This window comes from Urocampus carinirostris, chromosome 20 (genome assembly GCF_059441175.1).
Source record: "Urocampus carinirostris isolate Australia breed hairy pipefish chromosome 20, RoL_Ucar_1.0, whole genome shotgun sequence".
NCBI classification, from domain to species: domain Eukaryota; kingdom Metazoa; phylum Chordata; class Actinopteri; order Syngnathiformes; family Syngnathidae; genus Urocampus; species Urocampus carinirostris.
In genome coordinates this window covers 19,199,349-19,321,244 of record NC_142368.1, presented here as the reverse complement: position 1 = coordinate 19,321,244, position 121,896 = coordinate 19,199,349, and the positions used below count along the sequence as shown (strand labels likewise).

Here is a 121,896-nt window from a genome sequence, read left to right as displayed (position 1 = left end):
AAAAGAAATAAGGAAGGCATGAAGAGGAAAAAAGAAGAGAGGAAAACAAAGACAAAAGGGGCAAGAGAGAAAGAGAGAGAGGAAAGAAAGAAGAAATAGAGAAGAGGGCAAAAGAAGGATAAAAGAAGAGAAGAGAGAAATGAGAGAAAGAAAAAAGAGCAAGAATTAAAAAACGACATCAAGAAAGAAACAGGACTATCGAGAGGGAGTCAGTGGAGCGTATATTAATGGACTGCATAAAGTACAATGGCCATGGTCCAAGTAAGTAAATGGTGACGAGGATGTTGGGATAGGGGGCGGTAATGCACCAATGAGATGGATGCTAACCGCCGATAAACCCCAAGAAGAAGCGTTGAGGAAGAAGATGCGTTGCACTCAGATTTCAGAAGCGTGAACGAATGACATTGAAAGGTATTGCCAAACTATTGAAAAACAAGTTACAATTTATTATTATCCTTATTCTGCTAAGCAGTGAGTTTTTTGAATCCCCAAAATTTTCTCATCAGAAAATGGTAGCTCTTATAGCTTTCTGTCTCGGACAGGCCATCATATATGGTAATATTACTAGCGGTGAAAAAAATAAACTTAATTCATATAAAAAAAACAATGCTGAATTGTATAATGGGCAAAAACACGTACTATCCGTGATTTTTTTAAAGTCATAGCTGGAGAAATGTAGAGAATTATAAGTAACATTGTATAGTTTCACTTCCAGTTTCTGTATTCTGTATTCCTCCGTCTGCTTTGTAGCACTCGTTTTGGATTTCATGATATAACACTAGGGCTGCAACTTATGTCTGCTCTCATAGTCAACCAGTCACCGACTATTGGACGATTAGTCAAATAATCGGGTATTTATTAAAACGTTTTTTAACTTGAGCATGCAGAAATGATCTGAGGCCAGCAGATAGCCATATGCGCTCGCTTTCACTGCAAAGTTTATCATCCAAAAACATGCAATTAGAACCATACACAGGGTAGGATATCGAGATCATACTCATATTTTATTCTTGCAGTCCAAATGATTAAAATTAGATGATTTAGTAAAAAAATTTCAAGTCACAACTGCTATTTAAGGTCAACAAAAACAGTGCCAGAAAACATCCATAAATTATTCATTCGGAAAAGGGGAAATTATAATTTAAGGGGTTGTAGTGAATTCATAATCCCAAAGGTGAGAACCACCAGGAAAAGTATGTGTGTGTCTGTGTGTGGAGTCAAGCTTTGGAACGCTTTGCAAGACGAGATCAAACGGTGTCCAACTATTCACTTGTTCAAGTTTAGATACAAAGAAACATTCCTGGTGGAATACAGAGATGAGGAGGGTGGGGTATGAGTGGTGCATGAGATTGGGAATAGTGCATCTAGTTAACTTTGTGTTATTGATGCTATTCTTATATCATAACTGTAATTATTAATATCATTACAATTGTTATTATATCATTGGTGTATTTGGTGGGGAAGATGAAGGGGTAGGGAATATAAGCCTTTGCTTCTTACTACCCCTTTTTGAACATATTATGTAACGTTGTTTTGTTGTTGAGTTATTGTTTTTGTTAAGTTTTTATTTTGATGTTTGAAGTTTTCATTCATTCAAATTTTGACTTTTCCTCATATCTTCAGTGTTTAGATTATGGCTGCAGGTTGTGTGAGGCGAGTCATGTCGCATGCAGTCCACTTACTACATCAAGGAAATCCCGTCTTACGGACCCTGGCATTCCGGAGACTCGAACTGATCGAAAAGAGCCGTATCTTTGCCGATCCTTGTAGACGGTCTCCTTTCTGCACAAATTCAGACGACTCCAACACGACTGCCGCAGTCAGGAAGAAGAAGACGGATCCAAGAGCTCGTGTCACTATTTCCAGCGTCGGCCGGAAAATCCAAGCCCGTCATATCCAAGTTATCAGTGAGACAGGGGATGACTTGGGTGTCCTCCATCGCGCCGATGCGCTCAGAACCATGGACGAGAAGGGTCTGAAACTAGTGCTACTCAGCGAGCGGAAAGACCCTCCAGTATATCGCCTGATGAATGGGAAACAAATCCACGATGAACAGATGAAGATGGCAGAGAAACGGAAAACAAAAGCAGGTACAGAGAAGCCAAACAAGTTATTTTTACGTGTTTATACTGACGCTCCCCTACTTACGACTATTCAATTTACGAAAAACGGTAGATATGTACATTTTTTTTTCGGGGCGTTGAAATTTATCCGGACATTGCTGTAAGTTAGATTTTGTATTGTGCACCTTTATCAGAGTGTGACGCTGTAAGAGCTTACCCAGCATCCACCGGCTTCCTCTTCCTAGTTCGTGTGTAAACATACTATACTGTATCTACAGCGCTCTAAGAATTTTTACATTTTGATTTTTAATATCTCGTGAATCCATTCAATATGGTTGGTGTAAAGTGTAAAGAAGAGGCGAGTTGTTTCATTTAAAACGAAAGTTGAATAAGAAAGCTTGAGGCGGTTGAGAAAATGGTCAGAACACTTTTTTTCTGCCACGATTTACCACGGAGGAGGACCTCTTGGAGCCCATCTTCCAAAAGTAAATTAAACTTAACTTCATTTGCCTTTACAGATGTTGGAATTAATTATCAAATTATACCGTTTACCAAATTGTTCGAATTAGTTATGACTCCATTAACCAAACACAACCTACATTCACCCAACAATTTATGCACGCTCGTTTCTTGAGGGAAAAGATGAACAGGAAAGCAGACATTCTCACACGGGGGCAGATTTAACTTCCCTAACAATTTAACTAAGTGTACTCCATCGAAAACGGCCGAATTAGTGACGTTGGAGTCTCTGGGAAGCCTTTTACTCAAGTCCTTTAGCTTTCTCCTATTGGCCATCTTCTCCCCGCATAATGGCGTGTCGACTCCTTCCATGGGCGCACCAAGGAAGCCCTCTGGGCTTCACCATCTCGTCGAAGAGCGTCCCGATGTCTGGGGTACTCAAAACAACACCGAGCGTTTCTACGTCATCAAGGCCTATCTGCGTCAAGTCAACAGCGTCTGGATGTGATGATTATCTTATCAGCCGTCCGTCTCGTTCCCGCCGTTCCTGTAAACAACATTTTCCACCAGGGTGCCCTGACCTCGCACCACAGCCCAGTCAGTGAATATCTTTTGCATTAAATGTAATTTGTATTCAATCGTATAAAATCCTTCACAGAGCATATTATTTTATGAAATGTTTATTTTTTTAGTACAAAACAATAAAGGTTACTTATATAAACCTTAAACATACAAAATATAGCACTGAAGCAGTTTACGAACAAATTCAACTTACGATAGTCCGCAAGTAGGGCAGCGTCTGTACAGTGCTTTTTATTTGTTAAATGCTTGAGCCTGTAAACAGGGTTTGATCTTTGGTTTCAGCGTATAATTGAGTCTTTATTTGTATAATTGGGAACTACTTTTTCTACTTGACGGATTCCCCTATCACAGGTTAATTTTGAAACCTAACCCCCAAAAAACAAGGGATCACTGTATACAAACATGTTTATTTGAATCAAATCCAATTTAATGAACCTTGTATGGAGGTTATGAGCAAAACCGAGTTGTTTGTTAGATGTAAATACAGTACACAGGATATTTAGCAATAAGACACAAATATTAAGGAAATGGGGTAAGATCAAATAAACATGATTCTTCCTATTCCTGTTATGTTAACATTGTTTTTGTTTTTTTACTTTTATTTTTTTTGTTTTGTCATGTTCGAAATAAAGGTTCATTCATTTGTTCAACTTCGAGGAACAAAAAAAAGAATCAAATTTAGACATGACAAATTGCTGGAAAAGAGAAAAGGTTGTGGATACTTCTGGACACACTGTAAATGTTATTTGCACTCTTAAGTACTTTGATAACATCTTAAGTACATTTTGTCCACTGGCCTGTGTACTAAATACTAGGATTTGTTGGATATCACTCTAAAAGATGCTTTAGATTGAAGTCGTATTCATCTTAATTCATACTGACATTTCAGCTCATGTGTATAGTGAGGAGTGAGGAGAATAAGTCACTGTCTTGTACTACGGACAGACTGAAGAGATCTTTTCTTCCTCATGCCATGAGGCTCTTTAACTCCACCCGGCAGAGCAAAGGCCCACATTAAACCACACCACCTACATTGGATATTACCGAATCTTACTGCAATATGTATTCTGTGTAGCACTATTTAGTTACTCTATATAACACGCTACAGTGGGCATTTGCACGTCACACTGGGTATTTGTATATTGTATTCTTTTGGCTTTATTATTGTACTGTTCTCAGCTCAGGGAAGCTGCTGGAAATGTGAATTTCCCTTAGGGGATGAATAAAGTATCTATCTATCTATCTATCTATCTATCTATCTATCTATCTATCTATCTATCTATCTATCTATCTATCTATCTATCTATCTATCTATCTATTTGAACCCCCTGCTATTTTGCTATTTCTCCCACTTAGAAATAATGGAGTGGTCTCAAATTTTCGTCGTAGGTATATGTCCACTGTGAGAGAGATCAACTAAAAAGAAAAATCCAGAAATCTCAATGCATGCGTTTTTAACGATTTATTTGTGTGATGTAACTGCAAATAAGTATTTGAACACATGATAAAATGAATGTTAATTGTCATTATTACTGATGTGACTCAGCTGTGTCCGCTCATTTGGCGCCAACTGCCGCGCGTTCTGATTGGCTCCCTGTTACTATTTGAACCCAGTCTTGTCAATCCCCTGTTGTCAGTCCATCTGCGAACCTCTATGTATAGAAGGCAAGCCTTTTTTGACTCATGCCTGTCCCGTTTTTGCTCCCGTCCCGACTTACGACCCGTTATTGATCCCGACCACGTCTGCTCTCCCTTCCCGACTTACGACCCGTTTCTGACCCCGACCACGCCTTGCTTTCCCAGTTCCGTCTATCGACCTGTTTTCCCGTCCTTGACACCGCCATCGCTCGCCACGTAAGATCCACTTCCGCGTTTGGAGCACAATCCGAAGGCGATAGCGACTTGCTTCCCGCGTCCAGCGAATACCGGATCGTAGGCGCAGCCCTTCCTTTGTCCTTTAATAAAACTTGTGAGAAACGTAACGCAATTGGGTCCTGTTTCCGTTCTGGTCCTGACAGTGTATATTTGGTACTGTAGCCTTATTTTGCTATTACAGAGGTCAACGATTTCTAATTGGGAGAAACAGCAAAATAGCAGGGTGGTCAAAAACTTATTTTGTTCACTGTACATATTCTCTACAGCTCCTGTGCAGGTCAAAGAGCTTACCATCTCATCCAACATCGCGCCTCATGACCTGACCACCAAGCTGAAGCAGGTCGAGAACTGGTTGGAGAAAAAGCACCATGTGAGGATTACGCTTCGCTCCCCATCCAAGGATCCCACCAAAAACCTCGTGAGGAAGATTTACCACATCTGAAATGTATCACACATTTTTTTCTTCTTTTTTTAATTTATAGAGTTTATTTTCACACAGGATGAGATCCTAGTGGAAATGGTGCAACAAATGCAAGTGACCTTGGGATTTGTTTCCAAGCCAAAAGTCATCGGTGAGGGTCAAGCTGCCATGTGCGTACTACGACCACCTTCAGCCAAGGAACTGTCCAAAATGGCCAAGGAGCGGACTTCGGTGTCTGAGTCTACAACCCCACAGATTGCCGAGGATGAAACCTCATACCTGAACTCAAACGAGAACTCTGAGAAGAATAACTAAAATCAAAAAAAGGACTCCTGAAAATTGATGTTAAATCCCAAGCGATGTACTGTATATAAGAATATTTTTGTCCCATTTTAGCCTATATTGGACTGGAGAGTGAAACAGGAGACTAAGAGAATTTATGATGATTTTGCTGCTCCAAGGAGAAGTTAAAGCAACGAATAAGTTAATAGATCAAATCTCGGAGCAGTCAAAATACTTGTATGTATGCATTAATAAATGTACTAAGCGCCATAAATAATCAGAGTGTTTTTGAATCCAAAATTTAAACTAGCGATGTCAAATTCAGTTTGGCTCTGAGGCCGGATCCAGATAGATAGATAGATAGATAGATACTTTATTCATCCCCGCAGGGAAATTCACAGGATCCAGACCATCAGTAAAGGAATGTCAACTTAAAATGTTGAGCTTACTGATGTATTTTCATATATTACTTCATCATTCAGACGGGATATTTTCTAAGCATAACGCATTTATTTATTAAGCAATGGGGAAAAATGTTTATCATGTTTGGCATTGAATGTGAGCGAATGCAGTTTTACACCTGAACCAACTTACCATGCTATACAAACTAACGTGGGAGCTATAAATAAAGTATAAATTTTGCATTAGTTGCCGTATCGGCTTGAAATGAATAAACAAAAACAAAATAGGAGTTTTAGCAGTGCATTGGCATTAAGATAAGACTATATCTGATCAAACTACTTGGCTGGGCCTACTTGAGATGAAAGTCAAGTCATGTTAATTTGTCTAGCCCTTAATCACAAAAAGTCTCAAAGGGATGCACAGGCCACAGATTTTTGCAAACTACAGACTATTATTAACCCCATCCCCTGATCTAAAACCTACATGAAGGCAAGGAAAAACGTAACCTCAGTAAAGTCATGTTTATTCGTATAGCCCTTAATCACAAGGAGTCTCAAGGGTTGCACTGACTATTGCAAACTACAGACAAGTATTACACCATCCCCTGATCTAAAACCTACATGAGGGGAAGGAAAAACTCAAAAACCAAGTCAAATCATGTTTATTTGTGACACCGTTAATCACAAGGAGTCTCAAAGGGCTGCACACACCACAGACTACTGAAAACTACAGACTATTATCACACCATCCCGTCATCTAACAGCTTCATGAAGGCAAGGAAAACTCAAAACCCTCAGCATGAGGAAAATGTATCAAAGAACGGCATAATGCTGAACAAATTAATGCCAGTTCAAGTTAATCACAAAAGAAGAAGAAATGCAATGGTGAAACAAAACCACCAGAGAGCACTGTTGGTGTCATTTTTAAGCAGAGTTGTTGAGAAACGTGGCAACAAATCCACGCAATTACAAGCACTTTACCCAAAATGGAAGCACTTTTCAATGTTTGAAAACACAGCATTAGAATGTAAGCAATTTTAAGCATTTCAAGCACCCAGATCGAGATAGAGGCATGAAATTCTCTTGTCTTACGGCAAGAAAGCGATAGTGACGCAAAGTATTCTGATTTGGTGTACACTTCAGCCCTAAACAATAGAATTTGTGATAAGATGACTAAGCTGACCACTGATGTCAGGTCTTATTATAGATGAACGTAAAGACCCGAAGCGGTAGGACACATACTCTCAAGTATTACCTTGTAAATATCTCAAATAATACAAAAGACATTTTAAAATAAAACATTAGATGAGGTGAGCTTCGCCAAAATAATCGTCTACCGATAGGCGGCGGTAACGCAGCGAAGTGATACATATCAATCGCCGTTCAACTTTAAAAATAAGAAAATAGAACTCTAAACGGAAGTGACGCTAGAGCCGGAAAAACGAAGAGTGTCACCTTTTTGAATTTTGTGCTGGCGGCATTTTGAAGACCCGTTTTGTGTCATATTTGTGACGGTAGGATGTACTTTTAAGACTATAAATTAGAAAATACAAAGATTAACTATAATTGTGTTTCAACGACATTTCACATTTGGTTTGTAAACCCGAACGGTGCTCGTGCGGCACAAATTTGAACAGAGTTCGTAAATTCGATACTTAATCGTGTTTATGTTTTTTTCCTACAAAATAATGCAAAATGCAGAATTTCTGTTAAAATTATTATTTTTAAATATATCCCCGCCTCAAATGTATTCATTCATTCATTCCTTATCTGCACCGCTTATCCTCAGAAGGGTCGCGGGAGTGCTGGAGCCCATCCCAGCAGTGGGCAGGGGACATTAAAGTTGTTCATTTTAGTTGAAACGTTTCCATAATATGGGATTTTACGACATTTCTAACCTGTTTTTCAAGTTTTAGTATATTTTCATCTTTTTTTCTCTCGAAAAATAGCAAACAGATAACCTAAAAGAAGAAACAAATGTTTGTGAGTGGAACAAAAAAATTCTTGAACTTTTATGTTTATTAAAATCAGCAAAATTATGTGCAAGGTTTTTACTTAATTTAGTTATTTGTGTCGTGCAATCCTAAAACAAATTTCAAGATACCTTATTTAGTGTCCTGTATAAGTATGCAAAAACAGAAAAAAAACAATTGTAATTTACTGCCATCAACTGACATGGATGAATGTTACAGTTGGTTGATCAGTGGAAGAAAGCAAAGATATTGAATAATGGACAGCTTATTTTGCAAAGATGAAATTACATTAAACATTTTCTCGCGGCTCACAGTGGTTGAAAAACACTGCAGTAAACCAATCATTTGTGTCTTCTTTGCAGTCTTCAGCATTTTATCAAAGAGGATAATGTCAAAAATTCCAAGAGGTAAGTATTGGGCTCTTGATTTCCTTGCTTTGTATGTGTGGCATCAACCACTTATAAACAATAGAAAACAACAAAAATGTTTGCACACATAAACAGCTGTAAATACAATAATAAATACATAAACGTGGGACTAGGCTGAAGCCTGTAAGTAAAGTATGTATGTAAACTCTAAGCTTAACCCCATTCCATTTTTTCCCCTTGCAGGAAATACATATTTAAACTCAAAACAAGAACACAGAATCTTGCCCCACAAAAGGGAAATTAGAAAACAGAAAAATTACATTTTAAACCTATAATTTTAATGCTAGTGAATCTTATATCCTTATAATACTCAAACTACTCATTCCATTAATGAATACCTTTTCGGATGGCACATTGGCTTTTCAACGTTGTATGAGAATATTGAATCATTAAATTATGGATTTCCATGCAAGGATGAATGTTGAATATTTGTAAGGAGTTGACGTCTACTTGACTTGGATACTAATAATAGTGAAGTTTTTGTATAGCACTTAATCACAAGGAGTCTCAAAGGGCTGCACTGACCACAGACTATAACAGACTACAGATTATTATTACAGCATCCCCTGATCTAAAACCTACATGAGGGAAAGGAAAAACTCAAAAACCTCAGTCAACTCAAGTCATGTTTATTTGTGACGCCCTTAAACACAAGTCTCAAAGGGCTGCTGAGACCGCAGAGTATCACAAACTACAGACTATTGTGACACCATCCCCTGATCTAAAACCTACATGAGGGCAAGGAAAAATTCAAAAACCTCAGTCAAGTCATGTCATGTTTATTTGTGACACCCTTAATCACAAGGAGTCTCAAAGGGCTGCACAGACTAGTGTAAACTACAGACTTATTACACCATCCCCTGATCTAAGACCTACATGAGGGCAAGGAAAAACTTCAGTCATGTTTATTTGTGACCCCTTAATCAGAATGAGTCTCAAAGAGCTGCACAGACCGCAGACTATTGCAAACTACAGACTATTATGACGCCTCCCCTGATCCAAAACCTACATGAGGGCAAGGAAAAACTCAAACCTCAGAATGAGGAAAATGAAGAAACCTTGAGAAGGGACCGCAGATGAGGTAATCAGTCTTCAGGAAGACCAGGCTGGAATGGATATTTCATCAACAAACTAAAAATAAAATATTAAATTAAAGTTTACTATAAAATGAAAAATATTTAATAATAATATTTAGGTATCACTATATCTTTATAAGATTTTGGATTATAACAGTTTGTATGTTTTTTATACCTAGCTTTATACACAATCCTGATAGCTTTATTCTGTTCTCAAATAAGCCTTTCTATATTGCCCTTTAAGTATATGTATTTCCCCAAAATCTCTATACGATAACTTAAATAAGGCAATTTTAACAAAGTGTACATTAGACGAAGGGTTTCTGGGGCAAATATCTGCATCTACTCATCACTACAATGTTATATTTTTTTGCAGTTTTTGATTGTATGATATATATATATATATATATATATATATATATATATATATATATATATTTATTGTTGGGTGTCTAATCACTCTGAGAAAACTTACTCGCTCATTTTCTTTTTGAACTTTAACTATTTTAATTTGTATTTCAATGTCTTTTTAGGATTTCCCGAAAAACATAACTATTGTTTCTGATGCATTTAAAAGTAGTTTGTTTTTATCAAACCAATCCTTTACTTTGTTATTTCTATGGTCATTTCTGCCTGTATTTCCTTGCCCTCATGTAGGTTTTAGATCAAAGGGTGGTGTAATAATAGTCTGTAGTTTGCAATAATCTGTGGTCGGTGCAGCCATTTGAGACTCCTTTTAATGAAGGGTGTCACCAATAAACATGACTTGACTGAGGTTTTTGAGTTTTTCCTTGCCCTCATGTCGGTTTTAGATCAGGGGATCGTGTAATAATAGTCTGGTCTGTGCAGCCCTTTGAGACTCCTTGTGATTAAGGGCGTCACAAATAAACAAACAAAATGGCTTGACTTAATTTCTGTAAATTTGGACCATAACCTAAAATTGGTGTCACCACCATATAGAATGTATTTTTGATCTGAATTATACATTACCCAAGTCATTATTTATCTATAATATATATATATATATATATATATATATATATATATAGTAAAAACAACAAAAGTCCTGACAAAGATCCTTGAGGGACTCCACACCTTTGAATGTTATTTTAACCATTCAATGAGATGTCATTATTTCTCCAGGTGGACAGTTCTATTCAGAACAAAAGAAAAATGCCCACAAAAATGAAACTAAGGACGAGGCAGCCGGATGTAATGCCGCCAAGTCTCAAAAAGATGGTTTTGTAAGACAAAAAGAAAACGCAACACGGTGAGAAATCAACAACGTCCTTGCTTCTGGATACATATTTCTCTGATTAATTGCATTTGCCTTCCCTACTGAATTGTATCCCTTAGAGAAAATGGTGGGAATAAAGTTTACAAAGGGTGAGTTATACGATGCTTCATAGCTAAATAAAGAAGGTGGTGATCAAAACGATTTTTATAAAAACGTACTGTTTGCCGTAGGATTTCAACAGGGCATGACTTGCAGGCGAAACTGAAGGAGCAAAATCAACAGTTGGCCGCTACCAACGAAGAACTGCAGAAAAAGCTAACAGAAACTCAGGTATTGAAGGACATTGGAAACTCATCTTAGTGCCTGTGTAGTCCAAGGTGGTATCTTCATCTTTTTCTCAAAACCCAGGAAAGAGTTTCCCATTTGGAGCAAAAGTACAGTGACCTTGAAAAGGAGAATAATCATGTCCAGAAAAACCTCAAAGACTGTGTGATAATCCTCGCCGCTTCAAAAATAGACCCAGGTAAGTATGCGTCAATTTATATTGTTAAAAAAAAACCACTCGACTTAATTTTAATTGTTTTATGCGCTTAGTTTCGGGAGGACTGATAGGAGAAGCCGCATGCCAGAATGAGGAACAAAGAAAGGAGATCATGGTATGGATGTGTGTGCGTCCGTTGGTACAGGGGTGTCAAACTCATTTGAGATGGGTGGCAACATAGTAAAAGGCAATCTCACAAGGGCCGGACTACTGGGAAAAAGAGAGAGAGAAAGGTGGAGAAAAAGAAAGTGAATAAAAGAAAAAGTGAACAAAAAAAATAGAGAAAGAAAGAGGAATACAAAGAGAGAAGAGAAATCTGGAGAGATAAAGAGAGAAAGAAAAGGAGAGAGAGGAGAAGAAAGTGAAACTGAGTTGAATGGAGTGTCAAAGAGAGTGAAAGATGCAAAGGATGAGAAAAATGAGGAATGTGAGGAAAAATGAGACAAATAAGAGGGAGAGAGGAAAGGGGGACAAAGTAAGAAAAAGAGAGATAATTGAGACCAAGAGAAGGTGACAAAAAGACAAAGCAAGAGAAAAAAATCAAAGAATGAGCGACAAAGAGAATGTGACAAAAAGACAAAGCAAGAGAAAAAAGGGAAAGAATGAGAGACGAAGAGAAAGTGCTAAAAAGAAAGAAAGAGGGGAAAAAAAGGAAAGAATGAGATGAAGAAAAGGTGACAAAAGACAAAGCAAGGAAAAAAAAGGAAAGAATGCGAGCCGAAGAGGTGACAAAAAAAGAGACTGAGAGAAAGCGAGAGAGAAGGGAAAATGAGGGGCAAGAGAGAGAGAAACAGGAAGTGACAAAGAGAGCAAGAAAAAAAAATGGACAAAGAAATACAACTGGCTCCAGTTGCTTTGGAAGTGGCACCTGGCTTTGGGACATCAAGTGGCCATATTTCAAACCCCAGCACGTTTTTCTCTCGCCCTTCTCTCTACGTTCTCGCATCAGGCTTTACGCTTGACACCCCTGGCCTACTACGTTAGTCAGTCATCATTGCGCGGAAGAGGAATGATGAATTGCAAGACCTGTGTCTCTTTCCCAGACCGTCTCTGCAGACCTACTGAAAGAACTCAAAGCTTTTGACCACAAGGCCAGCCAACAGCGTTCTTATCTGCAGGTGACTTTTCTTTTCTTTTCAATGGCGAATTCAATTCAGATGTATACATTTAGAAATGTATTTGTGGTTGAAATAATGTATGTTGTAAATTTTTATTTATTTAGTTAATCATTATTTGCTTTAATATTATCCCTTCTCAAGGTTTCTTCGTTTACCTCATGTTGAGGTTTTTCCTTGCCCTCATGTAGGTTTTAGATCAGGGGATGGTGTCATAACAGTCTGTGGTCTGTGCAGCCCTTTGAGATTCCTTTTGATAAAGGGGATCACAAATAAACATGACTTGACTGAGGTTTTTGAGTTTTTCCTTGCCCTCATTTAGGTCTTAGATCAGGGGATAGTGTAATAATAGTCTGTAGTTTGCAATAGTCTGTGCAGCCCTTTGAGACTCCTTGTGATTAAGGGTGTCACAAATAAATTTGGCTTTAAAAAAGTACTGTCAAACCTCCATTTGCTCCTGTATTATATGAAAAATGTTGGCAAAGACATGGACTCGTTTCTTTAGAAGGGCGTCCTAATGTTTCCAGACGTCACCATGATGTTTTGTATTTTGTGCCCAAGCGTTGTGGAAAAGAGCACCTTGACGTTTTCTTTGGTATCGACACGAAAAAAAAGCATGATCCGCTTCATATTTAAAGGGACAGTGTGTATAATTTAGCGCCCTTAGTGGTAAACAAAAAAAATGTAAGACATTTTTTGAATTAAAACAAGAAGCAAAAATACTTTAACTTCCATATCATCGTGTGTTTGTCTTGATAGCTGAAGGTTGAGAAATGTATTCGTTGGACATAAGATGAGGCTAACCAAGGGGGAGCTGACATTGTCCACCGTCTTGCTGCTACGGGTACCCCCATAGATTAAGAACATGTCTGTTTTTTCTTTTGTAAATGATCTGCATTTACACAGCACTTTTCAAGTCACTGAAGTTCTCCCAAAACACTTTACAATGTGCTTATTTCTTCTTCCCCCCTTTTTTTCTTCCTTTATTCTTAATTGTTTGTACTCATTTTTTTCCCTTTCAGTTTCTTTTAGTTTTTCTTTTTTCCCCTCAACACTTTTACATTTTTCCCTTTTTGTTTTCTGCTATTGTCCTTTTTTCTCACTTCCTTTTTGGTTCACAAAAGGCTAAACAAAAAATGGTCACTTTAAATCTCCTAAGTCAGTGTTCTCCCTTGTGCTTTTTAAACACTCGTTTTTCAGTTGCACTACACAACACAGCACCATCTAGTGGTCACATATTATACACTGTCCCTTTAAAGCCACAGTGCTTTTTTATTAAACGTAGCCAAAAAGTTGCTCCTATTCGGGAATCAACAGTAATATGTAAAGTTGCCCACAGACGCCTCCAGGTATTTGCAATGTTTGACATCTATTCGACCTTGTTTCAGGAAATTCACAAAACGATGCAAAATTTGACTGAAGCGCGCGAACAAATGATGCAAGAAAGACAGAACTTCACTCTGGAAGCTGCCGGGTTGGAAAAAACTCTGATGGAGGCGGAAGCGCTGTTAATGTAAACCGGCTTTGATTTTATAGAGTTTGCTTTTGTGTCTTAATAAATCCTTCTTGCATTTCTCCTGGTGTGAACTTGGCCTCGCAGCCTTCTGTCTTTCTAGATCAGGGGGTCTTCAACGCGAAGCCCCCAAAGGACAATTGAGGTAACCGCAGACCTGTTCTGTGTCATAGAGATTTTGCAGTGAAATTATTATTTTTTAATGGTTGACTGAGTCTATAACATTATTTTTAATACTTAACTGATAATAACACTGTAAGAACATACAGTGCATCCGGAAAGTATTCACAGCGCTTACATTTTTCCACATTTCGTTATGTTGCAGCCTCATTCCAAATTGTATTAATTTAATCTCTTATCTCAAAATTCTACACAAAATACTCCATTATGACAATGTAAAAAAGTTTTTTTTTTTTTTTTAACTTTTTTTGAATGTATTAAAAATAGAAAACTAAGAAATCACATTTACATAAGTATTCACAGCCTTTGCCATGAAGCTCAAAATTGAGCTCAGGTGCATCTTTTTTCCACTGATCATCCTTGAGATCTTTCTACAGCTTAATTGGAGTCCACCTGCAGTAAATTTAGTTGATTGGACATGATTTGGAAAGGCACACACCTGTCTATATAAGGTCCCACAGTTGAGTATGCATGTCAGAGCACAAACGCCAAGCATGAAGTCAAAAGAACTGTCTAGACCGGCGAGACAGGATTTTCTTGAGGCACAAATCTGGGGAAGGATACAGAAACATTTCTGCTGCTTTGAAGGTCACAATGAGCACAGTGGCCTCCATTATTCGTAAATGGAAGACATTTGGAACCACCAGGACTCTTCCTAGAGCTGGCCGGCCTTCTAAACTGAGCGATCGGGGAAGAAAGGCCTTAGTCAGGGAGGTGACCAAGAACCCGATGGTCACTCTGTCAGAGCTCCAGCGTTCCTCTGTGGAGAGAGGGGAGCCTTCCAGAAGGACAACCATCTCTGCAGCAATCCACCAATCAGGCCTGTATGGTAGAGTGGCCAGACGAAAGCCACTCCTTAGTAAAAAGAACATGGAAGCCCGTCTGGAATTTGCCAAAAAGCACCTGAATGACTCTCTGACCATGAGAAACAAAATTCTCTGGTCTGATGAGACAAAGATTGAACTCTTTGGTGTAAATGCCAGGCGCCATGTTTGGAGGGAACCAGGCACTGCTCATCACCAGGCTAATACCATCCCTACAGTGAAGCATGGTGGTGGCAGCATCATGCTGTGGGGATGTTTTTCAGCAGCAGCAACTGGCAGACTAGTCAGGATAGAAGAAAAAAATGAATGCAGCAATATATAGAGATATCCGTGATGAAAACCTGCTCAAGAGCGCTCTTGACCTCAGGCTGGGGCAAAGGTTCATTTTTCAGCAGGACAATGACCCAAAGCACACAGCCAAGATCTCAAAAGATTGGCTTCAGAACCACTCCGTGAATGTCCTGGAGGGGCCCAGTCAGAGTCCAGACTTGAATCCGATCGAACATCTCTGGAGAGATCTGAAAATGGCTGTGCACAAACGTCTCCCATCCGACCTGATTGAGCTTGAGACTTATTGCAAAGAAGAATGGGCAAAACTGCCTAAAGATAGGTGTGCTAAACTTGTGGGATCATATTCAAAAAGACTTGAGGCTGTATTTGCTGCCAAAGGTGGATTAACAAAGTATTAAGCAAAGGCTGTGAATACTTATGTAAATGTGATTTCTTAGTTTTCTATTTTTAATAAATTCAAAAAAAAGTAAAAAAAAAAAAAAACTTTTTCACATTGTCATAATGGAGTATTTTGTGTAGAAGTTTGAGATAAGAGATTAAATTAATACAATTTGGAATGAGGGTGTAACATAACAAAATGTGGAAAAAGTGAAGCGCTGTGAATACTTTCCGAATGCACTGTACGTTTTAATTGTAGAAACTAAAAAAAAAATTCAGTTCATGGATTCAAAATATATTCTAGTATTCATGATTATTTTTAAGCAATTGAGAGTAGGATAATTTGTGTATATAACAAATTATATTTCATCAAACTAAATTGCAATTCATGTGCAATACGAAATGTGAAGTTTTTTAGCTGGCTACCATTTTAGCTTTGTAGCTAGTTATCTTCTGACCTTTTTTGCTATTTATCAAGCTATCTGATTAGCTTTTAACATTACTGTATGTCACAAAAGGGAATATGCCCCTCACATTTCTGCAGAGATTTCCTCATTATGTTTAATTGAAGGAAACTGAAGAAGCATCTCTTTGACACAATGTAGCAGTGTAAATTTATTTATAAAATGTCGCCATAAGTATCCAAACCCCTGGTAACAAAAGTGAGTACACTATTGAGTAAAAGGTCCTGAAGTTTCAATATTTTGTGTGGCCATAAGGATTTGACAGAACCACATTAACTCACTAATACCAGTTGCACTCATGCAGCCCCAAACCATTATATGTTTATTTTTCAGGACAAATAATACAGGTTACTTATACAAGCCTTAAACATACTTCTATAAACCTTAAAGATACAAAATAGAGCACTGAAGCAACTTACGAACAAATTCAACTTACGAACGAACTCACTAACTTGTTTGTAGAGTCGGGCAGTGTCTGTATTATCGTTTATTTTTAATATTTGGGGGACCGGATTACAAAGCCCATCTGCTTATATCTTACTTTTAGCAACGCTGTTCAGGGATGTACGGCACATTAGGTCGTCAGTTTTTTGTTAGTGTAGCAGGAAAACGTTAAAAGTAAGAAAAGTCCCGTTTCAAATGCGGTCCAAACGCCTAAAAAAATGAAAGAAGATGTGTGTTGAACACTGTAAGAGTGTGCTCCAAAATAATACGCCAGCCTCTAAGAGCTCTCGCAACCCCGTTTGAGCAACAAACCACCAAATCAGCCCACAGAATCCTTCAGGACCCTACACACATCCTGTTCCCGGAGTTTGTTTGGCTGTTGTCAAGACGCAGACTTCGCTGCCCTGGCACTAGGACTCAAAGGAGGAAGACTGACTTCATCCCCAGGGCACCTGAACTCGCAGCCCCTAACTGCTAGTGTTCAGTAGTGTTCCGCCTTGGCATCATTCATGCACTAACTCATTTATATTGGCACTTTTTAAACAGTTTATTCACTTTTAAACATTTTAGTCATTGTCTGGACGGCAGCACGGCGGAGCAGTGGTTAGTGTGTGTGGCACAGTTCTGAGGTCATGAGATCGAACCCCCCTGTGTGGAGTTTGCATGTTCTCCCCGTGCTTGCGTGGGTTTCCTCTGGCCGCTCCTGTTTCTTCCCACATTCCAAAAACATGCATGTCAGGTTAATTGGCCAGTCCAAATTGTCCCTAGGTGTGAATGAGCGAGTGAGTTGTCTGTCTGTGTGCCCTGTGACTGGCTGGCAACCAGTTGAGGGTGTCCCCTGCCTACTGCCCGAAGATAGCTGGGATGGGATCCTGCACCCCCACGACCCTACTGAGGATAAGCGGTGCAGATAATGGATGGATAGTGTGAAGTCTATATATATATATATAATATATATATATATATATATTGTGTATTTCTCTGAACATTCCTCTAATATTCACTGTCTATATATCTTTTGCTGTTTTAGTCTCATGACTACCCAATGATGTGTCAGTCTAATGTCTACCCAATGATGTGTCAGTCTAAAGTCTACCCAATGACGTGTCAGTCTAAAGTCCACCACACTTGTACTAAATAAAGCCGGCTGCGGAAGGGAAGCGGGAGGAGGACGATTGTGGAGCCGAGAACACATCCGCTTTGTTTCTCTCCGATTCTCCCCCGCTGCAGCGGAACGAAAATGTACATTGTCTCTTTCGTTTTATATCTGATGACCGGCCAAACGGGGTTTACCCACAATTTGGACCCCACAATAGTCATTGTATGGACTTCAGCACTTTATGGTAGAACATTGGATTATTGTATGAAAGTGGGTGGGTGTAGTATGCTACACTGTGTGCCTTTTAATCGTCCCTTGGGGACAAATAAACATTTGATTTTTTTGATTGATTGAATTTATTCGAGCGTGTCTAAGAAACGCATTTATTTGATAATTGAGGGGACTGAGGCTGCCATCATGACCTCCAAGCCAGGAGATGTAGCCAAAGTAGTAGAAAAATATTTTAAATCCCGCACTTCACCGTTAACATCACGTTACATAGAATATCAGCATTACCTTTTTGTCACTCCTGATAAAACAGTTTACAGATCCTGGGGCAATTCAATACTTGTTTTACTGCGCTAGAGTTTATATTCAAATCATTGACATTATCTTGAGGAGTCAAACGGTGCTTTAAGGAGAAGCATGATTTTGAATGTTTTTATGCGAGTTGTGCAGTGCCTCCTCTCGAGTGCCACCTCTGGACTAAAATGTAAAAAGGAATGCACACAATCATAACCCCGCAATGCAGCTTCAAATATGAGAGAATTTAGGGGAGTTAGAAACAGTTGTTTCCTCCCACCTGGTCCGATTGAGAGAGTTCTGCTTGAATGGCTGGGCTTTTTGATTGGATCTGGTTCCTGCCATGGCACATATGGTCTATTCTCATTATTTCATGAACAAATGGACATACTGGTATATCGACAGATCAAAAGGTCAAAAATAAGCTGGTGAGGCACTTGATCAAGACATTAAGCTCCTCATGTGACACAATGCCAAAGATTGCTAAGAATTTACTGTCTATTTGTTTTTCATTAGTTACGTAACACTAGTAATCCCTCCAAAATGTTAAGACAAGTGGATGCTACAATTACGTCGGGTGTAGATGTCAGAACAGGAGGAGGACCCAGACGCGTAGCGTTTTCACATAGGCTTTATTTTACAGGAATGGGGCAGTCATGCGCGTGAACACAAACGCCAGTGATTAGGCGATCGCTGGGCTGAAGAAGTAAGACAGAAGTCCGGCGTGGAAAAACAGGAAGCGAGAGGCCGACGAGATCGGTACCAGATACCGGACAGGACGGGACAGACAGGATGGATACCAGATACACGAGCAGATACTGGACAGATAGGGTCGATAGTGGACAGGACGGGACAGCCAGGATCAATACCAGATACACGAGCAGATACTGGACAGACGGGATCGAAACCAGCTACGGGAGACTGGAGTCCGATATCAGACAGGACGAGAGAGACGGGAGCGATACCATATACTGGAGACGGGCGCAGGATATCGGACAGGATAAGACAGGCGGAATTGATACAGGAGACTGTAGCAAGATATCAGACGGGATCGTTACCGGAGACTGGAGTCGGATATCAAACAGGACGAGACAGACGGGATCAATACCGGACAGAGTCAAAACACACGTCTTGCGGGTGCAGAGGTTCAATGACGGACTGACGAGGGGTGAGTGAGAGCACTGAGCTTAAATAGGAGGGAAGCCAATCAGGCAATGACGGACTGAGAAGGGGTGAGTGAGAGCACTGAGCTTAAATAGGAGGGAAGCCAATCAGGCAACGAGCCGCAGCTGGAGCCAAACTGGCGGGGCCAAGTGAGGGCAATGAGCAACCGTGACAGTAGAGAGATCATTGAGGCTGAGAGCTGTATGGTTTTGATTTGGGACTTTTGACTCAGCAATCCTGAAACCGGAAAACTCTTTACTTTATAGTTTAGTAGACGCTCCAAATAAGGAGAAAAGAAATCAATGGATTTTGAAATTGCAAGGGGGACGCTTAAACCTCAGATAAGAAAGCACGGTCTCTAAAATTAATCTACGAGGTTACAGGATGCAGGAAGTCAAAGAACATGGAATAATTTGCCGATAGTGACCATGAAGTCAATAGTGTGTAATGGTTGGAACAACGAACAACAATGAAGTATTTAAGTCAACTAACTGACATCCTATGTGATCTCCTTTGGAGGTGTCCATTATTAAAAACAGAATAAAATGATCCCTTTTTAATAATTGTCATTTAGGGCTTATGTTAGGTTGTCTATTATTATTTAACAGGTTTGTAAATAACGCCTTCATTGTGGTGAAAATTTGTTTTTGTCATGAAACGGAACAGGAGTAGGACCCAAATGCGTGACGTTTCTCACACAAGCGTTTTATTTTACGGGAAATGCGGAGACACGCACCTTAGGCAGCAGTCTGGCGTGGAATGACAGGAAGCCAGAGGCCGACGAGATCGATACCAATTGCACGAGCAGATATCGGACAGATGGGGTCGATACCGGACGGGACGGACAGGATTGAAATCAGGCACTGGAGACTGGAGTCCGATAACAAGCAGGACAAGACAGATGGAAACGAAACTGGAAATCGATATTAAACAAGACAGAAATAGACAGGAACGATACCGGACAGGAAACACAGGCAGGAAACCGGACAGAATCAAAACCCACGTCTTGTGGGTGCAGAGGTTCATTGACGGACAGACAAAGGGTGAGTGAGAGCACTGAGCTTAAATAGAAGGGAAGCAATCTGTTAAAGAGCTACAGCTGGCGCCACACGGGCGGGGCCAATTGGGGGCCATGTCAACCGTGACAGTTTTTCTCAATTGGGAGTCTGCGCACCCTTTATGAGGGACCCACAGGAGATTAGTTATTTTTTTAAAAAAAGCATTTGGATTAATATAGCTTTGAACTATCTACAATAGCTAATTATTTGAAGAAAATACTATTACTGTACATAAATTGATATTTAGAAAACTGAAAGCCATTCATTATTACTTACAAAGATAAAAAGTTATTTTTAGAACGGATTTTTAGTATGACCTTACGGATTTAGCAACACAAAATAATTAACGATATACTCTTACTCTGTAACGCTCTTGATATACTCTTAAAATATATATTTTTTTATATTCAAAGAATATTTTACAAAAGCATGTTATACATTTTGCTGTCTACATGATGTCTGGACATCAAACCTCGGACCTATGCCAAGGCTGTGGCAAATACAAATATTGCAACAGATGCTGATGAGGATTCTGCTGAGCAACAGGTCATTGCTTTTATGAGTAAAAAAGGCATATCCATCAATGCTGAGGACATAGAAGCATGCCACCAATTAACAAGAGGTGACAACCGACCCAAGGCGACCATCGTAAGGTTTGTCAACAGAAAACGGAAACATGAAATCCTCAAGCAAGGAAAAAAACTAAAAGGGACTAATGTTTATTTAAATGAACACTTAAGCAAAAAAAAACTCTGACATTGCAAGACAGGCTCGATTTTTGAGGAAAACGAACAAAATACAAGGAACATGGACTTCAAACTGCAGAGTATACATAAAGTTAAACGGCACTCCGGAACAAGCAAAAATATTATGGGTTCGAGAAATGCAGGAGCTGGACAGATTTGCCTGAAGTGTAACAATGGCATCCTGGACTGAAAATATGGACACCTTTATTACAGATCACAATAAAAAAATCCATCATAAAATATTAGGCCATGATTTACCGGAACTGAGCATTGTTAATCACACTGACTCCAATAATTCAAGATTAGATGACTTCGATCCTGACCACAAATTCATATCAGCTAGCTCAGACAATTGCAAATATTATACTGGAAATGAATACAATACCTTTGTTAAATCTGAAGTCAAATTCTCAATAATACACTTTAACAGTAGAAGTATGTACACAAATTTTGATGACATCACTGAATACTTACAACAATTTGAGAACCCGTTTAGTGTTATTGCAGTTTCTGAACGTGGTTCAGTGAGGGAAGGGGTGTAAATTTTGAATTAAACAACTATAATCTGAACTATGTAAATAGAACTAACAAAATAGGAGGTGGAGTAGCTATATATGTGTACAAAAGATTAAAATCGAAAATATTACAAAACATGTCATTTGTCATTGACGATTTACTTGAATGTATTACAATAGAAATTATAAATGAAAAAAGGAAAAATATTATAGTCAGTTGTGTGTATAGAACACCGGGCTCAAATCTGGAAACCTTCACAAACTGGGCTGAAAAAACATATTCAACAATAAGCGCCAAAACACTATTCATTTGTGGAGATTTCAACATCGATCTAATGAATCCAAACAAACATAAAAACATTGATGACTATATTAATATGATGTACAGTATGAGTTTGTACCCAACTATATTAAGGCCTAGTAGATTCACTTCACACAGTGCAACACTCATTGACAATATATTTACAAATAATATGGAATTTACAAACGTCAGCGGGTTACTGGTTTGTGATATTTCTGATCACCAACCAGTATTTACAGTGTATGATGAAAAGGTTACTAGACAAGAATCAATTAAGGATTCTGTTTACAAACGAGTTAGAACTGAAGCGACTATTATATCACTGTATGATGACTTAGTTAAACAAAACTGGAATGCTATATATGGTACAGATGATGTGGATGGTGCGTTTGACATATTTTTGGAAATATTCACCAACAAGTACAACAAAAATTGCCCAATGAGACAAATTAATATTAAGAATAAATCTGTAAACCATCCATGGATAACTAAGGGTTTACATAATGCTTGCAAGAAAAAAAACTACTTATATAGAAAATTTATTAAACTAAGAACTAAGGAAGCCGAAACCCGGTATAAAACGTATAAAAACAAATTGACAGGAATATTAAGAGCAAGCAAGAAATTATACTATACCAATTTATTACATCATAACAAAAGTAATATCAAAGGTATTTGGGATATATTAAATAGTATAATAAAAGGAAAGAATGTAAGCAATGCATATCCAAAATATTTTATTGATAAGAACAGTGAAAATTATAATTTAAATCAAGTTGTGGAGAATTTCAATAGTTATTTTGTAAATGTTGGACCAGAGCTCGCTGCAAATATCCCAGAGTGCAGTGGTAAACAATTTGAGTCACTAATAAAAATGAACTCCAAGACCATGTTTTTATCCGGGGTTACGGAATCAGAAATCTTAGACGTGGTTAACAACTGTAAAAACAAAACGTCTATGGATTGTTTTGACATCGATATGGTACTGATTAAGCAAATTATAAACAGCATTGTGAAACCATTGACCTACATCTGTAATCTATCATTTCTAACAGGCACATTTCCAAATCAAATGAAAATAGCAAAAGTTATACCAATATACAAAAATGGGAACAAGCACATTTTTACAAACTATAGACCGGTATCTCTGCTTCCTCAGTTCTCTAAAATATTAGAGAGACTTTACAATAATAGACTAGAACAATTTGTAAATAAACATAAATTGATTAATGAAAGTCAATATGGTTTTAGAGCAAACAGATCAGCAACAATGGCAATTATTGATGCAGTAGAAGAAATCACCCACAGTATAGAAAAGAAGAGATACGCAGTCGGGGTATTTATTGACTTAAAAAAAGCATTTGATACCATTAATCATAATATACTATTAAAAAAACTGGAAAGATATGGCATCAGGGGCGTGGCTTTGAAATGGATTCAAAGTTATTTGACGGGGAGGAAGCAATATGTAAAAATGGGAGAGTTTTCATCTGAATATTTGGACATCTGTTGTGGAGTACCACAGGGTTCTATCCTGGGACCAAAGCTATTTAATTTATATGTTAACGATATTTTTAATGTTTCAAAACTATTGAAAATAGTAGTATTTGCAGACGACACTAACATTTTCTATTCAAATGATAACTATATGGATTTGGTAACCTGTATTAATCGTGAACTAATTAACCTAAAAATATGGATGGATATAAATAAATTATCTTTAAATTTAAATAAAACCAAAGTAATATTCTTTGGTAATCGTAAGGCAAATCAAGATTTAGAAGTAAAAATGGATGGTGTCACAATAGACATTGTATCAGAAATTGAGTTTTTAGGGGTCATAATAGACAATAAATTAAGTTGGAAAACACATCAGACACATACAAACAAAGGTATCTAAAAGCATTTCAATAATTAATAAAACCAAAGTTCTTTTACATTATAATGCATTGTATTTATTATATTGTTCTCTCGTTCTGCCATATTTAACATATGGTGCAGAAGTCTGGGGCAATAATTACAAAAGTTCACTACAGCCCCTTTTTATCCTTCAAAAACGTGCAATAAGAACCATACACAGGGTAGGATATCGGGATCATACCAATATTTTATTCATGCAGTCCAATTTATTGAAATTGGATGATTTAATAAATTTTTTCACTTCACAACTGTTATTTAAGGTCAACAAAAACATAGTGCCAGAAAACATACAAAGATTATTCACTCGGAAAGAGGGAAATTATAACTTGAGGGGCTGTGGTGAATTCAAAATCCCAAAGGTGAGAACCACCAGGAGAAGTATGTGTGTGTCTGTGTGTGGAGTCAGACTTTGGAATAATTTGCAAAATGAAATCAAACAATGTCCAAATATCCATGTGTTCAAATTTAAATACAAAAAAAGCATTACTGGCGAAATACAGAGATGAAGAAAATGGGATATGACGGAGACTGGAAATACTGCACTTCAAACTATGGCTAACTTGTTGTTATTGTGCTATTTTCACATCAGAACTGTTATAAGTATTGTGTTTATTTTTATTGATATTATCACTGGTGCCGCAGTGACATTATGCGCATTATGACGTTGAGGGATTGGTATTGCGAAGATTAGTGTATAAAATATGTGATTATTGTAACTATTATAATTATTGATATCTGACCTATGTAATAAGTATATCCATGAGATTTTGTTGTATTGGACACAAGAGGAGCTATCTATAAAATGTATTTAATAGGGAAGATAAAGAGGTAGGAAAAAATAAGCATCTGCTTCTGACTACCCCTTTTCGAACATGTTGTGTGACATTATTTCGTTGTTGACTCATTGTTTTTGTCCTGCTTTTATTTTTATGTTCGAAATAAAGTTTTCATTCATTCATTCATTCATAGTCGGGGGAATAAATTATCTTGAAGCCTCTGACACTGTCTGTCCTTCTGCAGTTAAATTTAGCTTCAAAAGACAATGATTTAACTGTCCAATAGAGGACGCGCTCCGTACAAACACAAGAAACGACGTTCCGAATTGAGAGCCAAAGAAGCGATTGAAGCACGACTTTGACGCCTGGCCGCTGGTACTGAATTGACCTTTCTTCTGCTGTCTGACAAGCTAAGGTACTACTTATACATTATTGCTCTCAAAACGTTGTATGTCATTGTGGCTTAACAGTCATTTTGAAGTAATATGCCTGGCATATAGTGCCTGCAGAATTTACGGGTGTTTTCGTTAGCTCGTCCTGTTTTCCAAAGCTAGCTTAGCTTTCGCACTGGTTATGGTTAACTCAACATGGAAAGTCAACTAGCCTTTTCCCCAATAGAGAATAATAAATCAGCTAAGCGTCAGGTGTATGTGTTATCGTGATCGTACACTTTATATATTTATCTAAAGAGACAACAAAAAACGTCTTCAAACTAAATGACGGTAACTGCAGCCGTCATAGACTTTCTGGACTGGTTTGCAGGCTGGGGGCGTCGTTGATGTCATGCACTTTCCGGACATTTTCAACATCTTACCTTATGTTTACTATCATGTGTACAGTAATGCTAATTGTAATTCACCCTGGTCAATTCTGGAAGGGGGATTACCACATGCGAGGTCCTTTCTCAAGGTTTCTCTTTTCTCCTCACACTGAGGTTTTTGAGTTTTCCTTGCCCGCATGCTGGTTTAAGATCAGGTAATTGTGTAATTTTGTAACTGTAATCCTGTGCAGTCCTTTGAGACATTTTTGTGATTAAGGGCTATATAAATAAATTTGACTTGACTAAATATGTATACATTTTCGCACCAGTCTATTGTAAACTCTTCTATTCGTTTAAATTGCATTACAGTTTGATACATTACCTTAACAACCTTTATAGATATCCTAAACTCATTTATCAAACGCATTAAGTATTAGACCCTGGTTATACATTTGCTTTTTAGAGCACATCAAACGTCTCTAAATGTGATGTCATTTTTAATTGTCTCAAAGGGCTGCACAGACTATTGCAGACTATAAACTATTACACCATCCCCTGATCTAAAACATACATGAGGGCAAGGAAAAACTCAAAAACCTCACGAGGGAAATGAAGAAACCCTGATAAGGGACCGCACATGAGGTAATCCCCCTTCCAGGATGTCCAGGCTGCAGTTGCAATAACAAATAATACACAGATATTGTCAACATAAAATATAGGTTATTCATATCCTATAGAATAGTAGTGTGTTTTAAGCCTAGGTTTAAACAGTTCCACTGAGGTTGCAGACCAAATCTCACCACAGACTATTATTACACCACCGCCTGATCTAAAACCGACACGATGGCAAGGAAACCCTCAAACTCAACAAGACCATGCTGCAATGGATGTTGAATTAACAAATAATACACATATATTGTCAACATAAAATATAGGTTCTTAATATGCTATTGAATAGAAGTGTGTTTTAAGCCTAAATTTAAACAGTTCCACTGAGGTTGCAGATCAAGTCTAACCACAGACTATTATTACACCAACCCCTGATCGAAAACCTACATGAGGGCAAGGAAAAACTCAAACCCTCAACATGAGTAAAATAAACATGGCGCTTAAAAATGTCCCTTACTTCTGCAGATGTTTGGACGCATGTTTGCAAGCTGGTGGAGTAAAATGAGCCCTTACTACGCCGATGCAAACAAAGAGATCTGGGTTGGTGTGGGCATCATGACAGTTCTCTTCTACAAAATCTCATATGGGGGTGAGTGTGCCATTTACTTACGTTCATGGGTTGAGAGGAGTGCACAAAAATGCAATTTTTTAAAGAGACTGCATTGAGCATATCCTGCGCATGACAGCTGCAGCCATGCATGAGTTTTTTTCCCCTTTATTAAAACTTTACAACTCTGGTCAGTAGAAACAACTCCAAAAAATGCTGACTGTGAGCCTGGAGGACTGGAATTATTCCTGTATTAATGGACTCTAAAATCAGATTACAAATTATTCTTTGAGACCAAAGGAAAATAATGACATTTTGAGATTCTAAGGCATACTTATTACTTGTACTTTGTTTTTTTGAGGATACTGGTCAAATACATCCTGTCAGAATGATATCTATACAGGGTGTCCCCCAAAATTGTATACACACTGACTTAAAATAGTCAAAAGACTTATTGTTTGTTTTTACATTTCAAATTTGTTTTTGGAGTAAGAATGGCAAAATATGGGATTGTGCAGATAAAAAAATATCTGAAATAATTACGGAAATGTGGATACAGTACAAATCTTGAATTATTAAGTTAGCCACACTTTTCATAAGACTAATTTGTATGCTTTGTTTTTGGTGTTATTTAAATTATGTTTAAAAAAAATCCTCAATACATTTAAAAATATGTTTTGTATTTTTGTGCTCAGTAGGTGATTTTGATTTGGTCGTGTAAGAGAGTACTGTATTGTTCGTGCTATAAGGCGCACTGGACTATAAGGCGCATGGAATATTAACTATGGTAAAAGCAAGGGTTGTGTAAATAATAAATAAATGCATTTAAATTAAAATTTGTTTATATAAAACATCTGGTTTCACCTAAAATTTATTTTAGCAACAAAAAATTTACCAAAGGAGGGCACTCGAAGACCAGTCTATATGTTTTTCAAAGGCAGAACAGTTACAGTATTATTGAATTATGACCACGCGTTTCCAATTCCATCCGCCATATTTTCCTGTAAATGAGGCGCACTGGATTATAAGACACACTTTCTATTTTCTGGCCAATTTGGGGTGTTTAGGTGCGCCTTATAGTCCGGAAAATACGGTAATTGGCTTACTGAAAAAGTGTTAGAACCACTAAGCTAAGCCATATTGACTATGCCTTTTATAATGATTTTAATGCTGCATAGTAATTGTGATTTCCTTTGTCTTTGCCATTTTTAGGTAAGAAGGAAGTAAAGGACAGTAAGTACCCTACATTACATTTAGATATTTCTAAAATACTATACATTTCGACTGTGTACAATCCTTTTTTAATCTATTAAATCAAGAATTTTTTTGCCTGTTTAAAACAAATTACCCGCTAGGTGTCACTGTCACATCGGTTATCGTGAAATCATTTTGGTGATTGGTCATATGCTGTAGCAGTCCTTCAATGGAATCAAGTTCACATATATATTTTTCTTTTTTCTTTCAGAGCCAGCCCATTAGATTGAAACCTTTCTAACCAACCCTTCCTCCTGTAAAATTCTCCCCATCCTATATGGATCGGTTGTTCATATGAAACGAATAAAATTGTTGACCAAGAAATGTTTTTGAGAATTCTATTTCCCCCTGTTGATGTACAAGTCATATAAACACGAACAATGACTGGTTTTCTTGCCAAGAATGCAGATCTATTCATGCTTTTTATCATTGGTAAGACTACAATGCCATTTTGTGGACTTGGTACTCGGTTCCTTAACCACTGTAGGTTTGCCACTTCCTGGGGTGTGTCTTGGGCAAGTACAGCCTGGCGGAGACAAAGGGAAAAATACATATGTATTGATTATATTAAGGTTCAAGGGGTATTTGTGTATTATTTTTTGTCACGTGAAATGTATTTTTTTTATAAATTATTTTGAAACCAATAATTAACTTTACCATCATCAATTATTAAATGGTACAGCAAAATCCCCAAATGTGTTGAAATAATAATATATTTTATTTGAAAGAAGTAAAATCCATTTTTTTGTCCCATCCCTGATGAAAATACTATAGTAATACTTCTGACATACTAAAATAATAATTATGTGATGTATAATCTTTGATGATGATGGCGGCACGCATGGACAAACCGGCTCACAGCTCTTAAGCTAATTTTCTATTTATTACTGTTCTTTTGTCTATTTTTCTTTCTTTTCTGGACAAATGCGTGGCCAATGATACTAATAGTCGGGAGGAACTTACACATTTGGGTCTGTGTCTAAATTTCAACTTTTTGGGCACTTTTTATACCACCTTTGATATCCCTCAAGAAATACAAAGGGTTGCGGGCTCTCCGTGTGTGGCCGACCCAAACAAAAGCGGGGCTATCGCTCGGGCCATGGTGCTAAGCTAAGGGAGCTAAATTGGCGAAACGGCAGAGGCCATGAAGATGATGGAATTGTGCCTAATTCCACCAATATTTCTTCATCGATCTTGCCTGTCAACCGACGCCTGAGACTCAACATGCCTGAACGGCGACATCTTGTGGTGATTTCTACAAAGACTTCAGCTAAATTTAACTTCCCCCTATATTCCGGTCTGGAGCCTTCGCTCTGAAAATGCTGGTCTTCTAGTAATCCCAAGAGCCAATAAGAGAGCTGCAGGTTCGAAAGCGTTCTCCATTTGGGCCCCGGTGCTGTGGAATGCTATTCCACCTGAGATTCGATCTGCAACCTCAGTGGAAATGTTTAAATCTAAGCTTAGAACACACTTCTATTCTATAGCATATGAATAACCTATATTGCATGTTGACAATATCTGTGTATTATTTGTTATTGCAACATCCATTGCATCCAAGGGGAAAGACCTCATGTGTTCCCTTTTCAAGGTTTTTTCATTTTCCTCACGTTGAGGCTTTTGAGTTTTTCCTTGCCCTTATGTCGGTTTTAGATCAGGGGATGGTCTAATAATAGTCTGTGGTTTCCAGTAATCTGTGGTCTGTGCAGCCCTTTGAGACTCCTTGTGATTGAGGGCGTCACAAATAAACTTGACTTGACTTGTATGCTGGTAGGCAAAAACAGTGGCTTTTTTAAGTAGAATTTTTCAAGAAAATTTTAGACCTTATTCCCATCGGCTCTACTCAAGGATAAAATCTTTGAAGGATTCCTCATCTCTAGTGAAAATTTCCAGTCGAACTAAAACTTTAATCGGATTATTATGCAACATGCATTTTTACTAGAGGTCCACCAGTTATCTGATTACCTGCACCGATATTTGGGAATTTGTTGGATATCTGTATTAAAACTAATCGTACTTTGCAAATAAGTATTTTTGTATTCCACATATTTGTTTGAAAGGTGCTATTCAAATAATTCTGTATTTATTTAAAAAATGTTTGAGTGCATCTTCATTGTCATACCACATTTTACACTTAAACAAAAACGGTCACTTCTGTGTTGTTTGCAGTAATATTGTCTAAAAAGCAATTTAAACCTTAAGCAGTGCTATTTATTTTTCTTTTCAAAATCTAAAAATATAATTTGGAATACGCTTTTGAATATTTGGCAGCCTTTTCACCAGTATGTCGGATCGGCCGGCCCGGTTTGTTCCTCGGTCTTTATGATTTTTTCTGGACTTAAATCAGAACCCTGAGACTATCACAGAGCTTGTCCATTTATATGAAAACTTGATTACACACAAGGGGATCTAATTTATCATCGTCAGTCATTTAAGACAAGATCCAATTGTGTCCCACGTGTTGATTCTTGACTATTAAAATGTTCTACATGTTTGAAACCTGACTTGTGGGCCAAATATGTCTGCAAGCCATTATATTATCGTATGTATAAGGAAGAACCCTCTCATGAGTTTTTGGAATGTTGTAAGATGAATTTTTTTATCTTGAAACTACTACAGGTATTTAGTACTAAGAGAAAACTTGTACCAGTATTCACCTGAAAAAGGGGCAACAAACATCCCATGCAATATAGAAGTATCTTGCAAAAGATTGACCTCCACCTGTATGGTCATGTGGTAATCTCAATCTTAGCCTTAGAGGGACAGTATATTATGTGACCACTAGACATCGTTGTATGGTGCAGTGCAGGGGTGTCCAACAAGGTCCCCGCAGGCACCAGGTAGCACCCACAGGCAAAATGGATATGGAAGATCTCTGCTGTGTTAGGTGCAAGCTAAGAAATGTGAAGGGTTCACTGTGTCCAAATTTTGGTGGTCTCCTGCCCTTTTCACGCTGAGAGCTGCTTTTGGTTACCAATTAGCGCATAGGGCACTTAGTTTCTCTACTAACTTATCTAATTATTATGTTGTTACCATGTTATTACCAGGTTTATTTTTGGAAGTAGGGTATATAGACTCAGTCAATGACTAAAAAATATATCTTTATCTAGAAAATCACAATGACCCAGCAATGATAAGCATTTTTCAGAACAGCTCTGCGGCGCACTTCAGCTGTCCTTAGGGGGCATCACGTCAGGGACCCTTGGTGTCCATGTTTTCCTCTTTTTCTTTTACAGTAAAGAAAATAAGTATTTGAACACCCTGCTATTTTGCTATTTCTCCCACTTAGATTGAGATTGACTGTCATGTTTAGCTTCTTCCATTTTCTAATGATTGCTCCAACAGTGGACCTTTTTTAACCAAGCTGCTTGACAATTGCTCTGTAGCCCTTTCCAGCCTTGTGGAGGTGTACAATTTTGTCTCTGGTGTCTTTGGTCTTCACCATGTTACAGGTTCATTACTGATTGTATGGGGTGGAACGGTGTCTTTATGCAGCAAAGGACTTCAAACAGGTGCATTTGATTCACTCATTTTTGTGAATACTTTTGCTAGATCGGGCTAAAATAAAGGTCATTTTTTGTGTATATTTTTGCTCGATTAAGCTCAAAACTGTCATTTTTGTGGAGATTTTTGCAAGATCGGGCTCAAAACAGGCATTTTTGAGTATATTTTTGCTTGATTAAGCTAAAAACTCATTTGTGTGTATATTTTTGCTTTTTTTCGCTTTAAGCCAAAAACAGTCATTTGAGTATTTTTTTTTCCCTCGATTCGGCTCCAAACAGTCCTTTTTGTGAATATTTTTGCTAGAGCGGGCACAAGTCATTTTGTGTTTTTTTTTTTCTTTTCATTTTTTTGCTCGATTAAGCTCAAAACAGTCATTTTCATGCATATTTTTGATACACGGAGTGCAGGTGGACTTCTAATGGGCGGACTTACAGGTCTTTCAGGGTCAGAATTCTACACAGGTGTTCAAATAATTATTTGCACCAGTATCACACAAATAAATTGTTAAAAAAAAATCATGCATTGTGATTTCTGATTTTTTTATTTTTAGTTTATCTCTCTCACAGTGGACATGCACCTACGATGACAATTTCAGACCCCTCCATGATTTTCAAATGGGAGAATTAGCAAAATAGCAGGGTGTTAGAATACTCATTTTCTTCACTGTATGCAGCTATTTCTAAGCGGTTGCAGGGGGTCAGTTTCAATGTGAGTAAAAAGGGTGTCAGTAATTTGGGTCAAGTCATGTCACAAAATGTCTCAAAGCACTGCACAGGTTACAATGACACCATCCCCTGATCTGAAACCAGCATGCGGGCGAGGGAAAAGTCAAAAACCTCAGGATGAGGAAAATAGGAAACCTTGAGAATGGGTCCTCACAAGTGCAGCATTGGGTAACAGTACACAAAACACAGTCAACATCAATAAAAAGAAATCATGGGTAATATGTTGAAATGTATCCAGGGGGTAACACATTTCTCTTTAAATGAAGTAACTAATAACGCTAAACCGATTCGACTACTATCGAATACTTCAACGCTTGATCGTTCAAGGGGAGCGAGTATGTGGGCGAAGGGGTGGGGGGACAGGCATACCCCCACACGCACCCTCCCATTAGCCACAGCTCCTTTTCTCCATTTTCCAAACATGGCGAAAGTCTTGGCGGCCGCTCAGCCACCTGCCTCCTCTTCCCTTTCACCCAAGCCGACGCTCGGGTCGTCGTCGTCCTTCTCATCTCGGTGATGACCCGCCAAGATGGAGAAGTTGTCGGCGAGCCTGTCGGAGGTCTCCTGGAGCCCGCTGGCGCTTCCGTTGGACGCGGTGCTCAGCAAGTTCCGTCTGCCCACCCTGGTCCGTTTGGCCGAAGGTGAGCCAAAAGGTTATTATTTTAGAACCGTAATGGCAGAAAAGGAGTTTAATGATAGATGACATCAAAATGGCTACTTGGTAACTTTAGGGAAATAACACAGGTGTGCTCATTAGCAAAATGTTACATGTATTTGGTTAGCTTACAAAAATAAAAGTATTTGTCGAACATTTCTAAAATTTGTTTTGGAAAGTGTTTTTGGTGGTATTTTTGCGTTATTCGTAAAATAAACACAGGTGTCGTGGGAATGTTTTATCAAAGCGAAATAAATTCTTGGGTATCGATCCTATCCATGTAAATACAAGGGGGTATCACTCCACACCGTTTTGATACCAATACTTTTTGCTTGGTTATGTGATAGTCATTGATTAATTAAACCCTCCTCTTGAATTACTTTTATATTTACGATAAACTCAGTAAAAATATTTTGGGCATTTAAATTGTTCATGTTTTTATTAAATAACTACATGTAAATGTATTTGCATTCATATAGCGTTTTTCAAGTCAATGAAGACCTCCCAAAGTGCTTTACAATGTGCTTCACACTTTTCCCTTTCACACACTAACTAACCGATAGCAGCGTCAGCCATGCTTATCGGGGGCATTAGGGATTCAGTGGGTGGCTGTTCTATGCTACTCTGTGTGCCTTTTCAATGCCCCTTGGGGACAAATAGTTTTTTTTTAATCGATACAGTTTAAACGTTAACAGTTTAATATTAAATATACATTTGTATGTTTCAACTGTTTCAGAACAATATTATTACTATTATGACACCATCCCCTGATCTAAAAGTTTCATGAGGGCAAGGAAAAACTCAAAAACTTCAGTCAAGTCATGTTTTTGTGTATATCCCTTAATCACTAAGAGCTCCAAAGGGCTCCCCAGACCACAGATTATTGCAAACTACAGACTATTATGACACAATCCCCTGATCTAAAACCTACACAAGAGCAAGGGAAAACTCAAAATGTCAGCAAAGTCATGTTTATTTGTGACGCTCTTAATCACAAGGAGTCTCAAAGGGCTGCACAGACCGCAGACTGTTGCAAACTACAGACTATTATGACACCATCCCCTGATCTAAAAGCTACATGAGGGCAAGGGAAAACTCAAAACTTCAGTCAAGTCAAGGTCAAGTCATGTTTATTTGTGACGCCCTTAATCACAAGGAGTCTCAAAGAGCTGTACAGACCACAGACGGCTTCCTCTTCATAGTTCGTGTCGAAACATACTATACTGTATCTCCAGCGCGTTAAAAACTTTGACATTTTCATTGTTAAATATCTCGTGCATCCATTCGCTATGGTCGGTGTAAAGTGTAAAGAAGAGAAGAGCCGTTTTATTTGAAATGAAAGTGGAATAAGAAAGCTTGATGCGGTTGAGAAAATGGTCAAAATGCATTTTTCGGCCACTTTTTACCACAAGGGAGGACCTCTTGAAGCGCATCTTCCAAAAGTAAGTTCTTTATATAGCATATTATTTTATGAAATGTTTATTTTTTAGTGCAAAACAATACAGGTTACCTATTCAAGCTTTAAACATACTTATATAAACCTTAAACATAAGAAGCAACTTACAAACAAATTCAACTTACGAACGAACGTCCGGATCTCGTTCGTAAGTTGGGCAGCGTCTGTATAACCAAAATGGGTGTCAAGGGGCATGTTTTTTAAAACCAATTACATTTTTTGGGGAGGGTTGCATCCTTTAGTGTAGTTATGTTACAAGTTTGATTCATTGAAGGGACAGTGTGTGTTATTTGACCACTAGATGGCAGGGGTCGGGAACCTTTTTGACTCAAAGAGGCATGAAAGCAAAATATTTCGATTTTCCTCAGCGAGAGTCGCACCATGTATTTTAAGACAAATCAAACAAATCAAAGCTGCTAAACCTTGTTTCCGGGCAAAAGCTGTTTTTCAGTGCATTTTATTCCGCTTTGTCTATATTAAATTACATATCTATTATTTTGAGTATCAGTAATTTGGGCGATTAGATGGATGACAATTTGAGGCTCCCGCCTCTGATTTACTCGATCACTATAAGTCGCTATAATCGGTTTTGCATGCGAAAATGAGTGCTAAAAATCACAAGCAAGAATACAAACCGCAGCGACTCAAAGTGCTACAAGTCCCTTTAAATTTAAAATGAGCATCATCTGCAGGCTTCTTGTAATACGTTCCGCTCAGTTCCAAAGGGGCCCGCGCATCGGGGGGCTTGCTTGACTTTGGGAACGCGATGAGGGTGTTCCGTCCAACTTGTTCTCGTCCAGAGCTGCCCGGAAAAGCCACAAAGTGTCTGTTGTGCTGCAAAGTGCCGCTCAATTCTTTTCATATGCAAATTATGCGACGTGTCATGAGTTGCGCTGAATACTAAACCGCCAGTCACGGAAAGTCTGCATCCTGCTTTACGCGTCTCATTCCTGTCACGCGCCATCGGACACAAAACGCACGTTACGTTGAGTTGGTGTGGTGGGCACATCATTTCACCAGCTACTGGTTTTCACTCCTGAATGATGATACACAATAAAGACTAGGGTGTCGCTATCATTTATACGCAAGATGCGAACGAGGGTTTTATCATACATGCCAACCTTATGACATAAAGCAGCAGATTTTATCACGCCCTCTATTTTTACGCGCGAAATACGAGCTGTCTCTGGAATATTAAAAAAAAGCACGTCCGCTTGTTTGATAAAATAGGGCGTGGTCATCTTTTACCAAAATGGAAATCAAACGTGATTAATGGTAAATGGTCTGCATTTATATAGCGCTTTTCAAGTCCATAAAGACCTCCCAAAGCGCTTTACAATGTGCTTCACACTTACCCATTCACACACACACTCACACACCAATAGGGAGTCAGCCATGCAAGGCGCCTACCTGACAAGCCAATACACCTGATTCAAAGTCTGCAAGCACCACACTATTCCGCACTCGTCTTGCGAGCCCATTGAGTGACATGGCGGACTCCATAAACATAGTCCTAGAGTCAACAAACAAGAAGGAAGAAGGGCGGTACATCACTTGTTTGGACCTATTTTGGTTTTGACGAAGCGGACGTGGAACAGAAGAAAACGCCCGTTGCAGAATTTGCTTTTGCGTAGTCGCTAGGTCCAGAAGAAACTCAAGTTATTTGTTCCAGCACCTTAAAAATGATCACATATTAAAATACACGGTATGTCAAAAAGGATTACAAGAAAAGACGAAGAAGGTCCATCCACAGGTGGACTGAGAATCAAACAAACCTCCATCAAAGCGGCATTTGTGGCATTTGCGCCCTTCACGCCGTACGCAAAAAATTAATGGAGTATATTCACACACAAAATCTTCAAATTAAAGCAGCCGTCTTAAGCCAAGATTTTGTTCTTGTTTAAATTTGTAAAAGGAATAGATTTTCGAAAAAATCAGTCGGCATTGAGGTTTTTTCGATATCAATCAACAAATAGGTGAAAAGCTCAGCCCCTTTCACCCGCCCCCTCCCTTAAAATATCATTTTCTATTGACAAAATACGCAAGAAAATAAGTACTGAACTGAATAAATGACCAAAAATGACACAATACTGCAGACATTTTAGCCGCTGATGGCTCTATTATTTATTCTTTCGTTATAGAACCAAAGACGGTAGACAGACTTGACTTTGAAGAACGGAATATTAGTCTGAAATGCTACAGGAAGTAATTCCTGGTAAATTTAATGTGGTCGACCATAATACGTCAATTCTTAGATTCTTAATAGGCGCAGTTTTGTCTGTTGATGGTAGGATTTAATTTGAGTGTAGCCTTATTACTCCACACAATCCTTGTGGGAAAGTGCATTTTCGTTCCAGGTACCAATCGCAATACTGTACAGATGCTCCCCTACGTTCTGGACGATTGTTTGTAAGTTGAAATTGCTCGTTAGTTACTTTAGTGCTATATTTTGTATGTTAAAGGTTTATTGAAGTATGTTTAAGGCTGGCATAGGTAACCTGCATTGTTTTGTACTCAAACATCAACATTTCATAAAATAATGTGCTTGATAAAGAAAAATAAAGTTTAGCTTACTTTTGGAAGACGAGCTTCAAGAGTCATGATTACGGACGTGAATCACCTGCGGCAGCTCCCTTGGCGCCAACTGCCTCAGACTCTGACTGGCTCCCGATCAGTACTTGTACCCACTCCTGTCAGTCCGTCTGCGAACCTCAGTTAACTCTAGGCAAGCCTTTCTCGACCCTGACCCCCACCTGTCCCGGTTTTGCTCCTGTCTGTCCCCCGGCTTCGACCCGTTTTTTTTTTATACTGACCACTTCTACTGCCCCTTCCTGGCTTTTGTCCTCTTTTTGTCCCCGACCATGTCTACTCTTCTTTCCTGGCTTACGACTCGCTTCCGACCCGACCACATTTTTGCTCTTCTTTCCCGGTTACTGACCCGTTTTCCGTTCCCGACACCGCCACGGAAGTTCCACTTCCACGGGACAGGAGAGCAAAAACGTGGTCGGGGTTGGTAAAGGTCGGAGTCCGGGTCAAAAAAAAAAAAGGCTTGCCTAGTGTAAACTGAGGTTCGCAGACAGACTGACAACAGGAGACAGATAGGAGTGGGTATAAATAGGGACAGAGAGCCAATCAGAGTCCGAGGCACAGGTGAAGCATATCGGTAATCATGACAGTTTCAAAGTCTTGCTGTCACTCGGTTCAATTGGTTCATTCTATCAAGAAAGAATAATTATTTGAGCAATCGGCTGCTAAAATGTCTATACATTTTAGGGACACCCTGTATTTAAATCTATTGCATTTATGTCATTAAATGTATTTATTATGTGATTTATTCATGTGTTTATTTATATGACCTATAGTTTTAGGTATTTCTTTATTTCCACTGTCAGGATCAGATCGGAAACAAGACCCAATTGCGTTACTCACAATTTTATTCAAGGAAAGAGGAAGGGCTGCGCCCACGATCCGGCGTTCGCTAGGTGCGGGAAGCAAGTCATTCTCGTACTCTGTTTGCGATCTGAACCCGGACGTGGACCTTCCGTAGCAAGCGATGGCGGAGTCAAGGACGGAAAAACAGGTCGATAGCTGGGACAGGATAGCAAAAACGGGGTCGGCGTCAGAAACAGGTCATAAGCCGGGACGTTCTGCAGTCGACATTCTAGTGTTTAGGTCGTTCTGCGTTTAACGGAAGTGGGAAATTGCAATTCTCCATCTTCACACTAGGACTGGATCGCCCTCTTAAAACACCTCTTCTTGCTGTATCATCAGAAAAAAACACAAATGTAACTGTATTTTTCTTGTTCACCAAGTCAAGTCAAGTCCCTTTTATTTGTATAGCCCTAAATTACAAAATATCTCAAAAGACTGCAAAACTACGATACACCATCCCCTGATCTAAAACCAACGTGCAGACAAGGAAAAACTCAAAACCTCAACATGAGGAGAATGTCACCTTTATTTCAAGTTTTCCAGAGTGGTCTTGTTTGTCCCAGTGTTGTCTCACAAAATGCATGTCTTTTCTTTCTCAGGTGAATGTGTTGAGGGGTTATCAGAAGAAGATTTGGTGTTGCTCCACTCCTGTCGTCAGTGGACCACAGTAACGGCTCATAGTTTGGAAGAAGGCCATTATGTCATCGGGCCCAAGATTGACATCCCACTGCAATATCACGGTGAGATGATGCAGAGTTACACTCATTTGATTGGCGCTCTCTATCTATCATGGTTTACTGTACTCCAGCTAAAAACAGTAAAACAGTTAACATCCATTCATTCATATTGTTAGTGTTGGGAATTGTTATTAAAATGTACCGTTTACTAAATTGTTCGAATTAGTTATCTGAATCCATTAACCAAACACAACCTATATTCACCCAACAATTTATGCGCGCTCGTTTCTTGAGGGAAAAGATGAACAGGAAAGCCGACATTTCCACACGAGGCAGATTTAATTTCATTAACATTTTAACTTAGTGTACTCCATCGAAAACAGCTGAATTAGTGTTGTTTGCTTCTGTGGGAAGCCTTTTTCTCAAGTCTTTTAGCTCTCCCCTATTGGCCATCTTCTCCCCGCATAATGGCGTGCCGACTCCTCCCATGGGCGCGCCAAGAAAGCCCCCTGTGCTTCAGCATCTCGTAGAAGAGTCCCGATGTCTGGGGTACTCAAAACAACACAGTTTCTACGTCATCAGCGCATTTCTGCGTCATCAGCGTCTGGATGTGCTGATTATCTTATCAGCTGTACGTCCCGTTCCCGCCGTTCCTGTAAACATTTTCCACCAGGGTGCCCTGAGCTCGCACCACAGCCCAGTCAGTGAATATCTTTTGCATTTTGTGTAATTTGTTTTCAATCGTAAAAAATCCTTTATAGTCAAATGTATAAAATCCTTCATTAGCTACCAAAAGCTTGTGAGTTCCATCCAGTATGAAATATCTCACATTTAGGAGAAATTCACTGTTTTAAAGTCAATAAGGCTTACCTACCCGAATTGTATATATCAGAGGAGAAAATTATTTGAGGTGCAGATGGGGTGGGGGGGTTGGCTGAGGGTTGTGAGATATCCCAAAGTGCGCGCCAAGTCGTAACAACAGTAGTTACCATTTTTCTTTAGACGCTGCCCTACTTACGAACAAGATTCTGGTCAGTCGTTTGTAAGTTGAATTTGTTCGTAAATTGCTTCAGTGCTATGTTTTGTATGTTTAAGGTTTATATAAGTATGTTTAAAGCTTGAATAGGTAACCTGTATTGTTTTGTACCAAAAAAATAAACATTTCATAAAATAATATGCTCTATAAAGATAAATAAAGTTAAGTGTAACTTACTTTTGGAAGATGGGCTTCAAGTTTTAGGCGACATCCTACTCCTGGGTAGTAAGTGGCTGAAAAAAAGCAATCCAACCATTTTCTCAACCGCATCAAGCTTTCTTATTCAACTTTCATTTCAAAAGAAACGGCTCGCCTCTTCCTTATACTTTACACCAACCGTATTGAATGGATGCACAAGATACTAAACAATAAAAATGTCCAAGTTCTTAGCATGCTAGAGATAGTATAGACAAGACTGTATAAGTAACCTGTATTGTTTTGTACTAAAATATAAACATTTCATAAAATAATATGCTCTATAAAGACAAAAAAAGTTGAGTGTAACTTACTTTTGGAAGATGCGCTACCTCCTCCGTGGTAAAAAGTGGCCGGAAAAAAGAGATCCAATGATTTTCTCAACCGCATTAATTTTTCCTATTACACTTTCATTTCAAAAGAAACGGCTCGCCTCTTCTTAACTCTTTACACCAACCATATTGAATGGCTGTTTAATGTGTACATGGATGGCGTGGTGAGAGAGGTGAATGCAAGAGTATTTGGCAGAGGTGTAGAGATGATGGACAAGAGTGGAACAGTGTGGCAGGTAAGTCAGTTGTTGTTTGCAGATGACACAGCGCTTGTGGCTGATTCTGAGGAAACATTGAGAAGTCAAGTCAAGTCATTTTTTTTTGTATAGCCCTTAATCACAAAGAGTCTCAAAGGGCTTCACAGGTTATTACACATGAGCAGTTTAGATTATTCATATGCTATAGAGTAGAAGTGAGCTTTAAGCTTAGATTTAAACATTTCCACTGAGGTTGCAGATCGGATCTCAGGGGGAAGAGTATTCCACAACACCGGTGCCCGGATGGAGAACGCTCTCGAACCAGCGGAACACTTCTTGGCTCTTGGGATCACCAGAAGACCGGCGCTCTCAGAACGAGGGCTTCGGGCCGGAACATAGGGGGAAATCAGATCTGCAAATTAAATGAGTCACAACATTAACTTCTCTGCTGACTTTGATCTCTTTGATCTGGTTGGTAATGGAGTTTGGAAGAGTGTGTGATACGTCCAAGTTATGTGTGAATGTTGGGAAGAGTAAGGTGATGAAGTGTTCACGTGATGGAATGGGCATGACTTTAGAAATAAGGTTGCATGGAGAGGTGCTGGAAGAAGTCGAAATCTTTAGGTACTTGGGTTGTGATGTGGCTGCAGTCGGTGGAATGGAGTGCGAGGTATTGCACAGAGTGAATCAAGGAAGCAAGGTTTTGGGTGCTCTGAGGAGAGTGATGAACAACAAGAGTATGAGCATGGATGTTAAGAGGGGACTGTATGAGAGTGTGTTTGTGCCGACTGTTGTATGTTGCAGAGACTTGGAGCCTGAACGCAGATTTAAGAAGGAAATTAAATGTTTTTGAGATGAAGTGTTTGAGGAGTATGTTAGGAGTGACAAGATTGCATAGATTGAGAAATGAAATTGTGAGAGACAGAACTGGAGTAGTCGTGGAACTGAGCAAGTGTGTGGATGAGAGAGTACTCGGTTGGTTTGGACACATGGAGAGGATGGATGAGGAGCGAATGTTGAAGAGGATCTACAGAGCAGAAGTCAATGGAAGGAGACCAGGAGGAAGGCCGCGTTTGACGTGGAAGGATGGCATTGAGTGCACTGCAGGAAAGAGGTCTAAATATAATGGAAGCTAGAGCTTTTGTTGGTGATAGGAAGGAGTGGAGAGGTGTTGTGAAAGGATAGTGGGATTGTGGACGCGTTCTCAAGGATGGGTTGGGCACCCGTATGATGCGGCAGGGGTAAACCAGTGAAATCTGTCGGGCCCTGCTGTTGAACAAAAGAGTGTGTTGTGTCACCCTGACCCGAGTGACACGGCCGCTTTCTGGTGTCCCGTTTCATCTGGAGGGACGAAAGCATGACCAACTTAGATGCCGAGGTGCCTAACTTGTTTGGGTGTTTGGGCAATTGGGTTGGTCATGGTCTAAAAAAAATTTGTGTGTGTTTTTTGCTATTTTGTTTTCCCTTTATTTTCTTTGTTATTGTATGTGTATGTCTTGCTGTCGGTCACCCCTCTTGAGGAGGGATATGACCAAGGTAGATAGATAGATAGATATTGAATGGATGCATTAGATATTAAACAATAAAAACGTCAAAGCTCTTGAGCTAGTATAGACATAGACAGTATAGAAAGTTTACACACCAACTAGGAAGAGGAAGCAGATTTTTTTTACTTCTGGGTGGATGCTGGGTGACCTCTCACAGCGCCACCTGGCGGAAAGAAGCTTTGAGGTACCATCAATACACTTGATTGACTTCAATGCTGGATGTGGAGGCGTCTACTCACTATGACCTCACCACATCTCTTCCCTGCAATCGGTTGTATTATTCGGAGTGTAACTGGATCTTTATACCTCCTCTTTTGTCACTTCCTCTACTGATTGAGGGCTGACGTCACCTCCTTGGCTCCTTTTTGTAAGAAACGAATATGAGTTGAGGTCAACCGGATGGAGGAAGATTGTACTTACCGTAATTTCCACACAATAAGGCACAGTAGATTATAAGGAGCACCTCCAAAAATCGGACTTTTGATATAGGTTTTATTTATATTGTATATGGCGCATCAGACTATAAGGCGCATGGAATTAGAACTACTGTAAGGGCCAAGGTTGCATAAAACAAAAAAGTCAGAATTGATTACTGATCACAAATGCATACAATCACATAACTTTGAGTGCAACGCGAACCGAACCCAGATCACGGCGTGGAGTGCGGCAGATCCCATCCACTAGAACCTTAGGGATGCAGACGACACATGAAAAGGCATGTCTTATTTCATCATCACAATTTTTAGTCACGGTGCCAAATTGTTGATGTGATTATTGGGCCGGACCGCAAGAATTTTGTCAGACTTCCAAAGTCTTTACGAAGGGCACGAGGTTCTGAATTAAACGATGACAAGGACATTGTGGGAGGTAGTTTGGTCGTTTTGAACCTAATGAAGAAAACTGCTTTGTTGACCTGACAAATATGAATAAATGGCTGTATGTTTGTCTCTCACGACGCGTAGGTTTAGCTGAAAAAAGTGAAACAACAGTAAAAGGGGGATTAAAGCCCACATTAAACCCCACCCCCACATTTGCATATTTCCCTATTTTTATTACAGTGTGTATTTTCCTTAGCTCTATTTAAATACTCTATAGCAAGATGTTACATTGGGTATTTTTGTATTCTGTATCTTTTATTTTATGATTTTATTTTTCAACACAAGGATACTGCTGGATGTGTGAATTTCCCTACAGTGATGAATAAAGTATCTAATCTATCTAGCTATCTAGCTTTCTTTCTTTCTTTCTTTTTTCTTTTTTTCTTTCTTTCTTCCTTTTTTTCTTTTTTTCTTCTTTTTATCTTTCTTTCTTCCTTTTTTTCTTTTATTCTTCTTTCTTTCCTTTTTCTTTCTTTCTTTTTTCTTTTCCTTTTTCTTTCTTTCTTTCATTCTTTCTTTTTTCTTTCTTTCATTCTTTCTCTTTCTTTCTTTTTTTCTTTTTCTTTCTGGTCATCATTAAAATATGTCAACTGATCAATAATTGCCTCATAGTCCGGGAAATAGTTTTCTATTTAAAGATTTCAATAATAGTTATTTTTACATGTGGTGACTTAAGTTCCAGAAGAAACATAAGTGATAAGCTAATGTCTGCATGATGACTTCATCCAGGAAGCCCAAATATGTTTCGGAAGAGAGCAATCCAGCCCCCCAGCCCCCCAGCCCAACTCTTTAAGACCCCCAGGGAACACACAACAGGATGCTCTTCTCTTTCTTGCTCTCTTTCTCGAGTGATGAGTATAGAAAAGCTGAATGATGCCGTGTTGTGAATGGAGCTTTCTGACCATGTGCGACATGATCTTTTGCAATAATGACAAAATATTACTCAACTACTTTTACAGTTGGAGCAGAAACAACACATTTTGCCACTGGAATGGACTGATCCACTACTTTTGTGAATTCAACCCAGCTTTCATGGGTTTTTAAAGGGACAGTGTGTATTATTATTTGACCACTAGCTGCCGGTGTAAAAACGAGTGCTAAAAGCACAAGGAAAACAAACTAGAGAAACTCAAAGTGACCATTATGCTCCCTATTCTCATTTTTTTGCCCAGCCTTTTTAGGTGTTTGTGTTTTTTTCGTTTTTGTTTCTGTAGCAGCAAGATGGCCTACAGCTCCCTTTATGTGAGGCGCATGTTATGTAAAATTGTCAAGAACCGGAACTGGATGAGGACCCAAATGCGTGGCGTTTCTCACACAAGCTTTTGTATTTTACGGGAAATGGGGAGTTATGCACGTTCGGCAGAAGTCTGGCGTGGAATGATAGGAAGCCAGAGGCAGACGATCAGATATCGGACAGATGGGGTCGATACCGGACAGGATGGGACAGACAGGATTGATATCAAAACAGGATATCGAAATTAAACAAGATAAACTAGAGGGGAACGAAACTGGAAACCGATATTAAACAGGTCAAAATAAACGGGAAAAATACCAAACAGGAAATACCAACAGGAAACAGGACCGAGTCAAAACCCACGTCTTGCAGGGCAGAGGTTCGTTGACGGACTGACAAAAGGAGAGTGACAGGACTGAATTTAAATAGCAGGGAAGCCAATCTGTTAACGAGACGCAGCTGGCGCCTTGCGGGCGGGCCAATTGGACGCCATGGCAACCGTGACAAAAATATATGCACATTTCTTGTCTAGTATTCCTTTAAATGCACGTTTATATGATAGTTGTATTTTTGCTTATTTTTAATTTTTTTTTTAACAAATTGTTTTTTGTCCTTAGCTAAATACCAGACACTGTCGCTTTAAGAACAAGCAACCCCTAAATTAGGTCGTTTTGTTGAAAAGAAAATTACCCCGATAATGTGGTGTTCTTGGAAAGAAATAAAAACAAATATTTGTTACTTTATTGGGGGAAAAAACCTAATTATCAATTATTGATCATTTTGTTTCATAAACATAGGGCCACTTTATATTAAACTATACAAAATACAAAATTTGGTAGTTTGTATTGGACAAAAACAAAGTCACTTTTTGCGTTTTAAAATGGAATAATTGGCTCCATGCACAAAACTGCAAAAAAAACATATTTTTAAAAAAGGATATACAGTATATATATATATATATATATATATATATATATATATATATATATATATATATCCAAAATATTGATTATTATTTGCTCATCATTGAAAACCATGAAGCACAGAGGAGCAGTGTGCGGCACAGTTCTGAGCTCATGAGATCGAACCTCCCCTTGTGTAGTCTGCATGTTCTCCCCGTGCTTGCGTAGATTTCCCCCGGGCACTCCGGTTTCCTCCCACATTCCAAAACCGTGCATGTCAGGTTGATTGGCCTAACCGAATTGTCCCTAGGTGTGAATGAGTGAGTGAGTAATTGCCCCTAGGGGTGAATGAGCGAGTGAGTGAGTTGTCTGTCTCTGTGTGCCCTGTTGGATGGGCTCCAGCACTCCCGCTACCCTACTGAGGATAGGCCGTGCAGATAATGGATGGATTTAAACCATGAATATCTGATGTTTAGGGTAGGGTTTGTCTTGCTAAAAAAGACTGTTCCATCAAAATCCGTCAATGATGGAAAATTGTCGGTGATGTTACCTCTGCAGACACATAAAACATGGATTTTTCTCATACTCCCTTCAGCTCTTTCTACAGTTACAAAAAGCAGATCCACCGAAAGGGTGTGGAAAATTAAAGAACAGCAAGATTACTGGCCGATAGAGACAATGATGTGAACAATGCATAATAGTGAAAATTACAAACAGTAGTAAGGTCATTCATTCATTCATCATCTGCACCGCTTATCCTCAGTAGGGTCGCGGGGTTGCTGGAGCCTATGCCAGCTATCTTCGAGCAGTGGGCAGGGGACACCCTGAATTGGTTGACAGCCAGTCGCAGGACAACTCACTCGCTCATTCACACCTAGGAACAGTTACTCACTCGCTCATTCACACCCAGGGACAATTACTCACCCGCTCATTTACACCAAGGGACAATTTAAACCGGCCAATTAACCTGAACGTGCATGTTTTTGGAATGTGGGAAGAAACCAGAGTGCCCGGAGGAAACCCACGCAAGCACGGGGAGAACATGCAAACTCCTCACAGGAGGTTAGATCTCACAACCTCAGAACTGTGCCGCACACACGCTAACCACTGCGCTGCGGTGCTGCCCACAATAGTGAGGTATTATTGTCAAAATAATGAACTGGCATCCTATGCAAACTCTTTTGCAGGTGTGGAATAATTAAAACAGGATAAACTTATAGTCTGCCCTCCCTCTCAGGCCAAAAAAAACTGTCTTTGAGAAGAAGTACGAGCTTTACGCCATCCCGCACCCTCAGATCATCTTCCTCCCTCCATCTCACTATACCCCCTGGCCGCCTCGGCTCCATGGGGAGAAGAGCTTTCAGCCGCTCTGCCCCCCAGCTCTGGAACTCATTGCCGCCTGACCTCCGAAATCCACCTTCAAATCCAGTCTCAAAACTCACCTCTTCAGACTTATATTTTCTTGACCATCTGCCTCACTCACCGCCCCTTTTAACTATAATGTGTTTTATTGGCTATTTATGACTTGCTTGTTTTACTCTTCGTTCATTGTTGTATCTTAATCATATGTACAACGACCATGGGTGTCCTGAAAGGCGCTTCAAAATACAATGTATTATTATTTTTTTGTCATGATTACTGATGCGAAGCACCTGTGCCCGCTCCTTTGGCGCCAACTGCCTTGGACGCTGATTGGCTCCCTGTCACTTTTTAAACCCCCGTCATCCTGTCATCGGTTGTCAGTCTGTCTGCGAACCTCAGCTACGCTAGGCAAGCTTTTCGACCCTTACTCTCTCCTGTTCTGGCTCCCGTCTGTTTCCTGGCTCCAACCCATTTTCTGCTCTCAACCATGATTTTTGCTCTCCTGTAGGCGGCTACTGACATGTTTCTTCCCGCTCTCGACACCACCATTGCTCGCCACGGAAATACCACTTCCGTGTCTGAGCAACCTGCTCCCCTCAACCAGCGATCCCCGGATCGCGTGTACCATCCTTTCCCTTCTTCCCAATAAAACTAAGAGAAACGCATGCAAGTGGGTCCCGTCTCTGTTCTGGTCCTGACGATTTTTATTATTATTAAGGCTTTCTCGTCATTCAGTACAGCATTTAGGTTGAAATTTGAGTGAGAAGATAGATAGATAGATAGATAGATGTATAGCTAGATAGATAGATAGATGTATAGATGTATAGCTAGCTAGACAGATAGATGTATAGCTAGCTAGATAGATAGGTGTATAGATGTATAGCTAGCTCGACGGATAGGTAGATAAATGTATAGCTAGCTCGACGGATAGGTAGATAAATGTATAGCTAGCTCGACGGATAGATAGCTAGATGTATAGCTAGCTAGACGGATTGATAGGTAGATGTATAGCTAGCTGGACGGATAGATCAATAGATGTATAGCTAGCTAGACGGATAGATAGATGTATAGATAGCTAGACGGATAGATAGATAGATGTATAGCTTGCTAGACAGATAGATATATAGATAGATAGATGTATAGCTTGCTAGACGGATAGATAGATGTATAGCTAGCTAGGCGGATAGATAGATGTATAGCTAGCGAGACAGATAGATTGAAAGATGTATAGATAGCTAGACAGATAGATAGATGTATAGCTAGCTAGGCGGATGGATAGTTAGATAGATAGATGCTTTATTCATCCCCGTCGGGAAATTCACTCTTCCAGTAGTATCCTTGTGAAATTTATAAATAAATGAATAATGTGTTGAAAATAAAATAATAATAAAATCAAAGAAATAGAATACAAAAATACCCAATATAACGTGTTTACATAGAGTATTTTAATAGTGCTACGGAAAATACACACTGTAATAAAAATAGGGTAATATGCAAATGGGGTTTGATGTGGGCTTTTACTCCCCCGGGTGGAGTTATAGAGCCTCATGGCATGAGGAAGAAATTATCTCCTCAGTCTATCTGTGGAACAAGACTGTGACAGCAGTCTGTCGCTGAAGCTGCTCTTCTGTTTGGAGATGAAGGCTAGAGCATTTAAAACTGTTATTGACGGGAGCCACTTGAAACCTAGTCAAAAACTCGAAGCGGTCTAAGAAAAACAGAGTGGTACAAGCTTGCATGGCTTCCTCTTTCCCATCACCGGCCATGGAAGATTAACAGGCCGCGGTGGCAACGAGGAAGAAAGGCAAAGGCTTGTATGTGCACCCGAGTGTGGAGGTGTCTCCATGGTGATATGTTTCTGCACTGAGTGAGAATGGGGGTCCTTCACCCATCACTATGACGACCCTGCCGATTGGCTGGATGGCCGGTGCCGGGTCATAGGTCGTAGGGGTGTTTTGTGCCGCTGTCATCCAAAACCTTTTACAACATCCCTAATCTTGTACACGGACGAAGCTTGCACGTCCTGAAACCCAGTGTCACAATTTAGAGTCAAAATTTTCACTGCACAACTGCTATTTAAAGTCAACAAAAACATAGTGCCAGAAAACATCCATAAATTATTCATTCAGAAAGAAGGAAACTATAATTTAAGGGGCTATAGTAAATTCATAATCCCAAAGGTGAGAACAACCAGGAAAAGTATGTGTGTGTCTGTGTGCGGAGTCAAACTTTGGAACAATTTACAAGACGAGATCAAACAATGTCCAACTATTCACTTGTTCGAATTCAAATACAAAAAAAACATTTTTGGCGGAATACAGAGATGAAGAAAATGGGTGATACGAGAGATTCGGAATAGTGCGTCTAGAACTATGGTTAACTTTGTGTTATAGTTGCTATTGTTAGATCATAACTGTTATTATTAATATCATTACAATTGTTGTTCCATCATTGGTGTGTTTAATAGGGAAGATGAAGGGGTAGGGAATAAAGCATTTGCTTCTGACTACCCCTTTTCGAACATATTATGTAACATTTTGTTGTTGAGTTATTGTCTTTGTTCTGTTTGTATTTTGATGTTCAAATAAAGTTTTCATTCATTCATTCATTCATCTCTTTGCAGGAAAGTTCAAATTGTTGGACGAAGACCGAGACATCAGGGACCCCGTCCAGTACTTTTCCAGTGTGGAAGAGGTTGCCGGAGCGTTCCCCGACCGAGTCTTTGTCATGGAAACAATTGCTTTCAGCGTCAAGGTTGCGCTCCATTGCTCTCTTTAGACTCCACGACACTTTCGACATTATGCAGACTCACGGGTCAAAACACTGGGCAGCATGCACAATGACAAAGCTGTAAATTGGTTATCCAAACAACAATGACATTCAGTAGAGCGCAAATAGCATGTCTGGATAGGCACTGGATTTAAAGGCATCCTTGCGTACGGATGCTCATGTAGGATATATGTCAAGAACCAGAACTGGATCAGGACCCAATCGCATGACGTTCTCACACAGGCCTTATTTTACGGGAAATGGGGAGTCATGCACGTTAGGCAGCAGTCTGGCGTGGAATGATAGGAAGCCAGAGGCAGACGAGATCGATTCCAATTGCCCAAGTGGATATCGGACAGATGGGGTCGATACCAGACAGGAGGGGACAGACAGGATACATAACGAATTGAAAATAAACAGGAGAAACTAGATGGGAATGAAAACTGGAGAAAATAATAAACTGTCACTATTACTTATTCGGGGCACCTGCGGCTGCCTCGTTGGCGCCAACAGCCACGGGACCTGATTGGCTGTTGGACTCTTTTTAAATTCCCATCTTCCGAAAGGGAGCCGACAGACCTTCTGCGGACCTATGCTCTCAGCTAGGCAAGCTATTGTACTCTCCGACATTATCCTGCCCTGTTTCCTGCCTGATACCTGTTACCGACTTCTTTTCTGGACTTGTTTCTGTTTTGCTCCTCTACCCCGGCCGTCGACCTGTTTTTTCGCTGCCAACGACTACCCTCGCTCGACACGGAAGTGCCACTTCCGCGTTCCTGCTATCTGCTACCCGTGACTGATGATCATCGGATCGTGGATGCAAGCACGGTTCTCTTTCTTAATAAAAACGGAGTCAAACGAATGCTATTGGGCCCCATCTCCGTTCCTGGCCTGCGACATAAACAGGACAAAAATAGACGGAATCAAAACTGGAAACCGAAATTAAACAGGACAAAATAAACGGGAACAATACCGGACAGGGAATACCAACAGGAAAACAGGGCCGAGTCAAAACCCACGTCTTGCGGGGCAGAGGTTCGTTGACTGAGCACTGAGCTTAAAACGACGGAAAGCTAATCTGTTAATGAGGCATAGCTGGCGCCACACGGGCGGGGCCAATTGGGCACCATGGCAACCGTGACAATATATGCATATACACCTGTAATTATTGACTTGCAAAAAGATTTGACACGGCACTCCAAAATAAACACGTAATAGAAACTAATAAGAGAAAAATGTTTTTAATGGTTCTGCTATGGTATCACAAGCCGTCAATATCCTCCAGACTGGGTAGAGAGCCGCCAAAGATTTTCTGGGCGGTGTTTATGAATCTTTATATTTTTCTGTCCTATGTAGTTGTCAGGACCAGAATGGAAACAGAACCCACTCGCGTAACGCTTACCACAAGTTTTATTGAAGGAACGAGGAAGGGGTGCGCCTATGATCTGGTGTTCGCTGTTGTACTCAGCTTTTGCTCAGAACACGGAAGTGGATCTTCCGTAGTGAGTGATGGCGGTGACAGTGGCGGAAAACTGGTCGGTAGCCGGGCCTGGGAGAGCAAGACGTGGTCTGGGTTGGAAACAAGTCGTAATTCGGGACGGGAGAGCAGATGTGGTCGAGATCAAAACAGGTCGTAGCGGGAGACAAACAGGAGCAAAAACGGGATAGGTGAGAGTCAGGGTCAAAAAAGGCTTGCCTTGTATCACGGAGATTCGCAGACGGACTGACAAAAGGCGTCAGACGGGAGTGGGAGCCAGAGTCCGAGGCAGTTGGCGCCAAAGGAGCGGGCACAGTTGATTCACATCAGTATTCATGACAGTAGTGCTACCAGCATACCACACCATCATGCATCTGCCGCACAGTTCTGAGGTCATGGGATCAAAACCAGCTACCAGCCTTCCTGTGCGGAGTTTGCATGTTCTCCCCGTGCTTGCATGGGTTTCCTTGTCCCTAGGTGTAAATGAGCGAGTGAATGGTTGTCTGTCTCTGAGAGCCCTGCAACTGACTGGCCACCAGGTCAGGGTGTCCCCTGCCCATTGCCCAAATATGCCTGGGATGGGCTCCAGCACCCCCGCAACCCTACTGAAGAATTTATTGTAAACAACGTGTAGTGTTCTATTTCACATGAACTATTCTGACATTTTGTGCATTTGTGCGAGTGCGCAGGTAGTTTCAGGGGAGTTTAGCGAGGACAGCGAGCCGTACAGCTTCACGCTACAGGCTGGAGATGAGCTGTCACTCATGGGGAAGGCGGAGCTTCTCTGTGCCACTCCGTCCAAGGAGAAGACTGGACTGGGTGCACTCTTACGACGCCTGGGAAAGACTCCCCGAAGTAAGAATGGATTTTCTACTTTCAGGGTTCGCTCGGGTGCTTCAAATCATCAAATTTGGATATTTTGATTTTAGGGATCGAGAAATGTTCGAATTCTAAGTGAAGTTCTTGTATATACTTGAAATTGTTGCCACGACTCAAAACAAATCTGCTTAAAAATGATGCGGACACTGCTCTGTGGGGGCTTCACTTTGCCGTTGCATTTCTTCTTCCCTCATGATTAGTTAGCTTTTGTCTTGTACGGTATTTTCCTATAAGGTGTCATCGCCTCCTACAGGTCGTGCCCATCGGGACAAGTGTCATGATTATTGATGTGATGCACCTGTGCCCAGTCCTTTGGCGCCAACTGCCTCGGACTCTGATTGGCTCCCTGTCCCTATTTAAACCCACTCCTTTCTGTCAACTCAGTTTACACTAGCCAAGCCTTTTTTTCGACCCTGACTCCAACCTGTTTTTTGCTCCTGTCTGTCCCCCGGCTTCGACCCGTTTTTGATCCTGATCACGTCTACTATCCCGTCCCGGCTTTCGACCTCTTTTGTCCTCGACCACGTCTACTCTCCTTTCCTGGCTTACGACTCGCTTCCGATCCCGACCACGTTTTTGCTCTCCTGACCCGGCTACTGACCTGTTTTTCCGTTCCCGACACCGCCATCGCTCGCCACGGAAATCCACTTCCGCGTTCAGAGCGACCTGCTTTCTGCGTCCAGCAATCCCCGTATTGTGGGCGCCACCCTTTCCCTTTCTCCTAATAAAACGCAAGTGGGTCCTGTCTCTGTTCTGGTCCTGACAACAAGTGAATGCTACATCTAAACAGGGCACTATAAAATGTGTATAAGTGTCTTACGTTCGAATACTGGACATTTAATGTGGGCCATGCAAAAACTTAAGGTTGCGTTTCCCAGTGGTAAATTGTAATAGGAAGAACTTCCTGCAACTGAAAATGTAAGTTGCATATTACTGTAATTTAACACCTATTTGGGGAATAATTTCATGTATTGTTGAGATCCTCAAATATATTTGCAATTTACTCAAGATCTAGAAATCCTTTGTCTTGGTAAATACACACTCAAGATTAAAAATCACATTTGTAAAATGCAGATATATTCGAGGCTCTGCAGAATACATAATTCACACCGGATTTCTTCTTTCATGACACTGGAGAAATTGGAAAATTGTCTTTAAAAGTCCTTAAAAAGTGCTTGAATTTGGCCATGAAAAATTGTGCTCGAGCCCTGTGTTAAAATCTTTTTTGGGGCTTCAAGAGGTCGAAACTTCCTCCTCAGTGGTAGAAAAATGGCCGAAAACAATCGATCCAACCATTTTCTCAACCGCATCAAGCTTTCTTATTCCACTTTCATTTCAAAAGAAACACTGACCAAACATATTGAATGGATGCAGTAGATATTAAACAATAAAATTGTCAAAGTTTGAGATACAGTGTAGTATGTTTAACTGGGAAGAGGAAGCCGGATTTCTTCTTCAGGGTGGATGCTGGGTGACCTTGCAGCGCCACACGCCTGTAGTGGTGGAAAGAAGCACTACATTAATGTCCTGTACTCGGAAAAAGGGCACACGATACAAAATCTAACTTCCAGCAATGTCCGGATATTTTTCGACATCCCGAAAAAAATGTTCGTCTCTACCGTTGTTTGTAACTCGAATGTTTGTAAGTAGGGGGGTGTCTGTAATTAACCCTTGGATGTCTGACCTACCAGTACATACACTCTTCAATGAAAGATATGTGGTAAAAATACTAAGGGCATCATCATGTTTCATTGGGAATACCTGGACTATAACTGTCAGGACCAGGACAAAGACAGACTGAGTTTTATTAGGAAGAAGGGAAAGGGTAGAATACAGGATCCGTAGACTGTTGATCGTGAGGAGCAGGTTACTCAGACGCGGAAGTGGTCATTTCCGTGGCGGGCGAAGGGAGTTCTGAGACCGGGGAAAACAGATCGATGGCCGGGACGGGGGAGCAAAAACGTAGTCAGGTTCAGAATAGGGGTCGGACCCGGGAATCAAACAGGAATCAGGACAGGAGAAAGTATGGGTCGAAAAGGGCTTGCCTAGCGTGAGCTGAGGTTCGCAGACAGACTGACAAAGGGTGACAGGAAGACAATCACGATGTTATGTGTGTGTTAAAGGTATACAATGCTTGTATTCTTTTTAAAGGAGGTTGTTTAAAGGCTTGAATTGAATACAGATTTTGATAGTTTTGCCAAAACTATCATGAATTGAATTCCCCGATGACTATAATCAACCCTTTTAATTTTGTGGGGTAATTGTTGATGCATGGGCAACAGATTCGATCTACTTAGTATGTTTTCATCTTATAGGTAAAACCCCTTGCCTAGTGTGCATGAACCATCGGACCAATCAGAGCGTCAGCTTGCCGTTCGACTGCCGCGGCCGCTTTTGCACGCGTTCGCCCCTCGAGCAAGGCATGCTGGGCGGAGAGCACACGGTGCGCAGCATCATCGAGCGGGTGCGTCTCCCCGTGAACGTTTCGGTGCCATCCCGGCCACCGCGCAACCCCTACGACCGCCACGCGGTACGAGAAGGCCACCGGTTTAAACTTCTCAACATCGTCAGCAAGACCGTGGTGCTCTGCATGGTCTTGCGCCGACAGGAAGTCTCTCCCTCCCACTTCCTGCTACTGCGATGCATGCCCCGCTTCAACGTGGCCGAGACATCGGCGCAGTCGACCGCCCTGGAGAGTCTCCTTCTACGCTACGCTTTCGACCCTGAGGCGTACTCCCGGGCCGTCAGGGAAACCCGGCCCGAGTTGGAGTGCATTACGGAAGAGTGCAAGAGTCCGCGCCACAGGACTCGGGACACATTGGCGCCGGCGTTGCAACAGTTGTCGCTCTGCGGTTTCTCGGACAGGGACTCGGTTGGGGTCCACCTCGGGGACGCACCGGGCGAGGAACAGGATTATGTGACGCCAGAGTGGACGGACGCTGAAATGAGGACCAGTGAGGAGATCCCTTACGAGGAACTGTGGACTCATCAAAACACGGATGGCCTGGGAAAGGAACCCAACCTCATTTCCTTTCATTCTTCCTCGTCGATGGATGGCTCCCTGGGCACCATGGTGACAACGCTGGCTGCCCCGCCTCCCATACCTCCAAAATCAGATGCTGTGAGTAGCGCAACATGAAGAAAAAAGCCGAATCAGGGGTTGGCACACTCTTTGAGTTGCGGGAACCATTGGGTTGAATCAATTGGCAGAGGGGCCAGGCCAATGAGGCTCTTTAACTCCACCCGGGGGAGTAAAAGCCCACATTAAACCACATTTGCATATTACCCTATTTTTATTACTGTCTGCATCTATCTATCTATCTATCTATCTAGACATCTATCTAGACATCTATCTAGACATCTATCTATCTATCTAGACCTTTATCTATCTATGAGATTGTTTTTTTGATCTACCCATACCTTTCCGATACCTTGGATATACATAAGGAAAAAAGCGAATGTGTCAAAGGGACGTGGGGCAAAGTCAAACTGACAGAAGGCTAAATTAAAAATGGCTACAAGCTGAGGCCGGACTGATCGAATACTCTCAATTTTTTAAAGTGACGCATTTAGTCTATAGTGAACTGAATTGAACCTACCGAAAAGCAGATAAATATATTCCAATATGATCGGATACATACAGTATTTTTTTTATTGCTCTGTCAGTAATCTTGTAAATTTATTTTGTAAGAATATTCCCGGGTAGCACGGCGGCGCAGTGGTTAGCGCGTGTGTGGCACAGTTCCGAGGTTATGAGATCGAACCTCCTGTGTGGAGTTTGCATGTTCTCCCCGTGCTTGCGTGGGTTTCCTCCGGACACTCCGATTTCCTCCCACATTCCAAAACATTCCTGTCAGGTTAATTGGCCTAACTGAATTGTCCCTTGGTGTGAATGAGTGAGTTGTCTGTCTCTGTGTGCCCTGCGACTGTCTGGCCACTAGTTCAGGGTGTCCCCTGCCTACTGCCCGAAGATAGCTGGGATGGGCTCCAGCACCCCCGCGACCCTACCTAGGTTAAGCAGTGCACATAATGGATGGATGGAATATCCCCATACCATGAAAGACAAAGTTATTTTACAGGCACCATCAGTAGCCTTTAGTTCCTATTTCAGCAAAAGTGCCCATTTACTTCAGAGATTTTTTTTTTTTTATCCGATTAACTCAACTGTAATATTTTTATGAATGTAATTGGATGCAATACAATGAAGTGCATACATCTTTTAATAAGAAACAACACTTTATTTGAGGAGAAGTAACACACAATAAAAAATACTCAACGATTTTTGGTGTAGTATACAATAGTGAATCAAGATCATCTCTTTAGGCTGGATTTGCCCCACAGGCCCTGACTTGACACATGTGATGAAGCCTATCCGAGGTTTACTCATGTATCTACAAATAAATATACATGTGCATGTTATATTTCAATACCATATTTTTTATTAATCAGATCAATTTCATAAATTTGGTTTTCAAACATTGAGAGTAAAAACTATTCTTATGCTCCTTTTTGAGCTCTAAATTGAATAATATACTTTAAGGATTTTGTCAAGTCTAAAGGTCAACCGAGTTGGACATTTACCAACCAGGACAGTTAAAGGCACACTTTCTCCCTTTTCTTTGTGCGGGTTCGAAGGTGAGAGAGGAGTGTCGTTTCTTGATCGCTCCTCCAGTTCCTCCCCGTGGCTCCAAAGTGGGCGTCGCCAGCCCGGCCCCGAGTCCTCCCGTCCCCCCTCGCTTCACCGAGGCCTCCCCCAGACCTCATCTTTCCTTCTACTCCTCAGGACTGCAGGACAGGTACTGACCGACCTTTCCAGAATGAAATGCATGATCCCAGTCAAGCATGCTACATTTTTTTACAATTATAACTTTTTACGACATCACGTGTCCCCAAATCTTTTTCTTTGAGGGCCACATCACTTTTCCATTCTCAGATGAAGGGCCGTGATTAGTTTATTTATTCTATCTATCTACCTTGGTCATATCCCTCAAGAGGGGTGACCGACAGCAAGACAAACACATACAATAACAAAGAAAATAAAAGGGGAAAAAAAATCAAAAAACTCACACAAAATTTTTTGGACCATGGCTAACCCAATTGCCCAAACACCCAAACAAGTTAGGCACCTTGGCACCTAAGTTGGTCATGCTTCGTCCCTCCAGATGAAACGGGACACCAGAAAGCGGCCATGTCACTCGGGTCAGGGTGACACAACACACTCTTTTGTTCAACAGCAGGGCCCGACAGCTTTCACTGGTTTACCCCTGCCGCATCATACGGGTGCCCAGCCCATCCTTAAGAACGCGTCCAAACATCCCACTATCCTTTCACAACACCTCTCCACTACTTCCTATCACCAACAAGAGCTCTAGCTTCCATTATATTTAGACCTCTTTCCTGCAGTGCACTCAATGCCATCCATCCACGTCAAATGCGGCCTTCCTCTTGGTCTCCTTCCATTTACTTCTGCTCTGTAGATCCTCTTCAACATTCGCTCCTCATCCATCCTCTCCATGTGTCCAAACCAACCGAGTACTCTCTTATCAACACGCTTGCTCTGTTCCACGACTACTCCAGTTCTGTCTCTCACAATTTCATTTCTCAATCTATCCAATCTTGTCACTCTTAACATACTCCTCAAACACTTCATCTCAAAAACAATTAATTTCCTTCTTAAATCTGCATTCAGGCTCCAAGTCTCTGCACCATACAACAGTCGGCACAATCACACTCTCATACAGTCCCTTCTTAACATCCATACTCATACTCTTGTTGCTCATCACTCTCCTCAGAGCACCCAAAACCTTGCTTCCTTGATTCACTTTGTGCAATACCTCGCACTCCATTCCACCGACTGCAGCCACATCTCAACCCAAGTACCTAAAGCTTTCAACTTCTTCCAGCACCTCTCCATGCAACCTTATTTCTAAAGTCATGTCCATTCCATCACGTGAACACCTTATCACCTTACTCTTCCCAACATTCACACATAACTTACGCGTATCACACACTCTGCCAAACTCCATTACCAACCTTCTCAATGTTTCCTCAGAATCAGCCACAAGCGCTGTGTCATCTGCAAACAACAACTGACTGCCACACTGTTCCACTCTTGTCCATCATCTCTACACCTCTGCCAAATACTCTTGCATTCACCTCTCTCACCAGGCCATCCATGTACACATTAAACAGCCATGGTGACATCACACACCCCTGTCTCAAACCAGTCAACACAGGAAACCACTCACTTGTCTCACTCCCTACTCTTACACATGCTCTGCTGTTCATATAAAAACTCAATGCTTCCAACAACTTTCCACCCACTCCATACATTACCATCACTTGCCACAACGCCTCTCTATCAACTCTTTCATACGCCTTTTCCAAGTCCATGAAAGCCAAATAAACATCCTTACCCTTTGCAAAATATTTCTCACACACCTGTCGTACTGCAAACACCTGATCCACACATCCTCTTCCTTTCCTGAAACCACTCTGCTCCTCCATCACCACCTCATTCGTTCTTTTCTCTCACTCTCTTAATCAAGACTCTTCCATACAGCTTACAGACAACAAACTGATACCTCTCGAATTGCTACATTCATACTTATCACCTTTACCCTTATACAATGGCACCACACATGCACTACACCAATCAACAGGAACCACAGCACTTAAAAAGCCGGGACATAGGGGGAGATCAGATCTGAAAGATATGAGGGGGAAAGTCCATGTATGATTTTGTATAGTAGTAGGAGAACCTTAAAATCGCATCTTAGGCTAACAGGGAGCCAATGCAGGTTAGCCAAAATTGGGGTGATGTGATCGTACTTTTTTGTCCTTGTTAAAAGCCTCGCTGCAGCATTTTGTACCAGCTGAAGACTCTTGAGTCTGGTCATCGGAAGACCGGAAAGTAGTGCATTACAGTAGTCGAGACGGGAGGTAACAAACGCATGAATTATGATTTCCGCATCCGACTGAGAAAGTATAGGACGAATTTTAGCAATGTTACGGAGATGGAAGAAAGCGGTTCTAGTAATTTTCTTCACATGTGTTTGAAAGGACAGATCAGGGTCGAAAATGACACCTAAATTTTTAAGTGAGTCACTCTGTGTGATGTGGCAATTGTCCAAGTTCACTGCTGTTTTAGAGAATAAGTCACGGGACTTAGAAGGACCAATAACTAACATTTCAGTCTTTTCAGGGTTAAGACGCAGGAAATTGAGTGACATCCACTCTTTTATCTCAGTGAGGCAGGCCTCCAAAGTTCCACAGTTTAGTGTGGCAGATTCCTCCATCGGGAGATAGAGTTGAGTGTCATCTGCGTAGCAATGGAAACTGATATTATACTTACGAATAATATCACCTAGTGGAAGCATATACATGCTGAAGAGAAGGGGGCCAAGCACTGAACCCTGCGGAACACCACAAGTAACACTAAATGGCTCAGATGTCAATTCGCCATATTTAACGCAGTGTGTCCTATCTGAGAGGTAGGATCTGAACCATAATAGGACGCTTCCTGAGAGACCAATCCATTTTTCCAACCGTTCTAGCAAGATAATATGGTCCACTGTGTCAAATGCAGCACTAAGGTCCAGCAGCAGCAAAAGTGATGATGCGCCCGAGTCCATTGCCCGTAGGAGATCATTGGTTACCTTAATCAGAGCTGTCTCAGTAGAGTGGTTAGCCCTGAATCCTGATTGCATTGATTCAAAGAGATTGTTCTCGGACATGAAATCATTCAGCTGCTGTGCCACTACTTTTTCAAGTATTTTAGAAAGAAACGGTAGATTTGACACAGGTCTATAATTACATAAGTTTTCTGGATCTAGGTTGGGTCGTTTCAGTGTGGGTTTAATGACAGCGGACTTAAAAGCAGCTGGAACTACACCTGAGGCGAGTGATATGTTTAAAATATTTAGAACTGAAGGTGCAAGAACGCCAAAGAGACCTTTGATAAGTGAACCTGGAAGTGGGTCGAACTGGCAAGTCGTCGGTTTGGCCGTATTCACCATCTGTTTAAGATTTTCGAGTGACAGTTCACTAAAACGGGACAAAATACCTAGACAGCCACCATGTCGTGCATCTAGAGATTTGAGTGCTTTAGTATGTGTTGAATTAATACTGTCTTTAGCAATTTCTTCCTGTATGCTTTGGATCTTCTTAGTAAAGAAGACCATTATGTCGTGGGCAGAATGGGTGGAGCTATCTGGGATAGTCTGTTGCCTTGTTAGCGATGCTACAGTGTCGAAAAGGACCTTGGGATTGTTCTTTTGTGACGCAATCACTTTCGAAAGGTAGGCTGATTTTGCAGAGGCCAGGGCCGCTTTATACTTCAACAAACTATCACACCAGATTTGATGGAAAACTTCAAGCTTGGTAGCGCGCCATTTTCTTTCAGATTTCCTGCATTCTCGTTTAAGGGATCTAGTTTCATCATTAAACCAAGGTGTGCGTCTTTTAGGTCGTGATTTATGCCGGATGGGCGCAACTGAATCCAGGGCATTGGCCAGGGTAGCGTTAAATTCATTTAGGAGTGGTTCGATGGAGCCTATGTTGGAAGGAAAGGACGCAACTGCTCCTGGAAGAATATCGGAGAGCTCAGAAACTGTGCCCGTGCTTATATTGCGTCCGGTGAATCCTTCAGTTTTTTTGGTACTACATTTAGCTAGCACCTCAAATGTAACTAAATAATGATCCGAGATAACTGTAGTACACGATAGCACCGCCATGTTTGAGGTTGAAACTCCTCGAGTCAGAACCAAGTCGAGCGTGTTTCCATCTTTATGGGTTGGCAAATCAACCAGTTGATTAAAACCAAAAGCATCAATTATAGACTGAAACGCAACAGTGAGTGAACTGAGTGGGGAGTTCATATGAATGTTAAAGTCGCCCATAATTATAATTTTGTCTGCGTAGGTTACTAGTTCAGACAAAAGTTCAGCAAATTCGTCTAAGAAAGTTGTGTATGGTCCTGGTGCGCGATAGATAGTTATCACATAGATTGACAATGGAGAGGACCTCATAACAAGAGCCTCGAACGACTTGTGATTATTAGAGGTACGAGGAGTAAATTTAAGCGTTTTTTCAGAAATGAGCGCGACACCGCCACCCTTTTTCAACGCGCGTGCTAAATGGCTGCTCTCGTAATCTGGGGGAGAAGCATAATTTAGAGCTAAATACTCATCCGGGCGTAACCACGTTTCACAGAGACCAATACAGTTAAGTTTATAATCGCGAATAATATTATCTACAAGTAAAGATTTAGGAGCGAGCGATCTAACATTCAAAAGACCAAATTTTAGCTTTGAATCATTTGACTTAGCTGTAGCCTTTGTGGAGATCGTCACGAGATGCCGGTTGTGTGCGTTGGGCTTCGGGTGTCGGTTGACTCGCAGAATCGACGGAGAAATGATGGTTGGATTAGACAGATCTTCATGTCGTTGCTCCATCAACTTCACACGCTTCCCTGCACGACATCCTCGCTTCTGTTTTCTATCTTTTCGCCGTCTTCGTCTCCGATTTTTCTTCTTTTTCTTCGGTGGAGCGGGAAAGCAGGGCGAACCCGAGTCCCTTTGGAGCTCATTTGGGATGTCGTGGGTGGTATAGAAAGTGCCCGAAAAGTCGAAATTTAGACACCCACCTAGTCGGATGAGCTCCTCCCGACTGTAGGTCTTATTGGCCACGCATGTATCCAAAAAGGAAAGCAGGAGGACAGTGGTAAATAGTAGGATAGCCGGATAACAATCAGCCGCAACGAAAACTCGCGCCGCCATGTTGGAAAAGAAAGAACAAAAGTTACAAAAAGGAATGAAAGAAAGAACAAAAGAACAAATTAAAGAAAGAACGAAAAAGAATGAGAGAGAAAGAATGAAAAAAATAAGGTAGAAAGAAAGCAACATAGAATGGAGAGAGAGAGAGAGGAGAGGGTAAGAGAAAGAAAACAGAGAGAGTGGAGAAAGAAAGGAAAGAGATCAAATAAATCACAAATGAAATAACATGTGACATTTTTATCCGGTAATAATGCGTATATCATTTAACAGATAAGTCTATCCAGAGTATATGCCGCACCCTCCGCCAAATTATGACAAAAATGACGGTTTAATTTTTCTAACTAAATGTTTAATGGGTAACTGAGCCCATTTTAACCTTTACTAAGTACAACCTGGTAATAAAATGATAACAACATAGTAATAACATGTCATTTTAGAATTGCATATAAAACTTGTAGCCCTTTACCAGTGTCTGAAACTCATGAGAAAAATTTAGCGGACGGCAGGTCAGACAACTCTGAAAAGTCGCCTGCCCAGCCATAAAGTTGCCTGCCCCATTTTTCACAACTTAAAACACAATAAGATGACTCATCGCAAAAAAAAATTGTTGCAAAGTATTAAGGATTGGTAATCAGAATATATAATAGAACAACACTTTAAAATTAAGTTTATTATAAATCTACTTATAACATTCATTGCATGGATATGACATGGCTGTTTTCCATCTGCCCTCAGTATGTACCTGTATTTACTCGTCTTCATTCATGCAATGTTTGCGTTGTGTTGTCTGCTACAAACCACATCAACTCCTCTTTCCACGATGCTTTTAATATACGTTTACATTTTGTAGCGTCATCAATTTTGTGAGCTTCTTTTGAAAATTTCTTCTGAGGCTGAGGTTATGGCTTGATTCCTTACTACTTCTCCATTTTTCTTGTGTTCTCTGTGCGTCTATATGCAAATTCAAGACCTTAATACACTCGGGAAAGTCCGGAAGCACATAGTTATTCGATGCAGTCTTCTGATCGGCTGCAGAGTATGCAAATTGCCAAACCAACCGAATTTTCCAAAACGAACGAAGACTTCGAAATCAGAATCATACAAACGTTCGTTTGGAAAAAAATCTTTCCTTTTTTTTCTTTTTTTTTTCTTTTCCTTGAAAAAGTTGTCGGCCACCCGGGCGGAGCCTTTTTGTAAGTTGTACGCCCGACATAAAAGATGCACGCCCGGGCGTCCGGGCTGACGTCATTTCAGACACTGCCTTTACACTAATCAGTGTCAAACAGTGTTGGGCACGTTTCTTGAAAAAAGTAATGAGTTATAATTGCTACTTTTTCCAAAAAGTAACTGAGTTAGTCACTGAATTACAATTGTAAAAGTAACTAGTTACCAGGGAAAGTAACTATTTCAGTTAATTCCAAAATAAATTTTATATCAAAGAGAAAAAGAAAAATGAAAAAAAAGAAACAAAAGAAAAAAATGCAAGAACAAAAAGAGAGACAAAATAAGAAAAAGGAAACTTCATATTTTTATAGAAACACATTAACATTAAAAAACACAGGATGTATAATTAAAATATTGATAAATCTACAACAACAATAAAAATACAAAACAATTTAACTTTTTTTATGCTCAACAAATTTAAAGTCAATTAGACGGAATACCCCAAAAGTACATAAGAGAAAATAGGAGTCTCAGAGGGAACCAGCTGTCAATTGGTGGGGAGCGGGTTCCCTTTGTTAACTTCCAAGTGGCGGCTCTTAGAGACGTTTTATTCGCGAACGGCACGAGTCGGGCTGCTCAATTTCTTACGCGAATCGACCCTCATTCACCTTTTCTTTTGGCGCTTTAGTGAATACTATATTCCTAATCGCTATCTAACTGGCTGTCGCTTTTTTGAACGGTGTTGGAATTAATTATCAAAATGTACCATTTACCAAATTGTTTGAATTAGTTATCTGACTCCATTAACCAAACACAACCTACATTCACCCAGCAATTTATGCGCGCTCGTTTCTTGAGGGAAAAGAACAGGAAGCCGACATTTACACACGGGGGCAGATTTAATTTCATTAACAAATTAACTAAGTGTACTCCATCGAAAACGGCCGAATTAGTGACGTTGGAGTCTCTGGGAAGCCCTCTTCTGAAGTCCTTTAGCTTTCTCCTATTGGCCATCTTCTCCCTGCATAATGGCGTGCCGACTCCTCCCATGGGTGCGCCAAGGAAGCCCCCTGGGCTTCAGCATCTCGTAGAAGAGTCCCGATGTCTGGGGTACTCAAAACACCACCGAGGGTTTCTACGTCATCAGGGCCTTTCTGTGTCATCAGCGTCTGGATGTGCTGATTATTTTATCAGCCTTACGTCCCGTTCCTGCCGTTCCTGTAAACAACATTTTCCACCAGGGTGCCCTGACCTCGCACCACAGCCCAGTCAGTGAATATGTTTTGCATTGAATGTAATTTGTATTCAATCGTATAAAATCCTTTATAGTCCAATGTATAAAATCCTTCAACGGTGACGTGATCCCAAGAGACGTGACGGAACGAATTCGGGGGGTGGCGCCGGGCACACCTCACTGTTTGCGTTCTGCGTCCAAAATAATGCACCGCTTTTGACGGTCAAGAACGGGAACGGTGGAAAAAAATTATTCGATTACCCCGTTACTGAAAAGGCGTTGTTTAGAACTGCATTTTTACCAACACTGGTAACAAAAAGTAGCTCTCAGCTTGCAAAAGGTTGGGGACTCTTGATCCAAAATGAATCCAAGAAGCGCTCCTCGACTAATTTGTCATCTCTTTTTGTTTGACTCCAGCGGCTCACTTTCCCCAGATACTTCCCTCTACTGTTACCCATGTTCCTGGGCCGACTGCCACGGGCCCAACTCCTCCAGCCCCGAGACGGTCACCGTCATCCCATCTGAGGCTAAAGCCAACCCCAAGACGGGACAAGCCACCTGGAGCGAGCCGTGGGCTGATTGTTTTAGCACGGGGCCTCGACTCAGACCCCAGCCCCTGCAAAGCCGTTTTGCGCCTTTCGGTGCTTTGAACCCTTTCAACCGCCAGTCTCCTTGCCCGTCACCGGAGCCGGGAGACTGTCCCGAATCCTCCCGAGGGGCAGAGGGAGGCGGGACGAACTCGGGGACCGGCGAAGGATCAGTCGACTCGACCTGGCGACCCCCTGCCGATTTATCGTCACTGTCATTGGAGGAAGTTTCCGCCTGTCTGCGCTTCATCGGCTTGTCTGAGGCGGCGGTGTCTATTTTTCAGAGGGAGCGAATCGACGGCAGCCTCTTGGTCCAGCTAACCGAGGACATCCTGGCGCAAGATTTTCACCTGAGTCGACTGCATGTCACCAAGATCACACAGTTCGTGCAAGGATGGAGGCCCAAGATCTAACATGCTAATTTCCGCCAATGCAGTGATACCTCTACGAATGAGCAACTCAAGATACGAGATGTCTTTTGAATGACAAGGCCAGACACTAGGGGTAAAAAAAGGTCTGCGCCTTACGTTACCATATACTCAGGGGTACGACAAAAACATTATTTAAAAAAAAACTCAATGTACTGTACTGAATAAAATTCAGAAGCATGCAACAGCCTTCCTGACTATACATCAGTGCCTTAGTCCTATTAAAAGGGAAAAATCATCAGCATTTCATTGCCGTCAGATCTGGCAAAAACAGCATGTTTGTCAATCGTCAAGTCAGGTTTTTTTGTCTAGCCCTTAATCACAAGGAGTCTCAAAGAGCTGCACAGACCACAGACTATTGAGTACTACAGACTATTATTACAGCATCCCCTGATCTAAAACCTACACGAGGGCAAGGGAAAACTCAAAAACCTCTGTCAAGTCATGTTTATTCTTGACGCCCTTAATCACAAGGAGACTTAAAGGGCTCCACAGACCACAGACTATTGCAAACTAGACTATTATTAACCCAATCCCCTGATCTAACACCTATATGAGTGCAAGGAAAAACTCAAAAACCTCAGTCAAGTCAAGTCATGTTTATTTATGACGCCCTTAATCCCAAGGAGTCTCAAGGGCTGCGCAAACCACAGATTATTGCAAACTACAGACTATTATGACACCATCCCCTTATCTAAAACCTATATAAAGGTAAGGGAAAACTCAAAAACCTCTTTCAAGTCATGTTTATTTGTGACACCCTTAATCATTAGAAGTCTCAAAGGGCTGCACAGACCACAGACTATTGCAAACTACAGACTATTATGACACCATCCCCTGATATAAAACCTACATGAGGGCAAGGAAAAACTCAAAAACCTCAGTCAAGTCATGTTTATTTATGACGCCCTTAGTCCCAAGGAGTCTCAAAGGGCTGCACGGACCACAGACTATTACAGACTATAGACTATTATAACACCATTCCCTGATATAAAACTGAATTGTAGTCAGTACAAAACAATTACTTTTTTTTTTAGACTGTTTTTGTCGCACTCCTGTGTTTATGTTAATACTGATTTAACTAATATTTATAGCTGCCCTAGTTGATTAAGATTGAACCCTGCGGACCTAGTCCTCAAACAAGTGTCTTAGTCAATGTGTTACATTTTCCCCTTGAGAAATGGACACCAATGAGTGTTTTTTTTTTTGGGTTGTTTAAGCCTGCGGCTAAAAATCCTGGGCGGCTTGTACAAAAACAAAGTACTTATGTGTCTTTAAGTGTCCTTAAAGTTGAATGTAGAATATTGTATCTATGAAGTATGTGTTAACAATGCATGAGTTTAAAGAGCATTTTTTTTCCCACCACACCTATCTTACGTTTAGCAACGCTGTTCGGAACATTAATTCAGGAATGGCTAGACGAGGGGGCATGCGTAGTTATTTCATGGTCGTTTTCGCAGTTTTTAGTAGCGTAGCATGAAAATGGTAAGAGTAAAACAAAGGCATTTTTTTTTCAAATACAGTCCAAACGCCAAACCAAATCCCAAGAAAGGTGAAAAATGAAGAGTTTCTAAGAAATGCAGAGTCTTGCATGCGCCACAAAAGAAGCTTGACAAAGGCTGCAATGACGACTTAAGACAGAAGACGGCGTCAACGAGTAGATCATTTTCAAATTCCGGGGAACGCCCTTTAAAACTGCGCAGGCTGTTCATGATCAGGTGCGCTTGGTCGTCCAGGATTTATGGTACTGTATTTTTAAATTCAATTACTATTTGATTGTGTTTTTAGGCACCAGGAGTATGTGTTTTATAGCTATTTATTGTTAACTTGGATGCTTTTGGGAGGCCGGGAATGGATAAATAGGTTTTCAGTTCTAGAAACGATTTTGATCCGGGAATGGATTGATCTTATACGTAGAGGTATCACTGTTTAATTTTGAGCATTAGGTGTGTATGTTGTTGTATTACTGAGTTAACTCATTCATGGACAACAGAGTTACTGTAAACTTCAGAGTCATCAATGGGACTGACGGGTTGAATGGAAAATGGAGGAATGAATTTTATTGCTGTCAATGACACTGAATGTAACAATTACAGAAAAAAAGCTGTTTGTTTTCCTTGGTTAGTTAGTTCCTCTCAGATTGTCATGTCTAATCTATTCGAGGTGTGGTATAACCAGAATCCAAATCTCTGATTTTACTTTCTGGAGGGTATTTCACAAAACCAAGTTAAGGGATTAATCAAGCCTGGATAATCACCCTTTAGGCCGTTGCATGAAAGCAGGTTAAATTTTGCATGGCTCGGTTGCTATAGTGATTTATTCTCGACGTCTTGCCTGCTTCAGATCTGTTTAAAAACCAGGAGATTACCCCCACAGATACATCTCTCACTTCTACTTTCATTTGTGTGAAAAATAATGGGGTTTTGAGTTTTTCCTTGCCCTCATGTCGGTTTTAGATTAGGGGATGGTGTCATAATAGTCTGTAGTTTGCAATAGTCTGTGGTCTGTGCAGCCCTTTGAGACTCTTGTGATTAAGGGCGTCACAAATAAACATGACTTGACTGAGGTTTTGAGTTTTTCCTTGCCCTCTTGTAGGTTTTCAATCAGAGGGATGGTGTCATAATAGTCTGTAGTTTGCAATAAGCTGTGGTCTGGGCAGCCCTTTGGAGCTCCTTGTGATTAGGGGTTATACATAAAAACATGACTTGACTGAGGTTTTTGAGTTTTCCCTTGCCCTCGCGTAGGTCTTAGATCAGGGGATGGTGTCTTAATAGTCTGTAGTTTTTAATAGTCTGTGGTCTGTGCAGGCATTTAAGACTCCTTGTGATCAAGGGCTATACAAATAAACATGACTTGTGGATCTGTCTATTGTTAACAGGAAAACATTGATTTTAAACGGGAATTAAGAGTTCGAAGTGACAAGGGCTCCATATGTATTCACCATTTTAGAATAGCACACATGCGTGATATTGAGTGCCTTAAAGTGCAAATTCTGTGTACCTCAGATCACAGTGAATGTCGAATTAGTGATGCAAAAATAAAATCAATCAATGATGATACACTTTCTTCACATCCCGATGGTCTTTATATGAAAATGAGTGGAACTCATATGATACGAATAAAATGTATTGAACCATTTCAAGGCACTGGAGTATTTAAGAGGCTGCGTTTTTCACATTTTTGTTTAGTTTCTCCTTTTCTATCTACCATTTTCATCATAGTTAAGCCGATCTGTTTTTTTTTATCCAAGGAAAAGAGGTTTTGGAAAATGCAGTTAAGTTTGGGGGTGCTTGGGTTGAATTTGGGGGTTCTTGAGCACCCCCCAGCCGGGTTGAATGCTTCTATATGAAAGCACACGTCTGTAAGCAGCTCAGAGGAAAAAGCAATGTGAGGAAGTTGATCAAAGTTTGGAAATGTTGAATAAGTTGTGATTAAGGACTACACAAATAAAAATGACTTGAAAAAAATATTATCAACATCACATGATTTCCGCATATCTTTCGGCCAACAGAGAAGGTCTTGCAGGCCCTCACGGCCCGCCATTTGTCGAAAGACGAAACTCGCTTGACAGGAATAAAAACATGTATCCATTTTAAAACAGTAAGTACGCCTTTGTCGAATACACAGTGTAACAATAGCACCACCTTGCGTCATTTCTGGTTTTTGTTGCCGAGATGACATTTGAGTGAATGTTCACTTCGGCTCCCCCCTACTCGACCGTTGCCAGAAAGAAACCAAGTGTTGTATTCAAACCAGTCGTTTAAAATATTTGTATGTGCGTCACACACAAAAGAGGCATTTTGTGTTTTAAAAACTAAAAAAGCAGTCATCCCTGCAGTACCAAAGTCAGAAGGGGACATTCGAATTACGAACTGAAGGGGGCGCCATCGATTTTGGCAGGCAATTGACTTAAAGACTTCAAGGAGACAAAAAAAAATCACTATTATATAATAAACCTGCAGTAAAATAATTCGTCACCAATGACTAATAAAATAATTATATTTCCTTTATTTAAGATAAAATAAAATGTGTTTCATTTTATTTTCCCAAACTGTACATCAAGGCATATTTACGGTTACCTAAAAAGAAACCTTGGGTCCTACACAGATGGGTTTGGTAGTCCATCAGCGCCGGGACACATAACTCAAGCCTTTGACAGAGGTTTAAAACACGTTGAAGTACCGCACAGGTAAAACCGCCATTAATTTATGCTATAAATAAACGAATTCACTTTGAATGTACGGATCTATGTATTCTTTCATCTATTAAACGAATGAATTTAAAATTCTCCATTAAAGAAAGCAGCGCCGCGAGCAAGTAAGCTAGCTTGCGTTTCCAATGGCAAATCGCATTTCTGTGATAGTTACAAAATATATATTTTTTTAATTTTGCGCTTTATCTTTTAATCTTTCTACGAATTTACTCAACTAAAATATCTATGTATATTTTACCCGGTTTGGTTTAAAAGTTCTCAAATGAGCAATTCTAGGTGAAAGGTCACAACTGGGGTTGGGTTGACTGGGTGACCGTCAATGTAATGTCATTTATTTATCTTTTAAACTTAATATTGTCTTAATGTGTTTGTTTAACTACAGGCTCTACGAGTTTTCTAAATTTAAATTAATGTTTTCCCAAGAGAGAGAAAACAAACGTCACCCGGGTCTCCTTTCTACAAAAGCAAATAAATGTGGGGATTTGCATAGTTTTCAACCACATCGTCATTTTTGTTTTTAAAATGTTTTTTTCAAAGGCTTCATATGATGTGTTGGGGGATAAGGGCATTTTTTTTGTCAAGGTCCCCTTCAAATTTCTAATGTTTTCTCGTAAGTAATGACTGACAAACGTGATATATATTGTTATTGTGCAAACAATTTAGAACACAATTGAAATATGAAGTCAAGTCATGTTTGTTTTTATAGCACTTGATCATAAGGAAATTCAAATGGTTGCACTGACGATAGACTATTATGACACCATCACCATGTTTATTTGTGACACCCTTAATCATGAAGAGTCTCAAAGATCTGCACAGACCACGGATTATTGCAAACTACAAACTATTATGACACCATCCCCTGATCAAAAACCTACATGAGGGCAAGGAAAACCTCAAAAACCTCAGTCAAGTCATGTTTATTCGTATAGCCCTTATTCACAAAGAGTGTCAAAGAGCTGCACAGACCACAAATTATTGCAAACTACAGACGATTATGACACCATCCCCTGATCTAAGACCTACACGAGGGCAAGGACAAACTCAAAAACCTCGGTCAAGTCACGTTAATTTGTGACGATCTTGATATTTTTGCCAAGCCTTTCACAAAGTTTTTGGCTTTTGAGGGTACCTTAAAAGCAAGATGGCAGACAATCATGGCAGCTCCCTTTAAGTGATCCTCATGTTATGTTAATTAAATGCAATTCTGCTGACTTAGGAGACTTAAAAAAACATTGCACCTTTGTATGATAGTTCATCTATTCTTGCTTATGCACAGCTTTTCATAAGTTTCCTGGTAAGTGTTAAATTAATCTATAATTGACTTTTACCTTTTTTAAAGCCTGCACGGTAATCTCTCGCTATCACCTGGTTTACTTCTTTGCAGATTTGCATTGTGTTCTGCATTCTGTTTGGATAAATTGTTTCCTCACTATTATTTGATGAAAAAATAGAAGCTTATACAATAGATTTGTTAAACAAATGTTTGAACCCATAAAAAGGGTTCGTTTGTTCATATGAGTGTATAATAAAGTATACGTATTAACGAGGGATTATCGTAGCTGTTTTGACATTCCTCAAAATGTCAATCCTGTCTACCACCCAGTCATCCATTTTTCTGACTCGCCCATCTTGCCTTGCAGAACAATATGGCGTCCATGCTCTTAAAGTCAATGCGGAAATCCCCTGTCAGCCCCTCTTGGGCTGTGCGGTATGGTAAGCCAGTGGTTTTTATATTTGTTATGAACAGTAAATGTTTGGCGCACAATTTATTTGAAATTCTAGCTGCTTATCATGCAAAATGTGTTTGTGTTCCAGCTGCACGATCCCTCAGCGTGACAACTCGGCTGCAGGCCCAAGGTAAGAACCCCTGGCTTAGTTGCTTGAACAACGCGAGTACCGTATTTATTTGTGTATCACGCGCTTTTTTTTTCAATTTAACAAAACGTATACGTGAGGGTCATTCGGTCATGCATTACCATTTTTGTGCGAGTATCAATCAGTCCGAAATATCCCCTATCATAATCAGAAAAAAATAAATGCAAGCACATCGCTCAACCTATAAGATTCAAGTGATTCAAAATTGTCCTGACCATAAAATACAGATGTCATTTTCTTTACCACCTCGATGTACAGTGTTTAGAGGAAGTTCAAATTTGAAAAGGGAGTTCCAAACAGAATATATCCATCCATCCATTATCTGCACCGCTTATCCTCAGTAAGGTCGCGGGGAGCCTGGAGCCCATCCCAGACATCTTCAGGCAGTGGGCAGGGGAAACCCTGAACTGGTTGCCAGCCAGTCGCAGGGCACACAGGGACAGACAAGTCGCTTGCTCATTCACACCTAGGGGCAATTACTCACTCGCTCATCCACACCTAGTGACAATTTGGTCAGGCAATAAACCTAACATGCAATGTTTTTTGGAATGTGGGAGGAAACCGGAGTGCCCGGAGGAAACTCGCGCAAGCACGGGGAGAACATGCAAACTCCACACAGGAGGTTCAATCTCATGACCTCAGAACTGTGCCGCACATCCGCTAACCAATGCGCCGCCGTGCTGCTGAAACAGAATATAATAATTATTTATAATCGACAAAAAGGAAAGCCATTTTATCTGTCGAGGAAAGTTCGTTGTGCTGTGGCTCACAACCAATAAGTTATTGTCCTGCAGTTGGGGTGGGTGGCTGATGGACTTGACAGCACTGGGGGGAAGAAAACAGTCTCTCAGTCCGTTAGTGGTGGTGTGGATTTTCCTGTATCGTTTTCCTAAACGATACAAGGTCTGTGGGCCGGGATCCCTGGCGATGGCATTTGCTCTCCTCTTGATGAGGCCCGCATATATGTTTCCAAGTCAGGCAGGGGGACGGCCCACGATGCCCCGTGCAGTCCTTACCACCCCACCAGTTGTTTCCTCTTCTGTACTGAGCAGATACTGCACGGTCACGTCGAGGCAGAGATGCTTTCGATTGTCGCTCTGTAAAAGTTGAAAAGTGGTCGAGGGGAGAGACCAGCCCGTTTTAAGTTTCCTGAGGAAGAAGATTCTTTGCTGTGCCTTCACCGGGTGACAAATGTTGGTAAGAGAAATCGGATGTTATGTGGAGGCCCATGATCTTGATGTTGACCACTCGCGCCAACACTTCTCCGTCCAAGGGGGGGGGCACAGTCCGTCTTTCTGGACCTCCTGAAGTCCACGATGAACTCTTGGTCTTCTTAGTGTTCAGCACCAGGTTGTTTGGTGCACACCACCGTGAGAGCATTTGTACCCTCTCTCTGTGTTGGGTCTTATTGTTGCCTGAGATGAAACCCACCCCTGCAATCTCTGTTGCGAATTTTACGATTGTATCAGTGGGATGGATGGCTGCACAGTCGTGAATAAATATGGTGAAGAGGGCTGGGCTGAGCACACACCCCTGTGGCATGCCTGTTCCGAGGACCAGGGGGCTTGATGTCATCTTCCCAATTCTTACCAGCTTGGTGAAAAGTCACTTATCCAGCAACACAATGGCGCAGGCAGACCCACTGTGTGTAGTTTCAGCGCAAGCTTGTCTGGGATGACCGTTTTGAAAGCTCAGATGAAGTCCAAAAAACAGCAGCCTGGCATATGTGTTAGGCTGCTGCAGATGGGTCACGGTGTTGTGCAGGGAGATGGACACAGCATCCTCCAGGGACCGATTCTTCCCATAGGCAAACTGGAGGCTGTCGAGGTATGTGAGGATGAAGTCTCTGATGTACTTGAGAAGAATCCGCTCGGAGCATTTCATTATCACTGGGGTCAAATGGACAGGCCTCTGATCATTAAGAAAGACGGGGATTTTTTTCATTCTTGGGATTATACTGGAAAATTTGAAACTCACTGGAACCTTGGACAGCTCCAAGGAGAAGTTGAAGATGTTTAGGAACACATCTGCTAGCTGGTCAGTGCATCTTCTCAGAGTTCAACCTGACGCCTTGTCCGGTCCTGCTGTTTTGCGGGTGTTGATCCTCTTCCAAGTGGATGTCACCTGATGCCACTGCAGGACAGGGGACAAAGAAGCCATTTAGTTTGTCAGGCAGGGTGGAGTCATGCCTGACAAGTTGGGGCATCATCTTGTAGTCTGTCATGGACCTGATGTCTTTCCACATGTTCTGGGAGTTAGGGTTGAAATGGTCCTTACACTGGAGCTTGGAGAACAGCGTTCGATCAGAACTAAACATATGACAGTAAAGATGGCGTATACTCCTCCAGGTCTGCTTAACACATCCAGTCTATTTTTAGTAACAATATCCAAATCCCTTGCGTGGAAGTTTTATAATAAATACAGGAATTCCCAATGACTCATGTGGTCAGGCGAGACACCTCATTTCTTTCCCCGCTTGGCACACACAGAACTTGAGTCAAGCATTGCTGTTTTGCGCAATATCTAGTTATAAAGTTTCAATTCAGTATTCTCCATATTTTTAGTTATACAGTGGTCAAGTTTGATGGCAACACGAGCTGCACGTTCTGCACATGACCCCTTTCATGCTGAAAATCACAGAAATCGGACAGCTAGATGAAAATTCACTGTACCAAAGACTGGAGTGAAAGCAGTTTTAGACCTGAACCAACTCACCACACTATACAAACTTAAGTGGGAGCCTTATTTCTTGTACTGGTTTGAAATGAATAAAAATAATACAAAATGAGTTTAAGCAGTGTATGGACAATAATATTAGACTACACTGGATCAAACTACGAAGCTGAGAGTATATACTTTATTGGCCTTTAGCGGCCAGAGGAAGCATTTAGTTTGCATTCATTTTAAAAATCACAACTTTTGATAGAAATTACCAAAAGATTTGAACTCATGAGCGTTTGAACTCATGACCTCAGAACCGTCGCACACACGTTAATCACTTCATCACCGTGCTGGCCACACGGATAAATATTGTAACTGATTTTGTACTTGATCCCTGACCTTTTTCTGTTTTTTTTATTTTTTGTTATCTAGCTCAGACCAAAAGCAAAAAGACTTTAGCCCGTCCTGGCGTGAAGAACATCGTACTGGTGGAAGGAGTACGGACCCCCTTCCTGATGTCTGGAACTACGTACGTCTCCTACTCTTGTTGGATTTAGATTCTGGTTTATTGGTGTCAAGATTTTCCAATATTACATTTTCTCTTTATACTCTTTGACCTGTTGCCCTCTGGTAGGCGCTACAGGTCCCTCAACCCATCTTGTCTTCGGGTCAAAATGACCCGTCACTGTGTTAAAAAGGCCCCTAAAATCCCTTAAATTGTATATTTTTTAGCTTTAAGTTTTATGAATTTTCAACAGCGGACACAATCAGGGACAATTAACGGCCAATTAACCTGACATCCTTTTTTTATGAACGTGGGAGGAAACCACAAGCACAAGGAGAGCATGCAAACTCCGCACAGGAAGGTTGGTAACTGGGTTCAATCCCATGACCTCAGAACTGTGCCGCAGAAGCGCTAACTACTCATCCGCCTTGCCGCCCTGAGTCCGATTTTAATTGCTACATTTATTTTTCATGTAACGAGACGCTAAAGGCTAGCGGCCGCTATCATTCCCACTTTGTTTGAATACAAAGACATTAACTCTTCATGTCCCGGCTGTTAGAATGGTGAGTTGTGTCAGTAAATCCCAGTCACGCCCACCCAATACACACTCATACAACTCGCAGTGGGCTCTCTCCGACCACAACGCTCAATACCTCGATATCAATGACAATAAACACAATTCGATTGAGCGAAGGGTCTTTGTATTTCTATTATCCTTTTTCGGCAACAACTAATCGTGGCTGCCCTACACTGCACACAGACTTGCGGAAGGACTATCATTTTCAGCTTGATTTGATCGCATGATCTCAGAACTGTGAAGTAAACGCGCTAACCACTCATCTGTCGTGCCGCTCCTAACCTAAACAATTGGGCAAAACTGAAAATGTATATCTTGCGACCTATTTTTTAATTTTTTTTCTTGCTGCTATTGTTGGACTACTTTTCATGGTGCACTCTTCTATCATCACATTAATTATAACTTGGACCAGTTGTTATGCTACATTGTAATTATTCTTATTATGTATCTATTAAGTATGTGCTAACAATGCCCAACTGAGTTCAAAGAGGCTTTATATTTCATTGCACCTTTCTGCTTTTATCTTACTTGTATCAGGCTCGTTCAGGGCGGAACAAACCCTCATTCAAGCGCGTCTAAGAAATGCACGCAAATCATATGTTACTCGGGCACCATCTCCTGGCTTGATGTCACGATTGCAGCCTTAAGTTTTTAAATGTCGCACATCACCTTCAGAGTCTTATGTGTTTTACCTGGAGCACCATGTCTAGATAGATAGATACTTTATTCATCCCTGTAGGGAAATTGACACTTCCAGCAGTATCCTTTTGTTGTTTATTAACAGATTACCAGGATGGCCTCGGGTGCTGTGTTGTAGTTTAGCAACTATGGAGTGGACAACGTCACACGCTAGGCCAAAAGTTCGACGTCCCTGCAGCAGATGGAAATCTTTGTGCCCAGGGTTACACCACCTCGTGTTCACGTAGATAGCGGGTCCACCTCCTCCCTGCTTCCCGCAGGCTTTTGTGTCTCTGTCTGCCCTAACAGCGCTCCACGTTAGCGTCCGGGATGCTAGACGTGAGCCACGTTTCCGTAAAACACAGCAAACTGCACTCCCTGTACGCTTTGATGTTTTTCACCAGCTCAGCCAGTTTGTCTGTCTTATTTGGTAGAGAGTTCACATTTCCCATGATTACGGACGGTACCGAAGGCTTATAACGCCGCTAGCCACTTAGCCTTCACCTTAGCTCCGGCTCTGCATCCACAATAGGGCTTCCTCATCACGCCGGCGCGAGAATTCTTCAGGGCAAGGAGTTGATTCCTCGAATAAACGCATGTTTGTGCATTAAAACCCATAAGGATAGAAAGTAATCTAAAGTGTAGTTGTTAAACGGGACGAAAAACACCGAAGATAGAAGCAGAAAGAATAAATCACAAAAAGAGCGAAATAACACGGAGCTGCTGGAAAGGCTGCCGGTCGCGGCGGCGCCTATGATGTCTATAATGTCTAATCTCGTTGCATACAATGTCGATATCAATGACAATAAAGGCTATTCTATTCTTTTAGCTATGCCGATCTGATGCCCCATGACTTGGCCCGAGCTGCTTTACAGTAAGTCTGTTTCCTGTGACATTTCCTGTGTTTTACTGCTGTTATTTTACTCTGGGGATATGCGGTTTTCTACAGAGGTCTCCTGCATAAAACGGGCCTGCCCAAAGACGCCGTGGACTACATCATCTATGGGACAGTCATCCAGGAGGTCAAGACGAGCAACGTTGCCAGAGAGGTAGGAACATTTGGACGTAAACCCGCTTTCCGACGCGGCATTGTTGACTACTGTCCTTTTCAGGCAGCTCTAGGTGCCGGATTTTCAGACAAGATCCCCGCTCACACTGTCACCATGGCCTGCATCTCCTCCAATCAGGCGATGACTTCAGGTATCCAATTGATTTGAACACTTTAATAAAGGCTCAAGTTCTGTGATGTACTAAAAAAACATTTCTCAAAATAATATGCTCTATAAAGATAAATGAAGTGAAGTTTAACTTACTTTTGGAAGATGGGCTTCAAGAGTTAGGCGACATTCTCCTCCGTGGTAGAAAGTGGCCAGAAAAAAGCGTTCCAACCGATTTCTCAACCGCATCCAGCTTTCTTATTCCACCTTCATTTCAAATGAAACGTCGAGCCTCTTCTTTACAATTTACACCAACAATATTGAATGGATGCACGAGATAATAAACAGTTACAAGCGTGCTAGAGATACAGTGCAGTGTGTGTACGCACAAACCAGGAAGTAGAAGCCAGATTTCTTCTTCGGGGTGGATGCTGGGTGAGCTCTCACAGCGTCACACGCCGGTAGTGGTGGGAAGAAGAACTACAGCAATGTCCTGTACTCTGAAAAAGGTGCACACAATACAAAATCTAACTTACGACAATGTCCGGATATTTTTCGACATTCCCAATTATTATTTTTTTTTTTTCATAAATTGAATGGTCGGAAGTAGGGGGAGTGTAGTTGCGAAACCGTGAAATGTAAATCACAGGGAGAGATTAAGATGCATCACATTTTAAAAATCACCCATTCTTTCATATATAGGGTGCACCGGACTATGATGTATGGAGTTAAAACTTGTGTAAGGACTATGGTTGCATAAACCTAAAAAGTGCCATATTTTTGCATCGATTGATCAGTCGGACTATATCACTGGTCACAACTGCAAAACACTGGATGCAACGGGAATCAAACTCAGATCGCGGCATGGAGTGCGCTTTATCTTATCCACTGAACCACCTAGGATACAGACAACTCATGAAAATGCATTAGTTTTTATCTAATCACCATTCTAGTTATTTCACAGTACCAAATTGTTCATGTTTTTACTGGGCTGGGCCGCAAGAATATTGTCTGACATCAAACCAGTCACTGGTACAGCCTACTCGGAAAGTCGCAAGAGATTCTGAACAAAATGACGACAAGGACATTGTGGGAGGTAATTCGGTCGTTTGGAATGACATTGTCGGAAATGATTTTGCTTGTCCTGAAAGATATAATTAAACGCATGGTTGCACGTATTCAAAATATTTGTAATTTCATTGTTTCCCATAGAATTTAGTGGGGGTCTGGGTGTGTGCCCAGGGCGCGCCTATGTGTGTATTTGGGCAATGCGGGGGCCACGCCCTCAAGCAATTTGAAATTTGAAAAAAATATTGGGAAAGCGTATAAGTTGACAGGTCTTGTAAAGGGCAGTGATGGGGATTCTGGTTCTTTTTAGAGAACCGGCTCAGCTCCTAAATGGCTTTTCAGATTTTTCTTGTTACCATAACTGGAATTACCACCATCTCCTGTCAAGGTGTTATAAAACACTCAGTTATTTCGTGCTTTTTTTTTTTTTTTTTTTTTTTTTTTTTTTACATTTTGCCATGGTAAATGCCCGCAACCTACTTTTGGGTCTCTACCCACCAGTTGAGAAACACTGGTCTTGTGAATAGGATCCGGCGCTATCCCAATCGGGATCCAGGTTCGATTTCAGTTGCATTCAATGTTATGCAATTATTAAGAACCATCCATGTCTCTACAAGTCTGGTTGTCAGGATTCGGTGATCCCGAGTCCTCCTAAAATGTACTTACTGATCATTTATTGTGCAAATATGGTAACACATCTCCAGTTTTGCCCACATTTGAGGCGCACGTTCACATTTCTGGCTAATTTGGGGTTTTTTGGCTGCGCCTTATTGTGGGGTCTAAATCGACCTCTTACATGTTGTGGAGGGGGGCTTCTCCTCCACCAAACTGCATTTATTTAGGCAGAACAAACACAGAGAAAGAAAGAAACACCCCTTTGGGCGGTACCAATATTTGAAACAGAAACGAGATACCATCTGGTTTAGAGATACACACTTTTGGAGAAGTACCCTAAGCCCACCTTACACTTATATTCCGGAAAATCCAATATGATGTATCTCTGTTTCGTGTGTGTGGGTGCATCACTGTTGCCTTGTGGGGGATGTAGTATAGGTGCTTGTAAAATATATATGCTAATAATGACTAAAGATCATCTCATTGGTTGTAGAACATCTGTGGGCTGGAAGTGTCCCGCGGGCTTTGACTTTTGACGTGTGTGCCTAACAATTTTTCTTGCCCAGCTGACCCATGAATGTATCGATTGATCGTTGATAGCGATTGGCCTGATTGCTGCCGGGCAGTGCGACGCGGTGGTGGCAGGCGGAGTGGAGTTCATGTCGGACGTCCCCATCCGTCACAGCCGCAAGATGAGGAAGACCATGCTGTCACTCAACAAGGCCAAGACCCTTGGCCAGAGGCTCGGTTTGATCGGCAGCATCCGTCTGGCACACCTCACACCAGAAGTACGTGTTTGACGGTATTTGGTGCAATGAAATGAGAAATCCTGAAATCGATTTCTACCGTACCTTCATTATTTCGTTTGACTGAACAACATTAAGGCCCCGTTAGCGTATAGTCCCCTTCCTTTGTTTGTAAACAAGTGTAACGTAGCCGTGCTGTGCGCGTACTGTTAAGGCAGAATGTTGGGATTCATGTCAGTTTATACCAGCTGATACAGAAAAAGATTGTAGATGGTAACATCTCAAATAAGCAGAAAGAAAGTGCAGGCGGCAAGATAGCGACTTTTTTTAGTGATAAAAAATGCTAAACGGTCAGCTTTTATATAGCGCTTTTCAAGTCAATGAAGACCTCCCAGAGCGCTTTACAATGTGCTTCACACTTACCCGTTCACACACACACTCACACACTGATAGGGAGTCAGCCATGCAAGGCGCCTACCTGCTTATTGGTGGCATTAGGGATTCAGTGTCTTGCCCAAGGACACTTCGACATATAACATGCCCTCTACCTGATCCTGTTCTGTTCCAATTGTGTTGGGCAAGAACACAACTAGTTTTATTGTGATCTACTGGGTTTTATTGCCCATTTGTCACGATATTATTGAATCCCAAGAAATTAGTGATAAGGGGAAGTGGAAAACAGTGACAACGATCGAGACAAAAAAGGGAATGATTGCCAAATTTGAGGATAATGTACAACTGTCTGCCATTAAGGTTCAATACATTTTTCAAATTATTTTACTTTCTACCAGTAGATTATTCCTCATTACCTACATATTTAAATAATTGTCATTGTTTTGCTTTACTCATATGTGATATTTGTATATTTACACATTTTAGCTACATTTTGTGTATTTATAGCTGTGTAGGTACATATATAGTAATATTTTGGGTATTTATAGATGTTTAAGTCGACATTTTATTCATATTATGAGTATTTATGTTTGCTTAGTTCAGGCTTCATTCATAAATATGGGTATTTATAGTTGTTTAAGTACACTTTACATCATATCTTAAGTATGTATTGTTTAAGTTCACATTTTGTAGTTAAGGGATCCAACCAACTGGAATCTATCAGACATTTAGGGTTGTCAAAGTGTGATGTAGCCGAGCTGTGCACGTATTGTTAGGGCAGGATATACAATGTTGGTCCATATTGGTTGAGTAACGGGTAAAATACCTCTTTATGCCAGCAAGTTGAATGGACGAGTGGCTCAGGTGAACAGGTCATACTGTATGTATAGTAGCTTATAGTAGCACACACAAGTTAAACTTAGCAGAATTGACTATACTTGGCTTGCACCCACCTTAAATACACCGTTAGTGTTGGTGGAATCAATCAATATAGCGTATTAAATCTATCCATCCATTATCTGCTCCACACTTTGGGCTGCGCGCTAACCACCCAGCCGCCGCGCAGCTTATTTAATACTGTATATATCATTCACAATTTTAGCAATGTTATTTGTTATAGTTTTTTTGTTTGTAATTGAAATATGCAATAAGATTTGACATGCCACTCAAATAATATGCTCTATAAAGATGAATAAAGTGAAGTTTAACTGGAAGATCGGCTTCGAGAGGTCCTCCTCCCTGGTAAAAAGTGGCCGAAATAAGTGTTCGACCATTTTCTCAACCGCATCAAGCTTTCTTATTCCACTTTCATTTTAAATGAAACGGCTCGCCACTTTACACCAACCATATTGCATGGATGCAGGAGATATTAAACAATAAAAATGTCAAAGTTCTTAGCGCGCTGGTGATACAGTACAAACATTTTTTACACAAGAACTGGGAAGAGGAAGCGGATTTTTTTTTACTTCCGGGTGGATGCTGGGTGAGCTCTTACAGCGCCACACGCTGGTAGTGGCGGAAAGAAGCACTACAGTACTGTCCTGTACTCGAAAATAGGTGCACACAATACAAAATCTAACTTACAGCAATGTCCTGATATTTTTTCGTCATCCCGAATTTTTTTTTCGTATCTACCGTTTTTCGTAAGTTAAATGATAGTAAGTATATATATTTTCACTGTTTTGCCCGCTTGTTCAGGGTTGTGATTGCCCTGGGGAGGAAACTGTCTCTGAGCCTGTTAGTGCTTGTTTTAAGGGACCTGTAGCTCCTACCAGAGGGCAACAGGTCAAAGCGACAGTGGCGGAGTAAGAAGAGTCCTTTATATTGTTGATTGCGGTATCCAACAATGTCCACCAGACTGGGCAGAGAGCAGCCAATGGTCTTCGGGGCTGTGTTGATTACAGTGCTTTTGAAAAGGCCTGTTTGCAAATGATTTGTGTTTCCTTACTCCCAACAGTATGTTTTTAGAATTTGCGGCTTCAAAAGCGCAACTCAACATCCAAATCGTCCCTCGCTCCATTCAAACTCTTACTCCTTATCCACATTATTTGTGCATTGAACAAGACGCCCGGAATTGCAATCCATTCTAACGTCGCGCTCTGTCTTTGTGCCGGAAGCTACCCGCTGTCGCCGAGTTCTCCACGGCCGAAACGATGGGACACAGCGCAGATCGCTTGGCAGCTGCTTTCGGAGTGTCCAGAGCAGAGCAGGACGAGTTTGCTCTGCGATCGCATTCTCTCGCCAAGAAAGCCCAAGATGCTGGTTTGCTACAGGATGTCATCTCCTTTAAAGTGCCGGGTAAATATTTCCTCACTTTGCACGGCGATGCTGTGAAATGAAACGTTCTGTTGTTTTTAAATGGAGCCCATGCTCTCATTTTTGTGTGAATCTCCTAAATGGCCACAAGAGGCCACAATAACCCTAGGAAAGAGGTAATTGGGTTCCACGAAATCTTCAGTATTTGTTCATACTGAGAATTGACACGACTTTCACTTGAATAATACATACCTGTTGCGCTCCAGGGCTCCACGCCCTTACAAACAGTCGTATTTTCCCTTACAAAATAATCTTACACCATATATTTTTTTCAAACGTGTTTATTTATGTACATGTTATATTGTACATGAATTTCGTTATATCATATATATTGTTAATGAATATTTTCTTGTGAGATATATAATTGCTCGACATGAATGATGTTTATTATAAAAAAAGTTAAAAAATTCAGTAGCTTGGACGTTCACTGTAGAAGGAAAAAATACATGCAAATATAATTAAGTAGAATAATACATTTTCTTATTCAAATTATAAATTCATTTTCTGCATTAAATTATTGTCGGTAATATACTGATTAAAGGGATAACCACAAACCTGTCTTTTTTTCATTTTCTCCTTTGATTCTTCTTTTTTTCTTAACTTCTTTATACAACATAATAATTTGTAATATAATGCATCAAGGGCAGCACGGCGGCGCAGTGGTTAGCGCTTGTGCGGCACAGTTCATGTCATGGGAACCTGTCGTGGGTTCAAATCCAGCTCCAGACTTCCTGTGCGGAGTTTGTATGTTCTCCCCGTGCTTGCGTGGGTTTCCTCCGGGCACTCCGGTTTCCTCCCACGTTCCAAAAACATGCATGTCAGGTGAATTGGCCGGTCCAAAATTGTCCCTAGGTGTGAATGAGCGAATGAGTTGTCTGTCCCTGTGTGCCCTGCGATTGGCTGGCAACCAGTTCAGGGTGTCCCCTGCCCACTGCCCGGAGATGACTGGGATGGGCTCCAGCCCCCCCGCGACCCTAATGAGGATAAGCGGTACGGCTAATGAGATGAGATGAGATATAATGCATCAAGTCAAGTCATTTTTATTTGTATAGCCCTTAATCACAATTAGTCTCTAAGGGCTTCACAAGCTATTACATATAAGAAGTTTAGGTTATTCGTATGCTATAGAGTAGAAGTGAGTTTTAAGCTTAGATTTAAACATTTCCACTGAGGTTGCAGATCGGATCTCAGGGGGAAGAGCATTCCACAACACCGGTGCCCGGATGGAGAGCGCTCTCGAACCAGCGGAACACTTCTTGGAGCAAGTGAGCCGTTTGAGAGCCGGCTCTCTTTAATGAGTTGTGCCGAAAAAGCCGGTTCTCTAAAAAGTGACGGACTTCCTTTCACTACATAACTACCACATGAAATCCGAGGCGGCAGATGCATGCGTACAGTAGCATCAAACCGCTCGCTTCATTTGCAACGAAAGAAAATGATACCGAGATAGAGGCTACTGCGGCGAGCTCGTTTGACTTGATTTGCCGTTTTGTGATAGTCGGTGTATACCGGGGGGTAACCATAATTGACAAACTTGCGTTTTTCCGTAGATTTTTTCGTACGTCGTACACGTCTTAAAATGCATAATAAACGTACATTGTATGGCGAAACGTACAAGTTGACAGATGTGATAATAAACGACTTGCATAAAAAATGTAATTTGTATCTTAAATCATCAGTCATTATTTTTCTAAGATCTATAAACACCTTAGTCAATGTCATGCTGGAAAACTCAGTTTTGCAGCCATTACGCAGCTAAGAAAATCGCGTTCCGTTTGGCAGATCATTTAGTCAATTATTTTTCTTTTGTTAAATTTATTTTTCCTTTTTGAGTAGAGGAAAATATTAAAACTGAGATTGTTTTGGTTGCACTACAGTCCCGGGGTCGCCAACCTTTGGGAGGTGGGTGCTATTTTTTTCATTGTGATTAGCGCAAAGGGCTACCAGCATGATACTCATTTTGAAAACATGTTATTACTATGTTGTAACTGTTATTACCAGGTTGTAATAAATAGAGGTTAAAATGGGCTCAATCGTCTGCCAAACCTCATGCCGTTTAGCAATCCAAGGGGAGTGATTTCATGCGTGTGCTGGTTGTTTTTAAGTCCTTTTTTCAGGATGAAAATGGTGAAAGTAAGAGGGGTAGGGTTAAGGTTACAGTCCAAATGCCAACCCAAACCCCAAACATTATTTGAGCACATCTAAGAAAGACACACACGTGTGTGTGTGTGACAAATGGGCAGCTTGACAAGCTGCAATAATGATTTCAGCCAGAAGATGGCGTCAGCAAGTAGAATATTTTGAAGTCATGGGTACCACGTTTATGGATTTTCTTGATGGGGTTTAAGTTAAAAGTATGGAAATGGTAAATGTACAAAAATAAAAATATCAATGTATTTATCTCCATGATAGTTAAGTTGTGTCCCTGCAGGGCGTGACATTGTCTCAAAGGACAACGGCATCCGTCCATCCTCCAAGGAGCAGATGGCGAAACTGAAACCAGCTTTTGTGAAACCTCACGGCACAGTCACCGCCGCCAACTCCTCTTTCTTGGTAAGACTTCATATCAACGAACTGTTCCAGCTTTTTTGTGTCAAACTCATTTTGGCTGAGGGGCCCACAGGAAAGACGAAGCACTCTTTCAGGGACCACTCAATTCGAGAGAAAGAGACAGAGTGCAGAGAAAAAGAGAGCGTGAAGGAGAGCAATGGAGAGTGTGAGAAAGAGAAAAACGTCAAAAAGAGATGGGAGAAAGAAGACTGATGAGAAAGGGAGCCGGAGATGGAGAGAGAAAGTGAGAGGGGTAGAGAAAGAAAATCAGATAAAGAGTGTGGGGGAGAGAAAGAGGGAAATGGAGAAAACAAGGGGAGATAGTGAAAGATACAAAGAAATAGAAATTGAGAAAAAAGAGAAAAAATACAATGAAAGAGAGAAAAAGAGAAAGTGATAGAAAGGAAAAAAAAATAAACAATGTGAGAGGGTAGGAGAAAATAAAGAAAGAAATTGAGGGAAATAGTGAGTGAACGAGGGGTAAAGAGAAAAGCAAAGGAGATATGGTGAAATATCAAGAGGAAAAATATAGAAAATAAGAGAAATAATAGAAGAGAGGAAAAGAGAACGTCAGATAAAAAGTCTGGGAGAGTGGGAGGGAGGGACAGAGGGAAATGGAGAAAACAAGGGGAGATAGTGAAAGATACAAAGAAGAAGAAATGAAGAAATGGAGAAAAAGAGAAAACTGACAATGAAAGAGAGAAAGAAACAGTGATAGAAAGGAAGAAAAATAAACAATGTGAGAGAGTCGGATAAAATAAAGAAAGAAAATGAGAGGAAAAAAGTGAGTGAAAGAGAAAAGGAGAGGAGAGATGGTGAAAGAGCGAGAGGGAAAATATAGAAAGAGAATGAGAGGAGAGGAAAAGAGAAAGTCAGATCAAAAGTGGGAGAGAGGCTGAGTGAGGGAGGGAGAGACAGAAGAACAGAGGGAAATTGAGAAAGAGAGGAGATGTTGAATGGTACAAAGAAAGAGATCGAGAAATGGAGAAAAAGAGAGAAAAATGACAGTAAAAAAAAGAGAAAGTGATAGAAAGGAAGAAAGAGAAACAACATGAGAGACAAAGGGAAAATAAAGAAAGAAAAAGTGAGCGAAAAAGGGGGGAAGAGAAATAGAGAGGAGAGTGGGGAAAATATAGAAAGAAAAAGAAAATAAGATTGATAAAGAGAAATGAAATAAGAAAGGAGGATAAAAATAGAGGGATGGGGGAAAGAAAGAAAGATAGATGCAAAGAAAGAGAAACATAGAGAGAAAAAAATGAAAGGGAGAAAAAAACGAGGAAAAAAGAAACAGATTGGTGTCAGAGTGGCGTCTGGCTTAGGCGACCCCCAGTGGACATGTTTGAAATCGCAGCTCAGTTTTCGAATTTGTTTCCTTCTGCGCTTCTCTCAGCGTTGTTTCGTAGGTCGGATTTAATCAGTTCGCGGGCCGGATCCTGCCCCCGCGGCCTTATGTTTAACACCTCTGATCTAACTAGTGGATTTTTTTCATGTATGTTTCCAGACTGACGGCGCTTCTGCTGTGCTCATCATGTCGGAAGAAAAAGCTCTGGCAATGGGCTACAAACCCAAAGCCTACCTGAGGTAATTCTGCCCCCTACTGGTTTCATGCCGCAACTTCCTTTTTACGCCTCAAATTTGAAAAGCTCTTCTCTCAAATTTCTCATGACAGAGACTTTGTCTTCGTGTCTCAGGACCCAAAAGATCAGCTGCTCCTGGGGTGAGTCTCACTTGATGATATTCCCTGTGAAATCAATATTTGGTTAATACTTAGCGGAGACACTCCATATCCACATTTGTCACTAGACGACTCCATTACTGGGTACTGCCCAAGACGTTATTCTTTTTTCTCCTGGCACGTGGTAGTGCAAAAAACACAAATATACCAGAATTCACTTACCGTGATTTTAAGTTGTTTCCAGTAATACTAGCTTAAATGTGAGTATATGCATTGAGGGGAATATCTCCATGAGGGCAGAGCCGTCTTGTACTCTACACCATAACTGTATTCAGCTGTACTTTTTAGGTAAATATATTCCCACGCTTCGTAAATTATTGCTGGCTCATTTGGGGGTTATACCGTATTTGTGTAAAACACACACTCCGCATTTTTGATTAGAAACCTGTATAAAAGGGCGTTTTGCTTTTTCTCATCTCAAACTTTGCAGATGGATGCAATGGGAATGGAAACCGGGTCGCTGCAGTGAGAGCACCGAGGTTTTATCCCCTCATCACACTACTTTTAGTCACGGTACCAGAGACTAATGTAGTTTTCAATGACAATAAATCAGAATGTATTCTTCTACTATATTATAAGCATTGTAAGTTGCAAGTTTACTGTCATAGTAACATGTAAAACGCACAATGAATTTGACATTCATCTCTGGTTCTTTGACTAAAGACGGTGTGATGAAGCGATAAAACACGATGCCTTTTTATATGTCATCAATAGAAAATCAGTTCCAGTGGTTGGATTTCGGCACTCTCGCCGCGATTGCCGGGTTCGATTGCCATTACAATGTTTTGCGACGATCCGGGAAAACCTTGTGTACAACGCGCACCCAAACTTTGAGTTTTTTAGGTTAAAACAAAAAAAAGCATGTTATACACTCAGGAATATCGTATGTGACGATGCATTGGCCAACATTCGGATAACATAGTAGACGCTCCCCTACTTACGAACATTCGACTTACGTAAAAGATACGATCATTTTTTTTTCGGGATGTTGAAAAATACTGTAGTGCTTCTTTTTGCCACTACCGGCATGTGGTGCTGTTAGGGCTCAACCCAGCATCCACCCAGAAGAAGAAATCCGGCTTCCTGTTCCTAGTTCGTGTTTAAACCTACTATACTCCATCTCCTGCGTACTAAGATCTTGGACATTTTTATTGTTTAATATCTTGTGCATCCGTTCATTACGGTTGATGTAGAGTGTAAAGAAGAGGCGAGCCGTTTCTTTTGAAATGACAGTGGAATAAGAAAGATTGATGCGGTTGAGATAATGGTTGGATAAAAAAAGTTTAAAAATTAAGTACCTTGGACGTTCACTGTAGAAGGAAAAAATACAATTCAAATTATGAATTCATTTTCTGCATTAAATTATTGTTGGTAATATACTGATTAAAGGGATAACCACAACAAACCTGTCTTTTTTCATAATCTCCTTTTATACTTTTATACTTTTTTTCTTAACTTCTTTACACGACATCATAATTCGTAATATAGTGCATCAAAGCAAATGAGCCGTTTGATAGCCGACTCTCTTTAATGAGTTGAGCCGAAAAAGCCGGTTCTCTAAAAAGAGACGGACTTCCTTTCACTGCATAACTACTACGGAATGATGCATGATGGGAAATCCCCAGGCGGCAGACGCATGCGCACAGTAGCATCAAACCGCTCGCTTCGTTTGCAACGAAAAAAACGATACCAAGATGGAGGCTACCGAGGCGAACTGCTTTAACTTGATTGATTTGCCGTTTCGTGATAGTCGGTGCATACCGGATGGTACCCATAATTGACAAATTTGCAGATTTTTTTGTACGTCGTACACGTCTTAAAATGCATAATAAACGTACTTTGTAAGGCAAAAACGTACAGGTTGACAGGTATGCAAGTGTAAAGAAGAGGCGAAAGTGGAATAAGAAAGCTTGATGCAATTGAGAAAAGGTTGGAACGCTTTTCACCACGGAAGTCGCCTAACTTTTGAAGCGCATCTTCCAAAAGTAAGTTAAACTTCATTTTATTTATCTTTTTAGAGCATATTATTTAATGTAATGTTTATTTTTTCAAACAAAACAATACAGGTTACTTATATAAACCTTAAACATACAAAATATAGCACTGAAGCAACTTACGAACAAATTCAACTTACAATCGTCCGGAACGTATCTCGTTCGTAAGTAGGATAGCGTCTGTACTTCATTATCCGCATTAATTGAGTGACTCGGTCCCTGTTTACGTAAAAATGGTCATTGAGTTCCTGAAGGTGTTCCTTTCTAATGTGTTCTGCAAATTGTGTCATTCATTCTCTCTGACCCTTTCAGGCCCACCTACGCTACACCCAAAGTCTTAGAACGGGCAGGCTTGACCATGAATGACATCGATGTGTTTGAGTTCCATGAGGCATTCGCAGTAAGTTATGGGAATAGGTTATCCGAGTCTCAAGGGCTTAAATATGTCCTAGCAATTTGCTAATGCTTAATGGGTCCTTGATTTGTGCTTCCCAGGGACAGATTATGGCAAACTTGAAGGCTATGGACTCTGATTGGTTCGCCCAGACGTACATGGGCAGGAAAACAAAGGTAAATCTGCTTTTTCTTTTTCTCCCTGGTAGTATCCATTTTGCAGTGGCAGCCTGTGCGGTTGAAACCTAGGCCTTCAGCTCCAGTCTGAATTTGTAATGTCCTATGCGGACGAGGTGGCTCTTGGAAGTGAAATTTCCTGTGTGTGGCGACAGGCGGCTGAGTGATTACCGCTTCCGTGGCACGGTTTTGGGGTCATGGGATCGAATCCTCCTGTGCGGAGTTTGCATGTTCTCCCCGTGTTTGCATGTCAGGTAAATGGGCCGGTCCAAATTGTCCCTAGGTGTGAATGAGCGAGCAAATTGTCTGTCCCTGTGTGCCCTGCGACTGGCTGGCAACCAGTTCAGGGTGTCCCCTGCCTACTGCCCGAAGATAGCTGGGATGGGCGCCAGCGCCCTTGTGACCCTACTGAGGGTAACCAGTGCAGATAATGGATAGAGGGTTTGTGAGGACTCGAGTGGGGTGGACCCCCCGTACGCTTGGTTCTTTGGGTTCGACAGCGCTGGGCGTTGCTCGGGGTGCCTGCAAAGCGCACCGTGTGAGAGGGGGAAGGGGGGATGCGAAAGGCGGGTTTTGGACACACGACATGAAAAGCCCGTCTTATTTTAAAGAAATCAAAGTCAAACAATACTGTATAAACAGACAAAGAAGTACAATGACGGTTTGATAATCGCTCTGGTCGATTTACGCCCCCTAGCCAATGATAGTTTGTGAAACCCATGATGTTTCTCAACCCCAACTCTGAATCTGATTGACCAAACTATCAGCTTTCTCAGAGACTGATTTTACAGGACACAGCCTTCAGGATTCTTTGTGAAGACCTCCGGGTGGATATCTGTACATAGCAGCAACTAATGGCTGAAATTCTTTAAAGGTTGGTACTCCCCCCATGGAGAAGTTCAACAACTGGGGAGGCTCGCTGTCCTTGGGTCACCCGTTCGGTGCCACGGGTTGCAGGTTGGTCACCACGGTCGCTCACAGACTGCAGAAAGAAGGAGGACAGTTTGGACTTGTGGCGGCGTGTGCTGCCGGAGGACAGGTAAGTCCCTAAAACTCCGGGTAAGTCCTTAGAACGTTCTTTTCTCAAAATTCACATTTGTATGGGTTTCTCTTGTTTCAGGGTCACGGGATGGTGATTGAAGCCTACCCCCAGTAAAATAAGAACTAAAAAAACACAAACCATATTGGAATAAATCCTTACCGATACTACTAAACAGCATCAGGTTTATCGCCGGTGCAGTACACTTACAGCCCAAGTGTTTATATTTGCACCAATTTGCCTTGGAGAGACAAGCTAAACTATCAAAAACAAATCTATTGTATTTAAACATGCTAAAGCTGTTTTTTTTTACCACCTGTTTGAATTCAAGGATGTCACAGTAGAATGTACATTTGTTTTTGTAAACTGCATGGTTACTAACGGGTTTGTAGAAACGTTTAAGCATACTGTCATCTGCTTTTACTTAGAATAAAGATTTCTAAGTGATTTGAGTCCATCATGGGAATTTTTTTCACAAATCCTTAAGGTTAGGGTTGGTACAGTAGCTTGAAATCGTCTAAAATGCTAGAATTTTAGCGTTGTGTTCCCAAGGTCAGGAAAATGTTTGGATTTTGGGCGAAGTGCTTGAAATTGTTGCCATTGCCATGATTCTTAGATACCTGACTCTTACAGTGAGGCAGGCCTCCAAATCTCCAGTTTAGTGTCATTTGCGTAACAATGGAAACTGATATTATACTTGCCAATATTATCACCTAATGGAAGCATGTAAATGTTAAAAAGAAGGGGGCCAAGTACTGAACCCTGCGGAACACCACAGGTACCTCATCAACGGGGATGTCATTTCGCCATATTTAACACAGTGCGTCCTATCTGAGAGGTAGTATCTGAACCATAAGAGGACCGTTCCTGAGAGACCAATCCATTTTTCCAACCGTTCTAATAAAATATTATGGTCCACAGTGTCAAAGGCAGCACTAAGGTCCAGCAGCAGCAAGAGTGATGAAGCGCCCAAGTCCAATGCCAGTAATAATAATAATACATTGTATTTTGAAGCGGCTTTCAGGACACCCAAGTTCGCTGTAGACAGAGTACCAAACAACAATAAAGTAAGAATAAAACAAGCGAGTAATTGATAGCAAATAAAAACACAGTAGTTAAAAAGGGGCAGTATGTGAGGCAGATGACTAACAAAAGGCAAGTCTGAAGAGGTGAGTTTTAAGTCCGGATTTGAAGGTGGACAGGGTGGCGGAATTCTGGAGGTCAGGCGGAAGTTGAGTTACAGGCCTGGGGGGCAGAGCGACTGAAAGCTCTGCTCCCTATGGATCCGAGGCGGCCAGGGGGTATAGTGAGATGGAGGAAGGAGAGTGATCTGAGGGTGCAGTGTAGTGCAACTAAAAAGCACAAGGCCGAATACAAACTATGGAGACTTAAAGTGAGCAAACCACGCTACATTTTGGGGCGGCAGTAGCTCAGGAGGTAGAGCGCTCGTCTTGGGATCAAGGGATCCCAGTTCGAATCCCGGCTCGTCCGTGTTACATGTCGAAGTGTCCTTGGGTAAGACACTGAACCCTTAATACCCCCAATAAGCAGGTTAGCGCCTTACATGGCCGCAAGGCCGCTATTGGGAAATGTGGAGCACATTGTAAAGCGCTTTGGGAAGTCATTGACTTGAAAAGCGCTAAATAAATGCAGATCATTTCAAATAAATTCAGATCATTTCATTTTCGCATCCTTTTGCTCTTTTTTTCACATTTTTTTACCCGTAGCAGCAAGATGGTGGATAATCATACCAGCTCCTTCTCGGCGAGTTTTTTTTAACTCAAATGCAAATTATGTGACATTCATGTTTAAATTGCTAATGAAATTGAATCTGCCCCCGTGTGAAAATGTCGGCTTTCTCTTGTTCATCTTTTCCATCAAGAAACGAGCGCGCATTGTTAGGTGAATGTAGGTTGTGTATGGTTAATGGAATCGGATAACTAATTCGAACAATTTCGGTAAACGACATTTTAATAATTAATTCCTAACAAGGTGTTGAGCAGGGTTTTGTAGTTGATTCTAGGGTAGATTGGGAGTTAGTTGAGCTCCTGAAGGACAGGGGTGATGTGATGGCAAGATGAGGTAGAAGATCATCATCTTTTTGATTGGCGCCGGTACCTGAATAAATTGTCTTCGAAAGGGCTTGAAAAGTGCTTGAACTTCAAAGGTCTACGAACCCCGACAACACCTTTTAAAATGCAAGCTTTCTCAAGGATTTCGAGCACCCTTACGAACCCCATATCCCTTACGTCATATTTTGACCATTTTCCTTAACGGGCCCGCAGGCTGTCGTTTGCTCACCCCCCGCTCAAGCAGGTGTTGGCGAGAGGACTAGATAAAAGCGCGCAAACTCCGTTCCGCCCGTCCCGCGACACCCCGTCGCGTTCCCCCCGATCCCGACAAGTAGATTTGTAGTGACAGCAGCGGGTGCCTCCGCCAGTCATTCCCCATAAAAGCCGGCGCCTGATCAAAGATCCGCCGAGGCAGGGAGGCGGCCCGCCATGTCGAAGTGCGTCTCGTAGGGTTGCGCGCTTTCCCGCTTGAAGCTTTAAAAACACAAACCTTCGTTCGGCTGCCTGTCTCCTCGCTATTTACATTTGTGTTTTGCCTCGGCAGCCGGAAAATTGGATTTTATTCCCGACTGTACGACTCTTGAGTCAAACGGGGCTTCAACTAAGAATTAAATCTTTAAATAAGTGCCTGAGTGATGTGGTGGCAACAAAACGCCCCGATATATGTTCCCTCGGCTAAAAAGCGCCGAGATGTTTATATATAAACGGCGCCGCATCCGAGGTGAATTAGATCGACGCTCGAGCGGGTGAAGCTCAGCTTCTACCTTCCCAAATATCTTATTATTAAGTCAACTTTTGAAAGTCGGCTGTCATTCACGGCCTTTAGCGAGCGGGGGGCATGCAAATCACTCACTCGTGTAGTAGAGAGGCAGACAGGAGAAAATCACTATTTTGACAAATCTTTCAGGTATATATCCATCCATTATCTGCACCGTTTATCCTCAGTAGGGTCGCGGGGGTGCTGGAAACCATCTCTGCTATTTTCAGACAGTGGGCAGGGGACACCCTGAACTGGTTGCCAGCCAGTCGCAGGGCACACAGGACAGACAAGTCACTCGCTCATTCACACCTAGGGACAGTTACTCACTCGCTCATTCACACTTAGGGACAACTACTCACTCGCTCATTCACTCCAAGGGACAATTACTCGCTCATTCACACCTAGGGACAATTACTCGCCCATTCACACCTAGGGACAATTACTTACTCACTCATTCACACATAGGGACAATTTGAACCGGCCAATTAACCTGAAACGCATGTTTTTGGAATGTAGGAGGAAACCCACGCAAGCACCAGGAGAACATGCAAACTCCACACAGGAATGTTTACTCTCATGACTTCAGAACTGTGCCACACATGCGCTAACAACTGCGCCACCGTGCTGCCCATATATATATATATATATATATATATATATATATGTTAATAAACAACGGGGTAGACTGCTGGAAGTGTGAATTTCCCTACGGGGATGAATAAAGTATCTATCTATCTCTCTTTCTCTCTCTCTCTTTTTTTCTCTTTTTTTCTCTTTCTCTCTCTTTTTTTCTCTTTCTCTCTTTTTTTTCTCTTTCTCTTTCTCTTTCTCTTTCTCTTTCTCTCTCTCTTTCTCTCTCTTTCTTTCTCTCTTTCTCTCTCTCTTTTTTTCTCTCTTTTTTTCTCTTTCTCTTTCTCTCTCTCTTTCTCTCTCTTTCTTTCTCTCTTTCTCTCTTTCTCTTTCTTTCTCTCTTTCTCTTTCTCTTTCTCTCTTTCTCTCTCTCTCTTTAATATATATATATATATATATATATATATATATATATATATATATATATATATATATATATCTTGTATCCAAGCAGCTCGAACTGGCTAACTTGGGTTCCCGGGGGGGCAGAGGCGGGATTAAACCAAATGATACAAAGGGGGTAAACCAGTGTATGCTGTCAGGCCTCTCTACCGATGAAGGGTTGCATGCCACCTCAGCACTTTACAGTCGAACATTGGATTATTGTATGTATGTGGGTGGTTGTTGTATGCTACTCTGTGTGCCTTTTGATTGATTAATTGGCACAGCAATTTACCCTGTGTTGTGCTGTGGGCTTAATGTTCGGTGTGAGGTTGGGAAGAGCGAAGTAGATTGAATGTTTGGTGAATGTGAGTGTGTTCTTGACTGGAGCCACCTCCTTTTAGGGGGAAATGGCTTTGGTAGATGTATAAATAGATACAAATTCCATCCATTTTCCAAACTGCCTATCCTCAGTAGGGTCACGGGGGTGCTGGAGCCCATCCCTTCTATCTTCGGGCAGTAACTGGTTTCCAGCCAGTCTTGGGAGGGGAGGGGACGCTTCACATGACAACGCCATTATGACTAGCCACCAGAGCAAGCGTTGCATCATTTCACACAATGGCAACAATTTCAAGCATTTTCAAGCACTTCACCCAAAATTTAAGGATTTCAAGCGCCCTTATAATATATAGCCAATAATTACTTGGCCGTGTCATTTTCACCATTTTTTTAACATTTTTCTTTTTTTATGTGGTAGAGTCAGACATCCAAGAAACATGGCAACTGCATTTTCAAGCACTTCACCTAAAATTCAAGGGTTTCAAGGTTAAAACTTTAGATTGTATTAAGGTAAAAAAAGAAACACACTGAGTTTAGTCCGGCCAGGGTTAATATGAGTGCTTGAAATTTTAATGTGTTTTCAAGGTTTGAGTGCTTGCAAATGCTTGAAATTGTTGCCATGTTTCTCTGGTTAGGTGTTGGGCTAGGGTGAGGAGCTAGAATTTTGGATTTAAATAAGGGTTTTGAACTTTATGCTTCTAAAGTAGGATTGGGGCTAGGTTTAGATGTTTAGTCTCCTCATTAGGGTATGAACTCAATATTTAGGGTTCTGAAATACAGTCGGGGTTTCGGTTTACAGCTAGGGTCAGGTGTAGGTTTTAAGAACTAGGGTTTGACCTCCATATTAGGGTTCCAAACCATCCCTTGAGGGACCGTTACGGTTAGCATCAGGGTAGGGTTATAGCTAAAGTTAAGTGTAGGGCTAGGGTTAGGCCCAAGGGTTTTGGCTACAAGGTAGGGTTTTAAAGTGATTTTAGGGTCCTGAAATAAATCAGTTTGTCTCCGGTGTAGGTTTCAGAATTAGGGTTTGACCTCCATATTAGGGTTCTAAACCAGCCCTTGAGCTAGCGGTACGGTTAGCAACAGGGTTAGGGTCATAGGTAAAGTTAAGTGTAGGGTTAGGGTTAGGACCTAGTGTTTTGTCTACAAGGTAGGGTTTTAAAGCAACTTTAGGGTTCTGAAATAAGGCTGGGGTTGGTGTTTGAAACTAAGATTTACGCTCTTGTTCTTTTGATGGGTACTAGTTTCCTGCTTTGAATGGTACTGGAAAAATTGGAAGATTTGGCTTTGAAAGTCCTAGAATTTGAAGGTGTACGAACCACGACACACACACACACAACCTCATTAACAGTCCTAGTCGTACACTCTCACATAATGTCCCCACTAGTTGGCAGCCACCTCACAAACACCGACTCCCTGTGTGAAGGATCGCAGGTCGCAAAGGTGTGCGCGTGTGTGTAGCAGGTTGTTTAGCACCCACCGGCGTGCACGCGCCACTCGACGCGGTGTTTGTGTGTACGGCAGGCGTCGGAGTCTGTCAGCCGCCGCTTCCCGTGTCAGGGCGAGAGGCGAGACATTAACGACTTCTGTCATTCTGCTGACAAAATGGTGGCAGAAGATTTCCCAGGGTGCCCCGATGACTGCTGGCGTTTGTCAACAAGCCCTGTCACCGCTGCCGAGAGAAGGGGGGTCGGGGCGGGGTGGGGGAGGTCGATGACAGGCCTCGGACTGTTTCCCGTGAGCACCGCGGGGAGAGAAGTTGGCTACGCGGGTAAGGGACAAGTCCTCTCTCTGCAGCTTTCCTACCGAAACCAAAATGAGCTGTCACTGCAATTCCCAGGATGCTTTGCTGTTTAGCATAGAAGCAACAGCAGTTATGGAAAGTCTACCAGCGTGCGCGTGTACATGGGGAGTATGTGTGGGCCGCTAAACCGATAAGCTAGTGGCGTCTTTGGCGCGCACACGCTCGCATAATTAAGCGGAGCAGAAGCTCCCCCTGACGCGAGGCAGTCCTCATCTGCATTTTGGCCTCCGGCGTGCAGTTAGGAGCAATGGCTGATGGAGGGAGGCAGCCAGAGGAAAAGAGAGAGAGGAAGGGAGGTAGAAAGAAAGGAGGTAAGGAGCTAATTAGCCTGCGAGAATGATGAGTGACTGACAGCACTCTTAACCCCACCCAACATGCGGCTACTTGACGACTGTTTACACAGGTATCTTTGGTCTTACCTGCAGGTCACAATGTCCTTGTTCATGACCTTGTCTGCAGGGGTAAAAGGTCCATCCCACTCTAGCCTCGGAGTCTCCGTTTTTTGTTATTTTTTGTTACTAATTAGCACAAATGGCACCCAGTTTGATATGCATTTCTGACTTCCACCTCATACTGGCTTGACGCTTTTCCAGGCTATCAGATCTCAAAGTTCTTTTTTGTCTCCTGACAATTCGGCAATATCATCAGCAAAATAGACCTTCTTGTTGCTCGGCAGCTTCAGACATTATCTTCTCCAGGAAGATGTTGAATAAAGTTTGGGAGGGAACGAAGCATTGTCTGACACTGACTGGGGTTTTAAACCACGCTCCAATGGTACCATTGATCAGTACCACACTGTATCACTGCAAACATCACCATCAACCACTGGGAGCTAGAACCTGGAACCAAATTTAAATATCTTGGAGCTGACATATAGAAAGAGGTCCGAACCACAGGGTAGGGCAAACCACAGATGCACTTGCTAGACTCAAACCCATCTGCAGGGACAGGAACATAGCAGTGAAATCAAAGATCAGACACATGCTGGTTAGTTCCATCTTCCCCAACCCGTGCGAGACATGAACTCTCACAGCAAAACTGGAGAAGAGAAATCCAGACTACAAACTTCCATTACACCATCCCCTGATCTGAAACCTGTATGAGGGCAAGGAAAAACTCCAAAACCCCAGAATGAGGAAAATGAAGAAACATTGAGAAGGGAAGAGAATTCCAGTCTGGTGGAGAGCAAAACCCGTCACACAAAAACATTGCTTCATTGTCATCCTTCTCCTTTGTTCTCAGACACCTTACCGTTTGAGTCCACTAAACAAAAGGGGGACCACGTTTAGATATGACCACTGTCTTTCATGGACAGTCAGGTAGGTTACCCTGGTTGTGAAAGGTGACAAAAAAAAGCTGAAGACTGAACTTTTTAGTTTTACTCAGCTTAAGCAGCTTTCCCAGAAAGACATTCTACTCTTTTAGACCAGAAGTTTGGCCAGGACCACACCCTTTCACTTGCCCCGCCCCAACTTGGCTCAGTCAACACCGTGGTATTTCCTGTATAAACATTGCTTCATATGTGGGGTCTAAATCGACCTCTTACATGTGGGAGAGCTATTTACAAGTTGCTAATGCTAAAAAAGATACACCAGGCATTCAACCTTTTTTTTTTACAACTGCCAGTTGGAGAGGGGGGGGGCTTACACTTCCATCTCCTTGGTCGCGCTCCTAACTCTGGGGGGCCCTTCCCCCACCAAACTGCATTTATTTAGGCAGAACAGAGAAAGAGCAAGAAAGAAACGCCCCTTTGGGCAGTACCAATATTTGAAACAGAAACGTGATACCATCTGGTTTAGAGATACACACATTTTGGGGAAGTACCCTAAGCCCACCTTACAATAACATCCAGATATTTTGCATCAAGCCAACTTGCAGTTAATCCACAACAATCACTCTAGGGGTGAAGGATCCTGGCAATGACCTCGCAAAAATGCGTTTGCGTCTCAACGCAAGTGACGGCGTAACAGCCATTCTCGTTAGCACTTGTTGTCGGCCCTTGACAAGCCTATATTGTTGGATACGCTGAAAAAGACGAGTTTTCATGGTACGGTAGTGGAGCAGAACAGGTGATGGACGTCAGGAGATACCGCTCTGCTGTGCGTTTTAGATGCAGGGTTGGAAAGAGTAAATCCTTTTCTTCATCATTACCTCCTCTCTGCCACTGCCCTCACCTTAATTAGTCTCAGAGCAGCTTCCTCGGCCAGGAGTCTGCCTCATCCCCGCGTCCATCCCTCTATCCTTTTCACAACCACCCCTTCCATCAACCCCCATCCCTTTTTAACCGCCATCTCTTTCTTCCTCGGCTCTCTCTCTCTTTTTTTTTTTACTCTCTCCTCCAGCGATTCACAGTCTTCCTCTTCTGTCTCTCATCTCACGCTTCATCTCCGTCTCGGTGGAAATTGACTGAAATACCAAACCCCTTAACCCCGCAATAGCAACAGCTGCGGAGCACGCAGTGAACATAATAAATGTTTGGTAAATACGCCACATGCACGCTCACAAACACATTTAAGAGGCTGTTTGAGAAGTAAATCTTGCTCTCACATAAAACAGCATACTCTCAAACATGCACGACTAAACATACTCACAAACACTGCTATACTCTTATACTCCTATACACACACACACACACTACTATTCTCTCTCGCACACACTACTATACTCCCCGCACACACCACCATACACTGTCACACGCACGGTTTTACTCTCTCACACAGATTTTTCACACCTCGCCTCTCAGTGTTGTTTTACTTTAGGTTCTTTTGGTAAGTATGGTGATTCACCCTGATCTGTGTGTGCGTGGTTGCTCCCAGTGTATTAATATGTGTGAGTGAGAAGAATAGTCTATAAGAGAGAGTATAGTTGTATGTGTGTGACACCAGAGTAGTTCGAGCATAATACTCGTATGTGTGAGAGGAAAATAGTGTGTGTTTGAGAGTATAGTTGTAAGTGCGAGTGTATCGTAGCGTGTATGAGAATATAGTGGTATATGTGCGAGAGTATAGTTGTAAGTGCGAGTGTATCGTAGCGTGTATGAGAATATAGTGGTATATGTGCGAGAGTATAGTAGGATGTGTATGGGTAAAGTTGGGTGTGTATGAGTATAGTGGTTGGCGTGAGGAAGTATAGTAGTGTGTGTATGAGAATATAGTGGTATGTGTACGAACGTATGGTAGGGTGTGTATGAGAGTATAGTGGTATGTGTGCGACAGTATAGCAGGGGTGTACGAGAGTATAGTAGTGTGTATGAGAATATCGTGTTATGTGTGAGAGAGTATTGTAGGGGTGTATGAGAGTATAGTGGTATATGTGCGAGAGTATAGTAGGGTGTCTATAAGAGTATAGTGGTATGTGTGCGAGAGTATAGTAGGGTTTGTATGAGAATATAGTGGTTTGTGTGAGAAAGTATAGTAGTGTGTATGAGAATATCACGGTATGTGTGATAGAGTATAGTAGGGATGTATGAGAGTACAGTGGTGTTTCTGCGAGAGTATAGTAGGGTGTCTATGAGAGTATAGTGGTATCTATGCGTGAGTATAGTGGGGTTTGAATGAGAATATAGTAGTTTGTCAAGTCACATTTATTCATACAGCCCTTGATCACAAAAATGTCTCAAAGGACTGCACAGGATTACAATTACAAAATTACTCAATTACACAATTACCTGATCTTAAACCAGCATGCGGGCACAGAACAACTCAAAAACCTCAGTGTGAGGAAAAAAGAGAAACCCTGAGAACGGACCTCACATGCGGTAATCCACCTTCCAGGATTGACCAGGGTGAATTACCATTAGCATTACTGTACAGTTTGTGTGAGAAAGTATAGTAGTGTGTATGAGAATATCATGGTATGTGTGAGAGTATAGTGGTATTTGTGCGAGAGTATAGTAGGGGTGTATGAGATTATAGTGGTGTGCCTGTGAGAGTATAGTAGTGTGTATATGAGAGAATAGTGGTATGTGCGCGAGAGTATAGTGGTTTGTGTGAGAAAGTATAGTAGTGTGTATGAAAATATCATGGTATGTGTGAGAGAGTATAGTAGGGGTGTATGGGAGTGTAGTGGTATTTGTGCGAGAGTATAGTAGGGGTGTATGAGATTATAGTGGTGTGCCTGTGAGAGTATAGTAGTGTGTATATGAGAGAATAGTGGTATGTGCGCGAGAGTATAGTGGTTTGTGTGAGAAAGTATAGTAGTGTGTATGAAAATATCATGGTATGTGTGAGAGAGTATAGTAGGGGTGTATGGGAGTGTAGTGGTATTTGTGCGAGAGTATAGTAGGGGTGTATGAGATTATAGTGGTGTGCCTGTGAGAGTATAGTAGTGTGTATATGAGAGAATAGTGGTATGTACGCGAGAGTATAGTGGTTTGTGTGAGAAAGTATAGTAGTGTGTATGAGAATATCATGGTATGTGTGAGAGAGTATAGTAGGGGTGTATGATAGTGTAGTGGTATTTGTGCGAGAGTATAGTTGGGGTGTATGAGATTATAGTAGTGTGTATATGAGAGAATAGTGGTATGTATGCGAGAGTATAGTGGTTTGTGTGAGAAAGTATAGTAGTGTGTATGAGAATATCGTGGTATGTGTGAGAGAGTATAGTAGGGGTGTATGAGAGTATAGTAGGGTGTGTATGAGAGTATAGTGGTATGTATGCGAGAGTATAGTGGGGTTTGTATGAGATTATAGTGGTTTGTAGGGTTACTTTAACTGGATTACTTTCAATTACTTTTGGATTATTTCATTACCAAATATGCTAATAAAAGACAAAAGACACTAAAGATGAATCAAATGATGACTCACAACACGTGGTAAGCTTTCTCTCCTGGCTTTGATCTCTTAGATCTTTGGCAAAACTAACATTAAATGCGACAGAAACAAAATGAAAATAAATCCAAACAGCTTGCCAACATCATTTTTGCCGTTCCATGTATTCCAAGCCTGCACCAAATTTAGTAATTGTATCCCTATTTAGTTTCTTTTGTCTTTTATTAGTATATTTGGTATTGGAGTAATCCAAAAGTACCGGTAATTGAAAGTAATCAAGTTAAAGTAACCCTACCCAACCCTGGTGGTTTGTGTGAGAAAGTATAGTAGTGTGTATGAGAATATCATGGTATGTGTGAGAGAGTATAGTAGGGGTGAATGAGAGTGTAGTGGTATGTGTGCCAGAGTATAGTAGGGTGCCTATGAAAGTATAGTGGTATTTGTGTGAGAGTATAGTAGGGGTGCTTGAAAGTATAGTGGTATGTGTGCGAGATTATGGTAGGGTGTGTATGAGAGTATAGTGGTATGTGTGGGAGAGTATAGTAGGGTTTGTATGAGAATATAGTGGTTTGTGTGAGAAGGTATAGTAGTGTGCATGAGAATACAGTGGTATGTCTGAGAAAGTATAGTAGTGTGTGTATGAGAATATAGTAGTATGTGTACGAACGTCTGGTAGTGTGCATATGAGATGTGTGCAAGAGTATAGTTGTATGAGAATATAGTGGTTTGTTTGAGAAAGTATAGTAGTGTGTATGAGAATATAGTGGTATGTGTGAGAGTATAGTAGGGGTGTATGAGAGTATAGTGGTATGTGTGCGAGAGTATAGTAAAGGTGTATGAGAGTATAGATGGGTGTGTATGAGAGAAAAGTAGTGTGTAAATGAGATAGTGGTCTGTGAGCGAGAGCGTAATAGTGTGTATGCAAGTGGTATTCGTGCGAGAGTATAGTAGTCTGTATGAGAGTATAATGGTGTGTGAATGAGAATATAGTGGTCCTTATGCAAGAGTATAATAGTATGTCTATGAATGTATAGTGGTTTGTGTGTGAGAGTATAGTAGTGTTTGTGCATGGGTATGACTGAGTCTGTAACGAGTAGTAGAGCATGAGAGTAGGATGATATATGAGAGCAAGTCTGATTCACTCCTCTAACAGCGCCCCCTTCGTGTCAGTGCGTGCGCGTGTGGCGCAGTCACCAAATGTTTAGCGTTTTTGCTGGCTTCTCAAACATCCTCTCGCATACACACACACGACACTCTCATAAATGAGAGAACTGTATGGCTGCTCCAGGCTCGGCAGCTATAAATACCGATATATATTTTTTTGATGCGGGAAAAAAGTCTGTTAAAAAGTTAAGTGGGGAAAAGAGCTTCACCGGGAGATTGACATCTCCACGTCTCAGCTCTCTAGGGGCTAAATTAGGAGATCTAGGTGCCACATTGGGGTGTGTGCGTGGATATTATCTATTATCTCCATAGAATCCGTCGGGAAGCCATCCGGTGTCACTTGTTTTCTTCTCTCTGGCTGAATACTGATGGCCGCTGGGACATGCTTGAATATGATTGGCTGTACAGCAGTTACTGCAGTCTGGAACATTTTCTTTGCTCACCTACAACCGTGGGTCAGGTTTTTTTCCAACCAAAGATAGAGATGACAATGTATTCATTTACTAAAATGTTGGAATTAGAATTTTCTTGATCATATAGGGTTCCAACTGTTTTCTTTGCTTCAAAGATTTTTAGCACCCAGTGAACCTCTCAACCGTTCGCCTGAGAAGAGTAACTGCTGCATAGTCATTTTTATTTATCTGTGTTTTGTTTGATGTTTCTTGTTTTATGGCGTCCTCTCCTCTCACATCGTATCTGTGACTCAATTGTTTGTTATAAAATACGGGAGCTGGTGCAGTTCTGGTCAGATGTGAATCAGGCTTTGACTGTGAAGCATCCCCTCATGAGAAAATGTTGGTCTCTTTTTGTGTTTTATTCAGAGATGTAAGGTAATAGATATCAAATGAATTGTCATTAGTAATGTACTTTTTTTTTCTTTTTTAATTTCTATTTTGGTTTTATTCTTGTGTTTTTTCCCTCCTCCCTTAGCTTTTTCCTCTTTTTCCTGCTTGCTTTCTTTTTCCTTTTTTTTCCTTTTTTGTTTTTTGACCTTTTTGACGGTTTTCTTTTATTGTTTTTCTTATTCTTTCTCTCCTTTTATTTTTTTAGATTTTCTTTTCTTTTTGCTCTTTTTTCTTAGCTTTTTCTTTTCCCTGCTTTTTTCTTCTTGTTCTCTTTTTCCTTTTTCTTGTATTCTTTTGCTTTTTTCCTCAGCATTTTCCCCTTTTCTTGCTTTATTATTTTTCCTCTTCTTATTTTACCTCTCATTTCCCCTTTTTATTTCATGTTTTTCTTATGTTCTTTGTCTTTCTTTTTTTCCAGACTGCTATCACAACTAGATCCATTTTTTTCGGATGTGCAGAGCATGTTCATATTTTTTCTTTCTTTTTTTTCTTTATGTCCTTACCTTTGACTTCTTTTTTCCCTTTTTTCTTTTTCCTTTTTTTTTTCTTTCTTTTTCCCCTCTTTTCCCTAGTCATTTTGTATGTTACACAATAATTGCTAATATATGCAACAAATGATCTGAAGAGCCATTTGAGAGCCGACTCTTTTTTTTGTGAGCTGAGCCGAAAGAGCCTATACCCTAATTGAGCAATTTCAACACCAGGGCTTCCCAACGTGGTGCTCGCGGGCACCGAGGTGACCCCTAAGGACAGTTGAGGTGCCCGTTGACCTGTTCCGAAACGAGCTCACCGGTGTTGGGTCATTCTGATTTTCTAGTGAAGTGATTTTATTATTGGTTGACTTGAGTCTGTTTAACCCCATTTTTAATAATTGACACCGTAACAATATGTTATTTTCGAAATCCAAATAAATTCCAGTTTTTAGGTTTTATTGACAAAAAAAATAATCAAGTATTGATAATTGTTTTGAAGCAGTTAAAAGAATAGAATGAGAATCTATTAAACAAATGTATTTATAATTTTATTGATTTGTTTTAGTGAAAATACAACAAACTAAAGCCCAATTTGTAGGTTTTATAAAGTGAATAATAACAGTTTTTAGCTAGTTATTCAGATACCTTTTTAGATTTGTCGCTAGGTTATTTATTTTATTTATTTTTTTGCATGCTATCTTGCTAACATTTTATCTTTTCTTGCTAAGTATCGAGCTTAATTTTGGCCTGCTAGCGATCTAGTTTTTTTGTATTTATTTAGCTTTCTGGCTATTTAATTGGCTTTTTAAATCTTTTAGCGAACGTTTTAGCGTCCTTTTATATATTTGTTTACCTTTTCCAGCTCACTATCAAGTTACTTTTTTAGCTAATTAGCTATCCGCCTAGCGAAGTTGCTACTGTAGAAATCCCTATCAAACTGGGTGGCCTTTGCCCTAATTAGCAACAAAATGTAGCTCTTAGCCTGAAAAATGGCGGAGACCTACTCAAGACTAATATTTGTCACAATTTTTATATGATTTTTTGAGATAAAATTGATCTTTTTGTTGTTGTTTGGCTCACAAACAATAAATAAAAGCCCAACTCTGTTTACTATTTTTTCCCTACTATTTACGTGATACGTGAATGACGTCATTTAGAACGCCATTTCTTTTTATTTTGTAATTGGGAAATCTTGTTTTTAATTTACTAAAGTCAATTCAAGATTATTCTGAAATTCTATTTTTAAATATTAATTAATGATTATGATATGTTTTAATTGAACTTTTGTTTGTATCATCAGTTCAATATTGAGCCTGCAGGGGGTGCTGCGTACATGCAAGTCGAGCTAATCAAGGGCAAATACACAAAAACAAAGACGCGGTGGTTGGGGTCAAATTGTTAATACGTTTTAAAAAAAATAGGCAATAAGGGACTGGCTTTTTTCCTTTATTTTTTCTTCCTTTTTCTCTTTTTTTCTTTCTTGTCCCACTCTTTCCTTTTCTTCTTTTGTCTTTAGTTTTGCTTTTTTCCTCCTTTTTTTCTTCATTTCTTTTTTTCGCTCTTATTCTTTTTTTTCTTTTTTGTCGTTTTTCTTTTTTTCTGTGTTCCCCTTTTTTATTTTTATCTCTTTTTTCTTCCTTGTTACCCTCCCTCTTTCCTTTTTTTCTCTCCTTTATTTTTTTCTCATTTTGTCTTTTATTTTTTGTCCTTTTTCTTTTTTGTTTTGCTTTTTCTTTTGACATTTTTCTTTTCCCCCTTCTTTTGTATATTTTTTCCTCTTTATTTCTCCTCCCTTTTTTCTTCCATTTTAATTTTTTCTTCTTTTTCTTTTTTTTCTGTTCGTTTCCCTTTTTATCTTCATTCCTTTTCCCCTTCCCGTTCTTTTTCTCTTTTTCTCTTGTTTCTTTTTCAGTTTTATCATTTTTTTTCCTTTAATTTTTTCCTTTTTCTGTGTTTTACTTTCTTTCAGGCTTTTTTCTCTCCCTTTTCGTTTCTCTTTTCCTTTATCTGTGTTTTCTTCCTTATTTTTCATTTTTCCTCCCTTTTTCCTTCTTCTTTTTTTCTCTCCTTTTATTTTTTGTTTCTTTTGTTTTACATTCTTTTCACCATTTTTCTTTTTCCCCTTTTCTTTTCCTTGATATCTTTTTTCTTCCTCATTTCTATTTTCCCTTCTTTTTCCCTTCTATTATTCGTCATTTTTTTTTGTTTTTGTTTCTAGTTCTGCTTTACTTCTTATTTCTTACTTTTTATTTTCTTTTACTCTTCTGTCTCCCTTTTTTAATGTTTCTCATTTTCTTTTTCTTTCTTTGTCCTATTTTCCTTTTCCTTTTTAATCTTTATTCAATTTTCCTTTCCCCTTCTTTTTCTTTTTCTTTTATGTTTCTTTTTTCAGTTTTACCTATTTTCAGTTCTTGTTTGTTTTTTTCATTTTCTTTATTTTCTGTCCTTTGTTTTACTTTCTTTCAGCCTTTTTTCTCCCCCCTTTCTTCTTTTCCTTTTTCTCTTTTTTCTCCCTTCTTCCTCTTTATTTTCTTTCTTTTTCTCTTTCACTGCGAAAGGTTGGTCGTAATGAGAAGAAAATGACGCTTTTGATCGCCATCTACTGTTAAGGAGTGTACCTCAGTTATTTATTTGTTTTTCTTCGCATTATTTTTCCAAGGGCCCATTTTTCGACCCCAAACCACCAGTTGATGGACACCAGACTAAACCACGCAAGGAAATTGTCTTAAAGTGCAAAAAGTCCTATATAGAGTTGGTATTTTTTTAGTCCCTCAATCGTCTTTCTAAATAAATGTGGTATACAACTCTCGAAGGATAGGGTCTCGATTTTGCCACCAGAGGGCGCTCAAACTCAGTAAACGTGATTTTAACCGGCGTGATATTTGGCCATTTGGCTTTTGTACAAAAAAATCATTTAAACCATTGTTTTCCCTCTTTTGTATTATTGAAACACTCACAACAGACTAATATATATATATATATATATATGAACTAATAATATTAATTAATAAAAAAATAAAAGTCATAAAAAATACACCAAAACACTATTTTATCAGTAGTATTTTGAAGTTGCTTAGAAATTTCCATTTAAAGCAAAATTAAATGGAAACAATCAGTTTTACAAATAAAAATCATAACTTCCAATGTTTTATCGTCTCGGATATTTATTTTGCAACTCCTTTTATTCATGAAATCAAATTTTACGTGTTAATATTAGCATTTTGCTATTTGTTACCGATTACTCAGAGTTAACTCATTCAATGCCATAACGTATAAATATTTTTCAGGACTATTGTCCGAGTGCCAAAACATAAAAATATGTTTTTTATGCCGGTTACATAAAAAAAAAAAAAGGGTTATATAGGTGTTTGAACTGCTCATCGGTAAGTATCAAGCCTCTGGGTATGATTTCAGTATGGTAAATCACCACGAGACGGCAAGAGTGGCTTTTATCAGATCTTTTTCCACACGTCAGGGAAGCCCCCACTTATTAGTGTTGCTTCCTGTGTGCTGTCCAAAATTTTATTTTTAAGAGTCAATATACTTATGTACCGTTGTGTGGTTATTGGACACACCTGTCGCCAAGTTTGGCGCTCCCTGGTGGTGGGTGGCATACCAGATCCTAACACAGACGTCATCAATTGTATTTTTCTTCTGAGAACAAAAATATTTTAATTTAAAGAAGGCGTCACGGCCTTGTGTTGCCAATATGATAGAAGATTGGATTCGACTGCTCGGAATGGTTGGTGGTCAGGAGCCGCAGTACCTAATTTGGCCTCTAGCGTTTTCATTTGACCGGCGCGGTCTGGTGGAAAAACAGTTTTACAAATAAAAATCATAAATTCTCATGTTTTAACGTCTTGGATATTTTTTTTGCAACTCATTTTTAAATGAAATATCATTTTACGTGTTAATATTAGCATTTTACTATTTGTTACTCTCTACTCAGTTAACTCATTCAATGCCATAACGTGTAAATAATTTTCAGGAGCATTGTCCGAGTGCCAAAACGATTTATGACGATTATACTTAAAAAAAAGGGTTATAAAGGTGTCGGCACTGCTCATCAGTAAGTATCAAGCCTCTGGGAATGAGCAGATCTTTATCCACACGTTAGGGAAGCCCCCACTTATGAGTGTTGCTTCCCGTGTCCAGTAATTGAAGTGAGAAACATAGTTTTTAATGAAAAATGAGTGTTCACGTTTTTTTTGGATATACCCTGTGCCTGTATAGCTACAAAACCACATTTTCTGTAGCGCTTCAAAAACGAGTCAAAATGGGAAAAAATTCACCCCTCCTCAAAGAATTGTGTTTTTAATCAAATATTCTTCGAATGTTTCTACATTTAGATGTAAGAAATGTGTCCGGCACACACGCAGACTTCTCGTATCGGAGTTATTCTTGCGTAAATGACTTTGGCCTCGGGGCTCTCTTAACCCTTCCTCTGTGCGAGCGAGTGTGTGTCTCTTAGATGTTGCTTTTCAAGATGTTAATGCTCGTGGACACTGCTAGCTAGCAAGGGAAAGGGATGAAGCTAGCGCATATCAGCTATATCTATACTATAAGACTTACCTAGGAACCCCAAATTGGCCAGAAATTTCACAGTGCATAGTTACAATTGAACGATACTGGATACAGTAACTGTTCTGCCTTGGAGAAACAGTGGTCTTCAACCACCTTCTTATGGTTAACATATGAATTGTTTGTTGCTAAAAGGAAACAAAAGCAAAATGTAGAACTTTAACGGGAGTGGAGATAGCTCAGTAGGAGGAGGCACGAACTAAGGTAGGGGTCCTCAAAATAAAGATAGTTTTTAGTAACAAAGCAAGGAACAAGTAACAAACAAAAAATTAGTCGCCAAACAATGAAATGTCCAAACAAAATCAAACCCAAAAGTATCCAAACTAGAAACACGGACCCAACCGGAAATGGAGATGTAAGGAACAAAGTAATAAACAAAAAAGTGTTCACGAAACGACAAAATGTCCAAACAAATTCAAACATAACTAGATACACAGACCCAACTGTAAATGGAGATGCAAGGAACAAAGTAATAAACAAAAAATGGTCAAAAAACAATTAAATGTCCAAACAAAATCAAATCCGACAGTATCCAAACTAGAAACACGGACCCAACTGGAATTGGAGATGCAAAGATCAAAGTAATAAACAAAAAAGGGTTCATGGAATAACGTAATGGCCGAACAGAATCAAACCCAACAGTATCCAAATTAGATACATGGACCCAACCAGAACTGGAGATGCAAAGAACAAAGTAATAAACAAAAAAGGGTTCATGAAACAACGAAATGGCCAAACAAAATCAAACCCAACAGTATCCAAACTAGAAACACGGACCCAACTGGAAACGGAAATGCAAGGATCAAAGTAATTAACAAAAACGTTTCACGAAACAACAAAATGTCCAAACAAATTCAAACATAACTAGATGGACGGACCCAACCGAGAATGGAGATGCAAGGAACAAAGTAATAAACAATAAAGGGTTCACAAAACAACGAAATGGCCAAACAAAATCAAGCCTAACATTATCAAAACTAGAAACACGGACACAAAAAGGAAATGGAGATGCAAGGAACAAAGTAAAAAACAAAAAAGGGTTTGCGAAACAACAAAATGTCCAAACATATTCAAACATAACTAGATACACGGACCCAACCGGAAATGAGGATGCAAGGAACAAAGTAATAAACAAAAAGTGTTCACAAAACGACAAAATGTCTAAACAAATTCAAACATAACTAGATACACAGACCCGACTGTAAATGGAGATTCAAGGAAGAAAGTAATAAACAATAAAGGGTTCACAAAACAACGAAATGGCCGAACAAATTTAAACCTAACTTTATTGAAACTAGAAACACGGACCTAACTGGAAATGGAGATGCAAGGAACAAAGTAACAAGGGGATCACAGAACAACAAATTGTCCAAACAAAACCTGTCACGATCCAAACCAGACACAAGACTGAAATGAAACAGCAACGAAATAAAGTAACAAACAAATCGACATGAAACTACAAACAAAATGTCCAAACAAGACACCAGAAAAAAACAAAAAAAACCCAATCCTGGCGTGGTAGTGGAAATGCAAATGTAATTGACAAAGTAACAAACAAAAAACAGAAGTCTGTGCAAAACAAGTAACACAATGTTGAAATCAGAAACAGGAAACAAAAATTAATCAAAAGTAACCGTGACTGTAAAAATGAAACGGCCTGACGACGTGTGCTGTCCAAAATGTTATTTTATCAGTAAGTATCAAGCCTCTGGGTATGATTTCAGTGTGGTAAATCACCATGAGACGGCAAGAGTGGCTTTGATCAGATCTTTGTCCACACGTCAGGGAAGCCCCCACTTATTAGTGTTGCTTCCTGTGTGCTGTCCAAAAGATTATTTAATCAGTAAGTATCAAGCCTCTGGGTATGATTTCAGTGTGGTAAATCACCATGAGACGGCAAGAGTGGCTTTTATCAGATCTTTGTCCACACGTCAGGGAAGCCCCCACTTATTAGTGTTGCTTCCTGTGTGCTGTCCAAAAGGTTATTTTTAAGGGTCAGGATACTTATGTACAGGTGTGTGGTTATTGGACACACCTGTCCCAGGTTTTGGCGCTCCCTGGTGGTGGGTGGCGTACCAGATCCTAACACAGATGTCATCATGTTTATTTTTCTTCTAAGAACAAAAATATTTTAATTTAAAGAAGGCTTCATAGCCTGGTGTTGCTAATATGATAAAAGATTGGATTCGACTGCTCGGTATGGTTGGTGGTCAGGAGCTGCAGTACCCAATTTGGCTGCTAGAGACCCCATATAGCATACGGTATTTATTGGGCTCAATTTTTCACCACACCTCATGTTACTCGCCCTGATTCCTCTCTATTTAAGCCAGGGGTGTCCAAACTTTTGAGAAAGCGGGCCAGATTTACTAAACTGAAAATCTTTGAGGGCCGACTATTCATCTGGCATTCCCTGAACCGTCCTAGATAAATCCAGTGCTAGGGGATTGGCATCGCGACCTCGTATCTCTCCTTTGCAGCGTTTTCTTTTGACACTCGTGAAAAAGCGCTGCTGTGCCGTTAAAACAGCTTCCAGTTGCTTCAACTTTTCACAGCAGCCAAGCAAGGGAAAGGCTTCACAAACCCGTAGGGGCTTCAAGAGGATTCTTTCCCTTGACAACGCCATCATGTGGACAGAAAATGTTTAACATGCTTGTGTGAAATACATTCAGAATGCGACTGGCTGGCAAACAGTTCAGGGTGTTCCCTGCCCACTGCCGGAAGACAGCTGGGATGGGCTCCAGCACCCCCGTGACCCTACTGGGGATAAGCGGTGCAGATAAAGAATGAATGAATTAATAACTCTAACACTAGTAATCACTAAATATTTTTAAGACACCAATAATGACAATAATAACAAATAATGACAGTTATTATGAACATGATGATTAATATAATTATATTAATATAATAATGATTAAAATGGTGATCCACCGTTTGCTATATCATTCAGACGCCATTTTCTTCCTCTCTGTAATACATTTTTTTTTGTACCTGGGGAATATTTGGACACTGTTTGAACTCATCCTGTAATTTGTTTAGTTTAACTCCACCTACAGACACACACATACTTTTCCTGGTGGTTCTCACCAATTGGATCTTAAAGTTATGACATCCCCTCAAGTTATAGCTTCTTCTTCTTCTTCTTTTCATGTGAATATTTTTTTGTATGTTCTCTGGTAGTATATATGTGTTCACTTTGAATAGTAGTTAAAAACCGTATTGGATCAAATAGTTTTAATAATTTGGACTGCAAAAAAAAGACATTGGTATGATCACATTATCCTGCCTTGTGTATTGTCGCCCCAAATTTCTGTAGGGTACCTTAAGTATGGCACAGCTAAAGAACAATATAATAAATACAGTCTATTGTAGATTTAAAATAATTTGATTTTATTAATAATTGAAATACTTTTATATACCTTAGTTTCCGATTTAATTTACTGTCTATTGTAATTTTCTGATACAATGTCTATGGCAACATTTTCACCGCTAGGTCTGGATTCGCCTTGTGATTACTGAGGAATATCACTTTTATATAAATTCAAAATTTGATAAACCATGTTTCCAGGTTAATCAATTCACTATTATATACTAGATTAATATAATTATCGTTGGAATGAAAAATGTTAGGGTCATATGCAAATATGACAAATTTTAATAGTTTAGAAATATCCTATATATTGTTGCTACATATACATTTTATATATATATATACTGTATATATATATATATATATATATATATATATATATATACATTCACAGTCTTGTTCCGCCGACAGACTGAGGAGATAATTTCTTCCTCATACCATGAAGCTCTTTAACTCCACCCGGGGGAGTAAAAGCCCACGTTAAACACCACCCCCACATTTGCATATTACCCTATTTTTATTAATGTGTATTTTCCTTAGCGCTATTTAAATACTCTATATCAACACATTACATTGGGTATTTTGTATTCTATATCCTTTCTTTTATTATTCCATTTTTCAACACAAGGATACTGCTGCAAGTGTGAATTCCCTACGGGGATGAATAAAGTAACTATCCATCTCCATCTCTCTCTATCTATCTATCTATCTATCTATCTATCTATCTATCTATCTATCTCTTCCTATCTATATCTCTATATATCTATCTCTTTCTATCTCTTTCTATCTATCCATCTCTATCTATCTATCTCTATTGATCTATCTCAATCTCTATCTTTATCTATCTATCTATCTCTTCCTATCTATATCTCTATCTATCTATCTCTTTCTATCTATCCGTCTCTATCTATCTCTATTGATCTATCTCAATCTCTGTCTTTATCTATCTCTATCTATCTCTATCCATCTATCTTTATCTATCTCTATCTATCTCTGTCTCTATCTATCTATGTCAATCTCTATCTATCTCCATCTATCTCCATCTCTATATATATATATATATATATCTCAATCTCTATCTCTATATCTATCTGTATATCTATATATCTATATCTATATCTATCTGTATCTATATCTATATTTATCTATATCTATCTAAAAGCTTTGGACCCAGGATTTATATGTCATGAATATCCATATCATTTTTAATTTCTAAGATTTGAGTTTTGTTTACCTGAAAAGACACACAATTTAATATCACACCTTGAGAAGATTCTGGATGTTGCACACACTCGGCAAGTGGCTGGCTGATCCCCGTAATCTTCCTATTAGCAGCTTCAGTTAAAATGGCGTTTCATCAGGCAGCTGACATGTGAATTATCTAGCACTTCACACCCCCTTTTCTCTCTCTAGCACTCCGTCTGCCTGGGTCTACGGCTCTCGGTGACAGTAGCCTTAGGCCTGAGATAAAGAGGAAGCGCGCGACGCTCGGCGCTCTCACACATAGCCGGCAGAACTGAAGTGACATCCTGTCAAAACAATAGTTTACTACAACGGGAACTTGTATGTTCTGTCACACCGAGGCCCAACTTCAACTTTGGGACGTATGGAAATCGTTTTACAAATTGATCCCTTTCCTTTGCCCGCGCTAGGAGAGCAGGTGCCCTCGTACAGGGCACCACTTCCATATCTCGAAGAAAAACAACAAGTCAGAACTTTGGAGGACCGTTTAGGCCACAATTCCGGATTTAATCTTACACAAGAATCTGAAATACTCTCATACATAAGAGTGAAAGGGAAAATGTCTTATACATGTATTAGTCAAACACTACACTCGTGTCCTGGATTCCGTAGCGCCCCTACGCCTTAAATCAGGACCTGAAAGACGCAAGCCTTGGTTTACTGATGAAACTAGATCGCTGGAACAAGACTTGGGGCGGCAGTAGCTCAGGAGGTAGAGCGCTCGTCTTGGGATCGCAGTTCGAAACCCGGCTCGTCCGTGTTACATGTCGAAGTGTCCTTGGGTAAGACACTGAACCCCAATACCCCCAATAAGCAGGTTACATGGCTGCAATACAAGGCCGCTATTGGGAAATGTGAAGCACAATGTAAAGCGCTTTGGGAAGTCATTGACTTGAAAAGCGCTATATAAATGCAGATCAGATCATTTCATTGCAGGAAATCTGAAAGAAAATGGCGCGCTACCAAGGTCAGGAGGTAGAGGTAGAGCGCTCGTATTGGGATCAAGAGGTTGCAGGTTCGATTCCCGGCTCCTCCATTTTATATGTCGAAGTGTCCTTGGGCGAGACACTAAATCCCTAATGCCCCCAATAAGCAGGTAGGCACCTTGCATGGCTGACTCCCTATTGGTGTGTGAGAGTGTGTGTGAATGAGTAAGTGTGAAGCACATTGTAAAGCGCTTTGGGAGGTCTTCATTGACTTGAAAAGCGCTATAGAAATGCTGACCATTTACCATTTAATGCTCTGCCAATGGCCTGGCGGAATGTCGGTCCTTTGATTAAAAACAAAACGCGTGACCAGTTAGTCAAATACGTCGTGTCACATATCATTGAAAAGCTTAAACTCTTGGAATTCAAGATTTGATTTCACAATAAACCACAGAAACATCACAATCAGTCTGAAACAAGGTACCTGAAATCTAGAAAGCCCGAAGTAACTCACTATTTACGTCCCCTGGCTTGCAGATATTTGTTGAATGTGAGCAACCATTGAATTCTTACTACCGCAGGAGTCTACTGAATCCAACTGTGTAGAACATTTTCTCCAAAACACACGATAATGCAGAGAGATAAAAAAAAAATCGCCTAAAAACCTCCCTGCATCAATGGACGTTCCTGGTTGCTAGCTGTCTGTTTAGCTCCATAATTCCCGTTTACAAATAAACAGACTCACCCAATGACTTTTGGTTTTCAGGGATTAGCCTATACAGACTTGTTTGATGGAAGGAAGATCGCCTGTTGTGATACTTCTGGAAAGAGAAGTCAAAGTTTTACAACTCTTTCACAATGTCTAAAAAATGGCCAGAGCAAAATGCACATTTGCAGAGGCTTTAGTGTTGTAAATGGTTCATCTCCAAATGGCCACTTTTGGAAACGCCTAAACCTACCTTTATGAAAATGTGTAAAATACAATATTTAGTTTTTCAGATGGTGATCAAATTTGACAAGGTACCAGTTAAGGCTTCAAGCGATTGTCTCACCTGTTTTTCAGCCAAGATGCCCATGATACACTCATATACAGGAATTTAATTGCAAAAAAAAAATCAGGTGAGAATTAATGATTACTCATTGCACTAACCCGCTCATTTGACACCAGCTGCTTCCAGTTGCCTGATTGATTCCCTTCCTATTTATTCCCAGTACTTCAGTCACTCCTTGTCAGTCCGTCAGCGAACCTCTGCATACGCAAGGCAAGCACTTTGACCCTGGCTCCTGTAAAGTAAGCTACTTTTAGTTGTGCATTTCTCAGACTCCCATGCTATGAAATTAACCCGTTTTTCTATTTTTAATATACAAGTAATCATCGCACACACATATAGTCACATTTCAAAGATTCACGCGTTTTCCATTCTTTGTAATGTAACATGCATGCGCGACTCCATTGTATATGACTGCGCATGCGTGACTTTTCAATAAATACGTCTACTGAAACCGGATGTGGTCAGAACGGCCTGGGCAGCCAAGCAAGATGGCTGGCGGGCCGGGCTCACTACATGCGCAGTAGTTTTAAACTCTTTTTAAATTACACTATGGTTAGCAATAGGTTTATATCTTTATAAACTCCGACACTCCTGTCTGTTCCTGATTTACCGTTTGTCTCCGGCTATCGACTCGTTTTGTCCATTTGACCACGCTCTGATATCCGGCTCCGGCTAACGACCAGTTTTTGACCACCGACAACGTTCGGAATTCCCGCTCCGGCGATCGACTCCTTTTTGCCCCTGACTACGCTCCGATCTTCCGTCCCGGCAAATCACTTCCGCTTTCCGATCACTGACTTCCTCGATATCCCAATAAACTTTTGTGTGAAACGTTACGCGTTTGGGGTTATCATCTGTTCCAGTTCTGACAATTATGGGACAAAATTTCAGTTTGTTAGCTCTCAAACGAGACAAAAACCATCCATTTTCTCCAAATGGTCCAAGAATAGCGTTTATTTTACTTTGGGTACATCTTGGATTGGGATTTTCTGGTAATTTTACAGGAACGTTAAGGGGTTAAAGTTGGCTTTTAGGGTTAGCTCGTATATCCTCTGTATCACTAGTGGTCTATTGGTAAAGTGTTCGCACTCTCACGTCACTATACGAGTTCGAACTTCTGCAATTTTAGTCAGCGTTGTCAGGACCAGAACAGAGACAGGACCCACTTGCGTTACGTTTCTCTCAGTTTTATTGGGAAGAAGGGAAAGGATTGCACCCACAATCCGGTGGTCGCGGGAAGCAGGTCACTCTGAACGCACAAATACGCTGGTATATTGTAAAACCTTGCGTTGTAAAACTCACTCATAATACCTCTTGGTGTAGGGAAGTTAGTGAAAAACGTCACTAGGTGGTGCGTTTTCACTGTCTGTTGTTTTAGTGTTCTTTTTCAATGTTAGCAGGTGGTTTGACTTTTTACGTTTCGAGACCCCTTATTTTAATCGCGTCTTCCTGTGATGCCATAAGGTGGGGACGTCTTCATATGTTGTCAAGTCAAGTCATGTTTATTTGTATAGCCCTTAATCACAAAGAGTATCAAAGGGCTGCACGGATCAAAGACTATTGCAAACTATTATTACAGACTATTGTCTACGTTAAATACTATTCTACGTACGCGTTTCCAATGTTACGTTTAGGCGTGCTCTCAAATATTTGCCCGATTTTAGGGTTTTTAGGTGCGCATTACAGTCAGGCCGTTTGAGGACACCTGATTTGGCGAAAACAAGTTCGGCACCCGTTTTAATTGTTAGCCTGGCACGTATATTCACACAGAACAACACAAAGAAAAATGTTGCCCCGCTTCCACACACCCTTCGACAGACGGGAGCAGAGAGATAGACGGACACACGGGTCCATATATATGTATAGATAATATATTCGTGCGAACACACGCATGAGCCCAGTTTGGAAGGGTGTGTACGCCAGGAATGTGTGTTTGCGCGCTACCTGGCCAGCAGTGGTAACAGGCTCTGAGGCCTTTAATGGGATTTTGCCCGGGGCTGTTTTATTAAGATGTCGGCTTTCCCTGCTGCCTCTGCAGCTGACACCATTCCCCACTGATACCCCTGCCGGCCCCCACCCCAAGCAGCTACCACCATCGCCAAACCTGGGCCCCCCCTGTTCCCCAGCCACCGAGCCCTCTTCCCCACCCGGCCTTCACCCCGTGCAAATCCCTTCAACCCTAACCCCCGCCTCCCCGGCTTCCTCAGCACATAATGACTTCTACACCTCCACCCAATCCCTCCTTATTGCTCACCCTGTATGATGTCCCGTGACCCTGCTGCTCGGTTTGGTTTTGTAGGCGGTAAACCGGTGGTCGGAAACCACCGTTCCGCAGATTGGTACCAGGTTGTCGGTAGTTTGGTACCGGCCCGTACAGAAAGAACAAAATCCTTTTTTTTTTTTTTTTTTGCTTATACTTGTATTTACACCAAGGGTCTCAAAGGTAGTACCTGGAGGCACCACAGGGTGCCCCTTTGAGGATTTGTCCTAAAAAATGTTTTATTGGTTGACTGAGTCTATTTAACCCCATTATTAATTCCTGGTGACAACATAGTAATATAACGCATTTGACCAGCTATCTGGCTACTTTTAGTTTTGTAGCTATCTTCCTACCTTTTTATCTCTTTAACGTGCTATCTAGCTAGCTTTTGACATTTTTTCCATGCTATCTAGCTAACATTTTCCTTTTAGCTAGTTATCAAGCTACATTTTGGCCTCATTTCTAGCTAGCTATCTAGCTTTGTTTTTAGCTTTCTATCTGTTTATTTAGATGGCTTTTTACCTTTTTATCTACCGCCCATTTAGTTTTCTACCTGTTTACCTTTCTCGTTAAGTATCAAGCTACATTTTTAGCTCTTTTTCTTGGTTTCTATTTTAGAAATTCATATCAAACTGGGTGTCCTTTGCGCAGATGTGTAACAAAACGTTTTTCATCGCCACAAAACCTCAAAGTGAATATTTTTCTTTACCTTTTCGTTGTGATATTTCCATTACCGCCCCCTAGCCAATCACAGTTTGTTAAACCATTGACGTTTGCCTACGCCACCTAGAAGGCCATGGCTCTCTCAACTTGAAATCTGATTGGCTAAACCAACGGCTTCATTGACACTTATTTAATGCCACGGGGCCTACGAATCTGAAAGCACCTGGGATTGGTATCCGGTATAGTAATCCATGTCTACCAAGGGTCTAAGAATCAGTGTAGGTATGAAACAAACCTGTATTGAACATCTCTAGTTTTGTGTCATTTGGCCCATTCCACATGACCACTCACTGTATTGTATTCCAGCTCACTACCATTTGGGTTGCATTTGGATACACCCAAAATTATAACAGAATGACCCGACCACCAGACAACCCAGGAGGGAGGCTTGCACATTCCTGGAGGAAAAAGCCCCTCGGACGCTTCATTTCAAGGTCCCGGCTGCGAGGAGAAAGTCCCTCGGTTGCCTCTGTTCCCTGAAATCGCAACAAACGATCCATTACAATATTATACAATGTGTCACTGCGGGTAAAAATAGTGACTAGAAAATACATTTTCCTATGTCATCTGCAACCCTAGTGACCTAGTGGTTAGGATTCGGCTGCCTCATTGCCGTGGTCCAGGTTCGATTGTTGTTGTATCTGAAGGTGAGCAAATAAGTTTAGCAATATTTGTTGACGAATCAATCAACGCTCAATTACGATGGTATGATACAGTCCAACCGCAGTATGACACCCGAGGGACAGTCTTGCAAATATTAGTCGGGCTTTCAAACTAAGTCTGCCTATCGATGCTAAATATCTGCTCATAATAGATGCGCATTGAAAATCCCTTTAAGTGCTTTTTCACAACTCTCATACAAAAAAGCCCCCCCCCCCCGGGTCAAGTTGTTTCTTTACTTCCCCATCTACTCAGCAGCAAATTGATGCCGAAGGTCCCGTCTTCGATTGGCCCGTTTCGCTCCGTTTCCGCTTGTAACACTCGATCCCCTACAACTAAAGCCTGCAAGCGTTGACGGTGGACCTCTAGGCACTTCCCTTTGGTACTCCCCCCAGATACTCACTTCCCGTGGCCCATACCCGAGAGCAACTACCCCAAGCCAGAAGAACCCTCCAGGCACCGTTGCAAGAAGAGGGCAATTCGTACTTTTCACGTGCTTGTCTTCATGTATGTGCATTTCCGCTGATGAACGAAAAGTTACCATGAAATTGCGTAACCTGCACTAATGTTCGACTTGCCTTCTGTTTCCAGGCATTCAGGGCGGGCGATACCGGGAGTTTCGGGATCAATCTGATCCGAGAATGCATGGTAGTATCCATCGATACTTGATCCCAGCCTGGTCATCCTGGAAGGGGGATTCCCCCATGTGCGCTTCCTTCTCAGGGTTTCTTCGTTTTCCTCACGTTGAGGTTTTTGACTTTTTCCTTGCCCTCATGTCGGTTTTAGATTGAAGACGGTGTCGTAATATTTTGTAGTTTACAATAGCCTGCGGTCTGTGCAGCCCTTTGACACTCCCTTGTGATTAAGGGCTACCATATAAACATGACTTGACTGAGGTTTTTGAGTTTTCTCCTGCCTTCCTGTTGGTCTTAGATCAGGGGTTGGTATCATAATAATAGTCCGTAGTCTGTGCAGCCCTTTGAAACTCATTGTGATTAAGGGTATCACAAACAAACATGCCTTGACTTGACTGAGGTTTTTGAGTTTCTCCTTTCCCTCGTGTAGGTTTTAGATCAAGGGATGTCATCATAATAGTCTGTCGTTTGCCAAAGTCTGTGGTCTGTGGAGCTCTTTGAGACTCCTTGTGATTAAGGGCGTCACAAATAAACATGACTGAGATTTTTGAGTTTTTCCTTGCCCTCATGTCGGTTTTGGATCAGGGGATGGTGTAATAATAGTCTTAGTTTGCATTAATTGGCTGTAGTTTTCACGATAGCGATACATTAACAATATTTAAATTGAAGGTCCTAAGATCCCAAACAGATCTTTCACCAGTAAAGCCGTAAACGGGTAAAGCAGGTAAGACTCTTTAACTCCACCCAGGGCAGTAAAAGCCCACATGAAACCCCACCCCCACATTTGTATATTACTCTATTTTTATTACAGTGTGTATTTTCAGTAGCACGATGTTTGTTCACTGCTCAAAACAGACACCGCACAAAAAACTGAAAACTCGTGCCAACACTACCTCATACGAATATAATGGTACTCATGTCTATGTTCTTGCACATGTCGACTGCACTATGTTTACTGCTCACCTTGCACAATGTCTGACCATTTCCTTTTTCTGCACTATGATGTCTATGTTTGCACCAATGCATATGCTGACTATTTTTTTGCACTATGATGACTTTTGCACCAAATGCAACATTGCACAACCCTTACGATGCCAACGGTATCACGATAACACTGTATGTAACATCCCACATGCCGACATCTCTTGTGTAAATACCATGTAAATTATAACTATAGCCTTATCCCCCTTGTTTTATAACCTTATCTTCTCTGTTCCTTTATCTTCTTGGCTCATACCTCACTGTGAATGTGTAAAACTGGAGTGTCATGCCCAATTTCGTTGTCACAATATGTTAACCCATTTTGTAACAATGACAATAAAGGTATATTCTAGTCTATTCTAAATACTCTATATCAACACGTTACATTGGCTATTTATGTATTCTATTCCTTTTACTTATTATTGTTTTATTTTCAACACAAGGACGAATAAAGTATCTATCTATCTATCTATCTATCTATCTATCTATCTATCTATCTATCTATCTATCTATCTATCTATCTATCTATCTATCTATCTATCTATCTATCTATCTATCTATCTATCTATCTATCTATCTATCTATCTATCTATCTATCTATGAGGATCAAAAGGACAAAACACTAAAACTGGAAAACGTTTCGGCATCTTTATGACAGGACGAGGTTGCAAAAGGTTTTTTTTAAATTTCATTTCGGATGAGTTGAATCTTTTTAGTAAAAAGATACTTCAGTAATTATATTTAGTGTATAACATCTTATATGTCTGTATGTGTAGCATACCTGTCAACCTCCACGGCTCCATGCCCGTACGAACTGTCGTATTTTGCCATACAAAATAATCGTACACGGTATTTTTATTTTTCAAAATGATGCATGATGGGAAATCCCCAGGCGGAAGACGCATGCGATTGACAAATTTGCGTTTTTCCATACAGATTTCCCTGTACGTCGTACTCGTCTTAAGATGCATAAAAAAACGTACTCTGTACGGCAAAACCGTGCAGGTTGACAGGTATGGTGTAGATCCATTATTTTTCATGCAACTGTAGTGTTTGTGAAAGGCTGAACAAGGATGTCCTGGTTGTTTTCCTTGCGCTAAAGGACACTGCACACTCATGCTCAGTAAAGCAGCACCTTTGACCGTCAGTAACAGTAACGGCGTTATAACTGCAGAGAAAATACTGAAATAGATTACCCCGTTACTAGAAAACTATTATTCCCGACATGGCTTAGTATCAAATATCGAAATTTGGATCGATCCACCCACCCCGAAGTTGGACAGAGAACCTTCTGTGCCCGACTTGTGTTTACTATTGTGTGTGTGTTTTCTTCCGTCCTTGTCTTGAGTGCTTTTCCTGTTTTCCCTGGCAGGCTGTTCTGATTGGCCGGCCCTGGGGAAAGGAGATATCATGTTTAGCCCCAAACCAACATGCATCCCTCATCCGCCGTCTACCGCCACGACGATCGTGTGCCTTTCTCGTTTGTGTGTTTGCGCGCAAGAGAAATAGCGCAAGGTGGAGTCAGGGGGAGGTCTTGCGCGTTCAGGCGATGCTCTTTCTGCTAAAGTGCTTCCCGTCTCCTCGGCCGAGGCTGATGAGCTACGACATCGCGGCACTTTGTTTTATCTTTAAAAGATGAGCAGGGAGTCCTTCGCTTCCCCTTAATGAAGAAGAGATGCCCACACACTTCACTACCGTCAACCAATATGGCGGCCAGGTGGCGTGCAGAGGGTGGAGCCAGGGGGTTTACTGCGCGTTCTTGCTTAAAAACAGTTTTACCCAGGACCCCGAATGTTTCCTATCCTCAAGCCGTCTCGAAACACCTCATCGACTACCTCGATCATAACAGCGCACTGTGCCGAAACGAAAAACTCAGCCCTGCTAGTATATTGTGTCGGAAGCAGTCTTGGGCGTGATACTCAAAAACCCTAGTTAGTTACAGTAACTAGCAGTGTTGGCGTAAATGATCAATGTTGGACACGTTATGGTTATAGTTACTAACTACTTCTCTTAATAATTCAAATCTTACTCGTATGGTCCGTTGTTAAGATGGCAATACCGACTCTTTTTAGAGAGTAGCCTTTTTCAGAAAACGGCTCTTTTGACTCCCAAAATGGCTCTTTAAGTTGTTTTCGTTGTTTAAACCATTTATTATGTAATATTATGAATCACCGAAATTGGGGAATAATACAGCAAAATTAACACTTAAATGTTAACACTGGAAAAACACAAAAAACGAATTGAAATATTTATAATTTCACAAATGAATTTGAATCTTTCTTTATATTCAACAAATTCAAAGTCCACAGCACAGAATACCTGAAAAAAAATATTTTGACCAATCACAAGAGAGGGAACTGGTTCCCGCTTCCAAGAGAAGGCTCAAAGAGTCCCTTCGTTCGTGACCGACATGAGTCGGTTGCGGCATTCACCAATTCGTCTTTGGTAGTAACCACTAAATTCGTAATTGACCGTCAGGTAACGATTATGGCGTAGTAAGTATTAAGTTGGATTACCCTGTAACTGAAAAATTAACGCCATGATGTAACAATCCATTATATTTTACTCTAGTATATCCTTTTCTATTGTTATCTATTCAAAGCTCTTCTTTTCTATTATTTTCTTTTCTATTTTCTTTTCTTATTATATTCTATTATTTTCTAATCTATTCTAATCTATCATTTTCTATTGAAATGAAATGAAATGATCTGCATTTATATAGCGCTTTTCAAGTCAATGACTTCCCAAAGCGCTTTACATTGTGCTTCACATTTCCCAATAGCGGCCATGATCTTCGCAGCCATGTAAGGCACTAACCTGCTTATTGGGGGTATTGGGAGTTCAGTGTCTTACCCAAGGACACTTCGGCATGTAACACGGACAAGCCGGGATTCGAACTGGGATCCCTTAATCCGAAAACGATCGCTCTACCTCCTGAGCTACTGCCGCCTATTCCATTCTATTCTATTCTATTTTACATTTCTATCTTACTTTTGCATTTTACTTTTGTATTTTATTCTTCTCTACTCTCCTCTACTCTATTATTTTCTTTGATATTCTAATCTATTCTATTCTATCATTTCTTTTCTATTCTATTATTTTCTAAGCTATTCTATTCTTTTTTAATATATTCTAATCTATTCTTTTTCTACCGTGTATTATTATTTTCTTTTTTTTTCTAGTTTATTTTAATCCATCATTTTCTATTCTATTTTA

The 121,896-nt window shown here is 40.7% G+C and overlaps 5 protein-coding genes across 5 annotated transcripts; all 5 read left to right on the top strand.

Moving 5' to 3' along the window:
- The first annotated feature begins 276 nt into the window (after window positions 1–276).
- mtif3 (mitochondrial translational initiation factor 3) lies at window positions 277–5,974 on the top strand. Its single transcript, XM_088325561.1, has 4 exons — window positions 277–411; window positions 1,624–2,090; window positions 5,246–5,397; window positions 5,479–5,974. Exons 2-4 carry the CDS (start codon window positions 1,634–1,636, stop codon window positions 5,713–5,715), a joined length of 846 nt encoding a protein of 281 aa, XP_088181687.1. The 5' UTR covers window positions 277–411; window positions 1,624–1,633; the 3' UTR covers window positions 5,716–5,974.
- A 1,519-nt stretch (window positions 5,975–7,493) lies between these two features.
- Window positions 7,494–14,040, top strand: knstrn (kinetochore localized astrin (SPAG5) binding protein). Its single transcript, XM_088325203.1, has 9 exons — window positions 7,494–7,597; window positions 8,419–8,463; window positions 10,704–10,830; window positions 10,917–10,946; window positions 11,028–11,127; window positions 11,206–11,320; window positions 11,392–11,453; window positions 12,382–12,456; window positions 13,842–14,040. The coding sequence occupies exons 2-9, from the start codon at window positions 8,445–8,447 to the stop codon at window positions 13,968–13,970; spliced, it is 657 nt and encodes a 218-aa protein (XP_088181329.1). The 5' UTR covers window positions 7,494–7,597; window positions 8,419–8,444; the 3' UTR covers window positions 13,971–14,040.
- A 10,879-nt stretch (window positions 14,041–24,919) lies between these two features.
- atp5mj (ATP synthase membrane subunit j) lies at window positions 24,920–28,202 on the top strand. Its single transcript, XM_088325117.1, has 4 exons — window positions 24,920–25,063; window positions 26,543–26,666; window positions 27,837–27,857; window positions 28,090–28,202. Exons 2-4 carry the CDS (start codon window positions 26,543–26,545, stop codon window positions 28,101–28,103), a joined length of 159 nt encoding a protein of 52 aa, XP_088181243.1. The 5' UTR covers window positions 24,920–25,063; the 3' UTR covers window positions 28,104–28,202.
- A 4,279-nt stretch (window positions 28,203–32,481) lies between these two features.
- Window positions 32,482–67,459, top strand: garem2 (GRB2 associated regulator of MAPK1 subtype 2). Its single transcript, XM_088325172.1, has 7 exons — window positions 32,482–32,745; window positions 38,247–38,387; window positions 48,631–48,761; window positions 50,943–51,108; window positions 53,448–54,253; window positions 55,768–55,928; window positions 63,724–67,459. The coding sequence occupies exons 1-7, from the start codon at window positions 32,634–32,636 to the stop codon at window positions 64,304–64,306; spliced, it is 2,100 nt and encodes a 699-aa protein (XP_088181298.1). The 5' UTR covers window positions 32,482–32,633; the 3' UTR covers window positions 64,307–67,459.
- Window positions 67,460–68,383: 924 nt separating this feature from the next.
- hadhb (hydroxyacyl-CoA dehydrogenase trifunctional multienzyme complex subunit beta) lies at window positions 68,384–89,460 on the top strand. The gene is made up of 16 exons (XM_088325463.1): window positions 68,384–68,510; window positions 70,178–70,250; window positions 70,353–70,394; window positions 73,506–73,602; window positions 75,663–75,707; window positions 75,783–75,882; window positions 75,946–76,033; window positions 78,274–78,461; window positions 80,930–81,110; window positions 83,557–83,678; window positions 85,177–85,256; window positions 85,345–85,392; window positions 87,717–87,804; window positions 87,900–87,974; window positions 88,849–89,013; window positions 89,095–89,460. Exons 2-16 carry the CDS (start codon window positions 70,184–70,186, stop codon window positions 89,128–89,130), a joined length of 1,422 nt encoding a protein of 473 aa, XP_088181589.1. The 5' UTR covers window positions 68,384–68,510; window positions 70,178–70,183; the 3' UTR covers window positions 89,131–89,460.
- The last annotated feature ends 32,436 nt before the right edge of the window (window positions 89,461–121,896 follow it).

Excerpts from the sequence above, each read along its gene's own strand:
- atp5mj (XM_088325117.1), top strand. The coding sequence starts at position 26,543 with ATGTTTGGACGCATGTTTGCAAGCTGGTGGAGTAAAATGAGCCCTTAC. Across the intron at positions 26,667-27,836 it reads CTACAAAATCTCATATGGGG|GTAAGAAGGAAGTAAAGGAC; the intron begins GTGAGTGTGCCA and ends TGCCATTTTTAG.
- garem2 (XM_088325172.1), top strand. The coding sequence starts at position 32,634 with ATGGAGAAGTTGTCGGCGAGCCTGTCGGAGGTCTCCTGGAGCCCGCTG. Across the intron at positions 32,746-38,246 it reads CCTGGTCCGTTTGGCCGAAG|GTGAATGTGTTGAGGGGTTA; the intron begins GTGAGCCAAAAG and ends TTTCTTTCTCAG. Across the intron at positions 48,762-50,942 it reads CAATTGCTTTCAGCGTCAAG|GTAGTTTCAGGGGAGTTTAG; the intron begins GTTGCGCTCCAT and ends GCGAGTGCGCAG.
- hadhb (XM_088325463.1), top strand. The coding sequence starts at position 70,184 with ATGGCGTCCATGCTCTTAAAGTCAATGCGGAAATCCCCTGTCAGCCCC. Across the intron at positions 75,883-75,945 it reads CGAGCAACGTTGCCAGAGAG|GCAGCTCTAGGTGCCGGATT; the intron begins GTAGGAACATTT and ends TGTCCTTTTCAG. Across the intron at positions 76,034-78,273 it reads CAATCAGGCGATGACTTCAG|CGATTGGCCTGATTGCTGCC; the intron begins GTATCCAATTGA and ends GATCGTTGATAG.
- knstrn (XM_088325203.1), top strand. Across the intron at positions 10,831-10,916 it reads CAAAAAGAAAACGCAACACG|AGAAAATGGTGGGAATAAAG; the intron begins GTGAGAAATCAA and ends TGTATCCCTTAG. Across the intron at positions 11,321-11,391 it reads CGCTTCAAAAATAGACCCAG|TTTCGGGAGGACTGATAGGA; the intron begins GTAAGTATGCGT and ends TTATGCGCTTAG.
- mtif3 (XM_088325561.1), top strand. The coding sequence starts at position 1,634 with ATGGCTGCAGGTTGTGTGAGGCGAGTCATGTCGCATGCAGTCCACTTA. Across the intron at positions 2,091-5,245 it reads GAAACGGAAAACAAAAGCAG|CTCCTGTGCAGGTCAAAGAG; the intron begins GTACAGAGAAGC and ends TATTCTCTACAG. Across the intron at positions 5,398-5,478 it reads AGGATCCCACCAAAAACCTC|GATGAGATCCTAGTGGAAAT; the intron begins GTGAGGAAGATT and ends ATTTTCACACAG.